The sequence below is a fragment of the Triticum urartu genome, chromosome 6A (genome assembly GCF_056163025.1).
Source record: "Triticum urartu cultivar PI428250 chromosome 6A, HENAU_Tu73, whole genome shotgun sequence".
Lineage (NCBI taxonomy): Eukaryota > Viridiplantae > Streptophyta > Magnoliopsida > Poales > Poaceae > Triticum > Triticum urartu.
In genome coordinates, this window is record NC_141878.1 from 570,041,992 (window position 1) to 570,186,170 (window position 144,179).

The window sequence follows — 144,179 nt, forward strand, 5'->3', positions numbered from 1 at the left end:
TAACATGTATATCAAATATACTTATGTTCACTTTGCCATCCTTCTTATCTGCCAATCACTTGGGGTAGTTCCGCTTCCAGTGACCAGTCCATTTGCAGTAGAAACACTTAGTCTCAGGCTTAGGACCAGACTTGGGCTTCTTCACTTGAGCAACAACTTGCTTGCTGTTCTTCTTGAAGTTCCCCTTCTTCCTTCTGCCCTTTTCTTGAAATTAGTGGTCTTGTCTACCATCAACACTTGATGTTTTTCTCGATTTCTACCTTCATCGATTTCATCATCATGAAAAGCTCGGGATTCGTTTTCGTCATCCCTTGCATACTATAGTTCATCACGAAGTTCTACTAACTTGGTAATGGTGACTAGAGAATTCTGTCAATCACTATCTTATCTGGAAGATTAACTCCCACTTGATTCAAGCGATTGTAGTACCCAGACAATCTGAGCACATGCTCACTAGTTGAGCGATTCTCCTCCATCTTTTAGCTATAGAACTTGTTGGAGACTTCATATCTCTCAACTCGGGTATCTGCTTGAAATATTAACTTCAACTCCAGGAACATCTCATATGGTCCATGACGTTCAAAACGTCTTTGAAGTCCCGATTCTAAGCCGTTAAGCATGGTGCACTAAACTATCAAGTAGTTATCATATTGAGCTAGCCAAACGTTCATAACGTCTGCATCTGCTCCTGCAATAGGTCTGTCACCTAGCGGTGCATCAAGGACATAATTCTTCTGTGCAGCAATGAGGATAAACCTCAGATCACGGATCCAATCCGCATCATTGCTACTAACATCTTTCAACACAATTTTTCTCTAGGAACATATCAAAATAAACATATGAAAGCAATAACGCAAGCTATTGATCTACAACATAATTTGCAAAATACTACCAGGACTAAGTTCATGATAAATTTAAGTTCAATTAATCATATTACTTAAGAACTCCCACTTAGATAGACATCCCTCTAATCCTCTAAGTGATCACGTGATCCAAATCAACTAAACCATGTCCGATCATCACGTGAGATGGAGCAGTTTCATTGGTGAACATCACTATGTTGATCATATCTACTATATGATTCATGCTCGACCTTTCGGTCTCCGTGTTCCGAGGCCATATCTGTATATGCTTGGCTCGTCAAGTATAACCTGAGTATTCCGCGTGTGCAACTGTTTTGCACCCGTTGTATTTGAACGTAGAGCCTATCACACCCGATCATCACGTGGTGTCTCAGCACGAAGAACTTTCGCAACGGTGCATACTCAGGGAGAACACTTCTTGATAATTAGTGAGAGATCATCTTAAAATGCTACCGTCAAACTAAGCAAAAATAAGATGTATTAAAAGATAAACATCATATGCAATCAAAATATGTGACATGATATGGTCATCATCATCTTGCTTCTTTGATCTCCATCTCCAAAGTACTGTCATGATCTATATCGTCACCGGCATGACACCATGATCTCCATCATCTTGATCTATATCAATGTGTCGTCACGTGGTCGTCTCGCCAACAATTGCTCTTGCAACTATTGCTATCGCATAGCGATAAAGTAAAGCAATTATTGGATGCTTGCATCTTATGCAATAGAGAGACAACCATAAGGATTTTGCCAGTTGCTGATAATTTCAACAAAACATGATCATCTCATACAACAACTTATATCTCATCACGTCTTGACCATATCACATCACAACATGCCCTGCAAAAACAAGTTAGACGTCCTCTACTTTGTTGTTGCAAGTTTTACGTGGCTGCTACGGGCTTAAGCAAGAACCAATCTTACCTACGCATCAAAACCACAACGATAGTTTGTCAAGTTGGTGCTGTTTTAACCTTCGCAAGGACCGGGCGTAGCCACACTTGGTTCGACTAAAGTTGGAGAAACTGTCACCCGCAAGCCACCTCTGTGCAAAGCACGTCGGGAGAACCGGTCTCGCGTAAGCGTACGCGTAATGTCGGTCTGGGCCGCTTCATCCAACAATACCGCCGAACCAAAGTATGACATGCTGGTAAGCAGTATGACTTATATCGCCCACAACTCACTTGTGTTCTACTCGTGCATATAACATCTACGCATAAACCTGGCTCGGATGCCACTGTTGGGGAATGTAGTAATTTCAAAAATTTCCTACGCACACGCTGGATCATGGTGATGCATAGCAACGAGGGGGAGAGTGTGATCTACATACCTAGTAGATCGACAACGGAAGCGTTTGGTTGATGTAGTCGTACGTCTTCACGGCCCGACCGATCAAGCACCGAAACTACGGCACCTCCGAGTTTTAGCACACGTTCAGCTCGATGACGATCCCCGGACTCCGATCCAGCAAAGTGTCGGGGAAGAGTTCCATCAGCACGACGGCGTGGTGACGATCTTGATGTACTACTGCTGCAGGGCTTCGCCTAAGCACCGCTACAATATTATCGAGGACTATGGTGGCTGGGGGCGCCGCACACGGCTAAGGAATAGATCACGTGGATCAACTTGTGTGTCTCTGGGGTGCCCCTGCCTCCGTATATAAAGGACTAGAGGGGGGGAGGCGGCCGGCCAAGGAGGGCGCGCCAGGAGAGTCCTACTCCCTCTAGGAGTAGGATTCCCCCTCCCCAATCCTAGTTGGAATAGGATTCGCGGAGGGGGGGGGGAAAGAGAGAGAGGGGCCGACCCCCTCTCCTTGTCCTATTCGGACCAAGGGAGGGGAGGAGCGCGCAGCCCATGTAGGGCTGCCTCTTCTCTTTTCCACTAAGGCCCATCATGGCCCATTTAGCTCCCGGGGGGTTCCGGTAACCTCCCGGTACTCCGGTAAAATCCCGATTTCACCCGGAACACTTCCGGTATCCAAACATAGGCTTCCAATATATCAATCTTTATGTCTCGACCATTTCGAGACTCCTCGTCATGTCTGTGATCACATCCGGGACTCCGAACAAACTTCGGTACATCAAAATGCATAAACTCATAATATAACTGTCATCGTAACCTTAAGCGTGCGGACCCTACGGGTTCGAGAATAATGTAGACATGACCGAGACATGTCTCCGGTCAATAACCAATAGCGGAACCTGGATGCTCATATTGGCTCCTACATATTCTACGAAAATCTTTATCGGTCAAACCGCATAACAACATACGTTGTTCCCTTTGTCATCGGTATGTTACTTGCCCGAGATTCGATCGTCGGTATTCCAAATACCTAGTTCAATCTCGTTACCGGCAAGTCTCTTTACTCGTTCTGTAATACATCATCCGGCAACTAACTCATTGGTTGTAGTGCTTGCAAGGCTTAAGTGATGTGCATTACCGAGAGGGCCCAGAGATACCTCTCCGACAATCGGAGTGACAAATCCTAATCTCGAAATACGCCAACCCAACATGTACCTTTGGAGACACCTGTAGAGCACCTTTATAATCACCCATTTACGTTGTGACGTTTGGTAGCACACAAAGTGTTCCTCCGGCAAACGGGAGTTGCATAATCTCATAGTCATAGGAACATGTATAAGTCATGAAGAAAGCAATAGCAACATACTAAACGATCGGGTGCTAACCTAATGGAATGGGTCATGTCAATCACATCATTCTCCTAATGATGTGATCCCGTTAATCAAATAACAACTCTTTTGTTTATGGTTAGGAAACATAACCATCTTCGATTAACGAGCTAGTCAAGTAGAGGCATACTAGTGACACTTTGTTTGTCTATGTATTCACACAAGTATTATGTTTCCGGTTAATACAATTCTAGCATGAATAATAAACATTTATCATGATATAAGGAAATAAATAATAACTTTATTATTGCCTCTAGGGCATATTTCCTTCAAGGGAGGCGCCAAGACTCAAAGGTGCGGCTGCCCCTCCCTCCCCCCTTTATATAGGCCCCCTAGGGGGTGCGCCGGCCCTAGGAGATGGGATCTCCTAGGGGGGGCGGCCAAGGGGTGGAGTGCCCCCCAAGCCAGGTGGGGCGCCCCCCACCCTAGGGTTCCCAACCCTAGGCGCATGGGGTGGGCCAAGGGGGGCGCACCAGCCCACTATGGGCTGTTCCCCTCCCCATTTAGCCCATGGGGCCCTCCAGGATGGGTGGCTCCACCCGGTGGACCCCCGGGACCCTTCCGGTGGTCCCGGTACAATACTGGTGACCCCCGAAACTCTCCCGATGGCCGAAACTGCACTTCCTATATATAATTCTTCACCTCCGGACCATTCCGGAACTCCTCGTGACGTCCAGGATCTCATCCGAGACTCCTAACAACTTTCGGGTTACTGCATATTCATATCTCTACAACCCTAGCGTCACCGAACCTTACGTGTGTAGACCCTACGGGTTCGGGAGACATGTAGACATGACCGAGATGGCTCTCCGGTCAATAACCAACATCGGGATCTGGATACCCATGTTGGCTCCCACATGCTCCTCGACGATCTCATCGGATGAACCACGATGTCGAGGATTCAAGCAACCCCGTATACAATTCCCTTTGTCAATCGGTACGTTACTTGCCCGAGATTCGATCGTCCGTATCCCAATACCTTGTTCAATCTCGTTACCGGCAAGTCACTTTACTCGTACCGTAATGCATGATCCTGTGACCAGACACTTGGTCACTTTGAGCTCATTGTGATGATGCATTACCGAGTGGGCCCAGAGATACCTCTCCGTCATACGGAGTGACAAATCCCAGTCTTGATCCGTGTCAACCCAACAGACACTTTCGGAGATACCCGTAGTATACCTTTATAGTCACCCAGTTACGTTGTGACGTTTGGTACAACCAAAGCACTCCTACGGTATCCGGGAGTTACACGATCTCATGGTCTAAGGAAAAGATACTTGACATTGGAAAAACTCTAGCAAACGAACTATACGATCTTGTGCTATGTTTAGGATTGGGTCTTGTCCATCACATCATTCTCCTAATGATGTGATCTCGTTATCAATGACATTCAATGTCCATAGTCAGGAAACCATGACTATCTGTTGATCAACGAGCTAGTCAACTAGAGGCTTACTAGGGACATGTTGGTGTCTATTATTCACACATGTATTACGATTTCCGGATAACACAATTATAGCATGAATAAAAGACAATTATCATGAACAAGGAAATACAATAATAATCCTTTTATTATTGCCTCTAGGGCATATTTCCAACAGTCTCCCACTTGCACTAGAGTCAATAATCTAGTTACATTGTGATGAATCGAACACCCATGGAATTCTGGTGTTGATCATGTTTTGCTCTAGGGAGAGGTTTAGTCAATGGATCTGCTACATTCAGGTCCGTATGTACTTTACAAATATCTATGTCTCCATCTTGAACATTTTCACGAATGGAGTTGAAGCGACGCTTGATGTGCCTGGTCTTCTTGTGAAACCTGGGCTCCTTGGCAAGTGCAATAGCTCCAATGTTGTCACAGAAGAGTTTGATCGGCCCCGACGCATTGGGTATGACTCCTAGGTCGGTGATGAACTCCTTCACCCAAATTGCTTCATGTGCTGCCTCCGAGGCTGCCATGTACTCCGCTTCACATGTAGATCCCGCCACGAGGCTCTGCTTGCACCTGCACCAGCTTACTGCCCCACCATTCAAAATATACATGCATCCGGTTTGTGACTTAGAGTCATCCAGATCTGTGTCGAAGCTAGCGTCGACGTAACCCTTTACGACGAGCTCTTTGTCACCTCCATAAACGAGAAACATTTCCTTAGTCCTTTTCAGGTACTTCAGGATATTCTTGACCGCTGTCCAGTGTTCCTTGCTGGGATTACTTTGGTACCTACCTACCAAACTTACGGCAAGGTTTACATCAGGTCTGGTACACAGCATGGCATACATAATAGAACCTATGGCCGAGGCATAGGGGATGACACTCATCTCTTCTATATCTTCTGCCGTGGTCGGACATTGAGCTGAGCTCAATTTCACACCTTGCAACACAGGCAAGAACCCCTTCTTAGACTGATCCATATTGAACTTCTTCAATATCTTATCAAGGTATGTGCTTTGTGAAAGACCTATGAGGCGTCTTGATCTATCTCTATAGATCTTGATGCCTAATATATAAGCAGCTTCTCCAAGGTCCTTCATTGAAAAACTCTTATTCAAGTAGGCCTTAATGCTGTCCAAAAGCTCTATATCATTTCCCATCAAAAGTATGTCATCTACATATAATATGAGAAATGCTATAGAGCTCCCACTCACTTTCTTGTAAACGCAGGCTTCTCCATAAGTCTGCATAAAACCAAACGCTTTGATCATCTCATCAAAGCAAATGTTCCAACTCCGAGATGCTTGCACCAACCCATAAATCGAGCGTTGGAGCTTGCACACCTTGTCATCATTCTTAGGATCGACAAAACCTTCCGGCTGCATCATATACAATTCTTCCTTAAGGAAACCATTAAGGAATGCCGTTTTGACGTCCATTTGCCATATCTCATAATCATAGAATGCGGCAATTGCAAACATGATTCGGACGGACTTCAGCTTCGCTACCAGTGAGAAAGTCTCATCGTAGTCAACCCCTTGAACTTGTCGATAACCCTTAGCGACAAGCCGAGCTTTATAGATGGTCACATTACCATCCGCGTCTGTCTTCTTCTTAAAGATCCACTTATTTTCTATGGCTCGCCGCTCAACGGGCAAGTTAGTCAAAGTCCATACTTCGTTTTCATACATGGATCCTATCTCGGATTTCATGGCTTCCAGCCATTTGTCGGAATCCGGGCCCGCCATCGCTTCTTCATAGTTCGAAGGTTCACCGTTGTCTAACAACATGATTTCCAAGACAGGGTTGCCGTACCACTCTGGTGCGGAACGTGTCCTTGTGGACCTACGAAGTTCAGTAGCAACTTGATCTGAAGTTTCATGATCATCATCATTAACTTCCTCTCTAGTCGGTGCAGGCACCTCAGGAAAATTTTCTTGAGTTGCGCCATTTTCCGGTTCAAGAGTTAATACTTCATTAAGTTCTACTTTCCTTCCACTTACTTCTTTCGAGAGAAACTCCTTCTCTAGAAAGGATCCATTCTTGGCAACAAAGATCTTGCCTTCGGATCTGAGGTAGAAGGTATACCCAATAGTTTCTTTAGGGTATCCTATGAAGACGCATTTTTCCGACTTGGGTTTGAGCTTTTCAGGTTGAAGTTTCTTGACATAAGCATCGCATCCCCAAACTTTTAGAAACGACGGCTTAGGTTTCTTCCCAAACCATAACTCATACGGTGTCGTCTCAACGGATTTCGACGGAGCCCTATTTAAAGTGAATGCGGCAGTCTCTAAAGCATAGCCCCAAAATGATAGTGGTAAATCGGTAAGGGACATCATAGATCGCACCATATCTAACAGAGTGCGATGACGACGTTCGGACACACCATTACGCTGAGGTGTTCCAGGCGGCGTGAGTTGTGAAACTATTCCACTTTTTCTTAAGTGTGTGCCAAATTCGTGACTCAAGTATTCTCCTCCACGATCTGATCGCAAGAACTTGATTTTCCTGTCACGTTGATTCTCAACCTCACTCTGAAATTCCTTGAACTTTTCAAAGGTCTCATACTTGTGTTTCATTAAATAGACATACCCATATCTACTCAAGTCATCAGTGAGGGTGAGAACATAACGATAACCACCGCGAGCCTCAACACTCATTGGACCGCACACATCAGTATGTATGATTTCCAATAAGTTGGTTGCTCGCTCCATTGTTCCTGAGAACGGAGTCTTGGTCATTTTACCCATGAGGCATGGTTCGCATGTGTCAAATGATTCGTAATCAAGAGACTCTAAAAGTCCATCTGCATGGAGCTTCTTCATGCGTTTGACACCTATGTGACCAAGGCGGCAGTGCCACAAGTATGTGGGACTATCATTATCAACCTTACATCTTTTGGTACTCACACTATGAATATGTGTAGCATTACGCTCGAGATTCATTAAGAATAAACCATTCACCATCGGAGCATGACCATAAAACATATCTCTCATATAAATAGAACAATCATTATTCTCGGATTTAAATGAGTAGCCATCTCATATTAAACGAGATCCTGATACAATGTTCATGCTCAAACTTGGCACTAAATAACAATTATTGAGGTTCAAAACTAATCCCGTAGGTAAATGTAGAGGTAGCGTGCCGACGGCGATCACATCGACCTTGGAACCATTCCCGACGCGCATCGTCACCTCGTCCTTCGCCAGTCTCCGCTTATTCCGCAGCTCCTGCTTTGAGTTACAAACGTGAGCAACTGCACCGGTATCAAATACCTAGGAGCTACTACGAGTACTGGTAACGTACACATCAATTACATGTATTCACATATACCTTTCGTTTTGCCGGCCTTCTTGTCCGCTAAGTATTTGGGGCAGTTCCGCTTCCAGTGACCACTTTCCTTGCAATAAAAGCACTCTGTCTCGGGCTTGGATCCATTCTTTGGCTTCTTCCCGGCAGTTTGCTTGCCGGGCGCGGCAACTCCCTTGCCGTTCTTCTTGAAGGTTTTCTTACCCTTGCCTTTCTTGAACTTAGTGGTTTTATTCACCATCAACACTTGATGTTCCTTTTTGACTTCTACCTCTGCTGATTTCAACATTGCAAATACTTCAGGAATGGTCTTTTCCATCCCCTGCATATTGAAGTTCATAACAAAGCTCTTGTAGCTCGGTGGAAGCGATTGAAGGATTCTGTCAATGACCGCGTCATCCGGGAGATTAACTCCCAGCTGAGTCAAGCGGTTATGTAACCCAGACATAGTGAGTATGTGCTCACTGACAGAACTATTTTCCTCCATCTTACAGCTGAAGAACTTGTCGGAGACTTCATATCTCTCGACCCGGGCATGAGCTTGAAAAACCATTTTCAGCTCTTCGAACATCTCATATGTTCCGTGTCTCTCAAAACGCTTTTGGAGCCCCGGTTCTAAGTTGTAAAGCATGCCGCACTGAACGAGGGAGTAATCATCAGTACGTGTCTGCCAAACGTTCATAACGTCTTGTTCTGCAGGGAGAACCGTGCTTCACCTAGCGGTGCTTGTAGGACATAATCTTTCTTGGCAGCTATGAGGATGATCCTCAGGTTCCGGACCCAGTCCGCATAGTTGCTGCCATCGTCTTTCAGCTTGGTTTTCTCTAGGAACGCGTTGAAGTTGAGGACAACGTTGGCCATTTGATCTACAATACATGTTGTAAGGATTTTAGACTAAGTTCATGATAATTAAGTTCATCTAAATCAAATTATTCAATGAACTCCCACTCAGATAGACATCCCTCCAGTCATCTAAGTATAACATGATACGAGTTAACTAGGCCGTGTCTGATCATCACGTGAGACGGACTAGCCAACATCGGTGAACATCTTCATGTTGATCGTATCTTCTATACGACTCATGCTCGACCTTTCGGTCTTCTGTGTTTCGAGGCCATGTCTGTACATGCTAGGCTCATCAAGTCAACCTAAGTGTTTGCATGTGTAAATCTGTCTTACACCCGTTGTATGTGAATGTTGGAATCTATCACACCCGATCATCATGTGGTGCTTCGAAACAACAAACTGTCGCAACGATGCACAGTTAGGGGGAACACTTTCTTGAAATTATTATGAGGGATCATCTTATTTACTACCGTCGTTCTAAGTAAACAAGATGCAAAAACATGATAAACATCACATGCAATCAAATAATAATAGTGACATGATATGGCCAATATCACATAGCTCCTTTGATCTCCATCTTGGGGCTCCATGATCATCTTGTCACCGGCATGACACCATGATCTCCATCATCATGATCTCCATCATCGTGTCTCCATGAAGTTGCTCGTCAACTATTACTTCTACTACTATGGCTAACACGTTTAGCAATAAAGTAAAGTAATTTACATGGCGTTTCTCAATGACACGCGGGTCATACAAAAAAATAAAGACAACTCCTATGGCTCCTGCCGGTTGTCATACTCATCGACATGCAAGTCGTGATTCCTATTACAATAGCACGAACATCTCATACATCACATATATATCATTCATCATTCATCACAACTTTGGCCATATCACATCACAAAACACCTGCTGCAAAAACAAGTTAGACGTCCTCTAATTGTTGTTGCAAGTTTTACGTGGCCGCAATAGGGTTCTAGCAAGAACGTTTTCTTACCTACGTGAAAGCCACAACGTGATTTGTCAACTTCTATTTACCCTTCATAAGGACCCTTTTCATCGAATCCGCTCCAACTAAAGTGGGAGAGACAGACACCCGCCAGCCACCTTATGCAACTAGTGCATGTCAGTCGGTGGAACTGGTCTCACGTAACGTACGTGTAAGGTTGGTCCGGGCCACTTCATCCCACAATACCGTTGAAGCAAAATAAGACTAGTAGCGGCAAGAAAATTGACAACATCTACGCCCACAACAAATTGTGTTCTACTCATGCAAAAAGAACTACGCATAGACTTAGCTCATGATGCCACTGTTGAGTAACGTTGCAAAAAACAAAAAATTTCCTACGGTTTCACCAAGATCCATCTACATACCTTTGTAGATCACACGCGGAAGCGTTCAAAGAACGGGGATGAGGAAGTCGTACTCGACGTGATCCAAATCACCGGAGATCCTAGCGCCGAACGGACGGCACCTCCGTGTTCAACGCACGTACGGTCAGCGTGACGTCTCCTCCTTCTTGATCCAACAAGGGAGGGACGAGAGGTTGATGAAGATCCAGCAGCACGACGGCGTGGTGGTGGATGCAGGGGTCACCGCAGCAGGGCTTCGCCGTTCTACTACGAGAGGGAGAGGTGTAGTAGGGGAGAGGGAGGCGCCAAGACTCAAAGGTGCGGCTGACCCTCCCTCCCCCCTTTATATAGGCCCCCTAGGGGGTGCGCCGGCCCTAGGAGATGGGATCTCCTAGGGGGGGCGGCGGCCAAGGGGTGGAGTGCCCCCCAAGCCAGGTGGGGCGCCCCCCCACCTAGGGTTCCCAATCATAGGCGCATGGGGTGGGCCAAGGGGGGCGCACCAGCCCACTATGGGCTGGTTACCCTCCCCACTTAGCCCATGGGGCCCTCCGGGATGGGTGGCCCCATCCGGTGGACCCCCGGGACCCTTCCGGTGGTCCCGGTACAATACCGGTGACCCCCGAAACTCTCCCGATGGCCGAAACGGCACTTCCTTTATATAATTCTTCACCTCCGGACCATTCCGGAACTCCTCGTGATGTCCAGGATCTCATCCAGGACTCCGAACAACTTTCGGGTTACTGCATATTCATATCTCTACAACCCTAGCGTCACCGAACCTTAAGTGTGTAGACCCTACGGGTTCGGGAGACATGTAGAAATGACCGAGATGGCTCTCCGGTCAATAACCAACAACGGGATCTGGATACCCATGTTGGCTCCCACATGCTCCTCGATGATCTCATCGGATGAACCACGATGTCAAGGATTCAAGCAACCCCGTATACAATTCCCTTTGTCAATCGGTACGTTACTTGCCCGAGATTCGATCGTCGGTATCCCAATACCTCGTTCAATCTCGTTACCGGCAAGTCACTTTACTCGTACCGTAATGCATGATCCCGTGACCAGACACTTGGTCACTTTGAGCTCATTGTGATGATGCATTACCGAGTGGCCCCAGAGATACCTCTCCGTTATACGGAGTGACAAATCCCAGTCTTGATCCGTGTCAACCCAACAGACACTTTCGGAGATACCCATAGTATACCTTTATAGTCACCCAGTTACGTTGTGACGTTTGGTACACCCAAAGCACTCCTACAGTATCCAGGAGTTACACGATCTCATGGTCTAAGGAAAAGATACTTGACATTGGAAAAACTCTAGCAAACGAACTATACGATCTTGTGCTATGTTTAGGATTGGGTCTTGTCCATCACATCATTCTCCTAATGATGTGATCTCGTTATCAATGACATTCAATGTCCATAGTCAGGAAACCATGACTATCTGTTGATCAACGAGCTAGTCAACTAGAGGCTTACTAGGGACATGTTGGTGTCTATGTATTCACACATGTATTACGATTTCCGGATAACACAATTATAGCATGAATAAAAGACAATTATCATGAACAAGGAAATACAATAATAATCCTTTTATTATTGCCTCTAGGGAATATTTCCAACACCGCCCCCCTAGGAGATCCCATCTCCTAGGGCCGGCGCACCCCCCTAGGGGGCCTATATAAAGGGGGGGAGGGAGGGCAGCCGCACCTCAAGTCTTGGCGCCTCCCTCTCCCCTGCTACACCTCTCCCTCTCGCAGAAGCTCGGCGAAGCCCTGCTGCATTCACTACTGCATCCACCACCACGCCGTCGTACTGCTGGATCTTCATCAACCTCTCCTTCCCCCTTGCTGGATTAAGAAGGAGGAGACGTCATCCGCTCCGTACGTGTGTTGAACGCGGAGGTGCCATCCGTTCGGCACTTGGTCATCGGTGATTTGGATCACGGCGAGTACGACTCCATCATCCCCGTTCTCTTGAACGCTTCCGCTCGCGATCTACAAGGGTATGTAGATGCACTCTCCTCTCGTTGCTAGTTGACTCCATAGATTGATCTTGGTGAAACGTAGGAATTTTTTTTGTTTTCTCCAACGTTCCCCAACAGCGCGCTGGGCTGTGGCTCGAATCCGTCGAAGATCAAGTCCCCGCGGATGTCAGCCGTGTAGTTTAGGCTTCCAAACTTGACCTGATGGCCAGGGCGTAGTTTTCGATCTGCTCAGGGCGGCCAAGCGACTTGGCCCGCAGTGCGAAGCCGCCGAAGGCGAAGATCTGTCCGAGGAGAAAAGTCTCACCCTGGACTGCATCGTTGTTGATGATCGAAGGAGCCATCGGGCCTAAAGGCGACGACACAGAGGAACTCTCAATGAAAGCACCAATGTCGGTGTCAAAACCGGCGGATCTCGGGTAGGGGGTCCCGAACTGTGCGTCTAGGCCGGATGGTAATAGGAGGCAAGGAACACGATGTTTTACCCAGGTTCGGCCCTCTTGATGGAGGTAAAACCCTACGTCCTGCTTGATTAATATTGATGATATGGGTAGTACAAGAGTAGATCTACCACAAGATCAAGGAGGCTAAACCCTAAAAGCTAGCCTATGGTATGGTTGTTGTATGATGAAGTTGTCCTACGGACTAAAACCCTCCGGTTTATATAGACACCGGAGAGGGTTAGGGTTACACAAAGTCGGTTACAATGGTAGGAGATCTTGAATATCCGCATCACCAAGCTTGCCTTCCACGCCAAGGAAAGTCCCATCCGGACATGGGACGAAGTCTTCAATCTTGTATCTTCATAGTCCTGGAGTCCGGCTGAAGGTATAATCCGGCTACCCGAACACCCCCTAATCCGGGACTCCCTCAGCTGGCCTTGGCCTCCGAGCCCTTGTTCGATGCGGCAAAGCGCGACTCGACCTTGGCGGAGTTTTGGACCTTGATCCTCTCATGGCGGGCATGTTGGTCCTCCGCCTCGTTCTTGTCGTCGCACCTGGGGCATTTGTCGCATTCGAGGCCGTATGTAGTGTCGTATTTTAACAGAGACTCGGAGTTGAACGTCGCTGGAACGATGACCCACCGCAGTGGTTCTGCGGCCATCTTGGGGACATTCAGTGAGGAGCGCCTATAGCACCAGCCAATGCTCGCCGGCTCCGGTACCGTGGTCGGGCGCCTTGAGACGTGAGCGCCCACTTGTGTGGACCCCATTTAAGCACCTGTGCATTGGAAGAGGTCTAAAGGGCTCTTCCAATGCGGAACTACTTCACGAACGATTTTTGGCTAAACGATAGCTATCCAATCGCCTACGGCTGGTCAGAATTGCTAATTGATGGTGCGAGGAGCCATGTCGTGCATGTATCAGCTAGCAATCGTCGTCTGTGTAGCAATGCTCCTTCCAATGCATTGATGCTAAGGTAGATGAGGTGTTAAATGCATTAAAAAACTTAGCAATCAATCTTCCTAATGCATGATTATACTCCCTTCGTTCCAAATTACTTGTCGCAGAAATGAATGTATCTAGAACTAAAATACATCTAGATACATCCATTTTCGCGACGAGTAATTCGGAACAGAGGGAGTATAAGCTAATCTTTTCTCATTTAATGTTTTAACACCTAAACACCTTCATGCATTGGTTGGTAGTAGTCATTTTGCATAGGTCCATGCGCTTATGGTCACCATAATGCTCTCTCTCTTCTTTAATTGCTTTGTCAAGAGAAATTACACTGTACGCTTAGGCTGGTCATAGTGGGGAGTAACTTATACTAGTGTCATGCATATGATACTAGTCTAAGTTACTATCTCTATAGTGCAAAGTAATATAGTAGTAGTGTCATAGATGACTTCATTTATTAGCTTATAGACTCATTTTTTCTCGGGAAGCGCTATGTTACAGTAACATATTATGTTACTCTAAACATCTCTCTTCTCATTAAATATATGCTACATAAGCAAAAAATTCTTGAATTACGCTATGTTACTACCTAAGTTATTCCCACTATGACTAGCCTTAGACAAGTCTACGAGAAATATTCCTTTGGGGGGCCTTGATCGGAAACAATCTGTCAAGAGTATGAACAACAAGGAATGTCTAGAGGGTCAACGAGAGCCTGCAGGAGCACACCACACGGGATGCTCCTCTCTCACAAACACACCATGCACGATCCTTCTTCTATCCACCCATCAATCATTCGCAGGTCCCTGAAAAGAAATTCAGAGCCAAGGAAGACGACCATCACTGACTAGCTAGCCCAGGTGGCAGGATCCCCCTGTGCTCCCTTCACCATAACCATATCGACGAACAGGGGGATACCACCTTCGCATGACCAGACCACCAACTGGGTCAGCAGAAATGGTGGCATGGCAATCTATCAGCTCGTCTCCTCCAGTCTCCCTTGCCCCCCCAACCAATCAGCCATTCCTCGGTGGATCTGAACACATCCAAGCTGAAGGTGGTGAGTGTGGGTTTTTCGACGGACACGCGACGCCTGATGTCCAGTGGCGGAGCCAGCCCGTGAAGGCAGCCCGGGCAAGAGTTAACTCTGACAGTGTGAGCTGCCATCTGCCCAAAGAAATCTTGCTTCTAACCATTGATTAACACTAGCCCGGGCAGCTGCCTGGGGTCGCCGGGAGGTGGCTCCGCCACTGCTGATGTCCCCTTGAGGCCTCAGGGTGGGCGCTGCCCGGAGTTGGCAGGGTCATGTGGCCGGCCATGATGGGGCTAATCCAATCCAGATATGCAGCATCAGCACAGTCATGTTAACAAACACACCACAAAGAAATGCTGCGCCCACGATCTGATGGTACCGCGACTACGTACGCACGCACATGGCTCGATCGTCGACAGAGTTTCCCCCCATACCATACAGGCCATGGACCGAATTTCCCTGTGTCGTTGGCTCTTCATCAACCAGGCGCGTCTAGCTGGTTCATTATCCTACGCGGCTAGCAAATCCTGGAGCACGCCACTGATTGATTGGTTTCGTTGCAGTTAGCACGCCATTGATCGGTCTCGTTTCAGTTAAGCATCGCACGTTACCTTGTGCTATTTTTATGTTTGATGTCTTGACTCTCGATGGCGGCAGATCAGATGGCTGGCTAAAAAGAATTCTACACAAAGCACGTAGACTAGAACCAGAGCTGAGCCGAGCACCGTAAAAGGTAGTAAAAACAGAGAGGATTAAACTTGTTACCGTAGGGTGTATAGGCTTTGGATATATAGATGCTAAATGGATATATAGATGCTAAATACGAGGTACAGTTATGCTGTACGATCACTAGCGTAGAAGAACTCTTGGCCGAACTAATACGAGCTCTTCTCCGGTGGTCACATCACATAGCTCACTGACTGTAATATGCAGCTACTACACTACGCTACGCTACACTAGACGCGCGCGGTGACCAGTGACCGGTCGTTCGCGCCAAGAAACAGAGAGGGAGGCAGGGCAGAGGCAGAGGATGAGAGGAAGCAGAGCACCACGCTGGCTAGCTAAGGTAGGCTAATGGCAGATCTCCATGGAGAAGTCGGAGTCGAGCAGCTCCGCGATCATCTGCTCCACGTGCTGCTCCTCCAGGAGCGTCCCGACCCACCCCGTCGACGACGGCAGCGTCGGCCCCGCGTGGGCGCCGCCCGGCGGCATTGCGGCTGCCGTGGCCGCCGCCGCCGAGGCCGCGGCGGCGGCGGCCTCCCTCTGCCGCTGCGCGGCCTGCACGGACGCCATGTTGAACCGGTGCAGCTTCGCGACGAGGGCGGCGGAGAGGAACGAGGACGCCACGGCCGCGGAGGAGGAGACGCTGCCGGTGGCGGCGGGGAAGTTGGTGCGCGCGCGCTGGCCGCACATGATCCTTGCCGCCTCGTCGTACGCTCGCGCCGCGTCCTCCGCCGTCTCGAAGGTGCCCAGCCATATCCGCGTCTTCCTGCAACGCCACACCGTCATCACCGTGAGCCGCGAGCGACCAAGAATCACCGTAAGCGCATCGATCAGACAGACCGTGCTGTGCATGGGCTAGGTAGGTAGGCACGCACAGGAGGGGGTGGCGGATCTCGGAGACCCAGGAGCCCCAGTGGCGCTGCCGCACGCCGCGGTACCGCTGCTGCGGCCGAGCCATTTGCGCCGCGGCGACGCTGCCTCCGCCGATGGCTTTGACCAGAAACTGGCCGGCGCAGGCCTCCGTCTTCGTCTTCGTGCTCCTGATTATGCTGCCGTGCATGGGCAGGACCGGAGGCGAGCGAGCGAGCTTGGCGGGAGCAGGAGGGGAGTGCCTTCTGCGTCGTGGCGGCGGTGCCTGAGCCCGCCATGGCGCGGGAGGTATAAATAGCAGGGGAAATTAAAGTGCGGCGGGACTGCGGAAGTGGGAATCTGCGGGGTGTTTGGATGGGGCCCGCGCAAGCGAGTACGACGGCGTTGGGTGCATGTTCGCCGGGCCCGCGGAGGACGTCGTCGGGCCCACCCGATATCTTTGTTTAGCTCGTTTTGGCTTGACTGTTCTTCCTGCGGCGACTCTCTCTGCATGTTCGCTTGGGTTATCCTTTTGTTCCAACGAAATGTGTTCCATGGTTGAAACCTGAAATTTCATTTGCCAAATGATTCTAGCATGCAATTTTGACATACATACATACATACATACATACAAGAGATGTCTACAAACAATAACTTGGCACAGTTTTTTCCTCGGTTTTGCACTGGCATGCCTCTTGAGGGGAAAACAAGTTGAGCCAAGGCGACTGTTAAGTATAGGAGGAAGATATTTTCTTATAGAAAGGAATAGTAAGATATAGACATATACTAGTAGTAGATATGTATTGACATGTAGATAGATAGCCATGCACGGGTTCTCCTTGCCCTTTTCCCGTCTATGCATGCACTGCTGCTGCTGCTGCTGCTAATAAAGACTGGGCATGGCGTTTTCTGTGGCCATAGCTAGGATTAGGAACGTGCAGGCCGGACAAACAAGCTCACATGCAGCACCATGCATGCAACCGGATCCGCTTACGAGAGATAACTATGCACGGCTGCTGAATAGTGCATCACATGACACGGCACATGTGATCAAGCTCCCACCCCCTACGTACATAGCTATAGCTAGCTCGTATATGGAAACGAGACGAGGACAATAAACCAGTGGCAGATATCTAGACGGGGTACCTATCGTCTCTTTCACATACTAGCATGCAAATTTTCACATAAGAGACGACAAGTAGAGGCGGGTCACATCTAAGCATGTTAGAGAGAAGGAGCTGAGAAAACCGAGTGGTTAACCGTTGTTAAATCCCGATCTCGGCCTAGTTAATCACTGCAAAGTACTCCTCGGTACGTAGGCCGATCATGCATGGTTGGTAAGCGGAAACATTCAACATGCAGAATGGAGGAAGAACATGGAGTCCACTCGAAAGGCCAGTGGCCTACGCGATACAAGACTCGGGCATGCGTGCGTGCATGCATAGACCGATAGGCTTCGATCGCTAGCCACATGCGCACGTACTCCATCGGAAAAGGTCAAGCAAGCTCAGCTGATTGTGCGCGAGCGCATGGCCAGGACTCACGACCCGGCCGGGACACGGGCGGCTCCAGGCACTTCTGCTAAACAGGAGCAGCTACAATCTACTCCTCTAGCTAGCTAGGCACTGATCAGCAGGCAGTTGCAAGTTGCAACGCAGGAGTAGCTCGGCTCATGTGCACCACCACCACTGGTCCACTAGAAAGAGCACTGGCTTTTCAAGCGCTTGCTGCCGGGACTGTGATTTCATCAACACTGGCGTATCCTGATGGGAAATAAAATAGATTTTGAAACTCGCGGCTACATCGATCCTACCGTATGTATATAGTATAAGTGCTCGTAGCTGCATGAGAGAGTGGACGTTGTCCTGTTAGGCAGCTGCAGCCTGCATGTACGCCACTTCTTTCCTCGCTAGCTACTACTCCAGCCTAGCTACTACCATCGTATTCCATGGCTGATCTGTTCCGCTCTGCCATGCAATGTTGCACGGACGGACGTACCCATGCCATGCATGCATGCGTCGGAAATTCTACTATACCTTATCTTTTTTTTGGTTCGGAACCACCAGCACACGAGTCTCCTCGTGCTCGGGGTGTGCCTCCATTCGGCACTACTATACCTTATCTTGGCGTCTCCTCCTAACAGTTTACGATGCACCAGTCTGGATCACACCTAAATTAACCTGTTACGCATACTTCATGTATGGATGCATGGGTGTACACGTCGGTCGACTTGGTTGGCGCAGGTGATCAGCCTGACGTACGGTGACATGCAGCTATGGCTAGGCTAGCCATGTTTTTCGAGCTAGCTAGCCATGTTACGTGTGTTGTCAGCTACTACTACGTAACATTCTACCACGACAGGGAACGGGCAATAGCGCAAGCAAGCTGATCATTCAGGATATGTAGTAGTACTGCGCATAAAATGTCTACGTACGAGGACAGTGCTGAACAGCCTGCTGATTAGCTAGTTTTGTACCCTCACGCCCCACTAATTAATTAGCTCCCCCGTCATTGTCTGGTAGGAATACTTGTTAGATTGCTTAAGCACGCGGGTTGATCTTGACCAGATGGATGATTGCTAATCTTCGTAGCCAAGTTACTAAGCTTTGCAATGGTCAAATTAATGCCGCTATGAACACCGGCCTATGTATGTATATACTCCTGGTCTCCTGGTTTTGCGGGATCGTGCTTGACCCGATGGATGGATCGAATGGGGTCTCTGTCCAATGATTGGGGTCACACCGTCACGATGTCGGCCTGGAACCACCCCTGTGCCCAGCTAGCAGCAAAGCCGCCCGTGGTTCAGAAAACCTCGGTCAAAATATTGCCACCCGTGTTTTCAGCTGCACTAGCTACCTTGTGCCCAAGTAGAACGTAGTACCTGGAGCTCAATTCAGTGGACCCGTCGTGACAGTGTGACACAACGCGTTGCTCCACCCCTGCAAAATCTTGGGAGACTAGTTACCATGTCTATACCACTATATAGTGTGTCAATAGCTTTAAATATTAATCGTTGGATATGCCCATCCAACGGTCATGAGATGGCAAATCCGAGCATTATCATTCGTTGGATATAGTTTTCAATTCATAGAATTCTGTCACGTGGTCTTCTAATTGAACCTCCAACTCTACCATTGCATGTGTTCTAGAAGCATCTATTCACATGCTTATCTGATAGTACTCTAATAAAAAGAGACTAGAACAACCTGGATTGTAAAGAGGTAAGAACGAAGTTGGATCTTGTCTAATACGATTCTAGGAAAGAAAATACATATTCAAATGTATTTTCTTATGCTTTTCATATATATTTAAATAGCGTGCAAAGCACGTGCAATTTACTAGCAGTACTAGTCTCGTCCATTTCTGGACTTCTCTCGTCTTCTTCTTTTTACCTGTTGTCTCCATCCACCCAGTGATCCAGAATTCCAGGCTCCAGAGAACACGTACTGTTTGCCGATGGACGTGCATGGGGTGCAATGCACCGTGCATGCATATCTGGACCGTACGTGGAAGCAGAACGCCCGTGCAAGCTGGCCGCGACGGCGACCGGCAAACCGAACTAACGATGAGCACTCGGCCTCTCCAGATCCATCCGTCCATCCGGATCGCTAGCCAATCATTGGGAAATTTAAGCTCCTGCACCTCATCTGCACGCACATGCGAAATGCTGCCCGCCATTCCTGCGGTCCAGGAGGGCAGATAGATCGGTCGACCAAGGCAGATCAGGTCCACCAGGAGAACACCACGCATGTGGCCGCCGGCGGGCGACCAGTCCATACGACGGCGACGCCGCGACGCCGGGGCCGGGGGAGACGACGACGACGACGTACGGCCTCGCGATCGCCCAGGTGCATGCACGCGTCGGCCTCGTGCTGATCGTACGACGTGGGTTGGATCACGATTGATCGCGTACGTGGTCCTGCACCCCTGCTCCGCTTCTTCCCTGCGGTCGACGACGTGGTATATATGCAGGCGCGGTGTCACGAGAGGGACGTGCGTGTTTCGTTCCTTTTGTTTAGCCTCTCAGGTGAGGTGAGGTGGTGGAGTTTTGGGCAATTGCATCGCAAGAGTTTGCCGCGTTGAACGGATTGGGGTGGAATCTCCGGGCCCGGGCTCCTGAATGCAGAATTAAACTAACTGATTTCATTTTTTAACCGTGCTAGGGGTGGAAACAGACGCACACTACCATGAGCTTGTTTGGTTGCCCGCAAGAGTCGCATGCTCTGGCCGGCCAGAATCCATGCATGCTCAAAATGACTACGAGCAACCAAACACGCCCTATGTGTATACACTCATACGACGTCTAGTGAAGCAGCGGCGGAGCTAGCAATTTATCAAAACCTGGGCACACCACCACAGGCTAAAGCACTTCACTTTTGTTTTACCGAGAGCCATAAGTACTTCACTTGGTTCTACCATGAACCGAAAGTAAAATATGTTTAGATAAAAGTCATGTGAATATAAGCATTGTACATCCTTAATGGAGAAAGCTATTGAGCAAACCAAGAAGCGCAACCTGGATCCCCTCTTCCCTCCCCGCTACTACCTGCTTCTCTGTGTTAACATAAACCACAGTGCTTTATATGTGCAAAATTCTGATACCTTTTTGCCCACCCTCAATCCCATTTTGATTGCCATGGCAGACAAAACTGGTGGGGAGCCACCGATGAGGAGGTGCTAGCTGATGTTTTATGCAGTTAAAAAGCTAGAGCGGGCTAGGCATGACTTACATGTTAGTGTTGCTAAAAACCTTAGGTACATAGTTAAAAAAAAGACATGTAATCATTCCGAAGGATGATTTAAGTGAGGTAGATAGTTTCAAATAGCGATGATAGCATCCGCTATTGCATCCGCAATAGCGCTAACACAATAGCGTCTGCTATCGCTCAAATTAAATGCCATTACTTTTTGTTAATGATCTGGAAATATACACAGTAATATAGTGTTTTTACAAATCCGCTACGCGAACATAGCGTCCGCAATATCGCCCGCTATCCGCATTCCGCTACGCGGACCCCAATCCGCTATCAGCCCGCTATCCGCTATTTAAAACCATAAATGTTGAGGAACTGTTACCTGAAAATGAAAAAAAAAATGATGATGAGTTTGATGCCTTGGAGCGTTTACAAACTATATATGTTTGCGACTCACTCTCAAGAGAAGAAAGGGAAAAGCAACTCGCATACTCATGGTAGTGTGAAGCTTAAAAGGCAAAGGAATAGGACCATAAAATTAAGTTTAAATGACATGACTGATATGGAATTGTAGAGGGATTGGTGGGTTTGTAAAGAAAAAGTTTCTGAGAGAAACTCTTTCTGATCACAAAGTAAATTTTGTAGAGGGATTGGTGGGTTTGTAAAGAAATATTTTGTAAGATAATTATTTTTATGACCTATTCCCATGTCTTGGTCAGTGGAAGGTGTTTGGGATTCAGTATTGGAGTAGGGTAGCCATAGGATTTTCCTAAGGATTAGAGCACTTTCAACAAGCAAAGATCCAAATTCAAATCCAGACAAAGAAAAAAAACAAACAACTCATGATTCAACGTAACTTTATTTAACTTAGGTTTTAAGGTTACACTGCCGAGCCATAGTAATTGCGCTTATTAAAAAACTAGAAGAATTATGAAAATGTGTTTAAACGGAAGATAAAAATCGGTTGCTAAATGAATTCCAATTTGTAGAAAATTATTTATGAGACCATGTTCTACTATTTGGTTTGATCTTGTAGTCCAAAGAATTCCATATCATGACGTATCTAGGATAGTAGTCATTAGTGAAAAAACAATAGTTATACAAACAAGTGAAGTGAACCCATCTTCAATAGTCCAACATTTCTTATCTTTAGACCATTCTGAGCCATTTACGAACATTGCAACGAATATGATCATGACATTTAGAGCAACTCCAACCGGGCGACCCATTTCGTCTGCCCATGTCCGTTTGGATCGCGCTAGACAAAAACGCCAGCACAACGTGCCGACCCAAACCCAAAATGTGTTCGCATCGTGTCCACACCGACGCATTCAAGGCCCAAATTTGAGCTGGAAATGCATCAGCACGGACACAAAGCGTACGCGCCGTGCGTCCCCTTGGTGTCCACCACGGCCCCACAAGTCAGCCGGCCAACCACCACAGGCGGTTGTATTAAACGCAGCCACATACCTCGAGCTCACCTAGTAGTGCGTGGAAGGGCCGTGTGCCCGTCCTTTTTAACGAAAGTGTGCGGCGGGGGCGACCTCATCCACTTCCATCTCCCCCGTCCACATCTGGCCACGCCTGCTCCCTCGCTAGCGACCGGCAAACCCTAGCGAACAAAACCCTAGCCAGCCAGCCATCAGCCATGGGCTTCTTTAGTGGAAACGGAAAGGGAAGGTTCAGCTCCGGCGCGAGCTCTTCCCACGCGCAGCCTCCTGCACTGGCTAGACGCGGCTCGCTACCGCAGGAGTGGGAGCGACTGTACATACCAATCCACCAGGCGTGATGGCATTGGCAGTACCGCCAGCCATTGCAGTATCCGGATGTCAAACCTGTCGCACGGCTGGCATCTGGACGCACAGCAGATCCCCATTCCAGCGGTGCCACGCACGCCAGGGCGCACGCCGAGGAGGTTCGCCGATGCCGCGAGGCCCTTACGCCCTAGCAGGGCGTAATGCGTGTGTACGCACCAGACTCCCCCAACTTGGAGTGCTGGTTTACGCTAGAGCATGAGGAGGAGCGCCGCCACGACGTCCACGTCGACCACGACGTTCCGCCTCCACCCCCATAGGTTTTGCCAGAGGAAGCGGCGTACCAAGTCGCCCTCGAGGAGGCACCACAGCACGCGCTAGAGGCGAGCCGGCTCGAGGAGGATGCCCATTGGGATGGGCTGGGCCAATCCCTCGCCTTGTCAGTGGCAGGGGACTCCGTCCACACTCTACTTTTCATCTCGCCGAAGCTCGAGCCCAATGCGGAGCCAGAGCCAGATCCCGAACCCAAGCCCACGCCCACGCGGAAGCGGTCGCCACTGCCGCCCACCTGGCCCAAGTAGTCCTATTCCTGGACCAGCGAGTACCACAAGTGGGTTAGCGTGCCTCCTGTTCACTACGGCGCGGCGTCGGAGGGGAGGCGTCCCACCTTGAGCGCTGGAAGGCGCATTGGCTCGCCAAGGAGGCGTGAGACGGTGAGCGGCAGATGCGTTTGGAGCAGGATGAGGAGGCACTGCACGTTGAGGAGGAGGAGTGCGCCCACCTCGCCGCAATGCCGCTCCCGCAGCAGACGCCAGAGGAGGCAGTCCTTGCGGCCTATTAATCCGCGTTCGGGTGGGCTGGTCCACCTCCCGTCTTCATCGACCTCACCGGTGGCGACAACGACGGGAAGGGCAAGGGCAAGGCGAACTCCTAGGGCAACGTGCGGTCCGGAGTTTTTTTAATTGTTTTACTAATGTTTAAGTGGACTTTGACCGACGTGTAGGATCGAAAGTATGTCTAGAGGGGGGGTGATTAGACTACTTGACCAAATAAAAACTTAACCTTTTCCCAGTTTTAGTTCTTGGCAGATTTTAGCTATTTTAGGACAAGTCAAGTAATCATCACACAATTCAAGCAAGCATGCAAAGAGTATATTGGCAGCGGAAAGTAAAGCATGCAACTTGCAAGAATATAAAGGGAAGAGTTTGGAGAAGTCAAACGCTATTGGAGACACGGATGTTTTTCCCGTGGTTCGGATAGGTGGTGCTATCCTACATCCACGTTGATGGAGACTTCAACCCACGAAGGGTAACGGTTGCGCGAGTCCACACAGGGCTCCACCCAAGGGCAACGGTTGCGCGAGTCCACACAGGGCTCCACCCACGAAGTGTCCACGAAGAAGCAACCACCCACAAAGGGTCCACGAAGAAGCAACCTTGTCTATCCCACCATGGCCATCGCCCACGAAGGACTTGCCTCACTAGCGGTAGATCTTCACGAAGTAGGCGATCTCCTTGCCCTTACAAACTCCTTGGTTCAACTCCACAATCTTGTCGGAGGCTCCCAAGTGACACCTAGCCAATCTAGGAGACACCACTCTCCAAGAAGTAACAAATGGTGTGTAGGTAATGAACTCCTTGCTCTTGTGCTTCAAATGATAGTCTCCCCAACACTCAACTCTCTCTCATAGGATTTGGATTTGGTGGAAAGAAGATTTGAGTGGAAAGCAACTTGGGAAGGCTAGAGATCAAGATTCATATGGTAGGAATGGAATGTCTTGATCTCAACACATGAGTAGGTGGTTCTCTCTCAGAACAAATGAGTTGGAATGATGTGTGTGTTCTGATGGCTCTCACACTAAATGAGAAAGAGGTGGAGGGGTATATATAGCCTCCACACAAAATCCAACCGTTACACACAATTTACCAATCTCGGTGGGACCGAATCAGAAAACTCGGTCTGACCGAAATAGTAAACCTAGTGACCGTTAGGAATTTCGGTGGGACTGACATGCAACTCGGTAGGACCGATATGGTTAGGGTTTGGGCATAACGTAATCTCGGTGAGACCGATTACACAAACTCGGTGAGACCGAATTTGGTAATTAGCTAACCAGAGAGTTGGTCAGGCAAACTCGGTGGGACCGATTTGCTCTTTCGGTGAGACCGAGTGGAACTCGGTGAGACCGAAAAGTTACAAAGGGGAAACACTGAGTTTACATTGCAATCTCGGTGGGACCGATTCGCTCTTTCGGTGGGACCGAAAAGTTACGAAAGGGAAACAGAGAGTTTGCAACCCCATCTCGGTGGGACCGATTCGCTCTTTCGGTGGGACCGAAAAGTTACGAAAGGGAAACAGAGAGTTTGCAACCCCATCTCGGTGGGACCGAGATCCTTATCGGTAGAACCGAATTGCTAGGGTTTGGCAGTGGCTAATGACAAGTGAAACTCGATGGCGCCGGATAGGAAGAATCGGTAGGACCGAGTTTGGCTCAGAGTTTAGGTCATATGTGGATATGGGAAAGTAGTTGAGGGTTTTTGGAGCATATCACTAAGCACATGAAGCAAGAGGCTCATTAAGCAACACCTCATCCCTCCTTAATAGTATTGGCTTTTCCTATGGACTCAATGTGATCTTGGATCACTAAAATATAAAATGAAGAGTCTTGAGCTTTTGAGCTTGGGCCAATCCATTTTCCTTAGCATTTTGAGGGTTCCACTTTCACATCCATGCCATGCCAATCATTGAGCTTCCCTGAAATAATTGTCTTGGAATAGTATTAGCTCAATGAGCTATATGTTGTTATGAATTACCAAAACCACCTAGGGATAGTTGCACTTTCATGACGGTTGACCGGTCAATTATGCTTAACTAGATGATGCCCCGCACGTTGTTGCGGGAATGTTTGCAATATTTCAATGAGATTTTGATTATATGGAACATGAATTCTTGAAACAATAGTTTTTAAAGTATATAAGAATTAAATGTAAATAGCATAATAAAATGAAATTTTACATGCATGCATGTTGTAGTGGATTTTTAATATGAATAGTTGCATGTTGAGGTCGGCCTTTCCTTATGCATGTTGAATGATGAGGTGGCATGCTTGCATGTGGAGAGAAATATGTTAGTGAGGGCTAGCTATTTAGATATGGAAGATTATGTGTTGTTATGTTTGTTTTCGTCCACGTGTTTATCATATAATTTTTTTCTTTGCATGCGGGCAAATATGGGCCTGCTTTCTGTTGGACGCATCTGCCGACCCATTTCAAAAAGCGGACGCGCCCGTCCGCCTCGCCGACCCAAACGAATGAAAAAAGGACAAACCGTGCGTCTGTTTGAGTCGGCGCGTTGGAGTTACTCTTATGGCTCCCACATAAATAAGAAGTTGTGTGACAACTATATTTAATAAAAGATAGAGTAAAGATATACAAACAAGAACTAATTCCAGCGAAAAGGTAGAATAAACGGGGTTGGTAAGTAATAGTACTACTCCTAGACCTACATACGGTTTGTGGCCACCCATTTGCGCCATCCCGTGTTAGTCTTTACTAGATCACTGATGGCGCACGTTGCTGTGCCCGTCCATTTCAACAGTAAGATTGTAAGAATTTTTGTAACTAATGTTGGTGGCATAAAACATAAAAGTTGAGTGAAAATTGAGTTGATTGGAACTGAAGAACGACAACATCTGAACTTTCTGGATAGCAAAAGAAAATAGAGCACCGATACTTGTTCTTAGGAGGATAGTACAAAATATGTCTATCAGGACCATCAACGTACTGTTTCCAAACCAAAACAATTTCATTTAGTAGCACAGGGTCGATCACACGGGCTTTATATGATGATACTATGTCTACTGTTAACTTCCATTGTCTGCGAAGACCATCGTCGTACTATTTCCAAACCAATACAATTTCATTTTGTAGCAGAGGGTCGATAATAGAAATCTTATATGATGATGCAGCAAGTCTGAAGCAAAATGTTGAACATCAACATGCATATTTGTACACGGAATATTCTAAGAAGCATGTACAACTACAAGACTTCAGCGCTGACTCTACTAAACCTCAGTATCAGGGACCAAACAAAGAGGGGAGAAGAAGTCAAGAAGCAGGAGAAGAACAGGAAGGAGCTTACTATGGTTTCATGAGGTTGGCCAGAGCTCCAAAGATAGCGAGGCGGCAGAAGCCACGGCATGCGACATGCAAGAACTGAAGTCATGGGCAGCACGATCAGGTTTATGGCATGCAAATGAGTAAATTCAGCAGGAAGCAGCAGGACACCGGGTCGACCTTGTAGAATATCAAGGTTATTAGAACCGCACTTTCTTATGATCAACCTTTAGTTCTGATGTTTCTCAAGTCGGCATACTTGTACCTGAAACATAAATTTTATGTTAAGCTTCACAAGAACATCAGTTGCAATGATCGACTACTGAGGTTAACAACATGACACATGGCATCTGCTATAACCATACTATGCTCCTCACTTATAGAAAACAGAGACAATTGAGTACAATGATTCCTGATTCCTGTGCTAAGTACAACGATTCCTATTGTGCATTCCATCAAACACATGGCATGCACATTGTTAAGGAAATCAAAGCCTGAATTATTTGTATAAAAACAATTTATATGAAAATTTAACCGGGAAGAGAGACTTGCCTCCAGCAAATAATTAATGGAGCCTGATGATGCGTGTTGTGTCAGTCATTGCCTGCTTTTCATCACCAATGCTCCCTCTAGTCAGCTCAAGGAACATCAATGAAAGATTTTCCATGCACTGAGATGCTAAATATAACGAACAATCAGTTTAATTGGATAAATAAGTACAAAGGGTTGTGGGGAGGGGAAGATGGAGATCGAACCTCAAAATAAACACATGAAAGATTCTTGGTATATAACCCATAGAGATGGAAGCCATGGACGCACTCCTCCTTCCTTATTCCTCTGCGTCACTGTAATCATGATAAATGACTTTATACAGTGGCAAGAATTTAAGAAGAAAAATCAGGCATAAACATCCAAGAAAACTCAGATAAAATCTAGAGCCAATTAACGAAAGAGGGGAGTGATACTGAGGAGCAGCCAAAGGTCATTGTGGGCTGCGTCAATGACGCTGCCTTCACACCCACCGAGTTCCCAACTTTCCCTTCCTCCTCGCGGGCCTCCGTTGGCGGACTCCGGCTTCAACTCTTAGATGTGTGAGTAGTTTATCTCAGACCTTCAGATCCTAGTTATTAGCTAGATGGCTTCTTCTCTCTCTTTGCATCTCAATACAAAGTTCTCTTCGATTATCTTGGAGATCTATTCGATGTAATCTTCTTTTGCTGTGTGTTTGTCGAGATCCGATGAATTGTGGATTTATGATCAAGATTATCTATGAACAATATTTGAATCTTCTCTGAATTCTTTTATGTATGATTGGTTATCTTTGCAAGTCTCTCCGAATTATCAGTTTGGTTTGGCCTACTAGATTGATCTTTCTTGCAATGGAAGAAGTGCTTAGTTTTGGGTTCAATCTTGCGGTGCTCGATCCCAATGACAGTAGGGGAAACGACACGTATTGTATTGTTGCCATCGAGGATAAAAAGATGGGGTTTATATCATATTGCATGAGTTTATCCCTCTACATCATGTCATCTTGCTTAAAGCATTACTCCGTTCTTATGAACTTAATACTCTAGACGCATGCTGGATAGCGGTCGATGTGTTGAGTAATAGTAGTAGATGCAGGAGGAGTCGGTCTACTTTGTCACGGACGTGATGCCTATATACATGATCATACCTAGATATTCTCATAACTATGCTCAGTTCTATCAATTGCTCGACAGTAATTTGTTTACCCACCGTAATACTTATGCTATCTTGAGAGAAGCCACTAGTGAAACCTATGGCCCCGGGTCTATTTTCCATCATATTAATCTCCCGTCAACAAGCAATTTCTTGTGCCGTTTATTTTGCTTTCTTTACTTTTAGTCTTTACCATACAAATACCAAAAATATTATCTTATCTTCTCTATCAGATCTCACTTTTGCAAGTGGCCTTGAAGGGATTGACAACCCCTTTATCGCGTTGGTTGCAAGGTTCTTATTTGTTTGTGTAGGTGCAAGGGACTTAAGCGTGGCCTCCTACTGGATTGATACCTTGGTTCTCAAAAACTGAAGGAAATACTTATGGTACTTTGCTGCATCACCCTTTCCTCTTTAAGGAAAAACCAACGCAGTGCTCAAGAGGTAGCAGAAGACAACGTAATCGGTTATGTTTTAGTATATCCGAAATAAATTATATTGTCTTGGATCATCCAACATGTTGAGCTTGCTTTTCCCCCTCATACTAGCCAAATTCTTTGCACCAAGTAGAGATACTACCTGTGCTTCCAAACATTCCTTAAACCATTTTTGCCATGAGAGTCCACCATACCTACCTATGGATTGAGTAAGATCCTTCAAGTAAGTTGTCATCGGTGCATGCAATAAAAATTGCCCTCTAAATATGTATGATCTATTAATGTGGAGAAAATAAGTTTTATACGATCTTGTGATGTGGAAAAAATAAAAACGACGGACTGCATAATAAAGGTCCATATCACAAGTGGCAATATAAAGTGACGTTTTTTTGCATTAAGATTTTGTGCATCCAACCATAAAAGCGCATGACAACCTCTGCTTCCCTCTGCGAAGGTCCTATCTTTTACTTTTATCTTCTACCTTATGCAAGAGTCATGGTGATCTTCACCTTTCCTTTTTTCATTTTTATCCTTTGGCAAGCACATTATGTTGGAAAGATCCTAATATATATATATCCAATTGGATGTAAGTTATCATGAACTATTATTGTTGACATTACCCTTGAGGTAAAAGGTTGGGAGGCGAATCTATAAGCCCCTATCTTTCTCTGTGTCCGATTAAAACTTTGAACCCATAAATATCACGTGAGTGTTAGCAATTGTGAAAGATTAAATGATAGTTGAGTATGTGGAGTTTGCTAAATCAAAACTCTGACATAGACCCTTCCTAAAAATAAGATGAATTGCAATTGTTCGATGACTGAGAATATAGTTTGTTAGTTTCAAGAAAGTTTATGATCTATACTTTAACATGTGAATAGCTTGTTACTTGATCATGAAAAGCTTTGTGAAGATGAGCTACTGTTATGATATATAATGATGCTAGAAAAAGTGATTGGAAGTATCATTGATGAAACTTATGCACTTGCTAGCATTCACATTTCATAAATTATTTCTTTTATCATTTACCTACTCGAGGACAAGCAGGAATTAAGCTTGGGGATGCTGATATGTCTCCAACGTATCTATAATTTATGAAGTATTCATGCAATTATATTATCAATCTTGGATGTTTTATATGCTATTTTATATGGTTTTTGGGACTAACCTATTAACCTAGAGCCCAGTGTCAGTTTCTGTTTTTTTCTTGTTTTAGAGTATCGTAGAAAAGGAAAACCAAACGGAGTCCAATTGACCTGAAACTTGACGAAGCTTATTTTTGGACCAGAAGAAGGCCATGGAGTAAAAGAGTTGGGACAGAAGATTTTCTGGGCTTCCCACGAGGGTGGGAGGCGCGCCCCCTACCTCGTGGACAGCCCGGAGACCCCCCTGACTTGTTCTCAACGCCAAAACCACTTATATATACAGAAACCTCCAGAAATTAACCTAGATTGGAAATTTCGCCGCCGCAAGCCTTTGTAGCCATGAGAAATCAATCTAGGCCCTCTCTGGCACCCTGCCGGAGGGGGCCATCATCACCTGAGGGCATGGAGGAGGATCCCGGAGGCGCCATCATCACCATGAAGGCCAAGGACCAGAGGGAGAACCTCTCCCCATCTTGGGGGAAGGCCATGGAGGAGGAAGCACAATGGGGAGAACCTCTCCTCCTCTCTCTTGATGGCACCGAAGTGCCATCGGGAGGGGAATCATCGGCGCTGATCGTCTTCATCAACATCACCATCATCATCATCATCCTCATCTCCTTTACGCGGTCCACTCTCCCACACCCCGCTGTAATCCCTACTTGAGCATGATGCTTTATGCCACATATTATGATCCAATGATGTGTTGCCATCCTATGATGTTTTGAGTAGATATCCTTTGTCTTAGGGTTGATTGATGATCTAGATTGGTATGAGTTGTATGTTTTACTTTGACGTTGTCCTATGGTGCCCTCCGTGTCGCGCAAGCGTGATGGATTCCCGCCGTAGGGTGTTGCAATATGTCCATGGTTTGCTTATTGTCTGCGTTGCGTGAGTGACTGAAACACAAACACGGATAAGCGGGACATGGCATATGGGAATAAAGAGGACTTGATACTTTAATGCTATGGTTGGGTTTTACCTTAATGATCTTTAGTAGTTGCGGATGCTTGCTAGAGTTCCAATCATAAGTGCATATGATCCAAGAAGAGAAAGTATGTTAGCTTATGCCTCTCCCTCATATGAAACTGCGATAGTGATTACCGGTCTTGTTAACAATTGCCTAGGAAAATTCCGCACACCGATCCACCATTATTCCACACTCGCTATTTATAATATTTAGTAATATATTGTAACTTTATGATAACAACACCTACTTTTATATTTTAGCTCTCCGATATAATACAAAGTTATCCTCTTCATACCCACAACATAGTTTTTTTTCTCGTTGCTAGTTGGAAGCAAATGCTCGGTGTACGTAGAGTCGTATCAGTGGCAGATAGGGCTTGAGAGAATATTGATCTTACCTTTAGCTCCTTGTGGGTTCAACACTCCATACTTATCACTTCCACCTTTGGAAATTGCTACGATGATTCCCTGCACTTGGGGATTATTAGCGTGAGTTGTGAAACTATTGCATATTGTTTTAAATGAAGGCCAAACTCGTAACTCAAATATTCGCCTCTGCAATCAGATCGTAGAAACTTAATTTTCTTGTTACGATGATTCTCCACTTCACTCTGAAATTCTTTGAACATTTTCAAATGTTTCAGACTTGTGTTTCATTAAGTAGATATACCCATATCTGCTCAAATCATCTATGAAGGTCAGAAAATAACGATACCCGCCGCGAGCCTCAACACTCATCGGACCGCGTACATCGGTATGTATTATTTCCAAGAAGTCAGTTGCTCGCTCCATTGTTCCGGAAAATGGAGTTTTAGCCATCTTGTCCATGAGGCATGGTTCACAAGAATCAAATGATTCATAATCAAGTGATTCCAAAAGTCCATCCGCATGGAGTTTCTTCATGCGCTTTACACCAATATGACCTAAACGGCAGTGCCACAAATATATTGCATTATCATTATCAACTTTGCATATTTTGGCATCAATATTATGAATATGTGTGTCATGATATAAGGAAATATAAATAACAACTTTATTATTGCCTCTAGGGCATATTTCCTTCATGACATATGTAACGCCCTCGATGCGGCTATATCTCCCACGTGTCGAAGCACGACTTAGAGGCATAACCGCATTGAAAGCAATGTCGCAAGTGAGGTAATCTTCACAACAACCCATGTAATACAATAAGGGAATAAGAGTAACATAGTTGGCTTACACTCGCCACGTCACACAAATGCATAAATAACATTACATTCATCCAATTACACTCAAGGTCCGACTACGGAACCAAAATGAAGATAAACCCCAAATGCAACATAGTCCCTGATCGCCCCAACTGGGCACCACTACTGATCATCTGGGAAAGACACGTAGTATCGTCCTGAGTCTTCATTGAACAGCCACTTGAGCTTAGTTGAATCACCTGGAGCGGTATCATCGGTCCCTGCATCTGGTTTTGGAAGTAATCTGTGAGTCATGGGGACTCAGCAATCTCACACCCTCGCGATCAAGACTATTTAAGCTTATAGGTAAGGTAAAGGTATGATGTGGAGCTGCATCAAGCGACTAGCATATTTGGTGGCTAACATACGCAAAAGAGAGCGAGAAGAGAAAGCAAAGGCATGGTCGAACAACTATGATCAAGAAGTGATCCTAGAACAACCTACGTCAAGCATTACTCCAACACCGTGTTTGCTTCCCGGATTCCGCCGAGAAGAGACCATCACGGTTACACACGCGGTTGGTGCATTTTAATTAAGTTATGTTTCAGGTTATTTACAACCAGACATTAACAAATTTCCATCTGCCCATAACCGCGGGCACGACTTTCGAAAGTTCAAATCCTTGCAGGGGAGTCCCAACTTAGCCCATCACAAGCTCTCACGGTCAATGAAGGATATTCCTTCTCCCAAGACAATCCGATCAGACTTGGCATCCCGGTTACAAGACATTTCGACAATGGTAAAACTAAACCAGCAAATCCGCCCGAATGTGCCGACAAAATCCCAATAGGAGCTGCACATATCTCGTTCTCAGGGCACACTCAGATGAGCCAGACGTCGGGTAGGCCAGCCCAGAGTTGCCCCTGGTAGCCCCAGACATCGCTCAGTTGGACCAACACTTAGAGAAGCACTGGCCCCCGGGGGGGTTAAAATAAAGATGACCCTTGAGTCCATGAAACCCAAGGGAAAAAGGCTAGGTGGCGAATGGTAAAACCAATGTTGGGCCATGCTGGAAGAGTTTTATTCAAGGCGAACTGTCAAGGGGTTCCCATTATAACCCAACCGTGTAAGGAACGCAAAATCCGGGAACATAACACCGATATGACGGAAACTAGGGCGGCAAGAGTGGAACAAAACACCAGGCATAAGACCGAGCCTTCCACCCTTTACCAAGTATATAGGTGCATTAAGATAAACAAGATAATATTGTGATATCCCAACAATAAACAAGTTCCAACAAGGAACGATCTCCAAACTTCACCTGCAACTAGCAACGCTATAAGAGGGGCTGAGCAAAGCGGTAACATAGTCAAACAACGGTTTGCTAGGACATGGTGGGTTAGAGGTTTGACATGGCAATATGGGAGACATGATAAGCATGTGGTAGGTATCGTAGCATAGGCATAGCAAAAGAGCGAGCATCTAGCAAGCAAAGATAGAAGTGATTTCGAGGGTATGGTCATCTTGCCTGAAAGTTCTCAGAGTTGTCTTGATCCTCGTAAGCGTACTCAACGGGCTCCTCGATCACATACTCGTCTCCCGGCTCTACCCAAGCAAGAACAACAATAAAAAAGGAACACAATCGACCACGTGCAATGCTCAAGCAACATGATGCAAACATGGTATGATATGCGTGATGCGATATATGATGCATATGCATGATTTGCAAAGGAATGATTGGACCTGGCCTCAACTTGGAAATCCAAGAGTGCCACTAGAAAGGTGAGGTGATTTCGGTCTAAATCGATATAAAGATCACCGGAATCGGATGCACGATTTGGAAATGGCAAGCAAAACAAATATGGCACCGGTCTGCGATTAACAGCAAGTAGCCTTCTAAATGCATCAAGATAAATAAGCTACTGCACTCAAACATGACAACAAAGTATATGGCAGGGATCCACCCATAATGCTTGACAAAAGATGAACACTGAGCTACGGCTAATTCACTCATTAACAGGTTCAAACAAGCATGGCAAAAGTGCAAAAGATAACAGGTTTCAGACTTAGTGAAATTAACAGCAAGTCAGGAATTTATCATCAGGAAGCAATGTTTAGTGCATGATAACTACATGCTATAGGAACATATCATGGCAAATCAAGGCATGGCATGAAGCTATGCAAAGCATATAACAAAAGTCCCTTAGTGACCATGAGCCAAAAGGGATCAGAAAATACAATTTCAACCATGTGAACATAGCAAAAACATAAACAGATTTAGTCTTAGTGAAAAACTGGAGCATGGCAAAACAGATAACGAGTAGGCATGTTTATGAGCCCGATGCACTCACTACAAGGCATTGCATGACAAACTAAGCATACACCCAGCAAATAGACATGGCAAGAACAGAACATAGCATGCACGGATCAACAACAACAAGCTCGGCAAAATTGCTAAACATGTCAACAATCTGCCAGGAACATTTTATAACAAAAGTAGAGCTCGATTCAGTCAAGCTAGGGTGCTCCATAATTGCAAACAAAGACACGGATGGATATAGCACAACAATATCTACAAAACATCCTTACTGATCATGCTCAACAGAGGCACAGATCACTAGGAAACAACATGAACATATGGCATAAAAATAAGGACAGGGCAAGGACTTACTGAAATTCTAAGTCCCTGAAATCAGCATCATTGAGTAAGCTACTTTGCATGCTTGTGCTAGTCACCACAAAGATCACAAAAATACATGGCATACATCCTTGTAAAGATGGCATGACATATATCAAAACACATGTAGAGCTCAGGATCATAGCATGCACACATTAATCATGGCAAAAATGACAAAAAGGCATTTGCTAAAACAGATCTGAAACTATCCTCACATAGCCCTCTTCCAACAACATTTCGAGCATCAAGATGAGCTCAAATGAAAATGATGCAATGAGATGAAATGATGTACTCGTCGAGACAAACATTTTGATATGCTACACGCGCGAATCGGAGCTACGATGAGGGAGTTATGGCATGTCAAAGTATCCACGGAAGTTAGGGTTAGGGACGAAAAAGTCAACCCCGAGATTCTCAGATCTGGATCCGGCGTGGGTTACGAGGTTCGTCGGCGCCAGAGTTGGACTTGGAGCCGCCGGAGAGGACGAGGGCACCGATGAGGACGTAGCCGGGTCCGGATCCGGCGAGAGGAGGACGGTGCGGCGACGGCGGTGGTCGGACGCGGCGCCGGCGTGGACTGGCGGCGTGGTGGTGAAGTCCGGCGCGGTGGCGGAGCTCGCCGGCGTCGAGAACCGCGGCGGCGTGGCGGAGAACGCGGCGGCCGGAGCGGGCGACGCGCGGGAGAAGGAGGACGACGCGGGCGGCGTGCTCCAGATGGGCCTCGGGGGCCGGACGCGGGCTCCCCGGGCCGGCGGCGGCGGGTCTGCGACGCCACGTGGCGCGAGCTGAGTGGCGGGGCGGTGTGTCCGGCGTGCCCGGACACGTCCGGCGCGCTGAGGGACGAATGAACTAGGGTTTGGAAGGGGAAGATCCGGGATTTAGAATGGAGTGTCTTTATATAGAGGCAGAGGGAGCTAGGAGGGCCCAAATGAGGTGCGGTTTGCGGCCACGCGATCATGATCGAACGATCTAGACGATGGAACGGGTTTAGGTGGGTTTTGGGCCACTTTGGAGGGGTGTTGGGCTGCAACACACACGAGGCCTTTTGGGTCCTCGGTAACCGTTGGAGTATCAAACGAAGTCCAAATGGCACGAAACTTGACAGGCGGTCCACCGGTAGTAAACCAAGGCCGCATAACAAGTCTCGGTCCAATCCGAATATGTTTAACCCCCACACACGAAAAGAGGTAGAAAGGGACACCGGAGGACATAGAAGCGCCGGAATGCAAAACGGACAACGGGGAAAAGGCTTAGATGCATGAGACGAACACGTATGCAAATGCAATGCACATGATAACATGATATGAGATGCATGACAAAGATGAAAACACACGGATACAAAAACCCAACAACGAGGAAAAATCATAACTTCGTGCCAGAAACGACAAGAGTTGGAGTACAAATAAGGTAGGTTACATCCGGGGTGTTACAACACTCCACTACTACGAAAGGATCTCGTCCCGAGTGTTGGAAATATGCCCTAGAGGCAATAATAAATTAGTTATTATTATGTTATATTTCATTGTTCATGATAATCGTTTATTATCCATGCTAGAATTGTATTGATAGGAAACTCAGATACATGTGTGGATACATAGACAACACCATGTCCCTAGTAAGCCTCTAGTTGACTAGCTCGTTGATCAAGAGATGGTTACGGTTTCCTGACCATGGACATTGGATGTCGTTGATAATGGGATCACATCATAAGGAGAATGATGTGATGGACAGGACCCAATCCTAAGCCTAGCATAAGATTGTGTAGTTCGTATGCTAAAGCTTTTCTAATGTCAAGTATCATTTCCTTAGACCATGAGATTGTGCAACTCCCGGATACCGTAGGAGTGCTTTGGGTGTGCCAAACGTCACAACGTAACTGGGTGGCTATAAAGGTACACTACGGGTATCTCCGAAAGTGTCTGTTGGGTTGGCACGAATCGAGACTGGGATTTGTCACTCCGTGTAACGGAGAGGTATCTCTGGGCCCACTCGGTAGGACATCATCATAATGTGCACAATGTGACCAAGGAGTTGATCGCGGGATGATGTGTTATGGAACGATTAAAGAGACTTGCCGGTAACGAGATTGAACAAGGTATTGGGATACCGACGATCGAATCTCGGGCAAGTATCGTACCGATAGACAAAGGGAATTGTATACGGGATTGATTAAATCCTTGACATCGTGGTTCATCCGATGAGATCATCGTGGAGCATGTGGGAGCCAATATGGGTATCCAGATCCTGCTGTTGGTTATTGACCAGAGAGTTGTCTCGGCCATGTCTGCATGACTCCCGAACCCATAGGGGTCTACACACTTAAGGTTCGATGATGCTAGGGTTATAGGGAAAGTATGTACGTGGTTACCGAATGTGGTTCGGAGTCCCGTATGAGATCCCAGACGTCACGAGGAGTTCCGGAATGGTCTGGAGGTAAAGATTGATATATAGGAAGTATGGTTTTGGCCACCGAAAGTGTTCCGGACATCACCGGTAGTGTATCGGGACCACCGGAGGGGTCCGGGGATCCACCAGGTGGGGCCACCAGCCCCGGAGGCCTACATGGGCCAATAGTGGGAAGGGACCAGCCCATAGGTGGGCTGGGGCGCCTCCCACCAAGGCCCAAGGCGCCTCCTAGAGGGGAGGGGGCAAACCCTAGGGCAGATGGGCCCTAAGGCCCACCCCAGGTGCGCCTCCCCCTCTCCCCCTTGGCCGCCACCCTAGATGGGTTTTGGGGCTGCCGCCACCCCTAGGGAGGGAACCCTAGATGGGGGCGCAGCCCCTCCCCTTCCCCTATATATACTTGAGGTATTGGGGGCTACAAGACACACGAGATCATCTCCCTCTTGGCGCAGCCCTACCTCTCTCCCTCCTCGTTTCTTGTAGTGCTTGGCGAAGCCCTGCTGGAGTTCCGCGCTCCTCCACCACCACCACGTCGTCGTGCTGCTGCTGGACGGAGTCTTCCCCAACCTCTCCTTCTCCCCTTGCTGGATCGAGGCGTAGGAGACGTCACCGGGCTGCATGTGTGTTGAACGCGGAGGCGCCGTTGTTCGGCGCTTAGATCGGAATCAACCGTGATCTGAATCGCTACGAGTACGACTCCTTCATCTGCATTCTTGTAACGCTTCCTCTTAGCGATCTAGAAGGGTATGTAGATGCACTCTCCTTCCCCTCGTTGCTAGATTACTCTATAGATTGATCTTGGTGATGCGTAGAAAATTTTAAATTTCTGCTACGATCCCCAACAGTGGCATCATGAGCTAGGTCTATGCGTAGTTTCTATGCACGAGTAGAATACAAAGCAGTTGTGGGCGTCGATATTGTCAATTTACTTGCCGTTACTAGTCTTATCTTGATTCGGCGGCATCGTGGGATGAAGCGGCCCGGACCGACCTTACACGTACTCTTACGTGAGACTGGTTCCACCGACTGACATGCACTAGTTGCATTGGGTGGCTAGCGGGTGTCTGTCTCTCTCACTTTAGTCGGATCGGATTCAATGAAAAGGGTCCTTATGAAGGGTAAATAGAAATTGGCATATCACGTTGTGGTTTTCGCGTAGGTAAGAAACGTTCTTGCTAGAAACCTATAGCAGCCACGTAAAAACTTGCAACAACAATTAGAGGACGTCTAACTTGTTTTTGCAGCATATGCCTTGTGATGTGATATGGCCAAAAGGATGTGATGAATGATATATGTGATGTATGGGATTGATCATGTTCTTGTAATAGGAATCACGACTTGCATGTCGATGAGCATGACAACCGGCAGGAGCCATAGGAGTTGTCTTAATTTATTTATGACCTGCGTGTCAACTTAAACGTCATGTAATTACTTTACTTTATTGCTAAAGCGTTAGCCATAGTAGTAGAAGTAATAGATGACGAGACAACTTCAAGAAGACACGATGATGGAGATCATGATGATGGAGATCATGGTGTCATGCCGGTGACAACGATGATCATGGAGCCCCAAAGATGGAGATCAAAAGGAGCAAAATGATATTGGCCATATCATGTCACTTTTGATTGCATGTGATGTTTATCATGTTTTACATCTTATTTGCTTAGAACGACGGTAGCTTAAATAAGATGATCCCTCACTAAAATTTCAAGAAAAGTGTTCCCCCTAACTGTGCACCATTGCGAAGGTTTGTTGTTTCGAAGAACCACGTGATGATCGGGTGTGATAGATTCTAACGTTCGAATACAACGGGTGTTGACGAGCCTAGCATGTACAGACATGGCCTCGGAACACATGCGAAACACTTAGGTTGACTTCACAAGCCTAGCATGTACAGACATGGCCTCGGAACACGGAAGACCGAAAGGTCGAGCATGAGCCGTATAGAAGATACGATCAACATGAAGATGTTCACCGATGTTGACTAGTCCGTGTCACGTGATGATCGGACACGGCCTAGTTGACTCGGATCATGTTTCACTTAGATGACTAGAGGGATGTCTATCTGAGTGGGAGTTCATTAAATAATTTGATTAGATGAACTTAATTATCATGAACATAGTCTAAATTGTCTTTGCAAATATGTTGTAGATAAATAGCTCACGTTGTAGCTCCCTGTTTCAATACGTTCCTAGAGAAAGACTAAGTTGAAAGATATTGTAAGCAATGATGCGGACTGGGTCCGTAGTCCGAGGAGTGTCCTCACTGCTACACAGAAGTCTTACGTCTTTGATGCACCGCTCGATGTGCAAACCCCTACAACGTCGTCTGTGGATGTTGTGAACGCCTGACAGACACATCCTGATGACTACTTGATAGTTTAGTGCACCATACTTTACGGCTTAGAATCGGGATTCCAATGATGTTTTGAACGCCATAAGACATATGAGATGTTCCAAGAGCTGAAATTGGGATTTCAGGCTCATGCCCGTGTTGAGAGGTATGAGACCTCTGACAAGTTCTTTTGCCAACAAGATGGAGGAGAATAGCTCAGCTAGTGAGCATGTGCTCAGAATGTCTGGGTGCTACAATCACTTAAATCAAGTGGGAGTTAAACTTCCAGATAAGATAGTGATTGATAGAGTTCTCTAGCCACTATCACTAAGCTACTAGATCTTCGTGATGAACTATGACATGCAAGGGATGGAGTTGATCCCGGAGCTGTTCGCGGTGCTTAAGACCGCAAAAGGTAGAAATCAAGAAGGGGCATCAAGTGTCGATGGTTTAACAAGATCACTAGTTTCAAGAAGGGCAAGGGCTAGAAGGGAAACTTCATGGATGGCAAATCAGTTGCCACTCCAGTGAAAGAACCCAAGGTTGAACCCAAACCCGAGACTGAGTGCTTCTATTGTAAGGGGAACGGTCACTTGTAGCGGAACTACCCCAAATACAAGGTAGATAAGAAGGCTGGCAACTTCAACAAAGTATATACGTGTTATTGATGTGTACCTCACTAGTACTCCTGGTAGCACCTGGGTATTGGATACCCGTTCAGTTACTATTATTGGTGACTTGAAGCAAAAGCTACGGACTGAACGGAGACTGGCTAAGGGCGATGTGACGATGTGTGTTGGAAGTGTTTCCAAAGTTGATGAGATCACCATCGCACGCTCCATATGCCTTCGGGGTTAGTATTGAACCTAGATAAATGTTATCAGGTGTCTACGTTGAGCATGAATATGATTAGATCGTGTTCATTGCAATACGGTTATTCATTTAAGTTAGAGAATAATGGTTATTCTGTTTACATGAATAATACCTTTCATGGTCATGCATCCTATGTGAATGGCTCATTGAATCTCGGTCGTGATAATACACATGTGTTGGAAATATGCCCTAGAGGCAATAATAAATTGGTTATTATTATATTTCCTTGTTCATGATAATCGTTTATCATCCATGCTAGAATTGTATTAATAGGAAACTCAGATACATGTGTGGATACATAGACAACACCATGTCCCTAGTAAGCCTCTAGTTGACTAGCTCGTTGATCAATAGATGGTTACGGTTTCCTGACCATGGATATTTTTTTGGGCAGGAGAGGATGCTTGCTCAGGTGCTCAATGTCTTATTGCTTGGAAAAATGTTTGCTTACCAAAAATATACGGTGGTTTAGGGCTCAAAAACCTACATGTACAAAACAATTGCATTCTCATGAAATTCACTGCCAAAGCTCTCTCCACTACACAAACACCTTGGCTAGAATGGCTAGATCTCCAACACCCTAATGCTCTAGTCTCCCCACCCCTGCAAACCTCTTTCCTTTGCCGCACAATTTCACAGCAACTCACTTCTCTACAAAATATAACCTTTGTGTTGACACACAGTGGTTCAGACACCTACTTTTGGTTAGATACCTGGTTGACTCCACAACCCTTGTTCATTACCTTCCCCCACTTATTCTCCCACTCCACTCTAAAGCTAGTTAAAGTGGCTAACATTCTGCGTTTTGGTATTCAAACTAACCTTCGTAACCGTCTCTCTCTCACGGAAGAACAAGAACTTGTCTCGCTTGTGGCTGTTTTGCAGGACTTTATGCCTTCGGCAGGGGAAGACCAACGGTTCCTTCGACATGGCATTGCCTTCTCCACCAAACATGCATACGCCGCCCTCATGGAGCAGCCGGATCACGATCCTCATGCTCTGCTCATTTGGACCGCAAAGATTCCTCGGAAGCTCAAAGTCTTAGTTTGGCTGCTCTTCAAAGACCGCCTCAACACCAGCATCAACCTTGCACACAAACATATAATCGCCTCAGATATATGCCCTCGGTGTGCGAGGCTGCCAGAAGACTCCAGCCACCTGTTCATCTCATGCCCTCTCGCCAATAGGATCTGGCAATGTCTGGGCTTTCTGCCCCAGTCTGACGATATCACAGACCTCTGGGATGTCGCTACCCCCCCTCACCTCCCTACCTCCACATGGCCTTCGGTCCTCTTGGCCTTGTTGTGGATGATCTGGTCTGCTCGCAATGACATGGTATTTAGGACGATTGATCAAAGTTCTGTAATACCCTTAGAAACCTTATTTCCGCTATGGATCTCTGGTCTCATCGTCTTGTGCTCCCATGGGACAAGGAGGATGTCTTCTCGTAGCACTCCTACCTCTCTGCACGGTGCACCGTGCCTATGTAATGTTGTACTTACTGCCTCAACAGTCCTTTGAGTAATATATTTAGGTGGGGGAGCTCCCCCCTATGATTCTAAAAAAAAGACTGATCGAAGAATCACCATGAATCCCAGTGGCGCTGCCGCCGCTGCGACCGAGCCAACGGTGACAAGACACTGACCGGCACAGCAGTGGCGGAGCTTCAATCAAATGGTTGGGCGGGCCAAAGAGTACAAATTTTTATTCTGAACCATATTATGTGTATGTGTCCATTTCCGGCTGCTGCTCCCGAGCACCTCCACTCAGCTGTGTGTTTTCTTCGAGGAACACAAGCGACAGTTCGAGGCTAATGTCGTGATGCCTGTTGTTTGTCTGTATGGCTGTCCATCGCCATGGGCTGGGGCTTCGTATAAAAAAATATTTTTACTCCAGACCTGGGCGGGCCATGGCCCACTCGGCCTTGCCGAAGCTCCGCCAGTGCGGCACAAGCTTCTGTCTTCGTGCTTGCTTGTTTCGTGCTCTAGTTGCTGTTGTGCACGGAGAGGCCGGAGGCGTGACGTGAGACCGTGAGAACGGAGATCGGCCGAGCAAAGCTTGGCGGGAGCAGGAGGGGAGTGCGTTGTGGTGGCGGGCGCAGATTCTCTGCCTTGGCATGGCAAAGGCTGCCTCTACCTTTCCCCTCATGGATGCCCTCCCTTTCTGATCCAGTGGCTGCTGAGCGAGCTGCCTCTTTGTAAGTACAGCTTGCGAACCATGTAATTCCTTGGCCCAATTAAGGCCCAGTTCGGGAGGAAACAAGCCCAGCTCGCCAGAGAGAGGAGAAGTGCAGCGATTCAGGTTCAGAAATGAACTCTGGTTCAGTACAGGAACAAATACAGAGAAGATTCAGTTAAGTACATGCACATGTATAGACAGAATTCAGTTTTGGCACTGCAGTACAGTACAATCATAATTAAACAAACATTTCACTTGTGTATTTTGGACAGTCTATATGTCCAAAATAATACATTCCAAAAGCCATCAATCAGCATATATTTTCTTTTGAGTTTCACTTGAGTTTTGCCACACATTCAGTTTGGCACACCTAAGTTACAGAATTCAGTTTTGGCACACATTCATCCAAAAAAACAAAAGGTTTCACTTGTGTTTTTGCAGCACTGCAATTCTCTTGTTTCTAGAGCTTTAAAGAAGACCTTGAAAGGATATATCATCAATTTCACTAAAACCCTGCAAAGGGAAAGGCATGCTTAAAACATGGCAATATTGAAACTAGTTTAGAGAAGATGAAACAGAGAAATTTGGAAATACCGTCAGCAAATTTGTGTAGCTGGTGAAGGCATTGTCGTCCTTATGAGAAACACCCATTGGTACTTGAGAACCTACACCACCACCATTCTCATGTTGCTGCACAAAGCAATCAACGTAGTTATTTAGCATACAGTAAGGAACAAATACTCACAATTACAAGGGTTTTCAGCAACAGACGCTAGATTTATGAGGGACATTCATTGGTACTTGAGTTTTCACATCACCACCACCATTCTTTTTTTTCTGCATAAAAAATCAGCTCTGTTATTTAGCATGTAGTAATAATGAATACGAACTCTATATTGCAATGGTTTTCATCAACATACGCTAGATTTAGTTTGCTTTTTCCTTTTGAACTTGCGCATCCTCTCGAGCCAACTGCCACGCCTCTTTGAAGTTTTTTCTTTAACCTCCTTTTTCTTTAAGCGTGCAGCACTAAGCAAACCTTCATCTTGTGGAACAACATGTTGGGCATGATATGAATCACTCAAAATACTTGTAGATGCACTAAGTTTGTCTTGAAGTTGCTTCTGGAGGCATTACATCAACCACTTCATAATTCCCTGCCACTCGATCCAATGAAAGTGTCATCCGGACTTCACAATTTGTTCTTGTTTGAGCTCGAGGATTCTTTGTGATATGATCCCTCTTGTCGTGTGCTCGAAAACCCTCCTTGGCACACACATATCTACATGATGTTGCTTTCCCGTCAAATTTACTCATATTTTTATACCTCTTTCTGACCTCAAAACCTGCACAACCTCCATAGTTTACCCAGAACAACCAAGCATCATCTAAGTTTCTGAATTTCAGACCAACTTGAGGTAACCAGATAGGATTCTCATTCTCCCTACACAAAAATTAATTAATCTTTGTTGCTACAGATCTGGTTGCAAGCAAATAGTTTTTTTCCGAATGGAAAGTCTAACTTACTTGTTAGATTGTGCCATTGAATCTTAACTGGAAGGGAAGAACTTAGATGTATACTGCACATATTATGAACAAATAGACTGAATATTTCAGACAATTACAAGTGAAATGTGAAGATTTCTTTAGCATAATGAACGAATAAATCAAAATCATACTAGGCAGTGAAAGAGTGAATATTTCAGAGAAATAGCAATACCAGGCAGCCTGCGTTCCTGCTCTCGGCGAATCGGACACAAACCTAAAATACTAGGCGGTCTCTGTTTCTTGAAATTGAAGAAGGACACGAACCTGAAGCAGAGTGAAGTCGAGCAGCTTCGATCTGCTCCGGCGCTCAACTAGGATGGCCCAGCCGGCGAGGCGTCCAGGCACCCCGACGAACGCCTAACTGAGATGAGAACCCGCGCTAGACGCCGGCGCCCCCGCCAAAAATCGCATCTGGCGGCTGCTCACCCGCCAAAATCCTCTCGCTTTCCCTCCTCCACGCTCCCCTCTAGCTGGGCCTTCTTTGGGTAAATACGGGCTGGCTTTGTTTCAATTTGGGCTGGTTGATGTGCACATAGAGAGGCAGCTCGCTCAGTAGCCGTGCGATCAGAATGGGAGGGCATCCGTGAAGGGTAAGGTAGAGGCAGCCTTTGACATGCCAAGTCAGAGAATCTGCGCCCTGTGGTGGCGGTGCGTGAGCCATGGCGCTGGAGGTCTGCGGAATGTTTGGATGGCTGCTCGGCGGGGCCCACGCAAGCGACTGAGCGCTTCGATGGCGCTGGGTGCATGTTCGCGGGGCCCACGGAGGATGTCGTCGGACCCACCTCATATCTTTGTTTAGCTCGTTTTGGCTTGACTGTTCTTCCATGTGGCTTTTCTTTTCTTTTTTCCAACGAAAAATGTGTGGTTTGGGTTCAACATCATTCATGGTTGAAATTTGAAATTTCATATGTCAAATGAACCCTAAACTACTAACTTGGCGCAGTTTTTCCCTCGGTTCTTTTCTGCATGCCTCTTGAGACTTGAGAGGGGAAAAAAGCTGAACCAAGGCAACTGTTAAGTACCCCCTCCGTTTGGAAATACTTGTCATCAAAATGAATCAAAAGGTATGTATGTATTTTTTTTCTAGATACATCCTCTTTATCTATTTTGATGACAAGTATTTACGGACGGAGGGAGTAAGAGGAAAGTATGTTTCTTATGTACAGAGAAATAAGATATACTCGTAGATATGTATTGACATCTAGACAGAAAGCCATGCAACGAATTTTTTATTTAGTTCGCGTATTAGCATTGATCAAAGTCAGGCTTCATAAACTTTGTCAAAAGTTTATAAACAAAAACATGAGTATATACAATAATAAATCAATACCATTAGATTTATTGATGAATGTACGTTCACATCATATAGATTTGTTATGGTAAATGTTTATATTGTTTTTTATAAACTTGGTTAAATTTTACGAAGTTTGACTTCAGGCAACTCTAATATGCAGAGTAAATAAAAACAAAGGAAGTACGAGACAACTATACAGGTCTAGCTAGTGAATAGTTCATCACATGACACGGCACATGTGACTATCTGAACTCCCATCCGATGGCTATAGCTAGCTCGTATATGAAAACGAGGCAAGAACATTAAACCAGGGGCAGATAGAGGCACGGTATCGCTGAACAAAAAAAAGATCATTGTGGGTTGATCTGTTTTGTTGTTGTTGTTCATGGATTCATGGTAGGTAAGCATGGATGCATGATGTAATTGTAAGAATATCTCCAACAGCCGCGCTAAACTAGCGCCGCGCCGCAAATTAGGCCGTTTTAGCGCGCGCGCAACGCGGCGGGTCGCTCCAGCGAGCGCGCAAAAACGGCGCGCGCGCTATAGCGGGTTGGGCGCGCGGTTGAAAACACTTACCCGCGCGGCGTATTTCGGGCGCCAGCTACAGCGCACGGCACACTCGAGCGCTCGCGCCGCACTCTCTCCTCTCCTCGTCCTACGCCCCGCGCGCGCCGGCGCCGGCGCCCTGCCACCCACCCATGGACGCGCACACCGGCGCCCCGCTCACCCAGCTGTACAGCCGCGACCCCCCCCCCCCCACCCCGCCGCAGCCGCCGCCGCCGCCGGAAAACCTAGCGCGGGAAGCGCTGGCGTAGCCACCGCCGGAGCTCCGCCGAGCGTCGGCCTCGCGCGCAGCCTCTTCTTGCCGCCGCGGATGACCACGGCGCCGGGTGGCGTCGCGCCGGCGCCGTCCCGTGCCGCCGCCGCACCGTCGAAGAAGGTCCCCAATGCGGCGCGGACGAAGAAGGGCAAAACATCCGCGAAGAAAAACAAGGCGGCGGACGGCTCCGGCACCACGAAGGCGAGGGGAAAGAAGCTTGCAGGGCGTTCGATGGCCGCGGCGGCTACCGAAGCGCCGACGAGCTCACTCGTTGAGCCGGCCGCCGACGCGCACCACGTGTTCGACGAAATGCCCCCAAGGTGAAAAAATTTCCAACTTTTCTTTTCTTCTTATTTTTTTAATGCATCATCATCACATATAGATAGCTTATTTGCATTGTTCAAAAAACTTTGTAGTCTCAACGATGATGCATACATGTCCACTATGGGTGTTGGGTCCAACAATTCGCATTGGTGTCAAACCAATGACATCCATTTCGAAGACCATGAGTTTGAGGTGGACGAGGAGGGTGAGGGAATTGCCGAAGCGCCGAAAGGAAGAGCGGGCAATTACTCAACCAACGATGACAAGTTACCATGCCATACTTATTTGCAAGTGTCGAGGGATCCATCCATTGGAGGTGATCAAAGTAGAGACGCGTATTGGGGGCGAATGAAAGAACACTTTGATGCTCATAACTTGAGTTGAATTGACCGCTCCGAGAGATCACTTCGGTCCTGATGGTCGACAATCAACTCGGATTGTCAAAAGTGGGTGGCCGTACAAAAGGCAGTTGACAAGATTAACCCAAGTGGCACAAATGAGGATGATCGAGTAAGTGGCATCTCATATATGTTCATCATACTTGTTTTTGGTGACCGAAGTGCTAACTTGTTTTGTTTTTCTTGTAGTACAACATTGCACAAAACTTGTTCAAAGAAGAGACAAGGACAACCAAGAAGGGGAAGATCAAGAAAGGCAGGGTCTTTACCTTGCCTCATTGCTATGAAGTGTTAAAGGATGATGAGAAATGGAAGAAGCGTGATGGTTTGGAGGATTTGCATTTGAGCAACAAACGGAAGCGAGCAATTGAGATGAATGATGATGAGGAGGAGGATGATGCATCAAGTGATGACGGCAAGAGAAGCCCCACACCCAACTCGGTTTTATACTCGAAGCCAAAACGACCAGATGGGTGCAAGAAAGACAAAACCGAAAAGAAGAAGAGGAAAGGAGATGATGAGCTCAAAAATGCTATGGAAGCTATTGTGAATGCAAGGGTCGAAGCCAATGAGGTGAGGAAAATGGTAAGGAACCAAGATGTCGTGGCCTGAGGAGAGGAGGTTGGCGGCCGAGGAGAGAAGGGTGGCGGCCGAGGAGAGAAAGGTGGCTTTGGAGGAGAGGAAAGTGAGCAACGAGGAGCGAGCTAAGTTGTTGGAATGGGAGAAGCACTTGTTCTTCTTGGACACATCTAACCTCAATGCGGCGCAAAAAGAGTATGTCAATCTTGCCCAACAAGAAGTCTTAATCCAAAAAAGAGCCTTGGTTCGTGCAATGGGTGGCGGTGGCCTCGGCGCCATGGGTGGCGGTGGCCTCGGCGCTGTTAGACATTGTATTCTCTGTATAATACATGGTACATGTATAAACCGTGTGTAGCAAGTTGATAGGGCGTGCGTGCGTGATTCTGTATGGTTAGGACGTTAGGATTGATCTCTCTCCTTTCTGTTTAATCTGTAGATAAGAGCAGATCGATCCTAACTCCTCCTGATGTATATCTCTCCGGCCTTTGTGCCTATATAACACGCACCGCGTCCCTGCTCGATGCATACGCTTCCAACTTATCTCACATGGTATTAGAGCCTACCTCTTCCACATCTATGTCATCTTCCTCCTCAAGCTCTGCCATGGCTTCCTCCCTTGCTGCGCTAGGACACACCATCACAGAGAAGCTAGCTAGGGACAATTTTTTGGTGTGGAAGGCCCAGGTCCTCCCACACGTGCGCGCCGCTGGGCTAATGGGCTACTTAGATGGCACCACGGCCGAGCCGCCCGCCGTTTTGGTCTCGGAGTAGGATGTCTTCGGGAAGAAGGAGCTCTCAACTGCTCCGAATCCTGATCATGTTGTTTGGTACACGCAGGACCAGCAGGTCCTCACTTTTCTCCTTGCCTCTCTGTCACGGGAGGTTCTCCTTCAGGTGCACTCGATCACTTCCTCTGCAGGAGTCTGGGCGGCTATCATACAGATGTTCGCGTCCCAATCCAGGGCGCGTCACATCCAGCTTCGTGGACAACTCGGCAACACGAAGAAAGGAGACTCGTCTGGTGCCCTCTTTTTCTCCAAGATGAAGGGCTTCGCCGACGAACTGGCGGCGGCCGGGAAACCTGTCGACGATGATGATCTAGTCTCCTACATCTTGCAGGGGATGGACTCGGATTACAACCCGTACGTCGCAGCTCTCTCCACCCGCACCGGGACTGATCAGCAGATCGGTCTCACGGAGCTCTACTCGCTGCTGATCACAGCAGAGGCGCGCCTCGACGCGCAGAACGGCGGCAACAGCAACAGCTACTCCATCAACCTTGCCTCCAAGGGCGGCCCCCGCAACAACTCTGGCCGTCCTACTGGTGGCAGCTATGGTGGGGGCGACACCTCCAACAACTTCTCCAACAATGGTGTCGTCCAATCTTCAGGAGGAGGGGGTGCTGAGAAGTGTCAGATTTGCAAACGTGAAGGGCATGCTGCATGGCGCTGCTACAAACGTTTTGACAAGACCTTCAACCCCCTCCCAAGCGACAAGGCGGCGGCAGTGGCAACGGCGGCGGCGGCAAGAAATCTGCCAACGCTGATGCTGCCTCCTATGGCGTCGATACCAATTGGTATCTCGACACCGGAGCCACTGATCATGTGATCGGCGAGTTAGAAAAGCTTGCTGTTCGTGACCGCTACACCGGACCGGAACAAATCCACACTGCAAGTGGTCAAGGTATGGAAATTAAGCATGTTGGTCATTCACTTCTCCCTACTCCACACAAATCTTTAAAGTTGAACAACATCCTTCATGCTCCACACTCCCAAAGTCTTATTTCTGGTTACCAACTCACTAAAGATAATGATGCCTATCTTGTTGTTTACCCGGAGTTCTTTTCTGTTCACGATCAGGAAACGGGGGGCACAATTCTTCATGGTCTGAGTAAGGGTGGGTTGTACCCAGTTGCTGGCCAACCGGCTGCTCATGGACGACAAATTCTTGGAGTAACCAAGCCATCTACTTCTAGGTGGCATAGGCGTCTCGGTCATCCATCACTTCCGGTGGTGCAGAAAATTCTTCGTGATAATAATCTTCCAGTGTCAAATAAAGTAGATCATCATCTAGTTTGTGATGCATGTCAAATGGCTAAGAGCCATCAGTTACCGTACTCTCATTCAACTAGTGTGTCTCAAGCTCCTTTAGAGCTCATTTTTTCGGATGTATGGGGCCCCGGGCCTCTTTCTGTTGGCAAACAAAAATACTATGTCAGCTTCGTAGATGATTTCAGCAAGTTTAGTTGGCTTTATCTTATCAAAAATAAATCCGATGTGTTTCAGAAATTTCATCTTTTTCAAGCACTTGTTGAACGTTTGTTTGATCGTAAAATTATTGCCATGCAAACGGACTGGGGGGTGAATATCAAAAGTTGAATCAGTTTTTTGAGCGACTTGGAATCACCCATCATGTATCATGCCCCCATGCACACCAACAGAATGGTTCAGCCGAACGCAAACATCGACACATTGTTGAAGTTGGCCTTTCTCTTTTAGCTCATGCATCTATGCCGCTAACATTCTGGGATGAGGCGCTTCTTACGGCGGTCTATCTCATCAATCGTGTCCCTAGTCGTGTCATCCACAATCAAACTCCATTAGAACGTCTTTTTGGCACTCCACCCAATTACAATTTTCTTCGCATCTTTGGGTGTGCCGTATGGCCGAATTTGTGACCTTTCAACAAACATAAACTTGAGTATCGGTCTAAGCAGTGTGTATTTCTTGGCTATAGTGCTCTTCACAAAGGATATAAATGCCTTGATGTCTCCACTGGACGAGTTTATGTTTCTCGTGATGTTATCTTTGATGAGCATATTTTTCCTTTTGCTGCCTTGCATCCCAACGCCGGTGCCCAACTTCGTGCAGAGCTCATTCTTCTTCCACCCACACTTTTGAATTCCTCCAGTCTTCATGGCCGTACAGAAGTTCAGAATGATCACATGTCAATTTCCAATACTTTTGATTCCAACTCTGCTAATAGTGTGCAGGAATCAGGAGAAAACAGCACAACAAATTGTGATTTTATGCAGGCCAACAGTGATGCAGAGTCGGCGGCCGCAGAAGATCCGAGCGGCACGGGTTTTGCTGCTGATTCGCCTGCGCCGTCCTCCTCGGGATCGCCCGCTGCAGCGCCTGGGTCGGGCGGATCCGCCACGGGATTGATGCGCCAACCCGGCTCGCATGCAGCTGCGGACCCTGCGCGGTCTCCCACCCGGGCTCTCCATTATGCGGCTGCTTCCTCCATTGGTCCTGCACTGTTTTCTGACGTAGCTGCCTCCCACGACGCGTCTCCTGCTACTGTTGCTGATTCCTTGGACAACCACTTGGCACCTCTTGATTCGCTGCATGTCTCCGATTTGCATGCGGATGCTGCTGTTTCAGATGGTGCTGTTTCGTCTGACTCTCCTATGGTGCACCGTATTTGTGAGCGCATGCAACCGGCTCCAGCAGCTCCTCCTCCCACTTGTGCTCAGACACGGTCACAAAGTGGTAATTTTCAACCCAAAGTTTATAAAGATGGTTGCATTCGTTGGAGTTCTTTCTGTGCTACAGGTGAACCGGAAAATCTGAAGGAGGCGCTTGGTGATCCCAAGTGGAAAGCTGCCATGAATGAAGAATTTGGCGCACTTTTGGAAAATAAAACTTGGCATTTGGTTCCTCCAAGTAAAGGAAACAATATCATCGAATGTAAGTGGGTGTATAAGGTAAAACGCAAGTCTGATGGTACAATTGATAGATATAAGGCACGTTTAGTTGCAAAAGGATTCAAGCAACGTTATGGCATTGATTATGAGGATACCTTTAGTCCGGTTGTCAAAGCTGCCACCATCTGCTTAATTTTGTCTGTAGCTATCTCTCGCAATTGGTGCATGCGGCAGTTAGATGTAAAGAACGCGTTCTTACATGGTGTTCTGGAAGAGGACGTCTTTATGAGACAACCTCCTGGGTATAAAGATCCACGGTCACCTCACTTTATTTGCAAACTTGACAAAGCATTGTATGGCCTGAAACAAGCACCTCGAGCATGGTATTCACGTTTGTCATCCAAACTTCAGTCTCTTGGCTTTCATCCTTCAAAGGCAGACACCTCGTTATTCTTTTATTCTCGGCATGGGGTCACCATTTTTATGCTTATCTATGTTGATGATATAATTGTCACTAGTTCCTCAGCTCAAGCCGTTGAAGCTCTTTTGAAAGATCTGCACAAGGACTTTGCCCTTAAAGATCTAGGTGATTTACACTACTTTCTTGGCATTGAGGTAACCCCTTCCCGAGATGGAATTATTTTGTCACAAGGCAAGTATTTGCTCGACTTGATTAAACGTGTGGGCATGAAGGGTTGTAAACCTGTACCAACCCCACTGCCAACATCCGAAAAATTATCTCTTTATGATGGTGAGCCTCTTGGAGGAGAGGAATCTACCAAATACAGAAGCATTGTTGGTGCTTTGCAATACTTGACTTTAACTCGGCCTGATATCTCTTTCTCCGTCAACAAAGTTTGTCAGTTTTTACATGCTCCCACAAATGTACATTGGTCACTGGTAAAGCGTATTCTTCGCTATTTGCAAGGAACCATGACTCATGGTCTCAGAATTGGCAAGTCAGACTCTATGTTGGTTAGTGCTTTTTTCGATGCAGATTGGGCGGGTTGTCCAGATGATAGGAGATCCACAGGTGGTTTTGCAGTGTTTCTTGGCAGCAACTTGGTGTCATGGATTGCTCGCAAGCAGGCTACCGTGTCTCGTTCTAGTACAGAGGCTGAATATAAAGCACTAGCTAATGCCACTGCAGAAATTATTTGGGTTCAGACTCTCTTGACAGAATTGGGTGTGCATCATCCACGAGCAGCTTCCCTTTGGTGTGATAATCTTGGTACTACTTATCTGTCTGCCAATCCTATCTTTCATGCTCGAACGAAACACATTGAGATAGATTATCACTTTGTTCGAGAGAGAGTGGCAAACAAATTGTTGAATATCAGGTTCATACCTACAGGTGATCAAGTGGCAGATGGGTTTACGAAACCTTTGACAGCTAAGCAGTTAGAAGTTTTTCGCCGCAATCTCAACTTGGATAGTTGTGATTGAGGAGGGGTGTTAGACATTGTATTGTCTGTATAATACATGGTACATGTATAAACCGTGTGTAGCAAGTTGATAGGGCGTGCGTGCGTGATTCTGTATGGTTAGGACGTTAGGATTGATCTCTCTCCTTTCTGTTTAATCTGTAGATAAGAGCAGATTGATCCTAACTCCTCCTGATGTATATCTCTTCGGCCTTTGTGCCTATATAACACGCACCGCGTCCCTGCTCGATGCATACGCTTCCAGCTTATCTCACAGGCGCCATAGGAGGCATGGGTGGCTTCGGAGCCATGGGAGGCATGGGTGCACATCCGGCCGCCATGGGAGGCATGGGTGCACCTCCGGCCGCCATGGGAGGCATGGGTGGCTTTGGAGCACCCTCCGACGCTATGGCCGCCATTGGAGGCATGAGTTTTGCTTCTTTCATGGGAGGCATGGGTGCACCTCCGGCCGCCATGGGAGGCATGGGTGGCTTTGGAGCACCCTCCGACGCTATGGCCGCCATTGGAGGCATGAGTTTTGCTTCTTTCATGGGAGGCATGGGTGCACCTCCGGCCGCCATGGGTGCAATGTCTTTCGATGTGCCTTCTCACACACATTCCCATGAAGATGCCGTTGAAGATCTTGCCAACACCGTCGGAGCTTCACATGATGCGGTGCATGATGAGGAGAGGGAGGAAGATTCATCTTCGGAGGCGGAAGAGTCGTCTTCGGAAGATGAGGACGAAGACGAAGACGAGGAAGATGGAGATTGATGTATCTTTCATGTCTTGAACTTTAGTTTGCATTTGAATTTGGTTGGATGAACTTGTGGGCATGATTTTGAACTTGTGGGCATGAACTTTTATTCATCAACTTGTTTGTGTCAAATTTCACATGTTCATTTTTGTTTAAAATATTATATATGCAAAATGCCCGGCGAGTCGCGCGCGCTGTATTTTTGCGCTCTACTGGAGCGGCGCGCGCGCTACATTATAGCGCGGCTGCTGGAGCCAGCGCAGGCGGGCGCGCAAAACCAGCCACAGCGCGCGCGGTAAACAGGTTTTTTTGCACGCGATGCTTAGCGCAGCTTTGGAGGAGGAGGAGCTCAATAACATGGAGGCCAGCCTACACAACTAGACGGCGCGGGCATGCATGGATAGCCCAAGCCTTCCACGTGCGCACTTTCTCTATTCATTGAGCCTAGCCAGGCAGCTACTACCAGGCTTGCATGTGTGTGTGACAACGCACGTACTGGGAAAAGTCAAGCAGGCTGAGCTGATTGCGCGCAAGCATGGCCATGACTCACAACCCGGCCGGGACACCAGGCACTTCATCTAAACAGGGGTAGCTACTTATCTAGGCACTGGTCAGCAGTTGCGAGTTGCAACGTACTACTAATAGGAGTAGCTCAGCTCATGTGCACCACCACCACCACTGGTCATGGTTCCATGGAGCTAGCTAGATCAAGGCCGCTGAATTTTCAAACCCTCGCTGCCGGGACACTAAAACAGTGATATCCAAGCGGAAACTATAGCTTGCAAGGGGGTTCGTTAACAGTACCAACCATCCTCTGATGGGAAATAAAATAGATTTTGAAACTCGTAGCTACAGCCTGACGTATAGTAGTATAATAAGTGTTCGTAGTTGAAGCCCCCAGCCCGGCTGCGTAGATACGTATACATGCGACCTTGTCCTGTTAGGCAGCTGCATGTACGCCACTAGCTTCTTTCCTCGCTAGCTACTTGCTCTGTTCTGCCATGCAATGTTGCACGGACGGACGTACCCATGCTGCATGCGTCGGAAATTCTAAACCTTATCTTTGCGTCTCCTCCTAATCAGGTGATCGATACAGTCAGGTAGTCAGCCAGACAAGTTGCATGCAGAAAAAAGAACAGTTTACGATGCACCAGTCTGGATGACGCTTAAACTAACCACGATCAGCTGTTGCGCACACTTGATGTGTGGATGCATGGGTGCACACGTCGGTCGAAGGACTCGAGTCCAAGTGCGCGCGTAGCCGGCCAGCGTCAGATCGATCGACTTGGTTGGTGCAGGTGATCAGCCTGACAGTGGCATGTATGTTATGTAGCTTGTAGCTATGGCTAGCCATGTTTCGAGCTAGCTAGCCATGTTACGTGTGTTGTCAGCTACGTAACATTCTACCACGGCCGGGAAGGGGCGATATATAGCAAGCAAACTGATCATCCTAGACGGTTCCCATTAATTTCTCGTCAAATGAAATCGGCTAGTAAATTATGTCTAAATACAACCATATCTAAACAAAACTAAAAACAAGTAATATGGATCGGAGAGAGTAGCAAGTTTGGAGCGCTGCACGGAAAATGTCCACGTACGAGGACAGTGCGGAACAGCTTGGCGAATAGCTAGTTTTGTACTACCACTAATTAATTAGCCCACCCGTCATTGTCTTGTAGGAATGCTTGTTAGATTGTTCATTGTTCAAGCACGACCAGATGGATGATTGCTAGTCTTCGTAGCTACTACTTAGTTTTCTGATGGTCAAATTAATGCCGCCACTAACACCGGCCTATGCATGTACTACTATATACTCCTGGACCCTGGTTTCGCGGGATCGTAGTACTTGACCGGGTCGATCGAATGGGGTCTATGTCCAATGATTGGAGTCACACCGTCATGATGTCGGCCTGGGACTACTCCTGTGCTCCACTATACTGCTTGCGTCCGACCAAGTTTATTGAGCCATAGCAATGACGTACTTTAGAAAACCTCGGTCAAAAAATCGGCACCCCTGTTTTCAGCTGCACCAGCTAGCCTGTGGCCTAGGTAGAAGTAGAACGTAACCGGAGCTCAACTCAGTAGACCTTCCCATTTCTGGAGTTCCCTCGTCTTCTTCTTTTTAACTGGTGCATCCATCCAGATCGGGAGCACGTACTGTGCCCCGATGGACGTGCATGGGGTGCGGTGCACCATGCATGCATATCTGGATCGTGGTCGTGGATCGTCGAACATGGCAGAGACAGCGGCACGTACGTACGTATGTGGAAGCAGAACGCCCACGCAAGCTGGCCGCGACGGCGACCGGCAAACTGAACTCACGATGAGCTCTCCGCTTCTCCAATCATTGGGAAAATTAAGCTCCTGCATCTCATCCGCACGCACATGCGAAATGCCGCCAGCTCCCTCTCCTGCGGTTCAGGAGCGCAGGTAGATCGGTCGACCAAGGCAGATCAGGCCCATCAGGAGAACACCGCGCATGTGGCCGCCGGCGGGCGACCAGTCCACACGACGGCGACGGCGCGACGGCGGGGCCGGGGGAGACGACGACGACGACGTACGGCCTCGCGATCGTCCAGGTGCATGCACGCGTCGGCCTCGGGCTGATCGTACTACGTGGGCTCGATCACGATTGATCGCGGCGTACGTCCCGCCGGCTAAGCTTCGACGGAGAGATCAGCTAGCTGTACGTGGTGGTCCTGCACCACACTGCACCTCTTCTCCCTGCGGACTGCGCTCGACGCGGTGTCACGAGAGGGATGTGCGTGTTTCGTTCCTCTTGTTTAGGCTCTCAGGTGAGTCTTTGTTCAAAAATAATAAGGGCATGTATAATGATTTTATCTTAAGAGTGCCACGTAGATAAATGATGAGGTGGAGGAAAGAGAAATCATAAGAAAAAGGTTGTCTTCTCTTGTTTAAGAGAAGACAAGAGATGATCTCTTAGCATAATTTGTCTCACCATATTTTTAGGAACAACTAATTATTGAAGATAAGGCTAAGAGATGACCCATTGTAGATATGTTTTTTTGTCATCTCTAGTTAAATGCAAAACTTAAAATAAGACTATCTTATCAACCATTGTACATGCCTTAAGAAGTTTGTGAGTCTGTGGGCAGCCCCCGGGAATCGCAGTACGGTCTTGGGCAATTACATCGCAAGAGTTTGCCGCGTTGAACGGATTGGGGTTGAATCTCCGGGTCAGGGCCTCAGAATACAAAATCATGTGAAGGTGCTAGACTTGGCACTGGTTCTCGCATTTTTCTGAATTTATTTTAGTATTTTTAGCAAATGTTCGTTTAGTGGAAAGAGATACTTTCCGTCGGAACGCCTGCGATGAGGCTTAGTATCTCGTATCTCGGAGGTGCCCATAAAGATTAGTGTATGTGCGTCATGTGGGCATCTGCGTTGTACTGTGTTAAAAAAAACTATATGAGTGTGTTTTGTTGCCCGGAGGAGTCCAATACAGGCTTTGGCAGGACAAAATCAATGCAAGATTGAAAATGACTGCGAGCAAGCGAACACATCGTATGTGTACGCGCTCACACGACGTCTAGTGAAGCAGCGGCGGAGCTAGCAATTTATCAAAGTCTGGCACACCATAGGCTAAAATACTTCACTTTGTCCCACCGACCATGAGTAAATCACTTTGTTCTACCAAGAACAACATCATGCATATGTTTGCATAGAAGTTATGTGAATATAAGCATTGTACGACCATAGTGGAGAAATCTATTCTGCATACCAAGAAGCGCAATCTGGATAAAGCTAGGGACCCCTTACTTGCTACTAGTTGTTTTCTGCCCTGCCACAAACCGGTTTCTGCTTTTGCATATGCAAAATTATAATAGTTTCTGTCCATCCCCATCCACAATTTGATTGCCATGGCAGACAAAATTGGGATATCCATGGGGCTATTTGTAACGCCCTCACTTGCTAATGTTGTTGTGACTAAAAAGCTAAAGGGGGCTAGACATGACTTACATGCTAGTTACCCATGTAATCATTTGTAAGTGTGATTAGAGGGAGGCTGAGGAACCGTTACCTGAAAATAAGAAAAATTGATGATGACTTTGATGCCTTGGAGCGTTTACAAAATATGTTTGTAACTCACTCTCAAGAGAGGAAAGGAAAAAATGACTCACCTACTCACGGTAGTGTGAAACTTAAAAATCAGAAGGATAGGACAAAACAAGTGAAGTTTCATGACATGATTGATATTGATTTGTTCAGGGATTGGTGGTTTTGTAAAGCAAGTGTTTCTAAGAGAAACTATTTCTAATTATAAAATATATTTTTTTGTCGGGGTTCAAGAAACCCAGGTGCAGCAGATCAGTAACTCATGGTTGAATGTTGTTTCAAACAAATTCAAACGGTTTTGGCTTGTTCCAATGGGTAGGCTTGGGGGATTACTTTCTAGTGTTAATGAAGATTATGTTGTGGTTTTACACGCTTGCTTTGATAGATATTACTTGGGAATTCGCATGAAATACGAAAAAGGATGGCTTTAGATGGAAATTTATTAATGTTTACGGGTTTGCCCAAGAGGATAACAAGGAGAATTTCCTGCTATAGCTTGGCACAACTGTGGGGACCATGTTTTCCTTGGGTTAACTTTAATATTGTTATAAAAAGTGAGTACAATCTTCTAACAGTAGTTGCAGTAAATGGTCTATGTTTTTAAATTAGCACTGAAACAAAAGTATGTTGTGATTTAGCCTAGGGAACGGTTGAAAAATGTCTCATTTTGTTTCCTAGCATAGATAAGCTTATTTTGAATCCTGCATATCCGTTTTCACCTTTTGCCTTTGTGGCTATGTAAGGAACTTCTAATGATTTCGTTAATGAAATGAGGGAGGAATCCCTTTCTTAAAAAGAAATAAGCATTGATTTTTTGTAGATTATACATGTAAAACAAACTCAAGATACGATAATAACAATCAGGTCACAGAACACTAGCCACACAACCCAAATTTGGATGACTCGACAAAAAATCAATCTCTAATGTTCAACCACACACCCATGTGCATACCACATAGAGATGTACAAGATAAAAAAAGTAGACTAGTAAATTATACATTTCTAGACTGAAATAGAAATTAAGGGGCTGTTTGGTTTCTAGGCACACCTCGCCACACTTTGCCACAACTAACCTTAGGCAAGTTTGATCAAGTTAGGTAGGTGTTTGGTTTTAGCCACACCTAAGGCAAGAATTTTTTTATTAGTAGTGAACCCCACATATCATATACACAAGAAGTGTGGCAAGATTCCCTTAGGGAAGCCAAAGTGTGGCTAACAATTTGAGCAACTCAACTAAGGCAAGTGTGGCAAGTGTGGCAAAAATCATGTGGCAATATATGGCAATGATAGTCACAATCCAAACAGCCCCTAATTGACGACAATAATGCAAACTATTCCAAATACAATATAGTCTGAACTAGGCATACATAATGTAATTTTTGAAACTTCACTGAATGAAACCCTTTGAAAATATTGTCATCAAAACCTTTTTAAAACTCATGTTTGATGTACCAAACCATCAAATTACTGAACCACACATTTTCCATCTTATTGCCTAATATATATAACCTTTTTTAGGACTGCTGCCTACTTTAGACAATCTTAACTACATCCACGTGATTTTGACTAACAATTTTTTAGGGTGACATAACGAAAGCAATTGGACCTTCTTGTAGAAGAACTGGAAGATATCTTGTTCAAGGAAATAAAATCATGCAATATCCTCATGCGGTGGCCTCCCGTGGCCAATGCAGGAAGAGAGAATTGGGCACATTGCCTAAATGGATAAGGAACTTGGCCCAAGTATGAGTGGAACGCTTTGGCTTACCCAAATGTTTCTAGCCGTTCCAGCAATTTCCACCACCATGAGCTCGCCAGAGTGTACACGGCGGCATCGAGGCCGGGCAGGTGTCTAGGGTGTAGGTCCGGTAAACCCACATGAGCTATTTCTCGCCCGTTGCGAGACATAAATTGGTCCCACCTCTAGGTGCGGAACAACTGGGCTAGACCGGTACTGTAGTTGTCGCGTGAGTTTTTTTTCCTATGGCTCTCTTTATTAGTTTCACTGTTTTGCATTGGTTTCTCTGTTTTTTCAACACATATCATTTTTTTTCAAAAATATTGTACATTTTTCTATACAACAGGAACATTTTTATACATGATTAATATTTTTTCAAATATGCATCTTTTTTTTTTGAACACACTTCAAACGCAAGTGCTCATGTAAGCGTGCATACACTCAACGTCTCCTCCCACTGAACGCGCATTGACCAAAATCCTAAAATAAATTCAGGATAAATGCGAGTACCACAATTTGAATGCTGGTGGGTTGAGGATACCATTGTCCTCCTAACCATCCAACACAGGTTGATTCACCAAACATATATCTTCTTATGTCTGCTTTTTTCATACACATTGTACATTTTTCGTGTACATCTAAAACATTTTTTATACACATTTAACATTTTACAAACACATGTTTTGAAAAAAATTAATATGTGTTTTTTTCAAATACATGTTATAGCATTTTTGAATGATCTGAAGCCTTTTTTTAACCATACAACCATTTTTTTCAAATTTCATAATTTTTTAATTGTCACAAATATAATTTGAAATGTGTGAGCATTTTTTGAAATGTAACATAATTGGTTTGGATGTTACAATTGTTTTAGTTACACGAACAGTTTTTTACGTTGCATAACATTTTTCTAAATTGTCATGTGCATTTTTTGAAACTCGTGAACATTTTCTAGATTCCACATACATTTCTTAATGGTATAATTTTTTCTAAAAGGTGAGTGAACATTGTTTCACAATGATTGAACATTTTTTAAATGTGTGATTGAATATGCTACAAAAATTAACTATTGTTTCATGATATATGTTCTTAGTATTTTTGAAAATATAAACAAGAGTAATAAAGGAAAAACACATGTGTGATGTCGGCATGATGGACCCACATGGCTACTAGGCAGCCCACTACCGACTCCTTATAGGCGAGCCGAGCTACTGCCTTGCATAAAGCAAGATAACCGTGACCCGGTGAATCTGTCTATGTTGTGAAGATTGGAATCACGGTGCAATTGGACCTTCTTGTAGAAGGACTGGACACCAAATTAATGAGATATCTTGTTCAAAGAAAAAAAAACATGCAATATCCTCACGCAGTGGCCTCCCGTGGCCCAAGCAGGATGAGAGAAATGGACACATTGCCTAATGGCTATGGCTAAGGAACTTGGCCCAGGCATTAGTAGAACGCTCTAGCTTGCCCAAATGAATTGTATTCCGTCCATGCCACCGTTTCTAGCCGTCCCAACAATTTCCATCACCATGAACTCGCCAGAGTGTACACGGCGGCATCGAGGCCGGGCATGTGTCCAGAGTATAGGTACGGTAAATCCACATGAGTATTTATCGTCCGTTGTGAGACGTAAATTGGTCCCGCCTTTGGGCGCGGATTACTGGGACAACCCAATACTGTTGTTGTCGCATGAGTTTTTTTTCCTACGGTTCTCTTTATCGGGTTTTCATTGTTTTACATACATTTTCTTTCGTTTTCTTTCTTTTTATGTGTTTTATTTGTTTTTTCAACATATATCTATTTTTTATACATATTGTACATTTTTGTATACACTAGGACCATTTTTATACATGTTTAACATTTTTCAAATACATGACTAACATTTTTTCAAACATATCTTTTGATTTCTACGTTTTTTATACAAATTGCACATATTTGTAAATATCTAAAACATTTTTCATACACATTTTAAAATTTTCAAATGCATGTTTTTGTTTTTTAATATGTCTTAAACTTTTTCAAATACACGTTGAAACATATTTCTGAATGATCTTAAACCTTATTTAGACCATGCAACTATTCCCTTAAATTTCTTAATGATTTAAATGTAACAAACATATTTTGAAATGTGTGAGCATTTTTCAAATGTCACATAGTTGTTTTGAATGGTATGACTGTTTTAATTACACGGACACTTTTTTTACATTGTATAGATTTTTCAAAATTGTCACGTGCATTTTTTAAATGCTTGAACATTTTCTATATGTCACATACATGTTTTTAAATGGTATATTTTTTTATAAAAGTTGAGTGAACATTGTTTTAGATTGTATGAACATTTTTTAAATATGTGATGAACATTAAAAAAATAACTATTTTTTCATAGTATATGTTCTTAGTATTTTCCAAAAGATAAACATGAGTTACAAAGAAAAAACCTTGTGTGTGAGGTCAGCATGAGGGACCCACATGGATACTAGGCCAGCCCACTCCCAGCTCCTTGTAGGCGAGCCGAGCTACTGTCTTGCATTATTCTAAAAAAAGCTATTGTCTTGCATAAAGTGAGAGATAGCTGCGCCCCGATGAATCCGCCTATGTTGTGAAGATTGGAGTCACGGTGCTTTAAACGGCAACGTAACAAATCCATGATAATTAGGCATACTTTTTTTATGTATGCAGAGTTCTTTCGTCCGATGTAAAGAACATTCTTGAACACTGCGAAAAGGAAACTAGTGGGTGGCACACGAGCTATCTATGCATATTTTTACAAATCGCATTGATTTTTTGTGGGACAGTATCCCCCTACCTTTCATTTGCTGATTCTTATAAGTGATGTAACTATTCTATCCAATTAATAAAGCCCTCCAAAAGGCTATTCTTAGAAAAGATTCTTTTGAGAGTTCCTTGTTACAATAGATATTTCTGAGAGCTTATTTCAACTTAAACTTAAGGGGCATAGCAAAGAGAGATGTCTAATCCATTTGGATACAATGAACATATGGGCTACAGTTGGATTTAGTCATGGGCGCATTTGTTTCTCTAACGTAGACCAAGCCCAAAAGATACTACATCGATCAAAATATGAGGCCTAGCCCAACGAGCCCATCCTTGGTCGCTACTCGTCCGGACTATATATTCCCCACTGCCCACCACTCGAGCACTTCACGGACCTAGGGTTTTGCTCCCGCCGCCGCCGCCGCCGCCGAAGCCGCCGCTGCGTCTTCGTCTCCGCCGCGACGATGGTACGCTCTCCTCCTCTCTTCCCATGGAGTCCCACCCTCTCCTCCAGCGTTTCAACCTCCCGCTGACCCGATTTCCCCGTTCGCTCCTCTCCTCCTCGCAGCCGTCCCACAAGACCTTCCGCATCAAGCAGAAGCTGGCCAAGAAGCAGCGCCAGAACCGCCCCATCCCCTACTGGATCCGCATGCGGACCGACAACACCATCAGGTAACGGCCGCCTCCTCCCCCCTCCCCCTCTCTTCCCTTCGATCCAGCCCAGGCGTCCGTGGTCTGACCGACCAATCGTTCTCTGCCGTGCTCAGGTACAACGCGAAGCGCAGGCACTGGCGCCGCACCAAGCTCGGGTTCTAGATCCGGCCCGGCCGACCGCCGCGTGGGGGAGCCATGGCTCAAGAGTTATCTGCATTTTGTTTTATGGACGTTTCAGTGTTTGTTATGCAAGCTAGGAAGTGATCCCAGGATGTCTCTGTTACCAATTTCTTCGTGTTATGAGGATTGCTTGTACCCTGGTGTACTGATGTTACCGTGCTGTGCCAAGTAAAGAACCTTTGCTATAATGTCACCCTTGTTAAATTTGTCTCCATGGCTTGATTTTAGTTCGAATGGTCAACTGTATTGTGCTCTTGTTTGTTTCTGTGTACCTCTCTTTGTATTGTGCCATTGTAATGGCCAAAGGGCATAGTAATTGTGATGAACTGGCTGCTAGTTGTGCTATCTAGTTCATGTTTGTGTTAGTTGTAGTGTTTTTCTGGAGATATGTTGTGGCAGACCACTTACTAGAGAGAGAGAGAGAGAGAGAGAGAGAGGGATGTGATTTGATTGTTGTTTTCTTGATTTGCTTTAACTAGTAACTAAGGTATTTCATGTCCTACTAAGTTTTGATGAGGGTTTTTATACCAGCATGTGTTTGATGTAGTTGGTTTATGTTTTAAGCAGGGTCAGGTTTTGTAACCCTGTTTACATGTAGAGTGTATGGCTGTCAGTTCACAGATAGTTTATCCATGCTTCAGATACATGGCGTGTAGTACAGTTTTGAGTTCACTTCTGGTTTAACCATGCCTTCACTTGCCAGTTACCAACTCAATTACAGTTTTGAGTATGACTTGTACAAATTGACATACTGATTAGTTATAGTTTTGCTGATAAATTATGTACAGTGATAGGAGTACCTCAGAGCCATGCATCTGTCTAGTTGGTACAAACTACATTTCCCCTATGAGGAGCTGATGTGTTTTCAAATTTAGCTGGAGCTTAGGGCTGGTTACCAAAATCTGAGCTATAGTATTATGAGCCAGTAACTTAAATATGATGTTCCTTGCATCAGAGAATCGCCACAGGTTCTCCGAGTTTTGATTTCTGATCATTAGTTAAGCCAACTGATTTTGTTTAGGATTCCTGGTTACCTGGTAGTTATTGTGCAATGCTGGAATACCTAGTCGCCTTTGCGTGCTACTAGAACGAGCCTTCTATGTTGAATCATCACAGATCCATCTGCTTATATGTATGGTGTTCTTCATGGTTTAAGCATTGCTGATTTGTTTGTGTGTGCATTTGACGGTTCATGACTGTTCATCGTATGCACTGTGTTGAATGACGATGATCACTTGGGGTGTGTTTGGTTGCGGAACGAAGTAGAATGGAATGTAATGGTTCCATGACATTCCATTCCACTAGAATGGGTAGGTTTTGTTCTTATGTTTGGTTGAGGTAATATATGGAATGGAATGGTTACATTTGAGTGTTTGGTTGGTGAGACAGAATAAAATAAATTTGGTCATTTTAATAACATGTATACACAAGCATGGTAGATAGATGATATCAAACATATCTTACGAATATTTCTCCTGCACCAATACATTTCTATAAAGAAAAAGAAGCAATTTACACAGAAGAACCAAGAATGTATGAAACCTACGATCTGCTACCGCTCCTGTGCCTCCACGAAGAAAAAGAAGATGCATATCATCGCTAAGAGGAAGCCGTCTACAGAGAAGATGCTACCCCGGCAGGCCAGGCGGCCACGCACCAGTAGATCAAGCCGCCGGTGCAACCGCCCCTCCCCCCGCAGATCAGGTCACCGGCGCTGCCTCCCAGCAGATCAAGCCGCCGGTGCTGCGTCCAAGCAGATCACGCCGCGCCGCCGGTGCAGCCGCCCCTCCCCCCGCAGATCAGGTCACCGGCGCTGCCTCCCAGTAGATCAGGCCGCCGGCGCCGCGTCCAAGCAGATCACGCCGCCACCGCCGCAGGAACGGGTCCTAGGAACGACGCTGCTGCCCCCGCAGGTCAGGCCATCGCCCTCCAGTGGCTCGGCCGCCTCACCTGCTCCTCTTCAGATCGAGAAATGGAGGGACGAGGGAGAGGCGATAGGATTTCTCGGGAGTGACGGGCGAGCGAGACCCAGACCGGTTCCACGTGATTCCTCCGATTTGGAGGTATCGGCGCGTTCCGGATATGGGAGGAATATTCCCTCGGTGGGAACGAGTTGGTTCTTGTGTTCCACTTATGTACCAAACGCAGGAACGAGGCCTCGGGACGGGTCCAACCCATGCCATTCTAGTTGGTGACAGAAACCAAACACACCCTTGAAGTATTACAATTACAATTCATCTGTTCTTCGTTCTGTTCAGTTGCATTTTATGGCTGTCTGTTGATAATTATGACTGTCAAATGAATGCCACCCATCACCTTGAGCTCTTCTATTTTGAATCATCAGTCACGTTAGTAGACAAGCCATGGCTGTTGGAGCTCGTGCATGCTTAGCCGAGCTATGTCTAGCAAATTTGCTTTCTCTATACCCCTGTTTTGAGTTCCTTTATAAATTGCTCTGTAGCTAGTGTGTTTAAGCGATGCTGACCTTCTTGACCCACGGCAGTTCTTTCAGCTGGTTTTGCTCTGTTTTGTTGACCATCTCAAGCGATGAAATTGCTGGTGTACATTGTCTGCTGGGGTTTGCCTAGGCAAGCATGTTTGAACAAGTTTTCATTTTCCTTGTACGAGTGAGTATTTATTCCACACAACACGCTAACATATTACAAGAAAAAGAACCAACAAGGTCTGGCATAAACTCAAAACTGTACTCCTATACATACTAGTAGAATGCCCGTGCGTTGCTATGGGCTAAAATGCATGTAAATATAAATAAGTTACAGAACTAACTAACATGGTCTTCAAGGTTAAAGCTCATTTTTTCCCTTATACGTCCAAGCGTGTTCGGACATCAAACGACAAGCTCACCGAATTCAACTGTCTCGGCCATCCGAGCAGTCCCAAATCTAGATTATGTAGGGAGAAATATGGTTGTTGTGTTATCTTCGGCAAGCTTCCCAAATTCAACTTTCTCGACCTTCCTTTTTTTTGGACTGTCCCCTTCCCGCTCAGTTCCACGCCGTAGCAGGACATCTCTCGCTGGAGCTCTCTCCTTTAAAACCAGACGATGCCCACATCACCTTCGTCATGGTGTCCTCTCTCCTTCACATCATACTTCCCCACGGATGGCCAATGAGGAATCCCCTGCCAACCGCCCCACTTTCCACCTTGATCCCCTCCCCACGTGTTTGTGTTGATTCACCACCGTCATCAAGAGGGAGGAGGCATGCATCACCCATGACGCTCCCTGGCAAAGAAGGATACAGTTGAATGGTGCATTACCATGAAAGAAAATACGATGTTTGTTGTTGGGCATTTAACTGATACACCACTGTGTCCTTTATCTTAACCAAAAAATTATAACTTGATGAAAAAAATATTTATAGGTACAATCATGCTCATTTCCCATTGCCATACTCATGTAGAATCATGTTGGGCACATCACCTGGAAGGCACGAAAACAATAAATTATAATAGTCTGGGTACTGAGCACAAGTACACATAATGTTTTAGTCTACAGTGATTCCCAACTTGAGTATGAGACCATTTGTTTCTACAGCTTCAAAATAGAAGGAATTGCTTCCAAATAGAAATAGCTAGCACGAACTCTTAATACAATGTTAGTATCTACACAATCTGGATACCATTTCTTTATCCTCCTCTATCTGCACAAAAAGCAGATTGAGGATAAATATTATTATAGATCCCAGAGATTGACAAGTAGTATGATCCTTACAAAAAAAACTACTCCCACCATTCCAAAAGTAAGTGATTTAGTACAAAGTTGTTTACTTTTGCAAGAAATAATTTGAGAATTCAACGAACAACCAATACAAACAGCATGCTTATGTTGCACATTCTTGGATAAATTTGCATAACTATTAATCTGATTTGAGACTACAATTGATGATGGTTGGGAGCTTGGAAGTGTGTTCAAGGCACATTATGGGACCATAGTTCCTGATACCAAAATAACAGATCAGCCTTAGAATTTGCAGAAGGTTGGGACTATGATTTAGGGTCGCAGAAGGTCTCAAACAACTCGCAGACATAATCTGAAATGTGAATTCTGAAGTTGCAGAAGGTCTCAAACAACTCGAGAATCAAGTGCAGTGGGACACCATAATAACAGATGAGCCTTAGAAGTTCCTAAGGGGAAAGAACATAGTATGAGTACAGATAGGTGACTGCAATGTGTTCCATCACGAAGCAAACTTAAAATTAATTTAGGCATAGATTAGCAACAAGTAGTCGAGTACACGGTCATGAGAACGAATCTGGTCCCCAGTGACAGAACATCCACGCGTCGCCGCTGTCCCCAGTCACCACCACCACCGCGGGCCGCACCATTGATCCAATCTCACTTCATCTATCAATACCACACAATGGGCAGAGAACACTTATAATTAGTGTACTCTAATAACACATAAAAATGAATAGGGAAGTAAAGAAAGCATTTTATTAGTTAGTGTTCTCTAAACCGTATCTTTCACAATTAAGTACCACACTCCATCCTATTTTCCAGGTTGGTCAAATTGTCTCATACATAAATCAAATATCAAGCTACTGTTTAATCCATAACACTCAATAGAACTGTTACCATTGAAGAATACCTCATAATGACTTCATCAAAGTCATTTACATTCAATTGAACTTCCTTTAATTATGTGTGGCAGTTGTCAAAGTTTGACCACTGAGATGGCATCAAACTAATTAGCAGTGCATATAACCTCTCAGGCGCCTTTCTTTTAGGACAAAAATATGAGTACAAAAGGGGAGCATGCGGTAATTGATACATAAAAATACAGAGGTGGAACAAAAGATATCAACCTAATCACCTTGAAAAATGTAGTTCTACAAACACACAAAACATGGACACTCAAAAAGGACTACAATTTATAAATTCCCATATGTATAATGTGTCAAATAACTACGGCAAAAGAGATTAACAATAGAATCACAAAACCTCATCAACACGGTGTTGCCACAGAAAATTTGGATCTACCCCTACAACAGGATGAGAGACCCATCCATTCAAAGAGGAAGGGGATACAAGGCAAAAAAATGAAAATCAGATCTGCACTCAAAAGTAAATAAAAATCATGTACGAGAAAAAGGGCCAGGGAAAAATAGTTGCGTAGTGGGTACTTGCTCCTCCCCGAAGGCGCGGTTCTATATGAACTCGTACAGAGGTGGATGCTGGCGAGGCCTTCTGCTCGCGCCGTCGGCAGTAGGGAGAAGCGGCCACGCCAGTCACGCAATCCTGATGCCGTCGGGCCTCTCTCCATTACCTCTCGAACAGCCGGCCACCACCGCCCTGGTTCCTCGACGCCCCCGCTCACCACGTACGGCTTGAAATCTGGACCGCTGTGTCACCAGCACCACGACGGCCGGTGAGGAGGGCCCGATTGATGTCGGGGCCAGGAAGGGTGAGTGCTGACGGAAAGGAAGGATGTGTGGGGACGGCCGCTTGGGCTCGAGCAGGGCCATCCAACGAGGCAACGAGTACTTGCCTTCCCCTTGTGCCGGGAGATCCTCCACCCTCCGGTCCGCCAAGACCATAGTTTTAAATAGCCGGCTATAGCCCCGCTATAGCTGTTTTTAAGGGTTGCCGCTATATGCCATAGCCCGCTATTTGAAACATTGGCCAATACTCACAATATCCACTGCCCACATCGGACGTTTGTGGCGCCGTGGCCGGCGACACGGGTATGGTGCAGGAGATGGATTGGTTGTGTAATGAGGGCCATGTGAGCCGCCGACACCGATCTGGGGAGAAGGAGAGCTCCGTGGAGCAAACCCTATTTAGGGGAGGAGGATTCGTGCAAAGGAGGAAACGAGGGCTCAAGCAAAGCAGGCAGCCACACGAACAGGGTGGCAGCGACACCTAGCAAAGGAGGAAAAGAGGGCTGATGGAGAGAACGTCGCCGTGGCTGCGAGGCGGTGCTAGGTTTCGTTGGGAGGAAGTAGTGATGATGATCACATCTGCCGGACAGTGGGCGAGGATCGATTGACTTGGGACGTTAGGAAAGATTCTTTTTTTAAGGGTGGGACGTTAGGAAAGTTATATTTTTGATCTGTGTTATATGTTAGGAAGGTGTTGATTAGAAAGAAAAGAGTGAACGGGGAGGGGTTGGTTTATTTGGGTAGAACCAACGGATTGCAAAAACCATGACAGGTTTGGTAGCATTGAAAAAAAATCGGTGGTGGGGTGGAGACCTCGTTCGATCGACGAGAAGAAGTAAACGAACGAACTAAACAACGTACGTACTGAGACATTATGAGTGAGAGAAAAAGTACCACTTCCACAATAAGATTTGTTTGTCATGGTTTACTTCTTAATTTTCTTAAAATTCTTTATTTGTTTCCTGAAAATCCATTATTTGTTTCCTAAAGCAAATTACATTAATGAAAGAGATCGGTTAATTTGAACAAGTTAGGAAAGTTAGATATGTGATCTTTTGTATGTTTGGAAACTGCTAATTTTTTTAAAAAATAAACCAATGGATAAGAAAACCCGTGGGAGGGGATGGTGGGAGGTGGGAGGAAATAAAACCGGAGTACCAGGCTACCAACTGCTTCATTAGGAGTAGAGATACATTGTCTGCTAGGGTTTACCTAGGCAAGTACTCCCTCCGTCCCATAATATAAGAGTGTTTTTGACACTAATGTAGTGTCGAAAACACACTAGTGTAAAAAACACTCTTATATTATGAGACGGATGGAGTATGTTTGAACAAGTTTTCACTTTCTTTGTACGAGTGAGTATTTATTCCACATAACACACTAACATATTACAAGCAAAAGAGCCAACAAGGTCTGGCATAAACTCAAAACCGTACTCCTATACATATACATTGTCTGCTGGGGTTTGCCTAGGCAAGTACTCCCTCCGTCCCATAATATAAGAGTGTTTTTGACACTAATGTAGTGTCGAAAACATACTAGTGTAAAAAACACTCTTATATTATGAGACGGATGGAGTATGTTTGAACAAGTTTTCACTTTCCTTGTACGAGTGAGTATTTATTCCACACAACACGCTAACATATTACAAGCAAAAGAACCAACAAGGTCTAGCATAAACTCGAAACCATACTCCTATACATACTAAAGAGAGGGCACTCTTCTTCCCCTTCCCCACTGAAAAATACAAATGAAACAAACTTCTTAACATCTAGGTCAAAGAAAAAAACCAACCCTGAGAATCTGAACCAATCTTCCCCGCTCCAGCCTCCCGGCGAGACTCAACGGGAGGCAGAGGGGGACAAAAGAACTTAGAGGTGTAGATATCGCTGCCCTGCCTATCGCCGACGATGAGGAGGAGGTTCGTCGACGATCATACCGTGTAGCTCTAGTTTATTGTCTCGATGTCGAGCCCCTTGAGCTTGACGACCGACTCGACGTGGCCCTTGAGCGTGTGTAGTTGTAACACCCTCGATGCGACTATAGCTCCCACGTGTCGAGGCACGACTTAGAGACATAATCGCATTGAAGGCATATGTCGCAAGTAGGGTAATCTTTACACATCCCATGCAATATAATAATATAGGGGAGATAACATAGTTGGCTTACACTCGCCACGTCAATCAAGGTACATAAATAACATTACATCATCCAAACACTCATGGCCCGACTACGACGCCAAAATAAAAGATAACCCAACATGCGACACGGTCCCGGTCACCCCCAACTGGGCACCACTACTGATCATCAGGAAAGGAAACATAATAACGTTGAGAGTCCTCGTCGAACTCCCACTTGAGCTCGAGCGCGTCACCTGGAGCGGAATCATCAGGCCTTGCATCTGGTGTAATAGTAATCTGTGAGCCATAGGGACTCAGCAATCTCGCACCCTCGCGATCAAGACTATTTAAGCTTATAGGTAAGGCAAGGTAAATATATATGTGGAGCTGCAGCAAGCGACTAGCATATGTGGTGGCTAACTTATTCGCAAAAGAGAGCGAGAAGAGGAGGCAAAGCGCGAGCGAGAATCTAGAGAGCAACCTGCGCAAACATTACTCCAACACCGTGTACACTTCCCGGACTCCGCCAAGAAGAGGCCATCACGGTAACACACTCGGTTGATTCATTTTAATTAAGTTAAGGTTCAAGTTATCTACAACCGGACATTAACAAATTCCCATCTGCCCATAACCGCGGGCACGGCTTTCAAAAGTTCAAATTCCTGCAGGGGAGTCCCAACTTAGCCCATGACAAGCTCTCACGGTCAACGAAGGAATAGACCTCCTCCCGAGACGTTCCGATCAGACTCGGTACCTCGGTTCTTCAAGACACTTCGACAGGTCAAAACTAATCCAGCAACACCGCCCGAATGTGCCGACAAATCCCGATAGGAGCTGCACATATCTCTTTCTCAGGGCACGCTCAGATTGTCCTAGGTACGGGTAGGCCAGCCCAGAGTTGCCCCTGGTGGCCACCGGCAGTTGACAGGTGGACCAACACTCAGAGGAGCACTAGCCCGTGGGGGTTAAAATAAGATGATCCTCGGGCTCCGGAAACCCAAGGGAAAAAGAGGCTAGGTGGCAAAAGGTAAAACCAAGGTTGGGTATTGCTGGAAAAGCTTTAATCAAGGCGAACTATCAAGGGGTTCCCATTATAACCCAACCGCGTAAGGAACGCAAAATCCGGGAACATAACACCGATATGACGGAAACTAGGGCGGCAAGAGTGGAACAAAACACTAGGCGAGAGGCCGAGCCTTCCACCCTTTACCAAGTATATAGATGCATTAAGATAACAAGATAATATAATGATATCCCAACAAGTAAATAAATGTTCCAACAAGGAACGGCTTCCAATCTTCACCTGCAACTAGCAACGCTATAAGAGGGGCTGAGCAAAGCGGTAACATAGCCAATCAACGGTTTGCTAGGACATGGTGGGTTAGAGGTTTGACATGGCAATTTGGGAGGCTTGAAAGCAAAAGTTAGGCATCGTAGCATTGGCATAGCAAAAGAGCGAGCAAACTAGCATAGCAAAGATAGTAGTGATTTCGAGGGTATGATCATCTTGCCTGCAAAGTTGTCAGAGTTGACTGGATCCTCGAAAGCAAACTCAACGGGCTCCTCGTTAGTGAACTCATCTCCCGGCTCTACCCAAACAAGACAAACAAGCAACAAGGACACAATCAACCACGTGCAAGGATCAACCAATATGATGCAAGGATGGTATGCTATGCGGGATGCGATGCGGGATGCATATGCAAGAATTGACAAGGGATGCAATGAACCTAGCCTCAACTTGGGAATCCAAGTGTGCCACTGGAAAGATGAGATGAAATCGCTTGAAAACGATATAAAGAATGCCGGAATCGGAGTTACGGTTTGGAAATGGCAAGCGATTCAAATATGACACCGGTCTGCGATTTACAGCAAGTAGCCATCTAAATGCAATGAGATGAACAGGCTACAGCACTCAAACATGGAAACAAAATACATGGCAGGGATACATGCAAGATTCTTAACAAAAGTCTAGCACTGAACTACGGCCAAATCATCCATTAACAGGTTCAAACAAGCATGGCAAAAATGCATATGGCAAACAGATTTCAGACTTAGTGAAATTAACACTTGTCTGGAATTTCAGATCAGGTAGCACACTTGGGAGCAACAAAACTACATGCTACAGGACCTGAACATGGCAAAGTAAAGCATGGCATGGAGCTACTCAAAGAGCTTAACAAAAGTCCCTTAGTGACCTTGAGTCAAAAGGGATCAGAAAATACAATTGCAAGCATGTGAATATGGCAAAAACATAATCAGTTTTCAGACTTGGTGAAAACTGGCATAGCCTGAAACATATCTCAAGTAGGCATGTTCACGAGCTCGATGCACTCACTACGGTGCAAGTCATGAAAAGCTAAGCATACATCTATCAAAAACACACAAAATGCAAGCTAGACATGGCAAGAACAATAGCATAGCATGCACGGATCAACTACAACATCATCGGCAAAATTGCAAACAAGTTGACAATCTGCCCAGATTCACAAAGTAGCAAAAGTAGAGCTCGATTGACTCAAGCTAGGGTGCTCCATAATTGCAAACAAAGACATGGATGGATAGAGCACTACAAGATTAACAAAACAACCTTTCTTATCATCCTCAAAAGAGGCACGGATCTCTAGAAAAACAACATGAACATATGGCCATATGAAATAAACAGCCCAAGGACTTAGTGGAATGCTAAGTCCCTGAAATCAGAATTACCAAGTGCCTCACTTGGCAAGCTCGTGCTAGTCACCACACAAACATCACAAAAATACATGGGTTGCACCTCTGGAAAGATGGCAAAACCCTTAACAAAACATATGTAGAGCTCACGGGCATAACATGCACACAATAATCATGGCAAAAATGACAAATAAGCAAATGGAGTAGCAGATCTGACAATTATCTCAAGTAGCCCTCTTCTAACAGCATTTCGGGCATCAAGATGAACTCAAATGAAAATGATGCAATGGAATGAAATGATGTACTCTCTGAGATGAACACTCTGATGTGCTATATGCCAAAAACGGAGCTACGGATGCAGAGATATAGCATGATGAAGATGGGCACATGGATTAGGGTTTCGGGCAAAAGTCAACCCAAATCACTCCGGATATGAGATCTGCACGGGAACCGAGGTTCGTCGCCAGGGCTCGCCGGAGTTTGGGGTCGCGGTGGCCGGAGGAAGGGGGAGGCCGGCCGGAGCTCGTGGCGGCGAGGGAAGACGGCGGCGGCACGGACGCCGAGGTGGAGGAGGAGCGGCGAGGCGGAGGAGGGAGCGGCCGGGGACGGTGGCGCTCGCCGGCGCGGTCGGTGGCCGGTCCGGTGCGGCGGCGCGGTGGTCGGCGAGGCTGGAGACGGCGGCGGGCGGCGGCTCGGGCAACGGATGGAGCCGGGCGGCGGGGCGCGGTGCGATGGGCCCCGAGGGCCCGCGTTGGGCTCGGCGGGCCTCAGAGGCGGCGGCGGCGAAGCGGTCCCGTGGGGACACGTGGCGGCGGCTGGCTGGCGCGGGCGGCGGAGCGAACGCGTCCGGTCCGTCCGGACGTGTCCGGCGGCGGCGGAGGAGAAATTTTTAGGGTTAGGGTGAGAGGAGATCCGCGAATTTCGGGGAGGGACCTATTTATAGAGGTAGGAGGAGCTAGGGAGCTCCAAATTGAGCACGGTTTTCGGCCACGCGATCGTGATCGAACGCTCTAGATGATGGAGCAGGTTTAGGTAGGTTTTTGGCCAAATTGGAGGGGTGTTGTGCTGCAACACACACGAGGCCTTTTCGGTCCCTCGGTTAACCGTTGGAGTATCAAACGAAATCCAAATGGTACGAAACTTGACAGGCGGTCTACCGGTAGTAAACCAAGGCCGCTTGGCAAGTCTCGGTCCAATCCGGAAATGTTTAATCCCCACATATGAAAGAAAGGTAGATATGACCACCGGAGGAGAACGAAGCGCCGGAATGCAAAACGGACAACGGGGAAAATGCTCGAATGCATGAGAGGAACACGTATGCAAATGCAATGCACATGATGATATGATATGAGATGCATGACAACGATAACAACACATGGAGACAAAGACCCGAACCCGAGAAAATAAAATAACTTAACGCCGGAAACGGCAAGAGTTGGAGTACAAATTGGGAAAGTTACATCCGGGGTGTTATAGCAGTTCCCTGAGCCTGGCCACCTCCGCCCGCTTGGCGGACTGCTCGGCGATCTCCGAGAGCTCGCGGTAGCCGTTATTGTCGGTGAACATTTCCGAGTTGCTGCTGCCCTGGTTGAGGCCGTGCAGCGTCCTCTGCGCCGTCGCCCACTGCGCCTTCCTCTCTAGCTTGCCGTAGTCGTTCTTGTTGGTGAAGGCCGTCTGCGACATTCCATGGACAAACATGAGATGAACTCCAATGGAGTTTACAAATGGAGGTGGGTAATGGAGGAGGGATGGGGATGGGTGCTTGCCTTGTTGTTGATGTTGTTCCATGCCCTGCCGCTGAGGGCGTAGCGGATGATGAACTTGAGGATGTCGAGCGGGATGTAGGTGACGACGGTGAAGGGGAGGGGAGGGGGATCTTCTTTCAACTGGTTTTGCTCAGTTAAATTGTCTCTCTTTTGTTGACAGTCTCCAGCGATGAAGCTGCTAGTGTATATTGTCCGCTGGGGTTTGCCTAAGCAAGTACGCCGTCCCACAATATAAGAGTGTTTTTTACACCAGTGCTAGTGTAAAACACGCTCTTATATTATGGAAACGAAGGGAGTATGTTTGAACAAGTTTCACTTTCCTTGTATGAGTGAGCATTTATTTCACACAACACGCTAACATATTACAAGCAAAAGAACAACATAAACTCAAAACCGTACTCCTATACATACTGAAGAGAGGGCACTCTTCTTCCCCCTCCCCACTGAAAAATACAAATAAAACTAACTTCTTAACATCTAGGTCAAAGAAAAAACCAACCCTGAGAATCTGAACCAATCTTCCCCGCTCCAGCCTCCCGACGAGACTCGGCGAGAGGCAGAGGGGGGCAAAATAACTTAGAAGTGTAGATATCGCTGCGCTGCCCTGCCTATCGCCGATGACGAGGAGGAGGTTCGTCGACAATCATACCGTATAGCTCTGGTTTATTGTCTCGATGTCGAGCCCCTTGAGCTTGACGACCGACTCGACGTGGCCCTTGAGCGTGTGCAGCTCCCTGAGCCTGGCCACCTCCGCCCGCTTTGCGGCCTGCTCGGCGATCTCGGAGAGCTCGCGGTAGCCGTTGTTGTCGGTGAACATTTCCGAGTTGCTGCTGCCCTGGTTGAGGCCGTGCAGCGTCCTCTGCGCTGTCGCCCACTGCGCCTCCCTCTCCACCTTGCCGTAGTCGTTCTTGTTGGTGAAGGCCGTCTGCGACATTCCATGGACGAACATGAGATGAACTCTAACAAGTGGAGCTTGCATGCATCTAATCTAATGGAGGTGAGTCATGGAGCTTGCCTTGTTGTTGATGTTGTTCCAGGCCCTGCCGCTGAGGGCGTAGCGGATGATGAACTTGAGGATGTCGAGCGGGATGTAGGTGACGACGGTGAAGGCCCAGATGGAGAGCCCCCAGCCCCACCCGATCCCCTGCATCTTGCAGAACTCCCAGTTGGCGTACACGGCGATGCACGTCGCCAGCAGCTGCGCCACGAAGAAGGCGATCACCAGCAGCGCCCCCGGCCGCTCCACGAACGACCAGCTCCGCGACCGCGTCACGAAGATGAGCGCCTGGCTGATGATGCTCACCTGCAGGTACAGCGCCGCCATCATCTCCTTCTCGTTCTCCCGGATCGACCGCACCCCGAACGTCTCCTGCATCCATCGCCACCACATTTTTCATTTCAGTTATCTTCTTATGATCATTCATGGCGGATCGCCGGAGAGTCGGAGGAAGAAGACGATATGGAAGGTACCGGGAAGAACTCGGTGTCGTGCGCGAGGTAGAAGAAGAGCACGGTGATGAGGGCCATGTAGGTGCCGAGGACGACGCCGGTGGCGAAGATCTCCTTGAGCTTCCACGAGTCGGGGGTGGGCGACGGCTTCACGCGGTCCTTGGAGATGGTCATGATGGTGCCGTCGTTGAGGATGGCGATGACGAGCACCATGAAGGGCGCGAAGTCGAACTTCCACAGCAGCGCCACCAGCATGAACCCCAGCACGATCCGGATGGTGATGGACACGGCGTAGATGGTGTAGTTCTTCATCCGCTGGAAGATGGCGCGGCTGGTGAGCACCGCGCTCACGATCACGCTCAGCCCGGGCTCCGTCAGCACGATGTCCGACGCCGACCGCGCCGCGTCCGTCGCGTCGTCCACCGCGATCCCGATGTCCGCCTTCTTCAGCGCCGGCGCGTCGTTCACGCCGTCCCCGGTCATGCCGCAGATGTGCTTCCGGTCCTGCAGCCGCTTCACGATCTCGTACTTGTGCTCCGGGAACACCCCGGCGAACCCGTCCGCCTTCTCGATCAGCTCGTCGATGGGCAGCCCGCTCATCTCCGTGCTCTTGTCGCCCAGCAGCGTCGTGGACGGGTACATGTTGGTGCCCATGCCCAGCCGCCGCGCCGTCTCCTTGCCGATGGCCAGCTGGTCGCCGGTGATCATCTTCACGTTCACGCCCAGGTGCAGCGCGCGCCGGATCGTCTCCGCGCTGTCGTGCCGCGGCGGGTCGAACAGCGGCAGCAGCCCCACGAACTGCCACGGCTCGCCGGGGCTCTCCTTGTTCTTGGCCGGCACCGCCTGGTACGACACGCCCAGCGACCGGAGGCCCCGGTCGGCGTACTGGTCGATCAGGCCGTGGACCCTCTTCTCGGCCTCCTTGGGCATCCGGCACAGCTCGATGATCTGCTCCGGGGCGCCCTTGCTGATCCGGTGCCAGTCGCCCTTGCCGTCGATGTAGGTGATGGCCGTGCGCTTCTCCACGGGGTTGAAGGGGAGGAAGTGCACCTCCTGGATGCCGGCGCGGGCCTCCTTGGCGTCGGCGAGCATGCCGACGATGCACGTGTCGATGGCGTCCTGGTTCTCCACGCGGGACGCCCTGGCGGCGTAGAGGAGCACCGTGTCCTTGTCTATCCCTTTGCCGTACACCTCGATGAGCGTCTTGTCGACGGTGAGCTTGTTGAGCGTCAGCGTGCCCGTCTTGTCGCTGCACAGCACGTCCATGCCGGCCATCTCCTCGATGGCGGTCATGCGCTTGGTGATGGCGCCCTGCTGCGACAGCCGGTGGGAGCCGATGGCCATGGTGACGGACAGCACGGTGGGCATGGCAATGGGGATGCCGCCGATGAGGAGCACGAGCAGGTTGTCGATGCCGTCGCGGTAGGCGCGGTGCTGGATCGGGTACATGACCACCACCTCCACCAGCATCCCGGCGGCGATGGAGATGATGCAGAAGTTGCCGATGGCGGTGAGCACCTGCTGGAAGTGGCCGACGTTGTTGGTGCTGTCGACGAGGTGCGCCGCCTTGCCGAAGAAGGTGTGCACGCCGGTGGCGATGACGACGGCCTCGATCTCGCCCTGCTTCACCGTGGACCCGGAGAAGACGCCCTGGCCGGCGTGCTTGTTCACGGCCATGGACTCCCCGGTGAGCGCGGCCTGGTCGACCTTGAGCGGGTCGCCCTCGAGCAGCCGGGCGTCGGCGGGGATGATGTCCCCGAGCTTGATGCTGATGACGTCGCCGGGGACGAGGAAGGAGGCGTCCATCTCGCTCCACTTGCCGTCCCTCAAGCACTTGGTCTTGGGCGCCAGCCCGGCCATGAGGGCGGCGGCGGCGTTGCCGGCGTTGTTCTCCTCGATGAAGCTGATGGTGGAGTTGATGAAGAGCAGGGTGACGATGCCGACGAAGTCCTGCCAGTCGGGGGGCTTGCCGCCGCCGTTGGCGAGCACGATGGCCATGACGGCGGCGGCCTCCATGACCCAGGACAGCGGGTTCCACATGAAGCCGAGGAACTTGAGCAGCTTGCTCTCCGTCTTCTCCTCCAGCTTGTTGGGCCCGAAGATGGTGAGCCGGTTCTGGGCCTCGGTGCCGCTCAGCCCCTGCTTGCTGCACTTGAGGTGGGCGAAGACCTCCTGCACCGGGATGGTCTCCAAGTCCACCGTCTCGTTCTTCACGTCCTCCAGCGTCATGGACGCCATGGCGCCGGCCGGCTGCCTCCGCCGGTGCCGGTCTCTCCTCCTCCTTCTTGGTCGCCTCGCTGCCCTGGCGTGTGCGTGGGCGGGAGTGGCCGCGCGCGCGCGGGGAGGGGAGGGGAGGGTAGGGGAGGCGTGCGCTGCTGCTGCTGCTGCGGCGGCGGCGGCTGGTGGGCTGAGCTGTGCTGTGGTGTGCTGCTGGCGCGCGGAGCAAGCTGGGAGCGAGTGGGGGGTTAGGAGGGAGGGAGGGGGGAGGTGGCGGTCCGTGCGGTGCTTGAAGAAGACGAGGAGGGGGGCGGGCGGGCGCCCCAGGATCCTCATACCGCGCCACCGGGCTCGCCGCGGGCGGGGGTAGCTCACTGCCGCACGACCGGTCCACGCCGCATGCAGCGGCCGCGAGCTCCCATCGCGCGACCCGCGCGGCTCACCCCTGCTCCTCCTACTCCTGCATGCGCTTGCTGCTGTCCAGTCCAGTGCAGTGCAGCGCACACAAAAAATCGTTTTGGAATGTTGTGGGGAGTGCTTTGGGTAATCTCAAAATACCAATGTTTTTTTTTATCTTTGTCAGAATTGGATCCCTACCTATATAGTGGTGAAGTTCGCGCCGGTTGTTTTCGTTCGTGTGCTGCTTTACTTTGTTCATTATGAAAAACAGGAAATAAATCTTGTTTTCAAAGCATTTTAGCTGAAGATCCTACTAATGTAATCTTTACTCTATGCTCTTTGCTGGATTTTTGGGATGTTCTGTAGAAAAAAGGAGTGATAAACATTCTTAGGGAAGTGACTAAGAGGGTGACCCAAGTGGCGTGCGATGTCCATGGTGGTGCTCTTGGCTGGGCGCGACTGTGGGGAGAATCTACTCGAGCTGTTCCGTCAGTGTGGCTCTTCAGTTTGTCTATTTTGGTGTTGCGGTTTGTTGCATCAGTTAAGTGAAATAGGTTGTCTGTTGGATGATGTGTAACTCTATTTTCGTAATGAAAATTGAGGCTATGTGGCCACTTCCACCAGAAAAAAACACAAGAAAATCGTTAATAATCAAGATAAATATGTGAAACACACACTCTTATATAATGCAACACACGCCACACCTAATGTGTTCCCCTTATTAAACACGATTTATAGTCGACCAGTGACCCATGAAAGTCGGCCTGCACGTGTGTACATGTGAGGAACGAGATCCTCTGATGTACTTCAAAGTACAGCCGAGGGACGTCCTTCCCGTATCACCGTTCGCTGGTCATCTGACGGCAGCAGCCAAAAACCACGAAAACACAGCTGCGAAGCAGCGTGCAGCCATGAGCCCAGAAGAGATGCGGCCCAGTTCAGAGGAAGGAAAAAAAACACCGATCCATTTACTCCCGGTCGCCGTTCGCTCGCCATCGCCATAACCTAGCTTAACCCTAGCGCCGCCGCGATTGATAGGGCGAGCACCGCTGCCATCGCCGCACCAGCGCGGGAGTGCGACCGCCGCTGCCGCCCGTGTCACAGCAAGAGGGAGAGTGACTAGCAACGCCATGGCCGCCACCACCGCATGACTGCAGCACGCCGTCGAGCTCGCGGCCGCTGCGGGAGGTGCCGAGTGAGTGCCGCGTTACTGAGCGCAAGCAGCCGTGGATGAAGGGCGACAAACACATAGCCTGTAATGTCACGCGGCCTGCATTGCGAATTTGCGATGCTGGAGGAGGCAGGCAGTAGTTGAGCAGCAGGAGTCAACAAGAGCCTGAACTGAAGTTTCAGATGTAGAAACTGTATTTCTATTTTGTTAGGAATCTAGAACTCGGATTGAACTGAGATTGTATATGAATGTTATCGATTTAAGAGCTTATCAATGATTCTTGTCAAATTGTGAGCACAATACTTATTTATGATCTGGGTTGCGTACCGAGGTGCTAGTGGCTGGCCCTGTTCCGAACTTATTTTTTATCTCTCTTTTCTACTAACAGAAAGAGCAGTGTTCTGAAATTATAATCTTCATACAACATCCCTTTTCCCCTAGGAACAATATCATCTATGATATGTGCTTGTGCTTGTGCACCACCACTACACACCCCTTCACCAACCACTTGCATCTTGTGGTAAAAAAATCTGGTAAGTTCTCAGAAATAATGGATTTATTTATAGCTGGGATTGTTATTTAGCAACATACCACTGAAGTATGTGATGCTTGAGCATGTGCACCATCACCACATGCCTCTTCCCCAACAATGCAAAAAAAAACATGAGCAATGGACATGTAAAGTGCGGAGCAAATATTAGAACCAATGTGAAAGGGAACAAACAATTAATATGTTTCTCTGGGACATGAAATAATTCATGGTATCCTTCCCTAAAAATTGTGAGACTCGTGCCAAAGAGAATAAGCAAGGAGGCAATAGTACTTGGAGAACTTAGATCTAGTTGATCTCTCATGAGAGTTAACAAATTGGGTGTTGTGTCAGTTACGTATTCGAATCAGAGCGTACTGTGCTTGCCTCTTCTTCCATATCTGTGGTATAGAATAGAATTTCAACTAGATAATTCTTTCCTAACAATAGGGAAAGCTTGATCAAGTTCAAAGCAATCTGGTAATGGAAGATGGATCCGTTTCAAAGCAATCTGATGATGGAAGTTAAGATGAATCAGCTTCAGAGCAATCTTATGATGGAAGTTTGATCAATTTCAAAGCAATTTGATATGGAAGATTAATCAATTTCAAGATAGAGACAGGATAATGACGTACTCAGAAGAATGGCGAGCAGAGCACCTCGTCCCTCTGTGATTGATCCCTTCGCTGGAGCACGCCCTTTTTCTGTCAGTCTGGCGACGTTTTCCCTAATCTCGCGCCCTTTTTCATCCGCCCCTCTCCCGTTCCATTGGGCTGGATTGGATCGTGTTTGTGGGCCGACTGTGCTCTGTGTTTTCGTGGTTTTTGGCTGCTGCCGTCGGATGACCAGCGAACGGTGATACGGGAAGGACGTCCCTCGGCAGTACTTTAAAGTACGTTAGAGGATCTCGTTCCACATGTGAGTACCAGGATTTGTCTTCTACCAAGGTAGGTCATCCTTTGGTGACTCCACCACCCGTCGAGAAATCATTCTTATTTTCGTTTGCCATCACATTCGGTTCCACCCCTTTCCGCTACATTAGTGATGTGGAGGACAAAAGGGTCATGGCTTGGCTTAGGCATGACAGATATTAACCATCTAAAAATATCTGCTCATCGATGATCTGACACTCGCCAATCTTGCAATGCTAGGTATATGGCTACTCCTTTAAGGGATATCAGAGACAACCGTATACCTAGATTTACGCCCGTGATGGTAATGTAGCTACTATAGTGATGTAGTGGCTAGAGTAGATCTATCCTAGTTAGATGTTGATCTTTGTGGTGGTACTCGGACAACTAGGATTGAGTTCTTATAACCTTAATCCATTGCTTGATCTTTTTTACGGTGCCTCGAAGTCCTTTATACGTGCGCCTTGTCCTGAGGGCGAGACTTGATCTCCTCTTAAAGTCAGGCTCGTAGATGTGAACGACCTATCCTTGGTATATAAGTTTTAAACGTCTTATTCCGCAAGGTACTTGGCATATCCACATGTCAGGCCTCGAGATCTTATGGACCATGTGTACCCCTACTTTATTGTATGGTATTTTATGCATATTTTTCCGCTACAAATCGTCATCGGTGTTGCCAGCGAGCTGGAGGAAACAACAAGGGAGTGGTGAAAGTGCAAGTTCCTCCACATGGAGGTGTGTTGGCGGTCCAACTAGAACCCATAAGTCTAACACACGTGAGCCATTCATCTCAGTTACATCCAATGGCCATGAGCACTTCCTGGTGAAGGGAGTAGAAGAAAACCCTAGCCACTCCAACCATATATAGCGGTGGCCTCCATTGTGAGAGTGAGAGAACACACACAGAACAATAGAACTCGTGAGATGTGAGAAAGAGATGGTTCTTATGTATCTGACTAGACAATGTTCTAGGTGGTTATTAAAGGCTCAAACATCCTCGGATTGACACCAAATTTGATGAGTTTGTTCTTTACTTTGTGTACTTCGACCTGGTTAGCTGGTTCAATGATTGTGTCATTGGAACATCAAATTTGAGTGTTTTTTTGGTTCGGACTGCTAGTATTTTTGTACATAATAGTTTTTCAAAGACTAATAAATTTGGTTGGCAAACAATGTTCGATTAAGTTGAAATTTTGAGGGTATATCATGAGCTCTCATATCTATTTGTCTGCCAAATTTCGTGTTGTTTGGCTTGGTGATTTTAGAGCCACTGACAAAATATAGAAGGGGACCAAAGGGACGAAATATATAAGGGGCCAAAGTTGTGCTTACTCTACTTTGCTGAAATCTTGCCTCTTGTAGTACTTATTGTTGTTCCTGGTTGGCAACATGTCAAGTGTGTTGTAAATCCCTCTAGAGGTTCTAAATACACTATACCCGGTCATGTGTTTTTTACTCCTCAAGTTGAGGAGGTTTTTTTCATATTAAATCTTGTGTCACACATGCATGTTGTTTATCTCTATTTAGTTGCTTACTTGTTGGTTGAAGCTGCCCTCAAAATTCATTGCAAGTTGAGGGGGTTGTATTGTGCATAATTACCATGTCGGTAAATTGGTGCAGTGTTTTCCTTTTTTACAATAATTGGTGCATTCCTTTGTTGTTTTCATGGCCCATCGGAGTGGCATATAACATATGTACAACCCTACTACAAGATTTCCCCCCAGCTTTGCGATAAACCTTATTGGGGAATACAAGGTTTTCATGAGGCTGATCACAAGCTAGCACAACTTTAGAAAATGGCATAGAAAGTCTCAGATTCAAGAGCTTCGCCCTCACCAAAATGATCAGCATGACATCTAAGCTACATTTTTAGAGAATACTTGGCATAATACTCATATACAGGATAATCAGAGGCAAAATGCCGCTTCCTTAAAAAACATGCCATCTGCAAAGTCGTAAGTATCAAACAACGCAGGGCAGGAGGGCTATTTTCAGGCTTATCATTTTTGCTTTTCATAGACTCTGCCTGAAAGTATACTAATTCGGTATTACTAGCCTAAAACTTGACTCTTTGAAGTTGTGCAGCGGTATTAAAATGTGAGTGCAAACTTTTAGTACATGGAATATATACCAGTATGTGTAGTTATTTAAATAGTTTAAATTCAAGCATAAGCAAAGGTTTAAAAAATCAGGTTTTTTTTTAAATCACATTTCACAGGGCAAAGAAGACGGACGAAATGTTGACAGCCGAACAAACACATGGAAAAGAGCAAGTTTCAATTTCCTAGGCATCGACTCTACTCAATGCAGAACACCCAAATGTTGCATTCATGAATCAACTTATTGTGGTGCATCTTCAGTTTGACATAATGTAATTTAGGGCTAGAAGGGTTGTTGCTTAGTTTAGGCATGGTTGATAATAATCATCTAAGAAAAACCTTGCTTGTTAACGGTTCATCACTTGTCTATCTTGCAATGGTACGTATACAATTTGGGTGCCAGGTGGGGTGATGTGGCTAATCCATCAAGAACCACTAGTAGAAAACAGGGCTATGGTCCAGGCCGGCTCAGCCCATTAGTCCCGGTTCAATCTAGAACCGGGACCAATGCCCAGGGGGCCGGCCGGGCCACGTGGGCCATTGGTCCCGGTTCGTCTGGACCTTTTGGTCCCGGTTGGTGGGACGAACCGGGACCAATGGGCCTCGCTCCTGGCCCACCACCATTGGTCCCGGTTGGTGGCTTGAACTGGGACCAAAGGCTCCCTTTTAGTCCCGGTTCATGCCACCAACCGGGACCAATGAGGTGCCTATATATACCCCCTCGCGGAAGAGCAGAGCATACTGCTCTGTTTTTTTCTGGCCGAGGGGGAGAGGGCTCATTTAGCTCAAATAATGAATTAATAGCAAACAGAATGAACTACAAAACTTTTATGAAAATAAAAACAATCAATTAAAATATTATGTTATGATCAACTAAAATAAAACTATAATATTCTTCAATAGAAAAAAGAATATAATTTTTGTGACCTAAAATCAAACTATAAGTATTTAATTGTAAGTATAAATAAAAAATAAATAGCAAAGAAGAAAAAAAATTCTATTTTTATAGTAAAGTTATTCATAAACTAGTGATTCACACAAATTTTATAAAATTCAAATTTAAACTATTCAAAATTTTAAAACTAATGGCACTAACAGAAAGTTTATAATTTTTGTGACCTAAAATCAAAAAGAAATCACTAAAAAACTATAAGTATTTAGTTGTAAGTATAAATAAAAAATAAATAGAAAAAAATTCTATTTTTATAGTAAAGTTATTCATAAACTAGTGATTCACACAAATTTTTAAAAATTCAAATTTTAACTATTCAAAATTTAAAACTAATGGCACTAACAGAAAGTTTATAATTTTTGTGACCTAAAAGCAAAAAGAAATCACTAAAAAACTGTAAGTATTTAGTTTTAAGTAGAAATAAAAAAATAAAAAACCAAAAAAATGTAGAAATAAAAAAGAAAAAACCAAAAAAAATGCCACCTACTGGGCCTCCACGGCCTGAATACGACTAGAAACCCTACATGGGCCAGGATTCAGGCCCGCAGAGGCCCAATAGGCCCACAGGCAGTAACAAGTTTAGGCCTGAAAGCCTGCATTAGAGAGGAGCTCGAATGGGGAGGCACAGCAGCGCTTATAAACAAGTGCCGGCGCCCTTCAGCTAGCGATGTGGGACTAAACTTCAGCTAGCGATGCAGTACAAGGCCATTGGTCCTGGTTGGTGGCACCAACCGGGACTAAAGGGGGCATTGGTCACGGTTCATGGCACCAACCGTGACCATTGCCCCCCTTTAGTCCCGGTTGGTGCCACCAACCGGGACCAATGGCCTTCGCTTCCCGCCCTTTCGGCTGCCGAAAATTGGCCTTTGGTCCCGGTTCGTCGCACCAACCGGGACTAAAAGGAGCATTAGTCCCGGGTCGTAGCACGAACCGGGACCATTGATCTGGCTATATAAGCCACCACTTGTGAAATTTTGGCCAACCGCTCCCATTCGCCCCGACGCCCCCAGGCCGTTCGCCGTTGTCGTCGCCGCCCCGAGCCCGTCGTCACCCCACGCCGTCGCCCCACGCCCGCCGTCGTCGCCCCGCCCCGCCCCGTCGCCGCCCCGAGCCCGTACGTCGTCGCCCCGCGCCGTCGCCCCGAGCCCGTCGTCGCCCCGCGCCCGCCGCCGTCGCCCCGCCTCGTCGCCGCCCCGAGCCCGCCGCCGTCGCCCCACCCCGTCGCCGCCCCGAGCCCGTCGCCGCCCCGAGCCCGCCGCCGTCGCCCCGCCCCGTCGCCGCCTCGAGCCCGTCGCCGCCCCACGTCGGCGCCCTTTAGGTTGATGATATGATGATGTTTTTTTTCTGTTGATGATATGATGATGTTTTTTTTCTGTTGATGATATGATGATGTTTTTTTCTGTTGATGATATGATGATGTTTTTTTTCATATATGCATTTTTTCATATATGTATTATTTTTTTTAAGTTGTTAGTAGATATCGATTTTAGGTTAGTGCATTTTATCACTGATTTTAGGTTAGTTGAGCCTCTTTAGTGCATTTTATGTTTGTTGCATTTTAGGTTAGTGCATTTTATGTTAGTGGAGAGGAAAAAGTAAAATAAGGAAAAGGAAAATAAGTAGAGAAAGAAGGAGAAGAAGAAGGAGAAGACGAGGAGAGGAAGAAAAGGAAGAGGAGAAGAAGAAAGGAATAGAGGAGAAGAAGAAAAAATAGAATTTTTTTTCTTCTTCTCCTCTTTTTTTTCTTCGATCTTCTCCCCCTCCCGATAGGAAAGTTTTATATAGAAAGTTACAATTTTAGAAAAGTTTTATATGCAAAAATTACAATTTTAGAAAAAGAAGGATAGGAAAGAAGAAAATAAGAAGAGGAAAGAAAGAAGAAGAGGAGAGGAAAAGAAGAGGAGAAATAAATAAGAAGAAGAAAAAAGAAGAAAAAGAAGAGGAGAAGGAAGAAAGGAATAATTCGCTTTTCTCTTCTTCTCCACTATTTCTTTCTTCCTTCTCCTCTTCTTTTTCTTCTTTTTTCTTCTTCTTATTTATTTCTCCTCTTCGAAGGCTCTTTCTGAACTTTGTACCAAAAAGCGAATTATCCTATCTGGGACTCCGTTCCAGAACAATTTTGAAGAGCTTCGTACCATCATGCACATGTTACTTTCGCCTAATGATGAAGACATGGTTTTGTTGAATCCTTTGACACTAGGTGGTCGATATCACTTCTCTCTGTATGCATATATGTTCATGACGATCTTCTGTTTCCTTCGTTTGCTTACTAGCTAGCCAGCGTGTCTAGTCCTCTCTATACGTATGTATAGTACGTAGCGTCAACCAAGCACGGACATAAGAGAGGACACTTCTCTCTATTAATTATAGCTAGCTAACATAATATATGAAACACCTAAATTAACCCCCCAAAACCCCCAACCCCCCCCCCTTCAAAAAAAAACAAAAACCCCAGCCACAGAAATGCTGACGCGTGGATGCCTATTGGTCCCGGTTGGTGCCACCAACCGGGACCAAAGGGTCTCCTGTCTGGGCTCTGCGCACTGCCCACGTGGAGGCACATCAGTCCCGGTTCTGGATTGAACCGGGACTAAAGGGTCGGGGCATTAGTACCGACACTTTAGTCCCGGTTCAGGAACCGGGACTAAAGGCCCTTACAAACCGGAACTATAGGCCCTTTTTCTACCAGTGAACTTCAAAGACAATGATATACCCAAATTTGTGTTTGTCTACCATAATAATGCATCTGCTACAGTGATGTAGTAGCTAGATTAGATCTATCCTAGTTAGATGGCGATCATTGTGGCGGTACTCCTGGGACAACTATGATTGAGTTCTTATAATCTCAATTGCTTGGTATTTCTGGTGGGAACTCCAGGTTCTTTATACATGCACCTTGTCTTGAGAGGCAAGGCTTGATGTCCTCACACATCATCATTGGTGTATGCCAACGAGCTAGAGGAAATATGTAACGTCCTCGATGTGGCTATATCTTCTATGTGTCGAAGCACGGCTTAGAGGCATAACCGCATTGAAAGCAATGTCGCAAGTGGGGTAATCTTCACACAACCCATGTAGTACAATAAGGGAAAAGATACATAATTGACTTACAATCACCACTTCACACAATTACATAAATAAAGCATTACATCAACCAGATACAATCAAGGTCCGACTACGGAACTAAAATAAAAAAAGACTACCCCGAATGCTATACAGATTCCCGATCGACCCCAACTGAGCCCCACTATTGATCAACTAGAACGAAACAACACAAAGGACAATATCTTCATCGAGCTTCTCCTTGAGCTTGGTTGCGTCACCTGCAAACTGGTTTTGGAAGTATCTGTGAGTCACGGGGACTCAGCAATCTCACACCCTCGCGATCAAGACTATTTAAGCTTATAGGTAAGGTAAAGGTATGATGTGGAGCTGCAGCAAGCGACTAGCATATATGGTGGCTAAACATACGCAAATGAGAGCGAGAAGAGAAGGCAAAAGCAACGGTCGAACAACTATGATCAAGAAGTGATCCTAGAACAACCTACGTCAAGCATAACTCCAACACCGTGTTCACTTCCCGGACTCCGCCGGAAAGAGACCATCACGGTTACACACGCGGTTGATGTGTTTTAATTAAGGTCAACTTCAGGTTTTCTACAACCGGACATTAACAAATTCCCATCTGCCCATAACCGCGGGCACGGCTTTCGAAAGTTCAAAACCCTGCAGGGGTGTCCCAACTTAGCCCATTACAAGCTCTCACGGTCAACGAAGGATATTCCTTCTCCCAAGACAATCCGATCAGACTCGGCATCCAGGTTACAAGACATTTCGACAATGGTAAAACAAGTCCAGCAACACCGCCCGAATGTGCCGACAAATCCCGATAAGAGCTGCACATATCTCGTTCTCAGGGCACACTCAGATGAGCTCTCCATACAACTAAAACCAAACCTCGAGTTTCCCCGAGGGGGCGCTGCACAGGGCTCTAGTTTGGACCAACACTCAGAGGAGCACTGGCCCGGGGGGGGGGGGTAAAATAATGATGACCCTCAGGAGCGCGACTCCCAAGGGAAAAGAGGCTAGGTGGCGAATGGTAAAACCAATGTTGGGCATTGCTGGAGGAGTTTTATTCAAGGCGAACTGTCAAGGGGTTCCCATTATAACCCAACCGCGTAAGGAACGCAAAATCCGGGAACATAACACCGATATGACGGAAACTAGTGCGGCAAGAGTGGAACAAAACACCAGGCATAAGGCCGAGCCTTCCACCTTTTACCAAGTATATAGATGCATTAATTAAATAAGAGATATTGTGATATCCCAACAAAATATCCATGTTCCAACATGGAACAAGCTCCAATCTTCACCTGCAACTAACAACGCTATAAGAGGGGGTGAGCAAAGCGGTAACATAGCCAAACAACGGTTTGCTAGGACAAGGTGGGTTAGAGGATTGGCTTAACAATATGGGAGGCATGATAAACAAGTGGTAGGTATCGCAACATAGGCATAGTAAAAGAGCGAGCAACTAAGCAAGCAAAGATAGAAGTGATTTCGAGGGTATGGTCATCTTGCCTGAAATCCCGCAAGGAAGAAGAACGAGTCCAAATGAGGTGCGGTTTTCGGCCACGCGATCGTGATCAAACGACCGAGATGATGGAGAGGTCTTAGGTGGGTTTTGGGCCAAATTTGGAGGGGTGTTGGGCTGCAACACACACGAGGCATTTTCGGTCCCTTGGTTAACCGTTGGAGTATCAAACGAAGTCCAAATGGCACGAAACTTGACACGCGGTCTACCGGTAGTAAACCAAAGCCGCATGATAAGTCTCGGTCCAATCCGAAAACGTTTAATACCCGCACACGAAAAGAAGTAGAAAGGGACACCGGGTGACATAGGAGCGCCAGATTGCAAAACGGACAACGGGGAAAATGCTCGGATGCATGAGACGAACAAGTATGCAATGAAATGCACATGATGACATGATATGCAATGCATGACACGCAAGCAATGACAAGGCAACAACATCGAATAACTGGAGGACACCTGGCACATCGGTCTCGGGGTGTTACAAAACAACAAGGGAGTGGTCAAAGTACTAGCTAGAACATGTTACTGTCGGGCCAAGTCCCTCCACATTGAGGTGTGTTGCTCGCAAGTCCAACACATGTGAGCCGTTGATCTCAATTACATCGAACGGTTGTGAGAGCTTCCTGATGAAGGGAGTAGAAGAAAACTCTAGCCACTCCACTCATGTATGGTGGTGGCTGCCATTGTGAGAGTGAGAGAGGACACATAGAACAACACAACTCATGAGAAGAGAGAAAGAAGGAGAGGTAATTCTATCCATACTTGATGTATATGACTAGACTAAGGTGGTTGTCAAAGGCTCAAACATGCTTGCGGCACCAAACTTGATGCGTTAGTTCCTTACTTTGAGCATCAAATATGAGAGTGGTTTCGTCGGTTCAGTCTGCTGCAGTTTCAGCACATAATAGTTTTTGGAGACAAATAAATTGGGTAGGCAAACGACGTTCAATTAAGTTGAAATTTGGAGCGTATCTCAGGAACTTGTGTCTATTTGTCTGAAAATTTTGTGTTGTTTGCCTCAGTGGTTTGATAGCAGCTGGCGAAATATAGAAGGAGACAAATTGTGTTTACTACTATTTGCTGAAATCTTGTCTCTTGTAGTAGTAGTAGTAGTTGTTGTTCTTGGCTGACAACATGTTGAGTGTGTTGTAAATCTCTCTAGAGAATCTAGAGAAGACTCTATACACGTTCATGTTTTTTTTACTCCTAGATCTTTCCATGTTAAATTTTTGTGTCACATGTGGATGTTGTTTGTGTTTATCCTGTTGCTTAATTGTTGGTTAAACTTGTCCTCAAAATTCATTACAAATGGAGGGAGTTGCATTGTGCTGTGCATAATGGTTGTGTCGGTGGGAACTAGTGCATTGCTTTGTTGTTTTCATTGCTCGCCAGAGAGGCATATAACAATGATGTAGTCCCAACAGTTAGAACATCAAGAAAGTTGTCCAAGGCATAGTTTTTCTGGACTCCATAACCCTCCAAGCAAAACACATACGACCAACTAAAAAAAAGTTTCATTAAAAGGTGTTTACATTTTCCACATGGTTTCATTTTTAGAGAAATAGTAGGCGAGTTAACCTATTGGCTAATGCACATTTTTTGTTAGATTATGTACATTACTAACAAATAAAACTACAAAGACTTGCAAAACTGGCCAGCCAGCAATGGAAATCACAAGGTTTTCTCCTAGCTTTGCGACAAACCTTCTCCGGGAATATACATCATTAAATATATTATTTTTTAACAATTTGGCATAGAAACTCTCAAATTCAAGATCTTCACCCACACCAAAGGGACCAACCTTACATTTTTAGAGGATATAGTACTTGGCATAATACTCAGGTACAGGATAGTCAGAGCTATAATTCCGCTCCCTTTAAAAGCATGGCATGTTCAAAGTCATTAGCATCAAACAGCGCTGCCCATTTTCAGGTTGATCTTTTTTTTTGCTTCTAATAGACTCTCCATAGTATTACCAGCCTAACACTTGACTCTTTGAAGATGTGCAGAACTATTTAAACGTCACTACACCTTCTAGTTTATGGACTATATGGTACTGGTTAGGGTTCAGGTGAATCGTTCATGTTCATGTTCATCTTCTTCCCCAACCGCCCCACGTACCACCGGCCTAACCGCCGCCCCCAGCCATCCCTCTAGCCCCAGTGATGAACAGATTTTTCAAGCAAACCTACTAAATTCAGGCGACTTACAAGTAGCTAAACTGGGACTATATACCTATGTGTAGTGACTTGAAGATGTTATTTAAACTCAAGCATAAGCAAAGATTAAAAAAAAACAGATTTTGGACAAAGAAAACAGGCAAAGGGCTGACAGCAGAACAACACAGGGCAAAGAGCAAGTTTCAGTTTCCTAGGCATACTCTGCTCAGCTGCAGAAGGCCCAAATGATTCATGAATGAACTTACTGTGGTACATCTTCAGTTCGACAAGATAATTCAGGGCTACAGCTACAGCTTTAAGTAGTACAACTACAACTCAATTTCAACGAAGCAACAAATTTCCTCAGGAAACAGGCTGTATACACACACATCAGATGGCCAGAGGGTTCCATGGTAGTTCCATCGGTTCAGTTCAGCTCAAGCCTTGCGGACAATCACATGGCGCTCCCTCTTGTACTCCACTTCGTCCCTCTGGTGCATGATCACAAGGGCTCTTCTCACCTGAAGCAGCAAAGGTAAAGCATGGTGAGAAACCGAGTGGCTACAGATTATCTTTATGCATGACATTTCGTATGTGAGAAAAATCTGATGTGTGGGATGACAGGATGCTTACAATGGATTCATTCAACCCCATCCGGTTCAGTTCATCAAGCAGCCGACGTTCGGATATGTGGCTCCCGATTCCCATCCTTCTCTTTATCTGCGCTTCTGCTTGCTGTTGGGATGAAGTGAACGATAAACTCAGCAGATGCAAAAGGTTGAAAACGCTGGGTTTTAGTTTTGGATGCAATAGACTCACCTTGATTTCGTTTGCGATCTCCGGTGACAAGTTCAGATGCTCGTTGATTCCAGATCTTGCGGCGTCCACAGTGGAGACGTTGAACAGTCTAAATGCCTCTTCGATGTGCTCTGGCGTAGCCACACTAGTCCTGAGAACCACTCACATGTCAGCAAGGAATGCCATGATATTTGTTTGCCAGAACTTTAGCCACAAGTCATGATGTTAAATACATAAAGATCTTCTAAATGTACCAGAATCAAGCAAGTGGCAAAACAATGTTTGTGGAATAATTAGCATGTGATCAGATTGCACTTACAATCTCATCTTTGCAAGAGATTCGCTCAACCGTATAATAGCTTCAAGCTGCCTCACAGTGATGGGTATGGCTGCAGCTCTTCCTGTCTCATGGGATTGTTGTCTCATTTTCTGCATAATGATAAAACAAATAGGTAAATGTCTCGTATAAAAATGATAACTATCGTCTAAAAAAATTTGATTGTGACAATCACCATGAAACTATCATAAAAAAGGTCTTGAGATTTTCAGAAAGCAGATGCAGAGAATTATTCAAACTGTTGCGGCATTTGCCAGAAAAAGATGCAGTGGCAGAAATCCAGCCAGAACTAAATCACCATCCTTTGGAACAGCAAACATAAACATGGAGAAGCTCAAACTCACGCAATAGCAAAACACATGTACACAGTAATCACCAAGACAAGAAAAAAATATGAATAAAATCACAGTATACAGCAACAGTTTATCATGTCCATTCAAGCTTCTGATCAGTAAGTTCCCAATCTCTATTTTATCATCATTAACGCAAACTTCAACTCTACATGTCTTCTCTTGTGCCTGGCAAAGAAGAAATCTTCACCAAAGGCACAGATAAAGCTTATATGTAGAGGAGCATGTTATAATAAGATTTGGCTAACTTTCATCATTTCAGATGGAAAAATATTTGGACCTTCCTCTTAACTTTAAAAGGCTTCCAAACAAGGAAATAGCAAGTCCAAATAACAGATATGTTCTCATGAACTTTAAGCTGACTCATTATGTAACCAGGTAACAAGGTGAAATTCTGCATAGACATACCTGTCTGATCTCAACGTATTTGTTCTGCAGCATCTCTGCTGCTTTTTCTGAGAGTCGTGGTCTACATGTGTTGCGGCAGTACTCAACGTACCTGCAGATTTGTGAGATTGTGAACATGATGGAGTTTGACAAATTGAGTGAAACATAATATGAAAACCCAACCACACCTTTTCAGCCAATTCTCTCCTTCATTGGTATCTGCGTTCCTGTTTACTTGAGTTGCAGCACCACTGGCATGCACCTTAATGATGTGGTTTGCTATTCGCTGCATTTGAAGTTCATTTAGTCTTTGAACTTAAAAAATTACAAGTATCTGAAGAAAGAAATTGATCCTTACCTTATCTTGCTCATACATTCTGACATCTTTAACTATGAAGATTAGATCAAATCGAGAAAGGATTGTTGTCTGCAGGTCTATGTTATCTTGTGCAGTCTGATGAACAGCAGAAGACAGTTTATCAAACTTAGCACTAGAATAGTATATTCATTTTAAAATCAAAATAGTAGGCAAGACAATGAAAAAAAACAGATTGACTAACCTTAAGGTCATCATAACGCCCTGAAATTGGATTGGCAGCTGCAAGAACTGAGGTCCTTGAATTAAGTACTGTTGTAATGCCAGCCTTGGCAATAGATATTGTCTGCTGCTCCATGGCCTCATGAATTGCAACTCTGGAACCACACAAGAATAACAAAACAGATTAAAACGAGTATGAGAGAGAGGGTACAAAATAAACAGGTACACAATGTTATATTCTAGTTTTGACTAATAATTGGTTAAATTTTACCTGTCTTCAGGCCTCATTTTGTCAAATTCATCAATACAAACTACTCCACCATCAGCCAATACCATGGCTCCTCCTTCCAAATAAAACTCACGCTGTGCAGGAAAAGAATAGCCTTTTACACACAGAACAAAAACTTGAGAGTAACAGAGTAAGTAATTTGATTTAGACAAGCATACCGAGTTACTATCCCGGGTTACAGATGCTGTAAGACCAGCTGCAGATGAACCTTTTCCAGAGGTATAGACTGCAATTGGTGCTGTCTTCTCTACAAACTTCAGAAACTGTCCAAATGTAGAAATGCATGTCACTCACTCAGAAATCATTGGTCTTTACAATAGTGTAAAAACCAGAAACAATTAATTTTGGCAAATTATGTTAACTAAACTAGTGTATCACATGAATTCAGAGTGCAAGCCATGACATTTTTTAGTGAAAGGGTAGCACTTCTGCATAATGCACAATAAAAGGTTGAGTACTGAGTACATAAGTATAATCTACTGACACATGCAACAGCAAAAGGAGAGCAGGAGCTTAATCCCTGAAAGTTGACTGACTTGAAAGCTACTTGCTAGTTCAAGGTATCAAACTAGATTATGTTTCTCTCCTTCCAAATATTCCAGCAAGCGAAATCAGTAATCACTTACAAATTTTAACAACTCCAGGGAGTTGACAAGACTAATATGACCTATATTGTCATGTTTTTTGCCAACAAACTAAATGCTGTGATAACTTAAAACAGCACTTGCCTGGGATTTTGCTGTGGATGGATCACCCAAAAGCAAGGCATGAATGTCCCCTCTCAAACGGACGCCATCTGGTAGCCTCTGCAGTAGACAATAGTTCAAACAGCATGGGAGCACTCACGATTAGCTACGGGATACAGATTAATTTGCAATGCATATCAGAGGCTGATAATATCAAATACCTTTTTTGATCCCCCAAACAGAAGGCAAGCAATAGCTTTCTTGACATCACCATGACCGTAAATTGAAGGGCCTATCATTGAACAAATCTTGGCATATGCATCCGGCCTCTGTGCAAATTCTTTGAATTCCATTTCCTGCAACCAAACAAGAAAGTTAACATTACAGGAAAAAAGTGCAACTCCCATGATTAATGAAAACACTAAAAATTAAACTACCTCATCGAGTGTGAAATGTGAGGGGCCATTTGTGTTGTCATCTCGAGACTGCTCTAACCCCACGATTCTAATGTAGGGCTGTTTAACTCCAACAGCACCTTTCTGGCTGCAAAATGAATGTACAGCGGCATCAGCCATGTAACCAGCTTAGCTAACAGCAAAAACTCAGTTCTGAAACATACTTGTTCGTCCCGGATGCTTGGAATACACTGTAGATGCCAATCACAGTTAATCTAGTCCCTGGAACAATTGTCTGAACAAGATGTCTGTCTACAGAAAGCAGCACATTCCTTGGAAGCTCACCAGTTGGAACATCCTGGAAGATGATATTAACAAAGATTAATGATTGTTGTCATGTCACAGTAGTTGGCAAGTGAACATCGTATAAAAACGGATTACTGCACAACTCAGCAGTTCTGCAGGAAGCATAATACTAACCTCAGGATTTTCCTGCAATTTGAGAGTCTGTAGATCCACATACTTGCTCTTGTCAGGGACTGCAATCCAGGGGTCCAGGGGGCAAGGCTCTTCTCCAGGCTAAGGAAACAAAACGATCAGATACATCAGTACCACCACCATTAATAACAATACAAAAACTAAACAGCAGGGCAATGATTGAATATGATCACTGGGAAATATACCTGAGGAACATGATCACAGGATCGTGGGACAATAGCCCCACCTAGGCCTGGCCTGCACGGCACAGTCCTCACACTCCTGCAGTTCTTGCAGAGCAGTGTCACATGAGTGGCCTTGGCTTTCACCCTCGATGCGGCAATTGCAATACCCGCAATCTTCACCAGTTTGGACATGTAATCCGCCTGTAATTTTTTCGTTGGTTATCAAAATGGAGTTCCTAAAACTCTCTGAAATCAGCTAATTTTTACAGAATTGGTTTCAGAACTGACCCCAATAGATCTCATGGAGACGCAATTCTCCTTGGAGGACAGGAAGATCTGCACATCGCCGGTGACAGGCTCCTCCATCTCCCCGGTCTCGCCCGCGACCTTCGACCTAAGGCTGGCGAGAACCTCGGACCCGGCCGTCTCGAACTGCAGAAACCCACCACGCCAAGAATTAGACACCACTCCCTGAACCAACAGGAAAAAGACACACATGACACAGTTTCAGAGATGGCAACGCACCAGCGGCAGGTAGTCTGCGGGCGCCTTGCGGATCCTGTCGGCGAGCTCGGCGTCGAAGGCGTCGAGGTCCTCGATGGCGACGGTGACATGGTCGCGGTTGTGCACGAGGCTCTCACTGCAACATATAAACGCGTACACGGGTTAGCCTAGCCCGATTCGACAACGGCGCCAGATCTGGCGAGGGGAAGGGGAGGGGCGGGGGGTACCGGTAGGGGAAGTCGCCGGTGGGGCCGGTGAAGCCGCGGAGGAACTCCTTGAACTTGCGGAGGGCGGAGTGGCGGGTGATGTCGGCGGCGGCGGGGTCGCCCTGCGGGAACTGCGCCTGGTCGCTGTAGAAGACGGCGCCCTCGTCCCAGCCCGACATGGCGGCGGCGGCGGCGAGGAGAGGGGCACGGGCGCGTGCGTGGGCGGGTGGGTGCGGACGCGGCGGGGAATGGGAGAGGATGGGAAGGGAGACGGCGAGGGGGGTGGGGATGGGAGTGGTGGCGCGAAGAGGGTAATAGAGAGGGTGGTTTGGCGGGAAAGCGGTGCGCGTTTTGGCGGGAGGAGGCTCTTGCGCTCCGCGCTCGTGCTCCTCTAGGGTTTGGTTGGGTTGTTCTTGCGGCGAGGCCGGGTTCGTTGGTGGGCTCATAGTGTGTGGGCTTGGGCCTGGACTGATAGTGGGCTGGTAAAGGTGTCCTAAGTGTCTCTTCTCTTTTTACTAAAAAAACCTTTTTGATGCTAAAAAAAGTATTTTCTTATTCAACAAAAAATCATTTTTTTCTTGGACGAAAATATTGTATCTCAAAGATTATTCCATTGCATATTCATTCTTAACAAAAAAAATATGCGTATACAATATATGCATATTAATATTTGCTTAACCGAAGACTGTAACATTTATGGTCATTCTATAGGAGATTGTAAAGTAGGGCGTGTACATCGCATTTTGCAACTGCAAACAAACAGTACTAGAATTGATAAAAGTCCATATATTGTATGCGGACCAGTAAGGGCGCCCCAAATCTTTCTTTTTTGTTACTCTGAAAAATGCTCTTTTTTTTACTAAATGTTCTCTTTTATTTTTCTTGAAATGAATATTTTCTTAACATATTATTGTCAGAAAATGGTTATTATCTATTTACAAACGGACGACCTGAGTTCCATTTTATTCCTTTTGGAAGGAATACATATAATATCTTCTTAACTAAAAGCATGCAAATTTTGGTCATTTTCTTAAGAGATTGTGGAGTAAGTTCAGACACCACATTATTACAGTTACAAAGTAATTCTAGAATGAACAAGAATTATGTGGATTCGCACAAGAGGCTTGCTACTTACGGAAATTTAACATGCAATACATATGATACGTTTTTGTCTAGCTTTTGCTTCCACTTAATTAATACATATTGAAATGGTGATGGAAGGGGAGGCAACAGAGAAAACGGCGAGAAGAGGAGTTAGGACGACCAAAAGAAAAGAGAAGGAGGAGGAGAACATTGAGACGGACGATGGTGTATGGGTTTAATTAAACCTCCCTACACGGCCATGTCGGTGAAGCGCAAAAGATTTTGTTGACTTGGCATGCACGTGTCTCTTAAAACAAAAGTGCACTTTCAATTTAGGTTAGTTCTAGAACTGGACTACAGATGGTTGCTCGTCCTCAAAGTAACTGGCAAAAGGCAGATTGATTTATTCTTGTCGAGATTCCGGACACAATTGTGTCATGCCGTTTCAATTTTTAACTACCGAGTTGCGCCGAAGGTGGTCGTTCTTCCACGCTAGCTTTTGACAAATGGAAAAGGCAAGCATGTTTTTTTTTTGAAAAAATATTGAAGGTAGACAAACAATTCTCTCCTCGAACGCAACCCAGGGAATACCGTGGGTGTAAAATGCAGCTTGGGCCTGGTTTTCGGAAGCAGAGTGGCTCGAAATCGACGGCCGAGGCTCGGCCACGTCGCCCTTCCGGTTCGAATCCGCGGCCCCGGAAGTCGACAGCAGAACCGAACCAGTATCGCCAAATCCGTCCAACAAGACCAACCTCAGTTCCGACGGAGACTCCAAGGCCATCGCCATCCACCCGTGCTCCGCTCTGATCCCAGATCACCCTCGCCCCATCCTCCGCGCGCTGCAGCTCTCGCCCCACGCGGATGGCCTCCGCCCTCTCCGCCCCGGCGGCCTCCGCCGTCGCCGCCGCCCGGTGCAAGGCACGGGCCCGCCTCCTCTGATGCCGAACGCGTCTGTCTCTCTGCCGGTGCGGTGGATTCTGAACCTTTTCTCTTTTTGTCGTGGGCGCAGGTGTTCGGAGGAGGAAGGAACGATGGGAGGGCCGGGTGCCGCGTCGGGGTCGCGAGGAAGGTGATTGGTCCGATCCTGTGTCCCCGCTCGCTCTGGCTTACCCAGATCCCGCATTTGATTTGTGAAGAATTGGTTTGGTTCTGTAACGCGACTGTGCTAGATGGTTCCGGGCCCTGTCACAGGTGTTCATGCGTGCACGATTTGTTGACTGATCCAATTCAGGGCTGCTAGTGGTTCAGTGTTCATATGCACGGTAATGCTCAGAATCGACTAAGCAAGCTCCTACATAGTCTGCACCGTGATTGGCAATCGTGCATGATGCTGCAAGCTTTTAGAACAACAGCGGTTCATGGAGTACCATGCACTGGACTGCTGGGGTGCCTCCTGGGATTCAGCCGTCACGAAGCTCTGATATATGCACATTTTCTGTTATAAAATTTCTGTGGCCTCGTAACTTGCTTCCTGGGCCAGTAATTCAGGACTGCTAGTGGTTTTACTTGCGGTGTTCTCGATTCAGGGCTGTGATTTCCAATTGTGCACGATGCCACAAGCTTTTAGAACCATACTGAGTCACGCGGAATCGTATCTGGGCTGCTGGTGCCTCCTGGGATTCAGACTTCGCATGACTCCGATACGCACCTTTCCTAGCAATTCAATTTTTCAGCGACCTTTCAGCTCTGCTAGTCGGGACAGAGTAGTAAGTACTCCCTCCGCCCGGAATTACTAGTATAGACGTATTTTAATTCTAGATACATCCATTTCTCTGACAAGTATTTCCGGATGGAGGGAGTAGAAATAATAATAATCAGGAACACTCTTAAGGATTCGGAGGATCGAGTGTCGTCTGTGAATAACTTCTGTTCATCATAAATCATAAAGTATGCTGACTTCTTTTGAGAACAAGCAGTCATTGACACATGAACAATCATGAAGCTGCGCTTTTATTCTGCACAGCTATAAACATGCGCGTGCTTAGTCCAGGCTTCTTCTGGTAGAAGTAGTTATACGTATTTACTGTACTTATAGTGATAGGACCACTCTAGAGTTGCTTGTTTCAAAGTTGAGACACATTGCAGTTGGTTGTGTAGCTGGTTAAGCCAGCATCTCTGTTTCTCCATGGATAATCCTTTTGCATGTGACGTCAGCTGTGTCTTGAAGCCTGGTGCCAGGTCAATATTTGACATCTCTTGATATGGTTTGTGTTTTGAAATTTAATTCTTCCTTTGCCGTTTTGGATGCAGAATACTAGCCACATAACGATGGCAGTTGCAGTAGATGCTTCTCGCTTTGAAGGAGTGCCAATGGCCCCTCCAGACCCGATTCTTGGGGTTTCGGAAGCATTTAAAGCAGACACAAGTGATCTGAAGCTCAACCTTGGCGTTGGTGCCTATAGAACGGAAGAGCTACAGCCCGCTGTCCTCAATGTTGTCAAGAAGGTAAGTCTAATCGTCCTTGGCATTTCCTGAATAATTTAGGTTCCTATTTTGATGTGCTACTGCTACATGTGGTAGGCTGAAAAACTTATGTTGGAGAAAGGAGAAAACAAGGAGGTACGATGGAAATTTTACAATTCGGATGATTTGGACTTGGTCATAAAGAATCATATTATCCTTCTCTTCTTTCACTGAGAATGAAAGGCTGAATGTTTTCTTTATGGTGCAGTATCTGCCTATTGAAGGCTTCGCTGCATTTAACAAAGCAACTGCAGATCTATTGCTTGGAGCTGACAATCCTGTCATCAAGCAAGGACGGGTATGGATTATGCAGCCCTTGCCATCGCTCTTGTTATATTATGACTGCCTGACAAGCTGTCACCTGAGGAGTTTCCTCTTATGTTTAGTTAACCTTATTTAGTAACCCCTCCTATTGTAGGTTGCTACTCTTCAGTCTCTCTCAGGGACTGGATCATTACGCCTTGCTGCAGCTTTTATTCAGAGATACTTCCCTGATGCGAAAGTACTTATATCATCTCCCACATGGGGTATGTATGGCGAACTGGGAACTGCAACTAGTGCTCATGACTTCATGTGCATAAGTCTATTTTTCATTGTTTTCTGTGGTGAATCTAAAAAATTCGTCCAATTTATATGTTAACAGGAAACCACAAAAACATATTCAATGATGCTAGGGTACCATGGTCAGAATACCGGTATTATGATCCCAAGACTGTTGGGCTGGATTTTGAAGGAATGATAGCTGACATACAGGTACTTAAAATATCTGTACCAAGAAAATTAACCATTATTCAAATATTGCTCTTTATATTGCTATCTTTAATTGGATGAACTTCGTTATGAGTAGTTTTGTTTTCATTCTATTGGGTTGCACTCACTGGCAGAGCGTCAGGTTGGGTCATGTGTTGTCCCATCCTTCTCTTCAAGCATTCTCTTAGGATTTGATTTTTTTTTTGCCTCACTAGCAACAAATGGACCGCTCTGCTGAGCTGGCCCCTTCCTGTGCTCCCCCAGTGGTTGCACTATTTTGTTTGAACTGCAATGGTTGCACTCATCATAGGAAACTTGCAATCTGGAAATGAAGTGACTTTTCCTTTTTACTATCGTTAACTTATGCACCAGTTATTGTTTGACCTAATGTTTTACTCTTTGCAAACTAGGCTGCCCCAGAGGGGTCTTTTGTTCTGCTACATGGTTGTGCTCACAATCCAACTGGAATTGACCCAACTCCTGAACAGTGGGAGAAACTGGCAGATGTGATTGAAGAGAAAAAACATATGCCTTTCTTTGATGTTGCCTATCAGGTGAGTCGTTTCATGCAAGTTTTTTTTTAACTTTATTTTCACAATTTGCCTCTTACTGACTGTTATATTTTCTTTGTAGGGTTTTGCCAGTGGAAGCCTTGATGAAGATGCATCTTCTGTCAGGCTGTTTGTTAAGCGTGGTCTGGAAGTGTTTGTTGCACAGTCTTACAGCAAGAACCTTGGTCTATATGCAGAAAGGATCGGTGCGATTAATGTCATTTGCTCAGCACCAGAAGTTGCAGATAGGTAACCATGTGTTCTAAATGGCTGCCTGCCTGCCTACCTACCTAATTTTTTTCCTTATCATTCTGTTAGATAAAATGCTATTTTGAATTTCTGCACTTTCATCCTGCACACTGTACGGTGATAGTCCTACTTAGGGTAAACCAAATTGCTGCAACAGTGTCTTCATTGTAAGAATATGTATGAATTGTCTATGTATTATGACGCTGGAAGCTTTGCAGGGTGAAGAGCCAGTTGAAGCGATTGGCACGGCCCATGTACTCAAACCCACCTATTCACGGTGCCAAGATTGTCGCCAACGTTGTTGGAGACCCTACCATGTTCGGTGAGTGGAAAGAAGAGATGGAACAAATGGCCGGTCGGATCAAGAACGTTCGGCAGAAGCTTTACGATAGCTTGACTGCAAAGGATCAGTCTGGCAAGGACTGGTCTTTCATTCTGAGCCAGATAGGCATGTTCTCGTTCACAGGCTTGAACAGACCCCAGGTGACTTTGCCTTTGAATCCCACAGATGACAAACTGTTTTGACGTTTTATCTTTGAATGATATGTCGGCAAAACGTATCATTGTGTAACCGTCTAAGTTCCCTCTTTCGTGTTTTGCAGAGCGATAACATGACCGATAAATGGCACATATACATGACCAAGGACGGGAGGATTTCGTTAGCGGGGTTGAACCTGGCGAAGTGCGAGTACCTTGCCGATGCCATCATCGACTCCTTCCACAATGTCAACTAGATTATGATTTGCGTCGCGGCCACGCTACTGCGATTAGTTCCTTCTATAGTTTGCTGGGATTTTTGGGTCCTTCCAGCTCGAGTTTTTAGTCGCGATGCTGATGACGTGTCCGGTGATTCAGAGGTACAGTAATAAAAATAATTTGGCAAAACTCACGGATGCTAGGCGCTAGGCGCTAGGCACTTGTACCGTTGTACGGTCCTTGCAAGCTTGTAATGCTGATTAATTATGTATGATGGCATCTCCAATTAGCCTTTTGAGTGCTATATCTCAAAGTTTCTTTTTTGGTCAAGAGGTATTATTATTTCTGGACTTTGATTGTTCGGTTACCGGAGCTCGGCATGGGCAGCTGTGTGTGTTTTCCCATGAGCAATGCCCGGAGATTATGGAATGCGTCGGGGCCTCTAAAATGTACTTCAAAGTTTTTCTCGGCTCACAAATTTTTTTCCGCGGCTCTGGGTCAATGGCAAAACCAGCGGGTTTCTGATAGCAACTGCTGTGCCCTCAGTGTTTTAAGCACCTACCGACTCTTGCGATTGCATCTTCTACTCTGCTGGGTGCTGCAAGTTCTTACGTACCAGCCATTCTGGCTCTCACAGCTGCAGCAGGTGATATGAGTACTATACAAATAATTTGAATCCAAAATCAACTTCAATTGCAAATCTTTTCCTAGTGTAGTCCGGAGATCTAGCAGATGCTAACCTGATAGAAATGAGTAGTTCAGACCACAGACTGCAGTTAAATGGGCAAATTTGTCCTTGCCAAAGGAAATCTGAAGAGTTTACATCGGCTCTTAACGCTGCTGAATATAGGGCGGAATAGGACGGTTGGCTGTTCTAGGAGCCCCAAGGATAGGAAAAGGTTTGACGGTTGCTCAGCACGCCAGTGAGAGCAACCGTGGACTGACAGAAAAACATCTGACATGAGAAGTTCTTCCATAAGGAACATCGTTACTTTGCCCGAATGAGCTCTTCATTCAACATTTCCAAGTTTTTAAGAAAAGTGAATATCACCCGGCAGACGCTTGAAACGATGAGCTACCACGACAACTACTTCACATATTAACGATGTTACTACATGGGGACCCATATTCTTGCTCAACCACATGCAAGCCGCAATGGCAGATCCAAGAGCTGAAAAAATAAATAAATCTGTTCTAGCTAAGCTACTGAGCCAACCAACAGGATCCGTGATAAGTTTCAGTAGTAACATCAGGGAGGACATACAACAAGTGATGAGTTCACCAAGAGCTACATTGTTTCAGCGTTATCAAGCACCATTCCCGAGCAGAGGAGTTTTGATCAGTGATTCTTCAGTTCAACCGGCGGTTCAGATCAGCGGGCTTGGAAAGCACGAATACCATCAGCAGCAAGTTCTGGCTTAGAGACGAGAGCTGTAGAGTCCTGCAAAATGGCAAGGCATGTGTTAGGCTGCAGCATTAGGCTTACAGTTTTGGTTAATCCTTCTGGAGTCACTAGTTTCAGAAACCTGGTAGCAATCTGATAGGAAATATATCCCGTGATTTAAATAGCAGCAGATAAATAACATGCTGGCAACAGAGTGGCAAAAGCTATATCATTTCTATAACAACCTCAACCTCGAGCATTTTGTGAGCGCACTATCCGTTGATCACATAAGTGCAGACCCATCATGCAATTTACAATTACGTATGCATCATGTGTTTGAGTGATGAAAAATTCAGAGCATGTCATTTCAGCATTTAACAAAGCTACAGGCCACATTGCCTTCAGGTCAGAAACAAAGAATGAACAGATAATTTTCTGTCAGATAGGTAGCAAAAAATGAATCCTGGGGGATCCCAAAAGCTAGTAGCTGGAGTAAATGCGGCGATTGGCTAAATGTACAAAGGTATAATGCGAGGTAGGTACCTTTGGCAGTAAAGCCATCTCCCCATTCTCGAAGGATGATAAAACAGCACCATGACTTTTAAGCCAATCAACACTTCCGTCTACTGCAGCAAAACCTAAGATTTTGGATACGTATTTAACAGGTATCTTGGTTGCGTAGGCCTTTGCCATACATTTTAAACCTTCAAATCTCATCTTCTCAAAGCAGAGACCTAGAAAATCGTAAGCATGTTCACCATTAACTACAATTAGCATAAATGGTAACCAACGGTTGTTATCAACATAGTCTAATAACCACATATCTGATGACCATTTGCATAAGAAAGTCTAGGAAAGATTTAACTTACACATCAGGTAGCCATTGAGGTTTGGAGCCACCTTGTAGAGTTTGAAAAATGATGCATAGTTCCCTGTCTGTATACTGTGAGCCACTTCTTTGGCATGCTTCACAGTTTCTTGCTGTTTCAGGTCGCTTGACAGCCTAGGAAACAAAATGAACAGTGTGGTCTTTAATTAGTGGCAAAACATTGGAGCAGTTATTCAGATTCGATACCTTACTTGCATAATGCACGAGGGCTTTTGTGCAAAAGATTATTTAAGTTGCCATAAGGTGCAGTGGCAGGTGACATATAATGGCTGTCTGGTTGAGTTACAGGAGTCGGTCTTATTTCTAGACAATAATACACCAGTATGTTATCTGATTTTGATGAATGTTAAAAGATCAGTTCACAACCACGGTTAACAGCATTTATTTGAGCAGGTTGTGTCTGTTTTGAAAACTCAATTATGACACTAATAGAACAAGGGTATACAACATATCTATTTAACTGTGCCAGTGAACCTATCGATGATATTTTTAACCGTACTAACCCTACTCTGTTTGCTTTTTATGTCACAATAAAAGGAAAAATATATACCTTCCAAGTTTAGACATCAGTTCAGTATTTTTGTCTTGAATCGCAGACAACAATATATCATAAGCTGCAAATTCACCATGATGGCCACCATTCCGCTTATTCCCATAGAGGCAGTGCAGCTTCGTGAGGCACTGAAAATCCAAGAAGCGCGCAAGAGCAATACCATGAGATAAGTGTGTGCAAATAATCACATTACGTACAAAAAAAGGGGAGCTGTAGCAGGGCTAGAGAACAATTTCACATAAAGAACATGTTTTCCCGAATTCTAATTCTGATAAGCTTGAAGTTGCTGATTATATATGCAAAAAAGGTACCAATTCTAACTCATGTACAGCCACAAATAGCTAATGATGCATAGAAGACAAACATAACAGATTTGCCATATATCTCAAACCAAGTATTCTTTAATATATCTCAAACCAAGCATTCTTTAATGTATCTCAAGGAGTACTAACCAAGTTAAGTTCAGCCATATCTCGATTGCACAACGCAAGTCTTGCATGATACTCATAAACCTGAAAAGGTAGAAAATGGTTGTAGAAGAGAAAAGAATATGTTAGAACAACAATGTAGTCTGGTGCCAGAAGTGAAATAGGGAAAATATAATTTGTGGGAATAACCTGCACAGAAAGTTCATCCTCTATGTTCTGGATAGTCATATCTTGACGAATTGATTTCAGTTGATCTGTTTTAAAATTATAGTCTTTACTTGAGACCTGGACAAACTTCAGGGCTTCTACAAGTACAAGCTTTGGTCTTATCTGAAAGACAGGAAAAGAGGTCAATTGCTGTTTAGAAGTAGCAAAAGGAAGATAAAAGTATATCAAAGGAAGAAAAGGAATTCAGAGAAACATGAGTAGTGGTTACTGCATAACTACAGTATTTGGCTCTGACATTCAGAAATTTGAACTTCACAAATAATAGTACTAAATAAGATAGGAAATCCATAGTAGTGGTTACTGTATAACTACAGTAATTTGACATACTACAGCAGAAATCAATGGCTCATAGCCAGATTTGCACAAGAATCAGTCAATGAACAGTTCATATACATATACAGTCAAAAAACAGATGTCATACATAGATGATCGAAGCTACAAAATCTTTCCTACATCTAATATAGCAGACAGACATTAGTCAAGTTTGGGCTGTAGCAGAAATTTTCTATCCAGGAGATATACCAACGATGCAATTTGCAAGCAGCTATTCAATGGCTAATGACTGATGCTGAGCTACAACATGGGATCAATAACACGGTCCGATAAAAGATGGACGGCAAGTGGGATCTGGGAACTATGATTTCAAGGCATCTTCTTTCAAAACACTCACACCAATAGCAATTCAACTGAAAGTTCACTGAAAGTCTTACCTTTGTTGCATCTGGAGGCCTGGTGAGACGGAAGTAGCCTTTCTGTACATCTGTGCACATCCCTACAATCAGACCAGAGGTGATAGTCCCATCTCCTTCATCCACCGTAGCTTCTGGCTTGATCTTTCCTTCATAATTTGCAGCTTCCGGTCTGACCGCCCCATTTGAATCATCATGCTTAGATTCCGAAGGACGCTGCGGCTCCTCGACTCCTGTCGACTTGATAGCACCTGCCACTTGCTTCTCCGACAGCACTCCGCGCACAGGGCGGGGCAACCTCTTCCGGGGGAATGCCTTGCGTCGGCTGCCGCCCGACGCTTCAGGCCCAGTACGCAGCGCAGGGAGTACCGAGCTCTGGTGTCCGCTGCCGCCCGACGCTTCAGGCTCGGTGCGCAGCGCAGGGAGTACCGAGCTCTGGCGAGGCGATCGCTGGCGTCCGCTGCCGCCTGGCGGCCCAGTTTGCTGGAGCCCGCCCCTCCCGCGAAAGAACCGCCGTGGTGGGAAGCCCCCTCTGCCGCCCCCGAGATTGTGTGGAGGCGGCGGGCCCAAAGGGTAGGGCTCCCCACGGTCTCCTGTCTCCAGGAACGAGCCCCCACGGTCTCCTGCCCCAGTCTCTCCATGGAGCGCTGCGTCCAGGGGTCATGGCCGTCAGACCCCGGGAACAGAGCTCCCTGCCGGCGATCCTGAGGAGACGGTGTCCATCGCCTCTCGCCCTCCAAGATTATGGCAGGGGAGCGCTCGGGGAACATGGCTCCATGGGAGAATCTTGGACGGGGTGTCGCCTCGAAGCCGTCGCCGCGGCCGCGCTCGACCGGGAAGGGGCCGGAGCGATAGAACGTGTCATCGCGGGACTGCACGTGACCGCGTCCCTCGTGGCGCCCTGGCGGCGACGAGCCACGCCGCCTGCGATCATCCAAAGCTGGTGTCCAATCCCTTGGTCTTGAACTGGAGCACTGGTGCTCGTCCGCAAAGAAAGGCGAATGCCCGCGAGGCAAATCCCAGTCCATTGGCGACCGCGGCAGGGAGCGGTTCGGTCGCCTGAAGTCATCACCACGGCCGCGCTCGAAACGACTCTGCCCCGGGAAAGAATCGGCGAGCTCCAAGAATCTCGTAGGCGTACCGTAGTTGCCCTCGCGGCTGTACTCCGGCCAGTCATGGTCCAAGAATCCATTGCCGAAGCTGTCAGCCTCCCTCTGGGGTCCCGAAGGCGGGGACACGCGCCATGGCTCGAATCTTGGCCGAGGGCCGTAGGGCTCCTCGCGGCTGTAATCGATGTAGCGCCGGAGACGAAGGGGACTAGGGGAGGCGAGGGTGGCCGCTCCAAGAAGGCCGCAGGAGGAGAAGGCGCGCCTGTCCAGGAGGGCGCGAAGTCCCGAGGGGGTGAGCGCCAGAGATGGCGGTTTCTGTAGTTGGCCGGCGATGCCTGGCGTTCCCTCTTGCGTGGTGGTGATCGGCCTAAGCGCCGACGAGGATCCATTTGCTTGTGGTGGCTGGCGGGTTCTTGGGAAAGTGTGGAAGAGGACTTGAGATTGGCTGATCAGAAAATTAGCCGTGGCAGGAGGGGCTATTTGAAGCGCCCTCGTAGGAACTCGGGCTTCTCGAGCCGTTAAGATTTGCGGCTGCGTCTTTTTTTTTTCCTTCTTCTTCTTCTGAAGTACCACTATGTACCTAAAACCCTGCTTAGTATGTTGGATATCCAAGCATGAAATTGCAATACAAAAGGCTGACCTTGCATACATTCTGGAACGAGATTGCGAACGGCTTGCCGAGAAGCCTTGATTCGCCTTGATGACAGCCGGTATGAACTCTGAAGCCTGGTTTCCAAGTAGGAAGCGTAGCTCGTCAGAGACTGTCATACGCCTACCTGACGGAGATATCCGCGGCATATGCATGCTCTGACTGAAAACTTCGCCGATGTTCCGCCCTGAAATTGCCAGGAGCAGCCAAACTTTGAGAAGAAGAATGCAGAGTCATGGCGGTTTATATTAATTACAGAAGGCATGAGGCCTGACGGCCATGGAAAAGGATGAGTTGTAGCTGTTGGATAATTAATTAATGTTGTCCGCATAAGATGATCTTGCCGATTTCATGCCGGCGACATAACCCTACAGTCGAACAGCGGGTATTTTTATAGTTGGACTATATTCCCGCCAACTCTTCCCACACAAGGTCAGCACAAAGCCGTTCACTGAAATGAACTCTGACTAGAGCCAGCTCCCAAATTGGGAATGTGGGATCAGAAGAGAGTAGAGGTGGCTATAGCCTAGAGATCCCTAACCAAAGGTAATGACCTCAAGGCGACGATCCTCCGCAACTATGCCTTGCAGATTCTGTCAAACCGGTAGTTATGTAGATGATGCGTTATTTGAAATGTAGTAAGGTCCAAATTATTCTATGGTCTAGGAAAATACACACCATATCCAGCAAAGTTAAGGAGACCGGCCTGCGAAATTTTATGGCAACTTCTATTCTTGTTACTCTTACTCTACACAAACAAGTTAAGTAGTTGTAATGCACGTGATATATCGCGTGTATTCACACCAGCTCAACTGACTACTCTAGCTTACAGAACCTATAGGAATCGCGATACATCAACTAGCAACGACATGGCAACAAAATCAACTGACTTAAGTTCATAGAACTTGAGCCATTAGTGCCGTTGGACAAGGCTGCAAGTCTACAAGAAGCAAAAGTTAGCAAGACAGTAATCAGCCCGGGAGCAAGTTCTGTTCAGTAGTTCACTACAACATTGCAACTGAAGCAACTATGAACTACCAAAGCGAGCCAGCAACAGCATGCTAATTAAACAAGATTAAATTACATGGGCAGGCAGGCTGCTGGTGGTGGTGGTACTAGCACCGGCAGTGTGTACAGACTAGTGGAAGGTCGGATCCTAGACATTGTCGCGAGGGATGCGCCTCTGCCCTCTGGGAGATTCTGTCGAGCGCGTGGCGTGCCCGCGCTTGCGGGGGTGTGCCTGCTGACGCTACGAGAGGCTCGGGGAGACAAACAAGAACGAAATTGACAATGGGATCGGAGCAATCGACGAGGGAAAGCTCGATTCTATTTGCAGGGGAGATGCCCGGGCAAACAAAAGTAAGAAAATCACGGGATGGTACGAGCCGAGCACCTGCGGCTGGAGGAGGAGCGCAGCCACAGGCCAGAGCTTGCCGACGCGGAGAAGACGAGGAGCACGACGCCGGCATACCGCCCAGGATGGCGCGAGCTCCAGGTCCTTCTTGGCACCCCCCGTGCGCGCGCAAGTCGCTTGCTCTGAGTCCCGCCTGTTCGCCTTGTCCCGAGCGGCGGAGCCGCCGCGGCCGCGGCCGCCTGCTTCGGCCGCGAGTCTATGGCTTTGGGATGCCACCATTAGTTTTTTTTAAGGGAAGATGCTACCTTTTTTTGAGATTATAGGGACTTTTACTCGATCGTAAACTAATACTCCCTCCGTCCCAAAATAACTTTCTTAAGTTTAGTATACAATTTTATACCAAACCTAATACAAAATTAAGACACTTATTTTGGGACAAATGAATATAAAATTATTTAAGGGTTGTTTAGATAAGGAGAATATACAAAACACGATCTCTATAAATAGGAAACGGTTCTAATAATCATGTCTTTTACGATACCCAAATTCTTTAAAGTGCATGCGCATTTTTTTGGCAAAACGAGCAGCCTGACTCACAACACATGCATGCACTTAATTTTTTTGTCTGCTAGTGCATGTGACCGTGACATTAAATGCGTCACAGTGCTCCTTTAGTATGGAACAGATAGATTCATGTACATTCATTTTGGGTTCTTAAAAATTCAAAAAAGCATATCTTTCCAACCGCTTGTTGGAATTCAAATTTGTTTTCACTGTTGAAATCCTCGCAACGAGATCTTTCAAACTAGATCCCGCATGAGTATATTTTGACGAAATTTTTTCGATGCCAACTTTAGGGGCTATATTGTGCAACATTTAGTATTGATGATGCAACTTTAGTACTGCATGATGCAACTTTTTTCAAAATCAATTTTAGAGCTGTACGATCCAACCACTGATGAGGCTATAACATAGCAACTAACAACCGACTTTTGTGATGCGCAACTAGTCTACTGTCCCAGTCAACTATCTAGTAGTAGATGTGCAACCCTCTCCTACCTATTTATGGATGCCTACTGTTGGCACACCCTGCCCCACCTTCCCTACCAGCGATATGTGCAACTTAGTATGTTGTTCAAGCCAACTATCTATTAGTCGATGTGCAACTCTTTCCCCTCCCTACTTGTGAATATGCAATTTTGGTTGGTGGGGGCAACAAACGGAGTTGCATATAGTCTTCTAGGCAGTTGGCCAGGTAAACATACGAAGTTGCACATCTCATAGGCAGGGAATAGTTGGATGGTGAAAATTCCACGTTCACGAGGATAGTGAAAAGTTGCATATAGACATGGCGCTAAAGTTGCAAATCTTACTAGCAAGGGTGGTTCGAACCGGTTGCTAGAAGGGAAAATTACACATACATGGGGTACGATGAAAAGTTGCACATCACTGCTAGATAGTTGGCCGTTGCAGTATCCAAAGTTGTACATCCAGTACTAGAAAGTTGGCAAATGCAACAAACAGTGAAAGCACATCCACGGAAAAGGAAAAAGTTGCACATCAATTACTAGGGAGTTGGCCTGAGCAACAGACGAAGTTGCACATCTCACTAGAAGGGGTAGTTCGAGAGGGTGGAGGTGACATCAGTGAAAATTGCACGTCCACGTGCAGTTTTTACTGATGGCGCCTCCACCCCCAAAAGTACCCACTTGAAGTGAGATGTGCAACTTCGTCTCTTGCCGAGGCCAACTGTCTAGTAGTTGACGTGCAACTTTTCTCCTACACGTGGATGTGCTTTCACTATTTACTGCATCGGCCAACTGCCTAGCAGTAGATGTGCAACCTCGTATGCTGCGATGGCCAAATATCTAACAATGATGTGCAACTTTCTCTTGTATCACTCATGGATGTGCAACTTCGTGGGTTGCCCCGGCCAACTGCATAGCAGACTATGTGCAACTCCGTCTATTGCCCCCGCCAACTAAAACTAATATGTATCCACAAGTAGCGAGGGGAAGGAGTTGCACATCGACTAATAGGCAGTTGGCGTGGACAACAGACTAAGTTGCACATACCACTGGTAGGGGAAGTGGGGAAGGGTTGCACATCGACTATTAGGTAGTTGGCCGAGGTAGTAGACTAGTTGCACGTCATAAAAAATTGATTGTCATGGTTTCTTTGTTGCAATACCATAAAAATTGGATCATGCAGCTGGAAACTTGGTTTTCAAAAAAGTTGCACAATCCAGTACTAAAGTTGCACCATGTAGTAATAGAGTTGCACAATATAGCATCAAAGTTGGCATCAAAAAAATTTCGTCAAAACATATCCATGCGGGATCTAGTTTCAAAGATCTCGTCGCGAGAATTCCAATAGTGAAAACGGATCTAAATTCCAAAGCACAGTTTAAAAGATATGACTTTTTAAAAATTTGAAAACCTGAATAAATGGACATACACATCCATGGAATAATGCGGTGTCTTGTCCATGTGACCATCCTAGTAGTATATGCCACATCACGAATAAAGATAAAATTTAGACCATAAAACTATTTCCTCTAATTGGTGTGTACACACTTTTTAGAATTTAGGTAAAAAAAGATGCAGCCGATGCATGTGGACCATTTAATATGCATGTCAGTTGGATATTTTTTGTTTAACTAGTTGGGATCAGAGGAATCTTTCCTAATCAGGACAAGGGGACAAACACTTTCTATTGATAATCGGACGTTGTGAAGCGCTAGGGAGCCAACGGATGCTGGCTAGACTCGTCCTTTACAATAATGTTATTTTCAATACGAAATATGTAAATGGCGAACGAACTAGTTTTCGTTTCAGATACAAACAGTTTCAGATACAAACACGTTCGTTGTCGTCGATATTTAGATCATGCGATTGCGTGCGCTCCTCATTTGTTTCTCTCCCACGGATTTCATGCTCGCTCCCGATGATTTCGCTTGCTATCATATTTCTTTTTGATGAAATGTACCGAGTGCTATGTTTCATTTATTAAGAGAGGAACCAGCAGAGTCGGGAAATTACAAGGGGATATTGGGAAGAGAAGGAACACACACTGAGAACAACATAAGAGTTACATGTTGGGAAGCATTGCATGGAAAACAAAAAAATTCTACGCACACACAATGATCTATCTATTGAGATGCATAGCAACGAGGGAAAGAGTGTGTTTACATACCCTCATAGACCGTAAGCTAAAGTGTTTCTCAACGCGGTTGATGTAGTCGAACTTCTTCGTGCTTCAACTGGTTAAGTACCGAATGCATGACACCTCCGTGTTCTGCACACGTTCAGCTCAGTGACGTTCCTCGCCTTTTTGATCCAGCAAGTTTTCGAAGTAGTAGATGAGTTCCGTCAGCACGACGGCGTGGTGACGATGATGATGAAATGACCCTCATAGGGCTTCACCTAAGTACTACGAAGATATAACCGTGGGAATAAACGATGAAGGGGGGCGCCGCACACCGCTAACAATTGTCTATTGTGTGCTAGGCGCCCCCCTTCCCCCCCCCCACACACACACACATATATATATATAGGTGGGAGTGAGGGAAGAGCAGCCAAAGGAGGCGCCCAAGTAGGAGGAATCCTACTTGGGGTCCCTCCCAAGCCACACCCCACTCTTTCCTTATTTGAAGTGCGGGGAATGTGGTGCCCCCCTTTTCCTTTCTCCCATGAGAGGGAAAGGCAGGACGAGCTAGCCCTCCCCCTTTTCCTTCCCTAGGGGTGGCTAAACAAGGGAGAGGGTGCACCAACCTCTTTGTGGGCTGGGCTATCCCCTCATTTGGCCTATAAGGCCCATATCTTGCCGGGGGGGGGGGGGTGGCCGGAACCCCTTCCGGTGACCCGATTCCTTCCCGGTACATCCCGAAACACTTCCAGTGTCTAAATACCATCGTTCTATATATCAATATTTACCTCTCGACCATTTCGAGACTCCTCGTCATGTTTGTGTTCTCATCCGAGACTCCGAACAACATTCGGTCACCAAAACATATAACTCATATAACACTATATCGTCAACGAACATTAAGCGTGCGGACCCTACGGGCTCGAGAACTATGTAGACATGACCGAGACACCTCTCCGGTCAATAACCAATAGCGGAACCTGGATGCCCATATTGGCTCCTACATATTCTACGAAGTGTTGGGGAACGTAGTCTATACCTACTATTAAAAGGAGGTGATATTCTTGGTTTCTTCCCGCTTCGTTTGGTCCTGCTTCAATTAATTTCATGTAAGCTATTTGGTTTCATTACTTGCCATCCATTTTGGCTCAACAGAGGAAGCCCATCTGGCGGCGCACTGTGGGCCAGGTCGGAGAAAAATAAAATTGTCGAGTCATAACCTACCAACCGGTCACGCATAGTTTGTCCAACTGACCCAGCTAAAGATATGACTGGATTTATTTTTCTCCTGTTGCAACGCACGAGCCTTTTTGCTAGTAATTTCAAAAAAAATCCTACGCACACACAGGATCATGGTGATGCATAGCAACGAGAGGGGAGAGTGTGTCTACGTACCCTCGTAGACCGTATGCGGAAGCGTTGGCACAACGCGGTTGATGTAGTCGTACGTCTTCACGATCCGACTGATCCAAGTACCGAACGTACGATACCTCTGAGTTCTGCACACGTTCAACTCGATGACGTCCCGCGAGCTCCGATCTAGCAAAACTTCACATGAGAGTTTCATCAGCACAGCAGCGTGGTGATGGTGATGATGATGCTACCGACGCAGGGCTTCTCCTAAGCACCGCTACGATATGATCGAGGTGGATTATGGTGGAGGGGGGCACCGCACATGGCTGGGAGAGATCAACAGATCAACTTGTGTGTCTATGGGGTGCCCCTGCCCCCGTATATAAAGGAGCAAGGGGAGGAGGCAGCCGACCAGGGAGAGGCGTGCCAAGAGGGGGAGTCCTACTCCCACTAGGTGTAGGACTCCTCCTTTTCCTAGTAGGAATAGGAGAGGGGGAAGGAAAGGGAGAGGAGGAGTAGGAAAGAGGGGGCCGGCCACTTCACACAATACATAAATATATCATACATCATCCAGAATACAATCAAGGTGCGACTACGGAACCAACATAAATAAAGACAACCCCAAATGCTAGATCCCCGATCGCCCCAACTGGGCTCCTCTATTGATCATCCGGAAAAGAAACATAATAACGACATGAATCCTCGTCGAACTCCCACTTGAGTTCGGTAGCGTCCCCTGCACTGGCATCATCGACACCTGCATCTGTTTGGAAGTATCTGTGAGGCACGGGGACTCAGCAATCTTACACCCTCGCGATCAAAACTATTTAAGCTTATGGGTAGGAAAGGTAGTGAGGTGGAGCTGCAGCAAGCACTAGCATGTATGGTGGCTAACTTACGCAAAAGAGAGTGAGACGAGAAGCAAAGCACGACTGAGAAGCTAAAATGATCAAGAATGATCCTGAAACTACTTACGTTCAAGCATAACACGAGACTGTGTTCTCTTCCCGGACTCCACCGAAAAGAGACCATCACGGCTACACACGCGGTTGATTCATTTTAATTAGATTAAGTGTCAAGTTTTCTACAACCGGACATTAACAAATTCCCATCTGCCCATAACCGCGGGCACGACTTCCGAAAGTTCAAACCCTACAGGGTTGTCCCAACTTAGCCCATCACAAGCTCTCACGGTCAACGAAGGATATTCCTTCTCCCAGGAAGACCCGATCAGACTCGGAATCCCGGTTACAAGACATTTCGACAATGGTAAAACAAGACCACTAAAGCCGCCTGATGTGCCGACAAATCCCGATAGGAGTCGCACATATCTCGTTCTCAAGGCACACCGGATGGGCAAGACGTCGGGTTGGCATAAACCCTGGTTGCCCAGGGGGCGCTAGACATCACCCAGTTTGGACCAACACTCAGAGGAGCACTGGCCCGGGGGTTTAAAATAAAGATGACCCCTGAGTCCGTGGAACCCAAGGGAAAAAGGCTTAGGTGGCAAATTGTAAAACCAAGGTTGGGCCTTGCTGGAGGAGTTTTATTCAAGGCGAACTGTCAAGGGGTTCCCATAACACCCAACCGCGCAAGGAACGCAAAATCAAGGAACATAACACTGGTATGATGGAAACTAGGGCGACAAGAGTGGAACAAAACACCAGGCATAAGGCCGAGCCTTCCACCCTTTACCAAGTATATAGATGCATTAAAGTAAACAAGATATAATAATGATATCCCAACAATATCCATGTTCCAACATGGAACAAACTTCATCTTCACCTGCAACTAGCAACGCTATAAGAGGGGCTGAGCAAAGCGGTAACATAGCCAAACAATGGTTTGCTAGGAAAGGTGGGTTAGAGGCTTGACATGGCAATATGGGAGGCATGATAAAGCAAGTGGTAGGCATCGCGACATAGCAATAGAGCAAACAACTAGCAAGCAAAGATAGAAGTGATTTCGAGGGTATGGTCATCTTGTCTGCAAAGTTCTCCGAGTTGACGAAAACTTGATCCTCGTAAACGTACTCAACGGGTTGCTCGATCACGCACTCGTCTCCCGGCTCTACCCAAGGCAAGAGCACAAGCAAAGGAAATAACAATCAACCACGGTGCAATGCGCAAGCAACATGATGCAAAACATGGCATGATATGCGGGATGTGATATCCAATGCATATGCGTGCTCCGGAAGGGAAAGATTGAACAAGTGAAAGTGCAACTATCCCTGGGTGGTTTTGGTAATTCCTAACAACATATAGCTCATTGAGCTAACATTATTCCAAGATTAATATTTCAGGAAAAGCTCAACGAATGGCATGGCATGGATGAGGAAAGTGGATCCCTCAAAATTCTAAGGACAAAAAGTTTGGCTCAAGCTTGAAGCTCAAGACTCTACATTTTATATTTTAGTGATCCAAGATCACATTGAGTCTATAGGAAAAGCAAATACTATCAAGGAGGGATGAGGTGTTGCTTAATGGCTTGCTTGATCAAAATGCTTAGTGATATGCTCCAAAATCCTCAACTACCTTCCCACATCCACATATGACCTAAACCAAAAGTCAAACTCGGCCCCACCGATTCTTTCTATCCGGCGCCACCGAGTTTCAAATGTCATAGCCACTGCCACAAACCCTAGGCAAATCGGTCTCACCGATAGGGATCTCGGTCTCACCGAGATGGGATTGTAATCTCTCTGTTTCCCTTCGTAACGTTTCGGTCTTACCGAGATGAGCGATCGGTCCCACCAAGATTGCAATGTAAACTCTCTGTTTCCCTTTTGTAACATTTCGGTCTTACCGAGATGAGCGAATCGGTCCCACCGAGTTTACCTGACCAACTCTCTGGTTAGCTTATTACCAAAATCGGTCCCACTGAGTTTGTGTAATCGGTCACACCGAGATTACGTTATGCCCTAACCCTAACCATATCGGTCCTACCGAGTTGCATCTCAGTCCCACCGAAAATCCTAACGGTCACTAGGTTTGCTGAATCGGTCCGACCGAGTTTAACCATTCGGTCCCACCGAGTTTGGCAAATTGTGTGTAACAGTTAGATTTTGTGTGGAGGCTATATATACCCCTCCACCCACTCTTCATTCGTGGAGAGAGCCATCAGAACATACCTACACTTCCAATACACATTTTCTGAGAGAGAACCACCTACACTTGTGTTGAGGTCAAGATATTCCATTCCAACCATATGAATCTTGATCTCTAGCCTTCCCCAAGTTGCTTTCCACTCAAATCTTCTTTCCACCAAATCCAAATCCTGTGAGAGAGAGTTGAGTGTTGGGGAGACTATCATTTGAAGCACAAGAGCAAGGAGTTCATCATCAACACACCATTTGTTACTTCTTGGAGAGTGGTGTCTCCTAGATTGGCTAGGTGTCACTTGGGAGCCTCCGACAATATTGTGGAGTTGAACCAAGGAGTTTGTAAGGGCAAGGAGATCGCCTACTTCATGAAGATCTACCGCTAGTGAGGCAAGTCCTTCATGGGCGACGGCTGTGATGGAATAGACAAGGTTGCTTTTTCGTGGACCCTTCGTGGGTGGAGCCCTCCGTGGACTCACGCAACCGTTACCCTCCGTGGGTTGAAGTCTCCATCAACGTGGATGTACGATAGCACCACCTATCGGAACCACGACAAAAACATCCGTGTCTCCAATTGTGTTTGAATCCTCCAAACCCTTCCCTTTACATTATTGCAAGTTGCATGCTTTACTTTCAGCTGCTCATATACTCTTTTGCATGCTTGCTTGAATTGTGTGGAGATTGCTTGACTTGTGCTAAGATAGCTAAAATCTGCCAAGAACTAAAATTGGGAAAAGGCTAGATTTTTATTTGGTCAAGTAGTCTAATCACCCCCCTCTAGACATACTTTCGATCCTACAAGTGGTATCAGAGCTTTGGTCTCCATTTGCTTTGATTTCCATAGCTTTTGGCGGTCATAGCCTTGGTTTCACAACCTAGGAGAGTATGGCGTCTAGCGAGGGAAATTATCACCATAGAGGTCCTTACTTTGATGGCACTAATTTTGCTAGTTGGAAGCATAAGATGAAAATGCATATTCTTGGACATAACCCCGCCGTTTGGGCTATTGTGTGTATTGGCTTGCAAGGTGAATTCTTTGACGGGAAAGATCCAAACCGTGAAGCCACCGCAGAAGAGTTGAAAATGCTGCAATACAACGCTCAAGCTTGTGATATCCTCTTCAACGGATTGTGCCCCGAAGAATTCAACAAATTTAGCCGTCTTGAGAATGCAAAGGAAATTCGGGATACTTTGATTGATATGCACGAAGGTGCCGACTCTGTCAAGGAATCCAAATTGGATGTGCTTCAAAGTCAACTTGACAAGTTCAAAATGAAGGATGGTGAAGGTGTCGCTGAAATGTACTCTAGGCTTGCTCTTATCACAAATGAGATTGCCGGCTTAGGGAGTGAAGAGATGACCGATAGATTCATCATCAAGAAGATCCTAAGAGCCTTGGATGGAAAATATGATACCGTGTGCACATTGATCCAAATGATGGCCAACGGAAGTCATCAGAAGAATTATTGCTCATGAGATGTCACTCAAGGATAAAGAGGAACTTCACAACAAATCAAGTGGTGTTTACAAAGCCTCATGTGAAGCCCCCACATCATCGAGTGAGAAACAAACCTTCAATGAAGAATTGAGCTTAATGGTGAAGAACTTCAACAATTTCTATAAGAGTAGAAGCAAAGAGAGAAGTTCCAAGTCAAGGTCCTACAATGACAAAAGATCTTCTAGTCGAGAGCGAAACTGCTACAATTGTGGAAGGCCCGGACACTATTCCAATGAGTGTACGACCCCCTACAAGAGAAGATTCTCCCAAGAGAAGAAGTAGAAGAGAAGAATCACCATCTAGAGAAAGAAGGAGTGGAGATGATCGTTATGAACGAAGACCCTCACAGAGAATAAAGGACAAGTCATCAAGGAGCTACACAAAACGAAGACATCAAGCTCATGTTGGTGAATGGGTATCCGGCTCCGACTCCGACAGCCACTCCGAGAGAAGCTATCACTCCGACTCCGAATATACTCAAGATGAAGGTGTTGCCGGTCTAGCACTTGTGACAACCAACTCCTACGACATATTTGACTCACCAAATGAAGGAGTTGGAACATGCTTCATGGCTAAAGGCCCAAAGGTATCACACGCCGAGTATGTTGATTTCAATAGTGATGAAGATGACTTGTTAGGTGATGATGATTTACTTGTTGACAACTCTAGTGATGAATACTGTGATGAAACGTCAATTAATCATGCTAATCAAGATAAAACGAATGACAATGATAAGGAGAAGATTGAGTCTCTAACTAAAGAACTAAACACTCTTAAGTTAGCTCATGAAACTATCTTAGGAGATCATCGAGAACTTTTAAGGACTCATGAGAAATTATGATTTGAAAAGCTCAACCTTGAGCAAGAGCATGAGTTCTTAAAAGCAATCAATGATGATCTTCGTAAGAAAAGTTCTTCTTACATTGCCAAGCGTTTACTCTTATCCACTTACATGCCTCAAGTCAAGTCTAGTAACAAGAACAAGAAAGATTCTTCCTCTAGTAGTAACAATAATCATGCTAAATCCAATATTGTTGCTTCTAGTAGTTCTCTTGATTCCACTAATGATTCTCTTAGCCAAGTTACACTTGAGCAAGAAAATAGCTTATTGAAGGGAATTATAGAGAAAGGTGTTTACAAGAGCCTTGCCGGAAGTAAGCAATTCGAGGAAATTGTACGCAAGCAAGGAAGGCACCGGAAGAATCAAGGTGTTGGTTTTGAAGGAAAGTTCAATGCCAATGGAGTTGAGTGGGAAGAAGATCAATACCCCAAGACGAAGTTTGTTCCTCAACAAGAGAAGTATGATCCTAGTTCTTTCAAAGGGACACAAGCTCAAGATGATCTTCCACCACAAGACCACAAGTAAAAAGGCAAGTACAAGCTTCAAGAGGAAATTGATGCATTTGAAGAAGCTCCTAAGGCCTTGGTCAAGTGGGTTCCCAAGACTACTTCAAGTTCCACTTCATCAAGTACAACTACAACACCGAGGATTCCCATCAAGATGGTGTGGATCCCGAAGAAGAAGAACTAGAGAGTTCTTGAGGGTGACTCCGCCAACATACTTCACTCTTATCATCTTGGCAAGAACAAGTGCAATCAACTTCCACATCTTGCACTAGTTCAAGGAGTCACAAACCCTCTTGTTGGTAAGACAAGGGACAAGGTAACCTAAAAGCTTTCATAGACATCATCTTGTGTGCGCATCACTTTATGTCTATGGATATCCTTGTTTGTTCCTTGTGGGACTAACCCGTGTAGGTATTGAAAGTGCAACTCACTCCAATGGATAGCTTCAAATGATCTACATCAACATTGAGCATCCACATCTTCAACATCTACATGAAGTCATCATCAACAAAACCCAAGGTTAGTTCATCCCTCTTAGGGGGGATCTCACATCTAGGGGGAGCTTTACTCTAAGAATTGAGCTAAAGCAACTCTAATGGTGTGAACACAACAATGCTTTATGTAAAAGTGGTAACCCCACTTGTGCTTAAACGATGAGTATGACCTATGATCAAATGTTCTCATTTGACTCCTAAGTCAATATACTCATATATAGATGACCTAGTCATCGCAAATTGTTTGATAGATGCTAGAATTGGTTGTGCATGCTTTGCCACATATTTCAATTGCCATTTTATTGTGTGAGCATGTTGATTGCATATTTTACTCATTCGAGGACATCCACTTGTTGTTTTGATTGATTGGTTTTCTTCTCTTTTGCCAAGTGGATGGACAAGAATGCCTAAGAACCCTCTCTATCTATCTATGATTTTCTCGTCTCAAACTCTATTCATGCTACATCACAAAATTTGATCAAGTCAGATTCGAACCACTCTGTGTGAGGAGCACTCGGAGTCCCCGTTTCGTCATAGACTTAAACTTCCAAAACTTCTTTGTGCGTTTCGGTCTGACCGATTCATTCATTTCGGTCATACCGAGATCACTAAGTCGATCTAGGTTTTCAATCTCGGTGCAACCGATTTGAACCTTTCGGTCACACCGAGTTTCAGTAACTGATTGCAGTTATGAATCTCGGTGCCACCGAGTTGTTCCACTCGGTCACACCGACAGGGTCGGGCTATATATACCCACGGGTCAAATTTTGGAAAACTTTCCGAACCTCCTTGACCCGCGCTTAGCCTGCTCTGCCTCCAGGGTCTCCGGATCGTATTCCTCGTCGCCAGTCGCCTCCTGCCGCTGGTCTCCACCGCCGTCAACGGGAATCATCCCTGCCATTGCCGCCGTAGCGAGTTCATCGCCGAACTAGGGTATGAACTCAATCACTGTGCTATCCCTATCTGATTCCTAGCACATTGTGTTCGCCATGTATCTTGCCACGATTGAGATCATTCTTATCCAGTCAAAACACTCCGTAGTTTAGTTGTGAATTGAAAATTTAGGGTTAGGTTTCCGCCGAAACCATCTCAGACCCACTGAGTTTGTGGAACTCGGTACCACCGATTCGGCTCAGGCCATTGCACATGTAATTTTTGGTCTGACCGAGAATTGCAAATCGGCGTGACCGAGTTCAGGACTTTGTGAAACCCTAGCAGTCTCGGTGCCACCAAACCGTGACTCGGTCTGACCGAGTTCACTAGTTTAGGTTCCAACAGCTGCTTCGGTATCACCGAGTTTACAAATTGGTTGATCCGAAATGCTTTCTGTGGAAAACTAAAATTAAGTTTTTGACTCATTCTTTTGCAAAAACCTCTGCATTTTGTGATGCTCATCCACTCTATCTCATCTATATCTATTCACAGGGTCTGCTGTCAGTGTTTGCAATATGTCTGATCAGAGTGACAACCAGAATAGGTCAGAGGAGCAGGTTCACCTGAGTGAGGGCACTACTCCCTCTAGCAGTTCACATGATGGTAGCAGGAGCACCCCAAGCAACTTACCCAAAGCTGCCACCAGGGCCAGAAAGAAGAAGACCTCTGAATCTGAGGATGAAGACTATGTGGCAGTTGGGGATGAGGCCACTTCCAAGAAGAAAGTGGTTAAGAAGGAATATAGCACTGCTGCTGCCACCAAGCCAGGCATGAAGCAAAAGGTTCCTACAAAGAGAATTCCAATGTCTAAGGCCAGAGCATCTACTCAAGTCCCTTTGGGATCTGAACTCAAAGAGGCTGCTGCAGAAGGGAAGAAGAGGAAGGAGAGGATCAAAAAGACCACTGCTAGAGTGCTTGGAAGATCCTCAATCATGAGAGATTCTGAAGAGGAAGAGGAAGAAGAGGTTGTTGCACCAGCACCCAAGGCACAAAAGCTGATGGGTGATGTTATAAAGTCAGGGGCTGCAACATCAAAGCCCAAAGAAGCACCCAAAGCAGCCTCCAAGCCCAAGAGTGCACCTAAGAGGAATACCAGGAATATACCAGCTGCTGAGAAGAACAAGGCCCCAATGCCTGAAGTTGCTGCAGATGAAGATGATGAAGGACAAGTCCTGAGGAAGCTCAAACCCAAAATCCCAGATCACAATGATGCTCATCCAGTAGCTGAGAACATGAAGATAAGGAAGGACTCAGGTCTGAGGCTATGGAGAGTGTCAGATCCATATGCCACCAGGAGAAGGACTGCTGTTGATTACAGGTTCCACACAAAGGAACAACAGGACTTCTATGAGACAGTGTTTCTTGACAAGAAGCCCATAATGTGTGACATGAGATGTGTCGACTGGGACTACATCAAGGAGAATGAGGAGCACTATCCAGGTGTACATGATAGTTTCAAGGCTTGTGGAGTCGATGAGTTTGTGGCTCAGAAGCTCACAAAATGGAATGATGAGCTCATCATGCAGTTCTACTCCACAGCTCATTTCTACCCAGATGGAAGGATTGTATGGATGTTTGAAGGTACGAGGTACCAGTCCACGGTTGCTGAATGGGCGAAGTTGATCAATGCCCCAAAAGAGAGTGAAGATGACTTGGATGTCTATGCCAACAGGAAGAAGGATCACAACAAAATGGCACACATGTACAAAGAGATCCCAGATGCTGCTCTTGAGACACATAAGTTTGGATCTGTACATTACCTTCTGTCAGGCTTGCCAACCATCAACTGGATCCTCAGGCACACTCTCTTGCCAAAGTCAGGTGATCACAAGATGATCAGAGGCCATGCAATTAACTTGCTTCACATCTTTGATGTCCCACAGAAGCTCAAAGTCATGAGCCTAATAGTTGAAACTATCAAGAGGACAGCTGCAGATCAGAAGAGGAGTTGTGGGTATGCCCCACAGATCCAGGAGCTAATCAACTCCAAGATGGGCACTGGTACATATCTGCTGGACAAGGAGCACATGCCTATCTATCCAGACTTCAAGGACAACATTGTGGTTATGAATGAGGATGAACCATCTTCTGTGCACACACAAGCCAAGAAGGAGAAGGCAAAAGCTGAAAAGGCTGCAAGGATGCCAACTACTGAAGAAGCATCTCAGTATCTCCTGAAGAGCAAGCAAGATAAGCTTGGCTACCTGATTGCATCCACTCTGAGGATTGAGAAGGGACTGGCCACCCTGACTCAAAACCAGGAGAGCTTGGAAAGAATCGTGGAGCAAAAATTCTATGACTTGGATGTGAAGGTAACCGAGATTCAGTCTGTTGTGGAGCAACTTCAAGATGATATGCAGGAGAGGAAGGGCAAGACAACCACTGATGCATTTGCCAGAGTGCCTAGAGCTCAGATGTCTGCTGCAGTGCCTATTCCAGACACCAGAGCCACTTCATCTGCACCAGCTACAGCTTCAGCGCAACCAGCTCCAGCACCAACTCCTTCAGCTCCATCCACATCAACTGAAGTCTTCGTCCAAGGAGCCATCTCTACGCCACCACCTGAAGACCAAGCTTGAGAGACGTTTTAGTGCTATGCATTTTCTATGAACTTTTTGGTAACTTGTTGCCAAAGGGGGAGAAACATGTATAGATCATAGGCTTCGAGAGAGAGCGTTGCTTTTTATTCTCTCTTGCTTTGATGGTTGAACTTTGTTTGTCTGTTGATTGCTTGAGATACTATGCTATTATCTGTGAGACATTGATGATCATGTGGTTGATCATAAGCTACACTTATGCTTGTTAGATGACATTATCTTACTTATCCTTATATGATCATTCACTTTGCTTGGTGATGAGTACATGTATTCAATCTTTATTATTTTGAGCGCTCCACCAAGATGTATGTGACATGGAAGAGTAACCCATGATCCTAACTCATTGTGCATTTGCAGTCCAAAGCAAATCTTAAGATATGCACAAATTTAGGGGGAGCTCTTGCTTTTCACATACTTCTCAAAGCGACAATATCTTTCACTCTTATTATCTTTTGTCGAAGCTTTGATCTATATGTTGTCATTAGTTACCAAAAAAGGGGAGATTGAAAGTGCAACTATCCCTAGGTGGTTTTGGTAATTCCTAACAACATATAGCTCATTGAGCTAACATTATTCCAAGATTAATATTTCAAGAAAAGCTCAATGAATGGCATGGCATGGATGAGGAAAGTGGATCCCTCAAAATTCTAAGGACAAAAAGTTTGGCTCAAGCTTGAAGCTCAAGACTCTACATTTTATATTTTAGTGATCCAATATCACATTGAGTCTATAGGAAAAGCCAATACTATCAAGGAGGGATGAGGTGTTGCTTAATGGCTTGCTTGCTCAAAATGCTTAGTGATATGCTCCAAAATCCTCAACTACCTTCCCACATCCACATATGACCTAAACCAAAAGTCAAACTCGGCCCCACTGATCCTTTCTATCCGGTGCCACCGAGTTTCAAATGTCATAGCCACTGCCACAAACCCTAGGCAAATCGGTCTCACCGATAGGGATCTCGGTCTCACCGAGATGGGATTGTAATCTCTCTGTTTCTCTTCGTAACGTTTCGGTCTTACCGAGATGAGCGATCGGTCCCACCGAGATTGCAATGTAAACTCTCTGTTTCCCTTTTGTAACATTTCGGTCTTACCGAGATGAGCGAATCGGTCCCACTGAGTTTACCTGACCAACTCTCTGGTTAGCTTATTACCAAAATCGGTCCCACCGAGTTTGTGTAATCGGTCACACCGAGATTACGTTATGCCCTAACCCTAACCATATCGGTCCTACCGAGTTGCATCTCAGTCCCACCAAAAATCCTAACGGTCACTAGGTTTGCTGAATCGGTCCGACCGAGTTTAACCATTCGGTCCCACCGAGTTTGGCAAATTGTGTGTAACGGTTAGATTTTGTGTGGAGGCTATATATACCCCTCCACCCAATCTTCATTTGTGGAGAGAGCCATCAGAACATACCTACACTTCCAATACACATTTTCTGAGAGAGAACCACCTACACTTGTGTTGAGGTCAACATATTCCATTCCAACCATATGAATCTTGATCTCTAGCCTTCCCCAAGTTGCTTTCCACTCAAATCTTCTTTCCACCAAATCCAAATCCTGTGAGAGAGAGTTGAGTGTTGGGGAGACTATCATTTGAAGCACAAGAGCAAGGAGTTCATCATCAACACACCATTTGTTACTTCTTGGAGAGTGGTGTCTCCTAGATTGGCTAGGTGTCACTTGGGAGCCTCCGACAAGATTGTGGAGTTGAACCAAGGAGTTTGTAAGGGCAAGGAGATCGCCTACTTCGTGAAGATCTACTGCTAGTGAGGCAAGTCCTTCATGGGCGACGGCCGTGATGGAATAGACAAGGTTGCTTCTTCATGGACCCTTTGTGGGTGGAGCCCTCTGTGGACTCGCGCAACCGTTACCCTCCGTGGGTTGAAGTCTCCATCAACGTGGATGTATGATAGAACCACCTATCGGGACCACGACAAAAACACCCGTGTCTCCAATTGTGTTTGAATCCTCCAAACCCTTCCCTTTACATTCTTGCAAGTTGCATGCTTTACTTTCCGCTGCTCATATACTCTTTTGCATGCTTGCTTGAATTGTGTGGAGATTGCTTGACTTGTGCTAGGATAGCTAAAATCTGCCAAGAACTAAAATTGGGAAAAGGCTAGATTTTTATTTGGTCAAGTAGTCTAATCACCCCCCTCTATACATACTTTCGATCCTACAACAAGGCATCAACTTGGGAAACCAAGTGTGCCGCTGGAAAGATGAGATGATTTCGGTCGAAATCGATATAAAGATCACCGGAATCAGATGCATGGTTTGCAAATGGCAAGCAAAACAATAATGGCACAATTCTGCGATTAACAGCATGATGCCATCTAGAGTGCAACAAGAAACTAAGCTACTGCATCCCAACATAGAAACAAAGCACATGGCAATGATCTACTCAAGATGCTTGACAAAAATGAACAATGAGCTATGGATAAATCACACAAGAGCAGGTTCAAACAAGTATGGCAAAAGTGCAAAAGATATCAGAATCACAGACTTAGTGAAAATACTAACATGCCAGGAATAACATCAGGAAGCAATGTTTAGAGCAAGCTAACAACATGCTAAAGGAACAGAACATATCAAACAAAGGCATGGCATGAATCTACTCAAAGCATAGAACAAAAGTCCCTTACTGATCAAGAGCCAAAGAGGCACAGAAGATATTATGGCACCCATGTAAACATAGCAAGTTTCGTTAACAGATTCAGACTTAGCAGGAAACTGAGCATGGCAAAACAGAGTTATGAAGGCATCTTTGCGAGCTCGATTCACTCACCACAAGGCATTGCATGACAAGATAAGCATACTACCAGCAATAAGACATGGTCATAAGGCTAACCATGGCAAGAACAAGTTTATAGCATGCTTGGATCAACTACAACATCCATGGCAAAATTGATTAACATGTAAACAATCTGCCAGGAACATTTTATAGCAAAAGTAGAGCAATATTAAGTCATGCTAGGGCACTCCATAATTGCAAACAGGGGCATGGATGGATAGAGCATAACCATATGTCCAAATCATCCTTACTGAAGCAACTCAAATAAAGCATGGATCACTCTGTAGCATCATGGATACATGGCATAAAAATAACAGTAGGAAAATGACTTACTGAAATCCTAAGTCCCTGAAATCAACAATATCATGAAGGCTACTTTGCATGCTTGTGATAGTCACCACATTGATCACAAAAATACATGGAAAGCACCCCTGTAAAGATGACATGGCATAGATCAAAAAACATGTAGAGCTCATGCCCATATGCAACACACAACAAATGTAGCAAAAATGACAAATCCTCATACTCTGATAAGAATCAGCACCTAACAATTTATAGCACTCTTGCATCCACGATTTGGGCATCAAAATGGACTCAAACAAGCATGTCACAATGGAACAAAATGAAGAGCCCATCATGATGAACATTTTGATATATTGCACGCACAAAATGGAGCAGTACACATGAAGTTATGGCATGATGAACAAGGCCTGAAAAATTACATGAAAAAGACAGAGGAAATCCGGACCTCTAGATCTAGGGTTAGCACACGCTTCCCGAGGATCACCGGAAGACATCGCCGGAGTAGACGGGGACGAAGCGGATGGCGGCCGGTGCGGAGGAGAGGACGCCGGGCGGCGGCGCGCGGGCAAAGGGCAGCGACGGCGAGCGAGCGCTGCGGCGCGGGGCGGCGGTCGAGGCGGCAGCGCGGCGCGGCAGTGAATGCGGTGGTGAGGTGGCGCGAGGTCGGTGGGTGGCGGGCGGCGAGCGGCGAATCGGCGGCGGGGCGCGCGGATTTGGGAGGCGCGGGCGGGCTCGGGGGGGCCGTCCCTGGCCTGACGGGCCGGCGGCGCGGGGGCGGCGGACGCGCCACGTGGCAGACGGAGAATTGCTGGGCACGGCGGCGGAGGATGTGTCCGGCGCCGGTGGACGTGTCCGGCACGCAGAGGAAGGAGGAGACTAGGGTTTCGCCCGAATTTTGAGGGGGGTGCACATATTTATACCTAGAAGGAGGTGAGAGTGTCCAAATGAGGTGTAGTTTTCGACCATGCGATCGTGATCCGACGGCGGAGGACATGAGATAGGTTTGGATGGGTTATTGGGCCACTTTGGAGGGGTGTTGGGCTGCAACACACACGAGGCCTTTACGGTTCCCCGGTTAACCGTTGGAGTATCAAACGGACTCCAAATGGCACGAAACTTGATAGGCGGTCTACCGGTGGTGTACCAAGGCCGCTTGGCAAATCTCGGTCCATTCCGAGAAAGTTTAACACCCGCTCACGAAAAGAGGCAAAAGGGGGCGCCGAAGGACGTAGGAGTGTCGGATTGCAAAACGGACAACGGGGAAAATGCTCGGATGCATGAGGCGAACACGTACGCAAATGAGATGCACATAATGACATGATATGAAATGCATGACATGGACAAAATGCAAAACAAAGACAAAACCCAACCACGAGGAAATCTCATAACTTAGAGCCGAAATGGCAAGAGTCGAAGTACAAATATGGCAAGTTACATCCGGGGTGTTAAAGTGCCCCTGCCCTCGTATATAAAGGAGCAAGGGGAGGAGGCGGCCGGATAGGGAGAGACGCGCCAAGAGAGGGAGTCCTACTCCCACAAGGAGTATGACTCCTTTTCCTAGTAGGAGTAGGAGAGGGGGAAGGAAAGGGAGAGGAGGAGAAGGAAAGAGGGGGCCGGCCCCCTTTCCCTAAACCAATTCGGTTTGGGCCTTGGGGGGCGCGCCCCACACTCCCCTTGCTGCCCTCTATTTCCACTAAGGCCCATGTAGGCCCATTAAGCCCCACGGGGGGTTCCGGTAACCCCCCGGTACTCCGGTATATGTCCGAAACCTTCCGGAACCTTTCCGGTGTCCGAACATAGTCGTCCAATATATCGATCTTTACGTCTCGACCATTTCGAGACTCCTCGTCATGTCTGTGATCATATCCGGGACTCCGAACTACCTTCGGTACATCAAAACACAAAAACTCATAATACCGATCGTCACCGAACTTTAAGCGTGCGGACCCTACGGGTTCGAGAACTATGTAGACATGACCGAGACACGTCTCCGGTCAATAACCAATAGCGGAACCTGGATGCTCATATTGGCTCCCACATATTCTACGAAGATCTTTATTGGTCAAACCGCATAACAACATACGTTGTTCCCTTTGTCATCGGTATGTTACTTGCCCGAGATTCGATCGTCGGTATCTCAATACCTAGTTCAATCTCATTACCGGCAAGTATCTTTACTTGTTCCATAATACATCATCCCACAACTAACTCATTAGTTACAATGCTTGCAAGGCTTATAGTGATGTGCATTACCGAGTGGGCCCAGATATACCTCTCCGACAATCGGCGTGACAAATCCTAATCTCGAAATATGCCAACTCAACAAGTAACTTAGGAGACACCTATAGAGCACCTTTATAATCACCCAGTTACGTTGTGGCGTTTGGTTGCACACAAAGTGTTCCTCCGGTAAACGGGAGTTGCATAATCTCATAGTCATAGGAACATGTATAAGTCATGAAGAAAGCAATAGCAACATACTAAATGATCAAGTGCTAAGCTAACGGAATGGGTCAAGTCAATCACATCATTCTCCTAATGATGTGATCACGTTAATCAAATGACAACTCATGTCTATGGCTAGGAAACATAACCATCTTTGATCAACGAGCTAGTCAAGTAGAGGCATACTAGTGACACTCTGTTTGTCTATGTATTCACACATGTATCATGTTTCCGATTAATACAATTCTAGCATGAATAATAAAAATTTATCATGATATAAGGAAATAAATAATAACTTTATTATTGCCTCTAGGGCATATTTCCTTCACAAAGATCTTTATTGGTCGAACCGTTATGACAACATACATAATTGCATTTGTCCATTGGTATGTTACTTGCCCGAGCTTCGATCGTCGGTATCTTCATACCTAGTTTAATCTCGTTACCAGCAAGTCTCTTTACTCGTTCCATTATAAAAGATCTCGTGGCTAACTCATTAGTCACATTGCTTGCAAGCTCATTGTGATACTTTATTATCGAGTGGGCCCTGAGATACCTCTCCGTCATACGGACTGACAAATCCCAGTTTTGATCCATGCCAACTCAACAGACACCCTCGAAGATACCTGTAGAGCACCTTTATATTCACTCAGTTACATTGAGACATTATTTACACACAAGGTGCTCCTCCAGTGTCAGTGAGTTGCATTATCTCATGGTCATAGGAACATATACTTGACATGCAGAAAACGATAGCAATAAACTTGACACGATCATATGCTACGTTTATAGTTTGGGTCTTTGTCCATCACATCATTCTCCTAATGATGTGATCCCATTATTAAATGACAACTCATGTCTATGACTAGGAAACCATAGCCATCTTTGATCAACGAGCTAGTCCGGTAGAGGCTTACTAGGGACATGTTGTTGTCTATGTCTCCACACATGCATTTGAGTTTCCGGTCAATACAATTATAGCATGGATAATAAACGATTATCATGAACAAGGAAATATGATAATAACCAATTTATTATTGCCTCTAGGGCATACTTCCAACAGTCTCCCACTTGCACTAGAGTCAATAATCTAGTTCACATAGCCATGTGATTAACACTCATAGTCCATATCGCCATGTGACTAACACCCAAAGAGTTTACTAGAGTCAATAATCTAGTTCACATCACCATGTGATTAACACTCGGTGAGTTCTAGGATTTGATCATGTTATGCTTGTGAGAGAGGTTTTAGTCAACGGATCCGCAACATTCAGATCCGCATGTACTTCGCAAATCTCTGTGTCATTTTGTAGATGCCGCTATCACGCTCCACCTGGAACTATTCCAAATGGTTCCTCCACTATACGCATCCGCTTTGCTACTCAGAGTCATCCAGATAGGTGTTAAAGCTTGCATCGACATAACCCTTTACGCCGAACTCTTTATCACCTCCATAACTGAGAAACATTTCCTTATTCCTCAAAGGACAATTTTGACCGTTGTCCAGTGATCCACTTCCGGGCCACTTTTGTACGCCTTGCCAGACACATGGCAAGGCACACATCAGGTGCGGTACACAGCATGGCATACCATATAGAGCCTATCACTACTGCAGGATGCTGCTAATGCGACACTACGATCAGAGACCCTTCGAGAAACTGTGTGCGATGCAATAATCACAAACGGTGGTGTATGAAAACCATCAAAAATGTATAAAACGTTTGCGATGACGAATGCATCAAACATGGTTCAGATTTTAGTTGCGTGTGCAATGAAGGGCATACGGTTCAGTTCAATTAACTGTTTGCGATGAGGAGGAACAAAAGAAACGGGCAGCCAGATGAAGGCGTGTGCGATACACAGCATATGGTTCACTCGGATGAACTGTTTGTGATTAGGCAACACAAAATAAACGGGCAGCCAGATGAAGGTGTGTGCGATATACAACATACGGTTCACTCGGATGAACTGTTTGTGATTAGGCAACACAAAAGAAATGGTCAGCCATATCAAGGTGTGTACGATATACGCATGCGGTTCACTCGGCCCTTGTCATCAGTGTGTGACCTCTGTGGCAACCGTTTGCTCCCCAAGCGCCTCTTCGTGTACCATGGCAACCGTACACCGACTCTTCGCCTTTCCCTCTCGATTTGGAATTGCTGTCGCACGCTCTTCCTCCCTCCTCCATTTGTCTTCACCCTTCTTTCTGCCATTGTTCGATCGTCTTCTTCATCAAGGGAACAGGCTGTAAACGACCCCGTTATTCTTGCCCCGATCTGAATGATGACGCGGTGGAGGAACTCATTGATCGGTGCGACGTCATCACCTCGGCTAGCATGGCAGGTTCGTTCAAGACCATTCTCGACTCAACTAATAACATCATTACAAGGAACCCAAGGGTCCAGGAGCGGTTTGATCTCCCCTATCTTCTTCGCTGGGACCCTACTGACTGGCGCGGGGATGAGGGAAGCCTCGCCTTGTGCAAGTTGATGCCGCTTGATAATGATACGTATGATGTTAAGATGCCATCGTTTGAGGGCAAGGCTTGGGCAGGCACAAATGGAGATTGGGTTGTTTATATTGGGTACAACTGTGAGTGGGTACTTGTGAATGTGTACACTCGTCACCGGGTTCCACTTCCAAAAATCTCAGACGACTGCCCAGAGGTTGAGTACACCAGTATTCTACGTGAGTTCAAATATGATCATGGTGACTATCATCTACGAAAGATAGCAATTTGTCAAGTTCCCAACTGCTCTTGGGATTATACGAACTATGAAGTTGTTGCTATCTTCGACAAGATTGTTGTCGTCCTTACTTCCACGCCTCGATGGATATTGCTCAAAAATCAATTTCTGTACACGGATGAGTACTGTGATGCAATTCAATACGAGGGTCTTGTGTTTGCTGCCACCACTTGTGGCACTGTTTTTGCATGGAATCCTGATGCTTTCGGTATGTTTGTCTTCCACCGTAATTATAATTGTTTCATCCACATGCATGCGGGTTAGCTAGTTTCCCTTTACTAATTAACCTTCTTGTGTTTCGAAGGTCCTGTGAACATTCCACCACCTATACTTGAAAATTTTTATAACCAAGGGGGAGATGACGATGTTGATGATCACGAGCATGAGGACGAGCAGGACCCATATACTCAGTGGCGCCTGGCAACTTATTCCGATGGATCACCTCTTCTTGTCTGTATACAGTGCACTGCTGATGTTACCAAGGAAGCATGTGTTTTCTCGCATGGTTGCACTCCCCGGACCTATTCCAACATCCGTTGCAGGGTATTCAGGATGGATACTGGTGTACTAGCACCAACACCTTCTCCCTGGTTCAGTATTGAAAGTCTTGGAGGAAACTCACTCTTCCTTGGACAAAACTATCCAATGATGGTGGAAGGTGATCCAGCTGCTATTGACACAACGTTACTACCATTTATGAGAAGCAACTGTATCTATACCTCGGACATTGCTATGCTTCCCTACCGTCCCAATATGGGTCCTGACATAGGCCGCTTCAGCCTGGATGATCAGTTCTGCGTTGGTCTCGAGATTGACAGTAGCTGGCCCTTCCCAGAGAATCACTTCTGGTTCAAAGCAAGCGTTTCCAACGCCGACGAGTGGTTGCATTGAAGTTCATTTCATCGCTTTGTTATTTGTTGTCGTGGAATTGTCACGGCAGATGTCCTAGAGCAAGGACTTAGTTGTAGGGCCATCGCACTAGGAAGCTTAAAGGGGTTAATCGGGACAAATGACACGAGAGGGTTTTATACTAGTTCGGCCCCTTATGATGAAGGTAAAAGCCTACGTCTAGTTGGGATTGGTATTGCTAGGGTTTCGATCACCAAGAGGCTCAACTCGCCGGCTTGGTTATCGACTTGTTCTTTCTTGCCCTAAGTCGCCACCGGGTCGTCCCCTTATATACATGGGTTAACGCCTGGTGGCCTACAGAGTCCCGGTCGGCTCATAATCGTGTCCGGCTCGGTGACTTCCTTTACATGCCTTTCTTTACAAGTCTTTCCTTACATACGGCGGTTCACAATATCAGGCCTTAAACCACCTTCAGGCCTTTGGGCCTTCTATAAGATTTAATACACTATAATCTTGAATGTTTACTGGGCTTCTTGTGTAACCCGCCATTGGGGCTGACCCGGCCCCTCTTGGGCGGGTCATAACTGATAGTAATATCCCCAACATTTGGCCCCAGGTTGACTTTGAACTTCGTTCTTTGTCAATCTTCAATACTTAGACAAAAATCCATGTTCTTATCTTCGTTGAAATTTTCTTGTAACCCGCCGTGACGTCATCTCTTGAAAACGCAAAAAACTTTCATGACATCATCTTCCAACGGATCTTTTATCTTTAATGTTTCCCGAGAATCGAGGCGCCTGTATAGCTGGTAACCATTATTCGGCTCTCCCTTGATTTTCACGCCCGTCTGTTCGCATCTTTTTCTTATAAATAGGCACGCCTCGGCCTTCTCATTCTCCTCTCTCGCTCCATCTTCTTCCTCTCGCAAACCCCCTACTGCTCGAGCTTCGCCACCGTCGCGCTTCACCTCCGTCTCCGTCGACGTTGGCCGCTGCATCAACCCGAACCGATCCAGAGAACAACGGCAACCTCCGCAGCAGATCCGCAATCGTAAGTGTCTTCCTTTTTATTTCTCAGATTCTCATTTTAGGGTTTCCAAGCTCCTGCGTGTTCTTCATAGTTCATCATAGTTCATCGTAGTTCTTCCACCGCCAGCCTTTTCTGATCCAAAAAGTTATATATATGCTCGCGCGGTAGTGTTTTTGTACCTCTTCTTGATCCACAGATCCCTTTCTCTGATTAAAAGGCCGCTTCAGAACTTACCGACTCCTCTGTACTAAACTTTTTAGGTCTAGAATTGTTGTCATTTTTGAATAACCATTTGATCTGGAATAATACCAAGCAATGTAGGAAACTTGTTTGTCTCAATACTTAGCTGAATTTGCCTTCTTCAAATATCTGTAGTCATGGCGGCTTATCATGTCGGCTTAATTTTCCTTATATGTCATTAGCCCTTAACTAAGCCGCCATTACTTGTTTGCATCTTCATCACTTAACTGTCAATCTCACCATTAAACTGAACCGACATGTTAGCTTTCCTTTTCAGTTCTTTGCACATCATGCCATCCAAAACACCAACCATCTGTAACTGGGTTCCCTCAACCATAACTGAGGAACGTTTAAAAGAGTTCTTCACCATAGGATTTCTGCCAACGAAGACCGTCATGTCTTACCGTGCCCCTGACCCGGAAGAAGAACGGCCCAATCCAAGAGACGGTGAGGTGATCGTTTTTACTGACCACATGAGCCGTGTCTTCTCACTGCCCGGCTCAAAGTTCTTCAAAGAGGTCCTCCAATTTTTCAAGCTCCACCCTCAAGATATCAGGCCCAACTCCATATCTAACATCTGTAACTTCCAAGTGCTCTGTGAGGTATATCTTTAACAAGAGCCGACCGTGGAGTTGTTTAGAGAATAGTTTTATCTAAACCGGCAGAACGAGTGCACCAACAGCCTTATCTTAGAGCTTGGAGGCATATCAATTCAGCGCCGGCAGGGTGCCGTCTTCCCCCTCATTGTCTTACCAAGTCACCCAAAGGACTGGAACCAGACTTGGTTCTACTGCCAGGACACTTCACCAGCAAACGAGAATCCACTGCCAGGTTATCGCCCCGATCGTCTTGACTCCAAATTCGCGCTTCCTGATAAGCTTACCGTCGCTGAACGCAAGAGGCTGATACCATCTATCAAAAGGATCAATGCTCTGTTGGGGAACGGGTTAACTGGAGTTGATCTGACCCGCTGCTGGATCTCATGGTGGGTCATCCCTTTGAGCCGCCAGTCAAAGCTGATGTATGAGTATGGTGGAGGCCCGGATGACTCTCTTCGTCACAGCCCCATTCAATTGACAGAAGAAGATATTGTCTCAATGTCAACTCTTCTGGTGAACGGTAAATACGAAGATTGCAGTGTCGTCGGGTTAAACCCCTTCTGTCAGCTTAACCCGGTGCCAGAAGTAAGGATGTCGTTATTTCTCTCTTTTGTATTTTCCCAGCCGTATTGTTTTAATACTTGCCTGACTCTTTATCTTGTTTTTTACTTGTCTGCAGGCCAACTCTGACTTCTGGAAATTTAAGTATGATCACGAGGCTGCCAAGAAAGCGAAAGCCGCCGCCATAAACGCCAAGAAAATGACCCGGAGGTCGAAAAAGAAGAAAAAGAGCACTGCTGAAGATTTGATGAAGCTTGATGATACATCTGACTCGGAGGTAGCCCTTGATTCCTTGGCCAATTTTTTAACAATCTTATTGACACTGATCATTACCAGGATGACACTGGGGCCAGTCAGGCTGCGGAAGGAGAGGTAACTATCATTTCCTCTGACTCAGAGCCCTTGCCAAGGCAAAAAGTTCGACGAGTGATCCGTGAAGTAAGGTTTTCTAACCCTTTAGCTCACTTGGATCCCAACTTTCGTTTGAAAAAGCAGCAACATGAAAGCCGCCATCAAGCTAGGACTGAAGATGAGCCGGCTGTCGTTCTTCAACAAATTCCTCAGAAGCATCCGAATGAGGTTTACTTCTTTCTGTCTTTAACTCTTTTTAATGGATCCTTCCTCTTGTATTACTTTTAACTCTATTTTATCCTTTCAGGAGGTGTCTCGCTCTTCTGGCGACTCATCACAGACGCAATTTCCGGCCTTCAAGACTGCCCCTGGGTAATGAAAAATCCTCATATTTCTGTGTTGCTCAAATTGTATCTTTATACTGATGATCTTGCAACATTTTTCTTAGTGGCCAAGCTAAATCCAAGAAAGCGAAGGTAGCTAAACTGGTGGAAGACCCGCCAGTGCTTGCATCTGACCCGGCCAGTCCATCTTCTCCATTAACCGACACTCCAGCAGACCCGCCTGTTGATGTAGAAGCAAATCCTCTTGAGCCGTCGTTTGATGAGACCACTATAAACCCTTCTGCTACTGGACCATCAAGCTCAGCCAACCCGCCATCACCGTCTGCACAAGACTTCAGATCACCGGGAGCCGCTTTATTGAACCGGGGAATCCAACCGTGCTGGCTCGGTGTACTGCGAAACAAGAGGCATTGGAGAGGCAGAAATTTCGCTTTGACGTTGCCAACTATGACCATCTAAATGCCAATGATATTTTATCCGGCTATCTTAGCCATGTACACTCCAGTCGCGACTCTAAGATTGAAATGGTCAAACAGCTGCAGTTGAAATACGAGGTACGTTCTTCCAGCTTATCTATATTCCTTCAGCCCCCAAGTCTTCAGATTATGAGAGAACCGGAATGATCTGTAGACTTTAAAATATAGGCCGAGACCTTTACCTTTGAAACTTTTCTTGAATTCAATAGAACAAAGCTTCACCTGTAGTCCCCAAGGGCCGGTTTATTTTGATCATAAATGAGCCGGTACCTTAAATTGTTTGGTACCGTATTCAAAGGACTTAATTGTAACACCCTCGATGCGGCTATATCTCCCACGTGTCGAAGCACGACTTAGAGGCATAACCGCATTGAAAGCAATGTCGCAAGTGAGGTAATCTTTGCAAACAACCCATGTAATACAATAAGGGAAAAAGGATACATAGTTGGCTTACACTCACCACGTCACACAAATGCATAAATAACATTACATTCATCCAAATACACTCAAGGTCCGACTATGGAACCAAAATGAAGATAAACCCCAAATGCAACATAGTCCCCGATCGCCCCAACTGGGCACCACTATTGATCATCTGGGAAAGACACGTAGTAACGACGAGAGTCTTCATCGAACTCCCACTTGAGCTCGGTCATATCATCTGGAGCTGTATCATCGGTCCCTGCATCTGGTTTTGGAAGTAAACTGTGAGTCACGGGGACTCAGCAATCTCACACCCTCGCGATCAAGACTATTTAAGATTATAGGAAGGGTAAAGGTATGATGTGGAGCTGCAGCAAGCGACTAGCATATTTGGTGGCTAAACATATGCGCAAAAGAGAGCGAGAAGAGAACGCAAAGGCACGAGCGACAAACTATGATCAAGAAGTGATCCTAGAACAACCTACGTCAAACATTACTCCAACACCGTGTTCACTTCCCGGACTCCGCCGAGAAGAGACCATCACGGTTACACACGCGGTTGGTGCATTTTAATTAAGTTAAGTTTCAGGTTTTCTACAACCGGACATTAACAAATTCCCATCTGCCCATAACCGCGGGCACGACTTTCGAAAGTTCAAATCCCTGCAGGGGAGTCCCAACTTAGCCCATCACAAGCTCTCACGGTCAACGAAGGATATTCCTTCTCCCAAGACATTCCGATCAGACTCGACATCCCGGTTACAAGACATCCTCGACAATGGTAAAACAAGTCCAGCAACACCGCCCGAATGTGCCGACAAATCCCGATAGGAGCTGCACATATCTCGTTCTCAGGGAACACTCAGATGAACACTACGTACAACTAAAACCAACCCTCAAGTTTTCCCGAGGTGGCGCTGCAAGTGGCTCTGTTTTGGACCAACACTCAGAGGAGCACTGGCCCGGGGGTTTTAATAAAGATGACCCATGGGCTCCGGAAACCCAAGGGAAAAAGAAGCTAGGTGGCAAATGGTAAAACCAAGGTTGGGCATTGCTGGAGGAGTTTTATTCAAGGCGAACTGTCAAGGGGTTCCCATTATAACCCAACCGTGTAAGGAACACAAAATCCGGGAACATAACACCAATATGACGGAAACTAGGGCGGCAAGAGTGGAACAAAACACTAGGCATAAGGCCGAGCCTTCCACCCTTTACCAACTATATAGATGCATTAATATGAACAAGATAATATGGTGATATCCCAACAATAAACAATTTCCAACAAGGAACGATCTCCAATCTTCACCTGCAACTAGCAACGCTATAAGAGGGGCTGAGCAAAGCGGTAACATAGCCAAACAAAGGTTTGCTAGGACATGGTGGGTTAAAGGTTTGACATGGCAATATGGGAGGCATGATAAGCAAGTGGTAGGTATCGTAGCATAGGCATAGCAAAAGAGCGAGCATCTAGCAAGCAAAGATAGAAGTGATTTCGAGGGTATGGTCATCTTGTCTGCAAAGTTCTCAGAGTTGTCTTGATCCTCGTAAGCGTACTCAACGGGCTCCTCGTTCACGTACTTGTCTCCCGGCTCTAACCAAGCAAGGGCAACAAGCAAAAGGAACACAATCAACCACGTGCAATGCTCAAACAACATGATGCAAACATGGTATGATATGCGGGATGCGATATGTGATGCATAGGCATGATTTGGAAATGAATGATTGGACCTGGCCTCAACTTGGAAAACCAAGAGTGCCACTGGAAAGGTGAGTTGATTTCGGTTGAAATCAATATAAAGATCACCGGAATCGGATGCACGGTTTGGAAATGGCAAGCAAAACAAATATAGCACCGGTCTGTGATAAACAACAAGTAGCCATCTAAATGTATCAAGAACAATATGCTACAGCACTCCAACATGGCAACAAAATACATGGCAGGTATCCACTCATGATGCTTGACAAAAGATGAACACTGAGCTACGGCTAATTCACTCATTAACAGGTTCAAACAAACATGGCAAAAGTGCAAAAGATTACTGGTTTCAGACTTAGTGAAATAACAAGTCAGGAATTTATCAACATGAAGCAATGTTTAGAGCACGAAAAATATATGCTACAGGAACATATCATGGCAAATCAAGGCATGGTATGAAGCTACTCTAAGCATATAACAAAAGTCCCTTAGTGACCATGAGACAAAAGGGATCATAAAATACAATTGCAAGCATGTGAACATAGCAAAAACAGAAACAGATTCAGACTTGGTGAAAAACTGGAGCATGGCAAAACAGATAACGAGTAGGCATGTCTACGAGCTCGATGCACTCACTACGAGGCATTGCATGATAAACTAAGCATACACCCAGCAAATAAACATGGCATAGAAGCTAGACATGGCAAGAACAACAACATAAAATGCACGGATCAACAACAACAACCTCGGCAAAATCGCTAAACATGTTAACAATCTGCCAGGAACATTTTATAGCAAAAGTAGAGCTCGATTGACTCAAGCTAGGGTGCTCCATAATTGCAAACAAAGACATGGATGGATAGAGCACAACATTATCTGCAAAATATCCTTACTGATCATGCTCAAAAGAGGCACGGATCACTAGGAAGCAACATGAACATATGGCATAAAAATAATGACAGGGCAAGGACTTAGTGAAATTCTAAGTCCCTGAAATTAGCATCAATGAGTAAGCTACTTTGCATGCTTGTGCTAGTCACCATAAAGATCACAAAAAAACATGGCATACACCCCTGTAAAGATGGCATGACATTCTTCAAAACACATGTAGAGCTCAGGATCATAGCATGCACACATTAATCATGGTAAAAATGACAAAAGTGCATTTGCTGAAACAGATCTGAAACTATCATCACATAGCCCTCTTCCAACAGCATTTCAGGCATCAAGATGAGCTCAAATGAAAATGATGCAATGAGATGAAATGATGTACTCGTTGAGACGAACATTTTGATATGCTACACGCGTGAATCGGAGCTACGATGATGAAGTTATGATGCGTCAAAGTATGCCAAAAAGTTAGGGTTAGGAGGGAAAAAGTCAACCGAGAGGGGATGGATCTGGATCTGGATCTCACGGGTCACTATAGCTGCGCAGATTTCGAAGATGGCCGGCCGGAGTCGAGGAACTCGCCGGCGCGAGGGGGCTCGCCAGAGTAGGGCGCGGCACTTGGCGCCGGCGGACGAGGGCGGCGGGCTCCGGGCGGTGGAGGACGACGTCGGCGGCGAGGCGGCGGACTCCGGGCGGTGGAGGAGAAGCCCACCGGAGCGGGGAGGCGGCAGGCCGGCGAAGGGCGGCGAAGGGATGGCGGTGGTGGTCCGGCGCCGGCGCTGGGAGAGGAGAAGCGGTGCGGGGCGCTGCGGGCGGCGGCCGGGTGATGGGCTCGCGGGGGCCCGACTCGGGCCTCCCGGGCCGGCGATGTGGGGCGGTGCTGGCGACGAATCGTGTCGCGACACGTGGCGGCGGCGGGTCAGGTCGGACGTGCCTGGCCTGGCTGGACTTCGTCCGGCGGCGCGAGGAGGGGGGAGACTAGGGTTTGGGGGTGTTTTGACCCGGAATTTCGGGAGGAGGCCTATTTATAGAGGTAGGAGGAGTTAGGAAGCTCCAAATGAGGTGCGGTTTGCGGCCACGCGATCGTGATCGAACGATATAGATGATAGAAGGGGTTTAGGTGGGTTTTGGGCCACTTTGGAAGGGTGTTGGGCTGCAACACACACGAGGCCTTCTCGGTCCCTCGGTTAACCGTTGGAGTATCAAACGAAGTCCAAATGGCACGAAACTTGACAAGCGGTCTACCGGTAGTAAACCAAGGCCGCATGACAAGTCTCGGTCCAATCCGAACACGTTTAACACCCACACACGAAAAGAGGTAGAAAGGACCATCGGAGGACATAGGAGTGCCCGAATGCAAAATGGACAACGAGGAAAATGCTTGAATGCATGAGACGAACACGTATGCAAATGCAATGCACATGATGACATGATATGAAATGCATGACAAAGACAAAACACACGGAGACAAAAACCCGACAACGAGGAAATAGAATAACTTAGTACCGGAAACGGCAAGAGTTTGAGTATAAATAAGGTAGGTTACATCCGGGGTGTTACATTAATACTCCGGCTTAACCTTGAGAAACTTTGCTAAACTGCGTACATTAGCCCCCAAGTGCCAAGTGTTGTTACTTTGTAAGGTACTTGGGACATAACGTATGTCTTTAGAGTCATAAAAATTTGATTTGGCATACATTAGCCCCCAAGTGTCAAGTGGTTTTTTGTAAAGTACTTGAGACTTGAATCTTGATTTTTGAACTTGAAGCAAAATCTTGACTCATCTGAATGTTTTGCAGAATGCCTTATTTGAATTGAACTCACAATTGACTGATGCGAAGACCCGGCTAGCGAGTCAGGAGGCAGAAATCAAATCTGCTAACTCCAAACTACAAATAAGTCTCTCTAAGACGGAAAATTTAAAGACCAGCTTTGCTGCCAAAAAGAAAACTTGGGAAGAGGAAAAAACGCTTCTGACCCAACGTGTTGAGAAGGCCGAAATAGCCCTTGAAGAGATTTCAACAGAGCTGGACGGTTTAAAGGGCCGGGTGTCTCAAATGGTGGCTGCCATCTTTGGTAAGCCGTCCTACTTTAATTTTGTGTGCTTTTTGATGATCCGGAGTATAAGCCGCCAGCTGACTTTGTGTATAAAATATGTGCAGGCCCTCGAAGAAAAAATCTGAGCCAAGACCCTTTGATTAAACTGAAGGCAGTGTATACTTTGGTAGAACAACTGTATATTGGCGCACAGCGGGCTCTTGCCGCCATCTCTCCTGCCGATCAAGGACCCAACCGGCTCAGCGACGTCCTGAAGAAACTGTCAATCCTGCCAGCCAGGTTTCAAGAAGTGAAACGCTCCTGCATGTGAGCCGGAGCTTTGACTACCCTGAGCCGCTCCAAGGCTTGGGCGCCAGACCTAGACCCGGCGGATGTGGCCAGAGGCTATCCCACCGTGAAGGAAGATGGTTCTCCTTTTGAGCAGGATGACTTCATGGCCTGCGTGCGCAGAGTCCGACCTCAGGCAACTAGCCTTGGCGACGACACCAATATTGACAAATACCAGCCGGGTTTTGATGCTGAAAATAAGAAGATGGCGACTCCCTCGTACAAGGTGACGGATTTGATCCCGCCTGTAAGAGCAAACACATTTGCCCCGGAGGTTGCCCCGGCAGGCCTGATCGATGATGAAGCAGAATTCATCGCCGTGAATGGTTTTGACTGGTCAAAACCCAACTTCCAGCCAACAGAGGGCGGTGAACCGGCGAGGGAGGAATAATAACCATCTTCATTTGGCTTATAAAAAGCCGTGTAATAGTTTGGCTGTGAAAACACTGAATGCCTTGCTTATGCCATCGTGCATAAAACACTGTATGTGACTCCGTGTTTCCTGATGGCAATATATGCATTATATTTGATGATCGTTTCTGCAACACTTTAAATCTGTACCCTGTAGAGACAAGAAAAGACTGGCCTGGTGGCTTAGAATTGAACGGGTTAAAACACCCGACTTATATCCAATATGTTTATCATAATAGAAAAACAGAAAGCAGATATAAATAAAGGACAAGGGCTGAAACTAACTCTTTAGTTAATGCAACAGGCAATTATATATAAATAATAGCCATACTTGTACCTTTGATCCTTAGACCACCGGCTTGAGTAACCCGGGTAATGAAGCCGATAACTCAATCTTTCTGAGAAATCAATACCTTTGGATACTTCAATGATTGTTATGCCTTGGTAGCCATGTTGTCAAATATACAAACCGGCGAAGAAGATCATGCTAATTATTTGCAACAAGAAACTCAAAGACAAATAACAGTTAACAAGTATGATTTAACCTTATATTTAAAGGTTGGTGGCTTCTGATTCAAATACGATCAGTAAACCGGACCAAAGGGGTTAAGCTAAGGTTCGAATACGACCATATAGCCCCCAGTGGCTGTGGCGTTGCGCTGATCAAGAGGGTACCGACAGCTATGTTCTCTTTGGTTCGAATACAACCTATGTTTGAACAGGAAGCCTCCAAATGATCTTGAGAGGTTTTTAACGACCCTGATTCGAATACGATCCAAGTCGGACCCAAAAGGGGTTAAGCTATGATTCGGATACGATCAAGAAGCCCCCTAGTGAGTTTGGCCTTGAGCCGATCAAGAGGGTTATGACAGCTATGTTCTCTTTGGTTCGAATACGACCTACGTTTGAACAGGAAGCCCCCAAGTGACCATGATAATTGTAGCTAGATTCGAATACGATCATAAGCCGGACCAAAAAAGGTTAGACTTGATTCAAATATGATCAGCTCCTTAATAGTCATTTGAGAATAAGAAATAACAAAGATGCATAATCTTTGAAAAGAAAAGAGACCGATGGTCTTACTTTATTACTTATCATGGTATATACAATGTTAAAGTATGTACATGATGAGAGCTGTAGCTCAGGTGTAGTATGGCGAAGTTGAGCAATGTTCCACGGCCGGCGAGTCTCCTCCTCCGACTTACGTGAATCTTTGTGTTCTCGAACGTCAATGAGGTAATACGACCCGTTGTTTAAGTTCTTGCTGACCACAAAGGGTCCTTCCCAAGGTGGGGATAGCTTGTGTGCATCTGACAAATCCTGGATGAGTCAGAGCACCAA

General features: G+C 46.1%; 6 protein-coding genes and 3 pseudogenes across 10 annotated transcripts; 4 read left to right on the forward strand and 5 right to left on the reverse strand.

Annotated features, from left to right (window-relative positions):
- Positions 1-15,692: 15,692 nt before the first annotated feature.
- Positions 15,693-16,814, reverse strand: LOC125512819 (ethylene-responsive transcription factor ERF003). The gene is made up of 2 exons (XM_048677898.2): positions 16,534-16,814; positions 15,693-16,424 (listed from the first exon to the last, which is right to left on the reverse strand). The coding sequence occupies exons 1-2, from the start codon at positions 16,716-16,718 to the stop codon at positions 16,007-16,009; spliced, it is 603 nt and encodes a 200-aa protein (XP_048533855.2). The 5' UTR covers positions 16,719-16,814; the 3' UTR covers positions 15,693-16,006.
- Positions 16,815-45,136: 28,322 nt separating this feature from the next.
- Positions 45,137-46,915, forward strand: LOC147966411 (uncharacterized; annotated as a pseudogene).
- A 996-nt stretch (positions 46,916-47,911) lies between these two features.
- Positions 47,912-53,145, forward strand: LOC147966412 (uncharacterized; annotated as a pseudogene).
- A 9,643-nt stretch (positions 53,146-62,788) lies between these two features.
- Positions 62,789-63,353, forward strand: LOC125515148 (Ribosomal protein L39 family protein). The gene is made up of 2 exons (XM_048680587.2): positions 62,789-62,987; positions 63,083-63,353. Exons 1-2 carry the CDS (start codon positions 62,806-62,808, stop codon positions 63,129-63,131), a joined length of 231 nt encoding a protein of 76 aa, XP_048536544.2. The 5' UTR covers positions 62,789-62,805; the 3' UTR covers positions 63,132-63,353.
- A 7,132-nt stretch (positions 63,354-70,485) lies between these two features.
- On the reverse strand, positions 70,486-75,585 carry LOC125516977 (plasma membrane ATPase 4-like; annotated as a pseudogene).
- Positions 75,586-75,751: 166 nt separating this feature from the next.
- LOC125512820 (ATPase 8, plasma membrane-type-like) lies at positions 75,752-78,827 on the reverse strand. Its single transcript, XM_048677899.2, has 3 exons — positions 76,579-78,827; positions 76,124-76,477; positions 75,752-76,033 (listed from the first exon to the last, which is right to left on the reverse strand). Exons 1-3 carry the CDS (start codon positions 78,793-78,795, stop codon positions 75,752-75,754), a joined length of 2,853 nt encoding a protein of 950 aa, XP_048533856.1. The 5' UTR covers positions 78,796-78,827.
- A 12,962-nt stretch (positions 78,828-91,789) lies between these two features.
- MCM5 (Minichromosome maintenance (MCM2/3/5) family protein) lies at positions 91,790-97,028 on the reverse strand. The gene is made up of 19 exons (XM_048680588.2): positions 96,762-97,028; positions 96,556-96,670; positions 96,319-96,462; positions 96,052-96,231; positions 95,849-95,947; positions 95,593-95,726; positions 95,411-95,516; positions 95,195-95,329; positions 95,016-95,093; positions 94,446-94,550; positions 94,270-94,361; positions 94,021-94,153; positions 93,819-93,914; positions 93,649-93,746; positions 93,482-93,572; positions 92,706-92,815; positions 92,408-92,537; positions 92,222-92,323; positions 91,790-92,109 (listed from the first exon to the last, which is right to left on the reverse strand). Exons 1-19 carry the CDS (start codon positions 96,917-96,919, stop codon positions 92,026-92,028), a joined length of 2,190 nt encoding a protein of 729 aa, XP_048536545.1. The 5' UTR covers positions 96,920-97,028; the 3' UTR covers positions 91,790-92,025.
- A 1,529-nt stretch (positions 97,029-98,557) lies between these two features.
- Positions 98,558-102,862, forward strand: ASP5 (aspartate aminotransferase 5). 2 transcript variants are annotated; one of them, XM_048680589.2, is made up of 12 exons: positions 98,560-98,741; positions 98,833-98,892; positions 99,350-99,529; positions 100,074-100,268; positions 100,344-100,382; positions 100,495-100,584; positions 100,705-100,813; positions 100,930-101,039; positions 101,447-101,590; positions 101,670-101,836; positions 102,055-102,319; positions 102,439-102,862. In XM_048680589.2, exons 1-12 carry the CDS (start codon positions 98,685-98,687, stop codon positions 102,568-102,570), a joined length of 1,548 nt encoding a protein of 515 aa, XP_048536546.1. In that variant the 5' UTR covers positions 98,560-98,684; the 3' UTR covers positions 102,571-102,862. The 2 variants fall into 2 exon arrangements, with proteins under 2 accessions (XP_048536547.1, XP_048536546.1); XM_048680590.2 differs by lacking the exon at positions 99,350-99,529 and having other exon boundaries at positions 98,558-98,741.
- A 741-nt stretch (positions 102,863-103,603) lies between these two features.
- Positions 103,604-110,098, reverse strand: LOC125515151 (SAC3 family protein A). Of its 4 annotated transcripts, XM_048680591.2 has the most exons (7): positions 106,725-106,930; positions 105,976-106,116; positions 105,811-105,870; positions 105,356-105,486; positions 104,786-104,919; positions 104,460-104,650; positions 103,604-103,973 (listed from the first exon to the last, which is right to left on the reverse strand). In XM_048680591.2, exons 1-7 carry the CDS (start codon positions 106,782-106,784, stop codon positions 103,905-103,907), a joined length of 786 nt encoding a protein of 261 aa, XP_048536548.1. In that variant the 5' UTR covers positions 106,785-106,930; the 3' UTR covers positions 103,604-103,904. The 4 variants fall into 4 exon arrangements, 1 of the variants encoding a protein (XP_048536548.1); XR_015608911.1 differs by lacking the exons at positions 103,604-103,973; positions 104,460-104,650; positions 104,786-104,919; positions 105,356-105,486; positions 105,811-105,870 and adding exons at positions 108,462-108,648; positions 109,855-110,098 and having other exon boundaries at positions 105,979-106,116; positions 106,725-108,392; XR_015608910.1 differs by lacking the exons at positions 103,604-103,973; positions 104,460-104,650; positions 104,786-104,919; positions 105,356-105,486; positions 105,811-105,870 and adding exons at positions 108,453-108,648; positions 109,855-110,098 and having other exon boundaries at positions 105,979-106,116; positions 106,725-108,392.
- Positions 110,099-144,179: the final 34,081 nt, after the last annotated feature.

Coding starts and splice junctions, on each gene's coding strand:
- LOC125512819 (XM_048677898.2), bottom strand. CDS start 16,718: ATGCACGGCAGCATAATCAGGAGCACGAAGACGAAGACGGAGGCCTGC. Junction 16,425..16,533: donor GAGATCCGCCACCCCCTCCT/GTGCGTGCCTAC, acceptor GTGGCGTTGCAG/GAAGACGCGGATATGGCTGG.
- LOC125512820 (XM_048677899.2), bottom strand. CDS start 78,795: ATGGCGTCCATGACGCTGGAGGACGTGAAGAACGAGACGGTGGACTTG. Junction 76,478..76,578: donor ACGACACCGAGTTCTTCCCG/GTACCTTCCATA, acceptor CGATGGATGCAG/GAGACGTTCGGGGTGCGGTC. Junction 76,034..76,123: donor GGAACAACATCAACAACAAG/GCAAGCTCCATG, acceptor GGAATGTCGCAG/ACGGCCTTCACCAACAAGAA.
- ASP5 (XM_048680589.2), top strand. CDS start 98,685: ATGGCCTCCGCCCTCTCCGCCCCGGCGGCCTCCGCCGTCGCCGCCGCC. Junction 100,814..100,929: donor TATATCATCTCCCACATGGG/GTATGTATGGCG, acceptor ATATGTTAACAG/GAAACCACAAAAACATATTC. Junction 101,591..101,669: donor TCTTTGATGTTGCCTATCAG/GTGAGTCGTTTC, acceptor TTTTCTTTGTAG/GGTTTTGCCAGTGGAAGCCT.
- LOC125515151 (XM_048680591.2), bottom strand. CDS start 106,784: ATGTGCACAGATGTACAGAAAGGCTACTTCCGTCTCACCAGGCCTCCA. Junction 104,920..105,355: donor CTGATGTCTAAACTTGGAAG/GTATATATTTTT, acceptor TTTGTTTCCTAG/GCTGTCAAGCGACCTGAAAC. Junction 103,974..104,459: donor AGATGGCTTTACTGCCAAAG/GTACCTACCTCG, acceptor GCCATTTTGCAG/GACTCTACAGCTCTCGTCTC.
- MCM5 (XM_048680588.2), bottom strand. CDS start 96,919: ATGTCGGGCTGGGACGAGGGCGCCGTCTTCTACAGCGACCAGGCGCAG. Junction 95,727..95,848: donor AATTGCAGGAAAATCCTGAG/GTTAGTATTATG, acceptor ATCATCTTCCAG/GATGTTCCAACTGGTGAGCT. Junction 94,362..94,445: donor TAACCCGGGATAGTAACTCG/GTATGCTTGTCT, acceptor TTTCCTGCACAG/CGTGAGTTTTATTTGGAAGG.
- LOC125515148 (XM_048680587.2), top strand. CDS start 62,806: ATGGAGTCCCACCCTCTCCTCCAGCGTTTCAACCTCCCGCTGACCCGA. Junction 62,988..63,082: donor CGGACCGACAACACCATCAG/GTAACGGCCGCC, acceptor TGCCGTGCTCAG/GTACAACGCGAAGCGCAGGC.